The following is a 144,179-nucleotide window of genomic DNA, read 5'->3' as shown; positions in this document are numbered from 1 at the left end:
ACCTTACCTGATGGGCGGGAGGACAAGGTCTCCGTCCGCGACCTGGTGCCCACAGGAGAACCAGACCACTACCCCGAACACTCCACGGTAACTATGAACCTAGTACCCGAGGTGTCACCGCGCACACCGAGCCCTACACAGACTCCTCACGACACTCCTATACCAAGCGTCTCGCACGCGCATATACCAGGCACCTTGCACACGCAAGAAGGATCACTGACGCCTAGTGGGCTGACACCTCCAGTTCGGCCGGAACCAGCACAACCTCCGTCTCCGGTGCAATCACAGCCAGTGACAGATTCGACCACCTGATAGACTTAACCTGTAATTATCTTGTAAGAAACTTCGCCCCATGGGGACTCTCTGTTAAAACAAAGGGGGGAGGGTGAATGTGGTGAACCACACATATACCTGTCTGGACACGCTGCCCCCGATGACTGCTCCTGTGGCTCCTCCCACTGACCGTGGCTTCTCCCACGGACCCCGGTATAGAGGCAATTGGAGACTGAGCCCTGGCCTCAGTCTCCAGGATTTAGTGTGGTGGTCAATTGCTCCTTGTTCTTTCTTCCAGCCAATAAAAGCCTATATCTTGCCTCACGTCTCGGAGAGTTATTGATGGTGCATCATTGACCTACTGCCAGAATGACCTGTTTAAGACTCATCAAAATCGAAATGTATTCTGAGCAAATTATAAGGACAAAATTCCTCCACCCACTTTAAGCCTAAACCGTTGGCAAAAAATTCTGCTTTCTATGCTGATAAATGATTACAAGTCATTTCTGTATCATTACCTGCAATTCAGGCACAAAAACAGCCACACCAACATCCCCAGTTAACTTATCTTTGGATTCATCTGTAAAAATGGTTACTGTATGATAATAACTTTCATTAATATACTGATGAACCAACAGACTCTCAGGCAGAACCAAATTTGATCGTGTAACCTAAAATCAACTGAAGTCATTTGAAAAAACAAGGTGGGGCTACAGAGAAAGCTACAGTGGGACATATTGTATCATCAAATACACACATATTCCCAGCGTGGTAAGAACCCAGCCACCCAAAACAAAAGACACTCTTCATGTGATGTCCCCAACCGTCATCCAGCACACCTTTAACAGGATGATCATTTCCTTACCCCCGCAAATTAATCCAGATGTTGACATCAACTTGAAACTCTGTTACTTTGAGGGCAATTGTCCCATTGCAATCAGTAAAGCCAAAACAGGAGACAACATTACCGCACCAGAACACAATCTTAAAGTCTGTAATTGTATCACATACAAACATTTTTAATTTGAAGATGAAGCTGATCGATAAGCCACACAGACATAATCAAGAACAGATCAAATTAAACAAATATAATTGGTCAACAAAGATTTTCATGTTGCACCCAAGAATACCCACACAGATGTCTGAGGAGATTTAAAGCTCCTTTACATTTATCAATTATTTTACTGATAGGTGCTTCCACGTCAGCTTATTATCCACCCACATACTGAGAAATCTTACCACTGGCACTCCCTCAAGATATTAATGACATAATTTAAAATCAAGTGCAAGTCTATTAATTCTGTTTGTAAACCACGTAATGTGTTTTAACGACTGAAAGCTTAAAATCCTCATCAATCTGCCCACTGTTTGACCTATTAACTGTAAATTGCAATTTATACGTCTAATCTATAAAGCTACATCATCTGTATATTGTGATTTACCCAGGGTATCCCATTTTCCCATCTCAGAGAAAATATCATTAATCATAATATTAAATAATGAAGGGCTACAAATACTGCCTTGTGGGATCCCATTCTCTATCTCATAGAAACACAAACATAACATGCCAACCAGTACTTGGACAGTCCATCCAAAAAAAACTCAAAAAATTATACAATGTCCCTCTCACTCCTAATTTAATCAAAAGTCCTTTCTTCCATATCATTTCCCTTTTCAGTATCAAGAAATACTGCTATTACAACATCTTTATTTAATTGTGTTTTCCGAATATCATCTTCCAAACCTAAAACTGAATCTAATGTCATTTCACCCTTCCAAAATCCACTCTAATAAAACACTTTATCACCACTCTTTCCAAAATATAACTCAAGCGCTTGATTACCATACATTCCATAAGTTTACATAAATGAGACATTCACGATATAGGCCCTTAACTAGAAGGATCAAATGGGTATCTGCCAGGTTTTAGAATTGGCACTATTATTTCCATTTTCCATGAGGAAAGTAGATGCACAATTCAAACATTTAATATTTTCACAAAAGCGAATTATATACAATTACAATTTCAAATATCACTCTTTCCTGGGAACACCTGACCAGCATTATTAATAGACTTCTTAAATTCATACAAAGAATTCTCTCCATCAGTGATACTATCATTGCTACAGCTGACTTCCAGCACATCAGGGTATTCACTGAAAAACATATCCCTACATTGTTTAACTTCTTCACTTAAATTATCCTGATTATGAATCTCAGCAAATGACCCAGCCAGTAACACAACCTTCTCTGTTTCAGTAACAATCATTTGGCCCTCATTAATCAACACAAATCCCCCCATTTTCTAAATCATATCCCAAACAATTCCAAGTTTGATATCCCTTTCAATATTATCTCCATATAACCTCCAGTAAATCGCCTCCTTCCTCCCCACGGCCTTTGCCCTTTTATTGTTAATAATGTAACACGGAGACTGATGCACCATCACTTAAAAACTCACATTTCTCCCAATTTGCTGCCTGTCCCGTTATAAATCCAAATCCAAACTCATAAAGACAGGAAGGCTGACTGACGTTCACATAAACTAATCACCATCTGAGTTCCCATTTGAGCGACAGGCACTGCAGCCAATGACAGCTGGGATCAGTGATACGTCTGAGCTACGATAGGCTGGAGGAAATCGGCCCATGATGAGACCCTCCTCTTCCGCTCCATCTCCATGGCGGAGATCAGCAAGTCGCTTCTTGACGGTGTCGCCGGCCTCGGCGCCCACAAGGACGGGTGTGATTCCCCTTCGCGCCTCGGTGGGTCTGTTTCGGTGACGTCTGTGGTGGCTGACGAAGCATGCTTTGACAGGAAGCGAGCGAGGACCAATGACTACAACTCCCAGAAGGCCCCACTGATGACGTTGTGGTGTTGTTTCGGGGTAAGGTATAAAAGCAAAATGGAGGAAAATGTAATGCCTTACGTTTTCTGTACTGTGTCGTGCCTTCAATAAAAAAATTAAATTAAAAGAGATATTCCAGCGAGAAATAGATAGAACATAGAACCATACAGCGCAGTACAGGCCCTTCGGCCCAAAAAGATGTGCCGACCCTTAAACTCTGCCTCCCTAAGCTCAAATTCCATCTAGTAGTCTCTTAAACTACTCGGGCAGTGCATTCCACGCACCAACCAATCTCTGAGTTTAAAATCTTCCTCTAGATAGATAGATAGATAGATAGATAGATAGATAGATAGATAGATAGATACATAGATAGATAGATAGACAGATACTTTATTCATCCCCATGGGGAAATTCAACCTTTTTTCCAATGTCCCATACACTTGTTGTTCCAAAAACTAATTACATACAATACTTAACTCAGTAATAATATGATATGCATCTAAATCACTAACTCAAAAAGCATTAATAATAGCTTTAAAAAAAAAGTTCTTAAGTCCTGGCAGTTGAATTGTAAAGCCTAATGGCATTGGGGAGTATTGACCTCTTCATCCTGTCTGAGGAGCATTGCATCGATAGTAACCTGTCGCTGAAACTGCTTCTCTGTCTCTGGATGGTGCTATGTAGAGGATGTTCAGGGTTTTCCATAATTGACCGTAGCCTACTCAGCGCCCTTCGCTCGGTCCCCCTTGAACTTCCCTCCCTTTACCTTAAAGCTATGTTCTCTTGTATTGAGCAGTGGTGCCCTGCGGAAGAGGCGCTGGATGTCCACTCTATCTATTCCCCTTAATATCAACTATACCGCTATCATTTCTCCTCTCATCCTCCTTCTCTCCAGAGAGTAAAGCCCTAGCTCCCTTAATCTCTGATCATAATCCATACTCTCTAAACCAGGCAGCATTCTGGTAAATCTCCTCTGTACCCTTTCCAATGCTTCCACATCCTTCCTATAGTGAGGTGACCAGAACTGGACAGAGTACTCCTTGTGTCGCCCAACCAGAGTTTTATAAAGCTGTATCATTACATCGCGACTCTTAAACTCTATCCCTCGACTTATAAAAGCTAACACCCCATAAGCCTTCTTAACTACTCTGTCTACCTGTGAGGCAACTTTCAGGGATCTGTGGACATGTAGCCCCAGATCCCTCTGCTCCTCCAGACTTCCAAGTATCCTGCCATTTACTTTGTACTCTGCCTTGGAGTTTGTCCTTCTAAAGTGTACCACCTCACACTTCTCCAGGTTGAACTCTATCTGCCACTTCTCAGCCCACTCCTGCATCCTATCAATGTCTCTCTGCAATCTTTGACAATCCTCTGCACTATCCACAACACCACCAACCGTTGTGTCTTCTGCAAACTTGCCAACCCATCCTCCTACCCACACATCCAGGTCATTAATAAAAATCACGAAAAGTAGGGATCCCAGAACTGATCCTTGTGGGACACCACTAGTCACAACCCTCCAACCCAAATGTACTCCCTCCACCACAACTCTCTGCTTTCTGCAGGCAAGCCAATTCTGAATCCACCTGCTCAAACATCCCTGGATCCCATGCCTTCTGACTTTCTGAATAAGCCTACCGTGTGGAACCTTATCAAGTGCATTACTAAAATCCATGTAGATTACATCCACTGCACTACCCTCATCTATATACCTGGTTACCTCCTAAAATAACTCCATTAGGCTTGTTAGACACGATCTGCCCTTCAGAAAGCCATGCTGACTGTCCCTGATCAGACCATGGTTCTCTAAATGCTAATAAATCCTATCTTTGTGAATCTTTTCCACAGCTTTCCCACCACAGATGTAAGGCTCAATGGTCTATAATTATCCGGACTACCCCTACTACCCTTTTTGAACAAGGGGACAACATTCGCCTCCCTCCAATCCTCCGGGACCATTCCCGTGGACAATGAGGACATAATGATCCTAGCTAGAGGCTCAGTAATCTATTTCCTCACCTTGGATGCAGAACTGGGAAGTGGCAGATGGAGTTCAACACAGGTTCATTTCTGCAGGTCAAATTTGAACACAGAATATAATATTAATGGTAAGATGCTTGGCAGTGTGGAGGGTCAGAGAGATCTTGTGGTCCATGTCCATACGACACTCAAAGCTGCTGTGGAGGTTGGCAGTGTTGTTAGGAAGGTGTCTGGTGTGATGGCCTTCATCAACCGTGGGATTGAGTTCAAGAGCTGTGAGGTGATGTTGAAGCTATATTTCACCTAACCTGTACATAAGTAATTGTAATAAGATGATGAGAGGCTTTGACCATGTGGATAACCAGAGGCATTTTCCCAGGCTTGAAGTGACTAACACGAGGGGACGTGGTTTTAAGCTGCTGGAAGTCAGTACTGAGGGAATGTCAGGGGTAAGTTTCTTACACAGAGAGTGGTGGGTGCATGGAATGCACTGCCTGCAGCGATGGTGGAGGTGGATTCAATAGGATATTTTAAGAGACTCTTAGATAGGTTCATGGAGCTTAGAAACATAGAGGGATATACGATCAGGAAATCCTAGGCAGTCTCTACAGTAGGTTACATGGTCAGTACAACATTGTGGGCTGAAGAGCCTGTAATGTGCTGTAGATTTCTGTGTTCTGTGTCAAAGACAGGCAGAGGGATTAGTTTAAATGGACAGGAGGACAGCATGGAAAGGTTGGGACGAAGGGCCTGTGTTACTGCCGTAAGGGAGGGGTTCTGTCCCAACCATCGACTCTATTCCCATCAACAGATGCTGCCTGACTTGACAACGTTCTTGAAAAGTTGCATTCAGTTCCGCTTAGCATTCTGTACAAAGGATGTTTTGTGCTGGAAGAGTGCAGAGGAGATTCATCATGATTGAGGGGGCGTGTGTTCATAAGTCCATAAAGCATAGGAACAGAATTAGGCCATTCAGCCCATTGAGTCAGCCACCTTTCCATCATGGCTGATCCCAGATCGCACTCAATTCCAGATATCTGACCTCCCGCCATATCCTTTGATACCCTGACCGATCAGGAAACGATCAATTTCTGCCTTGAATATACCCACGCACTCGGCCTCCACCGCAGTCTGTGGCACAGCATTCCACAGATCCAATACACCTTGGCTAATAAAAAAAATAAGCTGCTTACCTCCGTTTGAAAAGGTGGCCCCTCAACTTTGTGGCTCTGCCCCACCACAGGAAATACCTTCTCCACATCCACCTTATCCAGTCCTTTCAACATTCGGTAGGTTTCAATGAGATGCCCCGCATTTTTCTGAGTTCCAGTGAGCACAGGGTCAAAGCTGCCAAGTGCTGCTCATATTTTAACCCCTTCATTCCCGAAATCATCTTTCTGAACCTCCTCTGGACTCTCTCCAATGACAACACATCCTGTCTGAGATGTGGTGCCCAACACTGTTGACAATACTCCAAGTGTGGCCTGACTAGTGTCTTATAAAGCCTCAGCATTATCTCGTTGTAGTTATATTCATGGGGCGAGATTGGACTGTGTTGATCTACAGGGAGATCTTGGAATCCGAGTTCATAACTCCCAGATAGTGGTTCCATTGTCAGGCAGTTATATTGCAGTTGTATAAATCTCTAGTTTAATCACATCTGGAGAATTGCATTCGAATACAGGAATAATGCGGAGGTTTTGTATGGTGAGTGGAAGAGGCTTAACGGGATGCTGTCTGGATAAAGTGAGACTGGACAATCTCAGGTAATTTTCTCCAGAGTGGCAGAGGCTGAGGGAGGTGTGACAGACGTTTACAGGAATGTGAGAGGCACAGACAGAGTGGACAGCCGAGATTTTTTCTCTAAGGAGGAAATGTCCAATGCCAGTGGGCATGCACTTCAGGAGAAAGGGGGAACACACCCTCATTGGTCCTGTTTGCACTATTGAAGTATTTTGTAATTTAGTGTAATTTCCTATCTTTTCTCTGCATAGCTGCTGTTGGAAAAAAACAATTAGAAAAGACAATGATGTTAAAAACTTGACTCAGAATGTTTAAAGAAGATTTGCGTTTCAAGTTTTGTTTTTCATTCCCATAGTGGTGGGTGTCTGGAGTGAATGTCAGGGGCGGTGGTGGAGGCAGATGTGATAGAGGTTATTAGATACCACGTGAATGTGAGGAGAATGGAGGGATGTGTTCCTTGTGTAGGCAAAAGGGATTGGTTCAGTAAGGCATGAGGTGACCAGTTCAATTGGTTCAGAACAACACAGTGAGTAGAAGGGCCTGTTCAAGGACAAGTACAGCAAGCAGAGCAGGTAAACTGGATAAAGTGATCCCACTCAGAGAACAGACTGTGACGTCAGTGGATATATGTCGTCATCACAGTTCTCTCACCAAAGATACTTCACTGCTGGATAAAATGAAGTTTGTGATGTTTATAACCGATGTGGTGAATTGTACTGATCAGACATCTCATCCTCCTGAGGAAATTAAAATTATTGTGAAAGCTGCAGAAAGGTATCTTGGTGTAACTGGTGTTATGTGGGAAGCTTTAAATGAAGTTTTGTTGGGTGGGGTATCCGTATCCCAGTCTACTTGTGAACATACATAATAGTATTAAAATATATCAATGAAATGCAAGAAATCTGATTTATAATGGTCAAGACTTTAAGAAGTTTATTTCTGATTTGTCAGACTCCTCCGATGTTATATCTGTTCAGGAAACCTGCACATTTTAAGTTTTTATTCCTGTGCAGGAATATATTGTCGTTTGGCCTGACAGGTTAGTTGGTAGAGGGGTGATGTTGCCAGTTTTATAAGGAAAGGGGCAGGGTATAGAGTTGTGAATGGGAATAAAATGTATGACGCACTTGTAGTAGAAATTCTTGATTCAACAGGTATGTATGTAGCTTCTTGTGTGAAAATATTAACTTTTTGAATCATATTTGGAGGTTTGGCCATCCACTTTCCTCATGGAAAATGGTTGTTGTAATCGTGTCCATTCTAAAACCTGCAGCTCCCCGTCTGATCCCCCTTGTTATAGGCCAATATCATGAACGTCTCTTTTATGAAAACTTGCGGAATATGTGATAATCGAGAGGTTGCATTATACTTTTGATAAAAAAGTCGATCTCACGTTTTATCAGACGGGAATTCGGGATGGAGGGAATCGAGGGGTTGACCCCAACACGCTGAGGAGGGTTGTACCTCGGGGATATCCGGGGCAGGGTTCTGGGACTGGGGGAAAGCCATGACTTGTTCATGGAGGCGGCTGATCCCTTTCAGGACCGGGTTCAGCCCGCTCCGCAATGTAGCTTCCACTGGACAATGGAGGACGGCCCTCTCTGTGGGAGGAATCAGGGGACTTGAGCCATCGCATTATGGGGAGATGGGGGCGGAGGACGACAGGGTCGGGGCCTGTTTGGTGTTCTGTGTCGATGAACGCCAGGTAACAGGCTAGTAGCTGGCGCTCGAAGGGGCTGTAGCGCGCTATGCGGCGGGATTGCCTGGGAGGATGGTGTGCTGGGCACCTGTATCGACAAGTGCCATCCACCTCTGCGTGTTTCCCTTTCCCCAGTGTACTACGACAGGTAGATGTGGCCTCAGGTCCCCCGGGTGGGAGAGTGCGAGAGAGCAAATGCGCCGGGGGCCCTGGCCTTCATCCTATAGAGGGGGGGAGGGAGAAGGTCTGCCACCCCTGTGGTGAGGCGCCTTGATGGCTGAGGTGGGGCATTTCCTGTCTCAGGAAATCTCTGTCCTGAGGGCAGGCGAGGCAGTTTCAGGTAAGGGTGGTGCAGAGGGTGGGTCGGTGTGGGCATGTTCGGGCAGGGCGGTCTGGGGGCTGGGGGCGCCCCCTGCCTCGGATTTGGAGGCGGGACGGATGGTGGTGTTGTTGTAGCTGGATTTGCCCCTGCAGTGCTCCTTCCACAGGGTATATAGGTTGGGGTGGGGATGCCATCTATGCTGTCACGATCCACCCCTGCACGCAGCAGGTCTGTGTACAGCTGCCTGCGTGTAAAGCGGGGAGGGGTTGTGTTTGGAACCCTTGCCTCGGTCTTGTGGACCTGGGTGGATGCCCCCGTCTGCATATATTCCAGTCCCTCCAGGAGGGTGATGGCCTCCTGTACGTTCCCACCGCTGGCTGGTGCCATGGGGGGCAGGATGACTGACTCAAGTCGGGGGGCGCGGTAGTGACCGGGTATCCTGCTGGGGCACCGGTCACTCCTGTGTCTTCGAGGAAGTTGCGGTCGCGGGCACCTTGACAGATGCCGTTGACCAGTGCCCATTCGCTGAGAACCCGGGTGCCCTCGCTGACCGTACCCCATTGCGGCCGCCTGTGGAGACCCCACTCCAGAAGGGTGGGATATCGGGCTCTCACCGCGGTCACTACCCGATCCCGCAGGGTAGTGCCCTCGCTGACCGTACCCCATTGCGGCCGCCCGTGGAGATCCCACTCCAGAAGGGTGGGATATCGGGCTCTCACCGCGGACACTACCCGATCCCGCAGGGTAGTGCCCTCGCTGACCGTACCCCATTGCGGCCGCCTGTGCGGATCCCACTCCAGAAGGGTGGGATATCGGGCTCTCACCGCGGTCACTACCCGATCCCGCAGGGTAGTGCCCTCGCTGACCGTACCCCATTGCGGCCGCCTGTGGAGACCCCACTCCAGAAGGGTGGGATATCGGGCTCTCACCGCGGTCACTACCCGATCCCGCAGGGTAGTGCCCTCGCTGACCGTACCCCATTGCGGCCGCCTGTGGAGACCCCACTCCAGAAGGGAGGGATATCGGGCTCTCACCGCGGTCACTACCCGATCCCGCAGGGTAGTGCCCTCGCTGACCGTACCCCATTGCGGCCGCCTGTAGAGATCCCACTCCAGAAGGGTGGGATATCGGGCTCTCACCGCGGTCACTACCCGATCCCGCAGGGTAGTGCCATCGCTGACCGTACCCCATTGCGGCCGCCTGTGGGGATCCCACTCCAGAAGGGTGGGATATCGGGCTCTCACCGCGGTCACTACCCGATCCCGCTGGGCAATGCCATCGCTGACTGCTGTTTGTGGCGCCCGCAGCGCATTGTTTATGCTCTGCTGGTCAGAGAGGCTTCCCAGGGCGCTTGCCTCCTGATGGGAGAGGCTGAGGTTAGGCCCCCCTCGTCCAACAGCCGGAGCAGCCAGGCGGCCGGGTGCTCGTCTGGTCGTTGGCGGTACCGATCCGCCGGTTGGGTCAGCTCCTTGGGGGAGAAGTCCCCCTGACCTCGAGCTCCTCGGCGTCCAGCAGCGCTGCCTGGGCTCTTCTTTTTATCATTTATTTATTTATTAATTTTTTAGAAAATTACAAAGAATAAATGTAATGATAAAATAGTAAGAGAGAGAAAAAATAATATTAACCCTCCCCCCTCCCCTTAACCCCCCCCCCCCCTTAACCCTTGTCTAAAGAAAAAAATAGTAAGAAAGAAGAGAAAGATTGCCTGGATATCGGAGGATCCCCACATGCTCCATGGAGTTCAAAATAATTTTAATTTTAATTTTTACTTTCCCCAATTACTTTATAATTTTATTTTCAAAGGACCTATGTTGCCTGGGCTCTTCCAGCTCCTTGTCCTTCTGACCACCTGGCGTCTCAGCAGGGACGCAAACAACCAGGAGACACCCCTTTGACCCCCCCGGGCTTTGGGGAACCCTGATTCCTTAAGGAGGGAGACCACGTGGTGGCCCAGCTTCTCGCCACGGGGGTCTAACTGCTCCGACCGGTCCACTGGTTTCCCGTGGTCTGTCTGCATGCTGGCCAGACTCTCAAACCCCTCCCTTTCATCCGTCCACCCGGGGATCTTATTCTGCCTGCCTGCACTGGCTTTCTTCCCCGTGTTACAGAACATTCTCCCCTGTGCTCTGTGTCCAGCCAAGAGCTATTAGATGCTGAACCCAAAGTCCACTGCAGATGCTGTGGTGAAATCAAAACGTACAAACAAGCTTGATGAACTCGGAGAGTGGGAGAAGGGAAGGGAGAGTGGGGAGAAAGGGAAGGGAGAGTGGGGAGAAGGGAAGGGAAAGTGGGGAGAAAGGGAAGGGAGAGTGGGGAGAAGGGAGAGTGGGGGTAAGGGAAAGAGAGAGTGGGGAGAAGTGGAGAGTGTGAGTAGGGAAGGGAGAGTGGGAGAAAGGGAAGGGAGAGTGGGGAGAAAGAGAAGGGAGAGTGGGAGAAAGGGAAGGGAGAGTGGGGAGAAGTGAAGTATAGGGAGAAAGATAGATGGGAGATTCAGGAGTAGGAGAAGAAATTGAGGGAGAGTGGGAAAAGTGAGAGAAACCGAGCAGTGTGCATGTGAGAAAGAAAAGCGAGTGCGGGCAGTGGGGGACAGAGGCAGGAGAGTGGAGAGTGGGAACGTGGGGATTGGGGACAGAGAACAGAGAGAGAGAATGAAGTGTGAGGAGTAGGAAAGAGAGAGGGAGAGTGAGGGCAGTTGGGCAGTGGGAGAGAGGGAAGGCAGCGTGGAGACGGTGTGAGAGAGAAGGGAAGGGAGAGAGTGAGGGCGGTTGGACAGTGGGAGAGAGGGAAGCCATCGTGGGGACGGTGTGAGAGACAAGGGAAGGGAAAGAGTGAGGGCGGTTGGGCAGTGGGAGAGAGGGAAGGCAGCGTGGGGAGTTGCAGACACAGAGAAGGGGCTGTGTGCAATGATAGAGAACGTAGGGGGATCGTGTAATGTGAGAGAGGGAAGGAGTGGAGAGTGTGAGAGAGAGGGACCAGTTGCAGAGAGAGAAACTGGAACATGGAGCGGAGGAGAACACAATCAGGGTACGGAGTGGGAGAGAGGAGGTAGAGTGGGGAGGGTGTGAGAGTGAAGGTATCTTTTGCAGTTTGAGAGAAAGAAGGGAGAATGGGGATTGAAAGTGGGAGAAGACAGAGGGGGGAGATGAAGAGAGATAAGGAAGAATAGGGAATAGGTGAAGAATAAGGAACAGTGTGGTGTGGAAGAGGGATTCCGGAGAAAGGGGAGTACAACAGTGTCTCTCCACTCTTCAAGAAGCGAGAGAGGCAGAGGGAAGGAAACTTTAGGCCAGTTAGTCTGTCCTCAGTGTTTGGGAAGATGTTGGATTCGATTATTAAGGATGATGTCTCAGGGTACTTTGGGCAAATGATAAAAAGGGCCGGAGTCAGCATAGTTTCCTGACAAATCTGTTGAAATTCATTGAAGAAATAACAAGCGGGATAGACAAAGGACAATCGGTTGATGTTGTGTACTTTGAATTTCAGGCCTTTGAAAAGGTGGCAGACATGAGGCTGTTTAACAAGCTACGAGCCCATGATATTACAGAAAGAGTCCAGCACAGATAAAGCAGTGGCTGATTGACAGGAGGCAGAACGTGTGAATAAATGGAGCGTTTTCTGTCTGGCTGCAGATGTCCAATGGCATTCCACAGGGGTCTGTGATGGACCGATTATTCTCTGCTATATGGCGACGACTTGGATGATGTATTTGATGGCTTTGTTGCAAAATATGCAGAGGACATGAACAGAGATGAGGAAATAGAGGCCACAGAAATTCCACCCATTGTTGCTTTGAGGTTATCGGTGCCAAAGGTCTTTTCCAATCACTTTTGGCCAGCTCCTCTCTCACGCCTCTGCAGTTTCCTTCATTCCACTGCAACACTGCATCTACGTTGTGCTTCCCCTTCTCAAATTGAAAATTCAATCCCGATTCATTGTATCACACCCTATCCTGAATAGTGATCATTAATCCAGTGATCATTAATGGAGAATGTGTGGAGCAGGTTAAGACCTACAAGTATCTGGGAGTACAGTTAGACGAGAAGCTAGACTGGACTGCCAACACAGTTGCCTTGTGCAGGAAGGCACAGAGTCGACTGTACTTCCTAAGAAGGTTGGCGTCATTCAATGTCTGTAGTGAGATGCTGAAGATGTTCTATAGGTCAGTTGTGGAGAGCGCCCTCTTCTTTGTGGTGGCGTGTTGGGGAGGAAGCATTAAGAAGAGGGACGCCTCACGTCTTAATAAGCTGGTAAGGAAGGCGGGCTGTGTCGTGGGCAAAGTACTGGAGAGTTTAACATCGGTAGCTGAGCGAAGGGCGCTGAGTAGGCTACGGTCAATTATGGATAACTCTGAACATCCTCTACATAGCACCATCCAGAGACAGAGAAGCAGTTTCAGCGACAGGTTACTATCGATGCAATGCTCCTCAGACAGGATGAAGAGGTCAATACTCCCCAATGCCATTAGGCTTTACAATTCTACCGCCAGGACTTAAGAACTTTTTAAAAGCTATTATTAATGCTTTTTGAGATAGTGATTTAGATGCATATCATATTTTTTACTGAGTTAAGTATTGTATGTAATTAGTTTTGCTACAACAAGTGTATGGGACATTGGAAAAAAAGTTGAATTTCCCCATGGGGATGAATAAAGTATCTATCTATCTATCTATCTATCTATCTATCTATCTATCTATCTATCTATCTATCTATCTATCTATCTAGCAGATCCCTTAGTGCAATGGTCCCCAGCCACCGGGCCGCAATGAAACGATATGATTTAGCGATACTGGGCTTATTCACAAGCTGCTTTCTGATGCAACCTCGCAGGCATTCTAGAAATTCTCCCTCGGGGCATCCAGCACCAACCAGGTTTTCCCAATTGATTTGTGTACTGAAATCCCACATGACTATTGTAACGTTGACCTGCTGACTTGCATTTTCTATCTCCCGTTGTAGTTTGTAGACTACATCCTTACTACTGTTTGGGGGTCTGCACATACCTTCCACCAGGGTTTTCTTTGCACTTGCAGTTCCTTAGCTCTACCCACAACGACTCAGCACCTTCCGACCCTATGCCAGCTCTTTCTGATGGTTTGATTTTATTATGTTTACCAACAGGGCCACGCTTTCAGTGATGCCCACAACCTCATGTATGCCAGTCTGTAGCTCTTCCTCCACGTCAGTTTGTACAATGCGCGCATTCAAATGTAATACCTTCAGTCCTGTGTTCAGCCTTTTAGATTCTGTGGGTCTTTTCCATTGCAACTCATCCTGTCGACTGCCAGGTTGCCCTATCAGCAGCCTCTCATTGCCAGCAGTCTCACAACATACTGTCTCTGTCTACAAACCAACTACCTCATCCTCGGCAGTGGCACATCGGTTCCCAAACCCCTTACCTAACTCACAAAATTTCTTTCCAGGGCCTGCTGACATTTTTTACCTGTCATTGGTGCCAATACTTACCAACAAGTCTGGTTGCTCGCCCTCCCCCTTTAGAATGCCAGGGACCTGATCGGAGTCATCCCTGTCCCTGGCACCTGGATACATCTCACCATCCGGGTGACTCTATCGCCACCACAGAACCGCTGGTCGTTGGTTGACAACTGGAGGAACTCTAACCCTGTTCCGGCGGAGGGAGGATCGGGTGAGAGTTAATGTTCTGGAAATGGAGGTTTGCCTCATGAATCAGAGGGAATGAAAGGTTGGAGAGGCTTCAGTTGTTTCCTCTGTAGCGATGGGGGCTGAGGGGAGACCAGAGGCAGACTGAGGCTGAGTAGAGATCTGAGAGAAGAGAACCGACATCGGTTGTTCACCAGGTGAATATCACAATTACCAGAGGATGTGATTTCAAGGTGAGTGTGGGACAGTTCAAAGATGATTTTTACCTGTGCCCCGGTACTGGACTCAGCTCCACAGTCCTCTATCTCTCCCTTTCTCCCCCTCTCTCTCTCCCTCTTAACTCTCTTATCTCTCCGTCTCTCTCTCTCTCACTCTGTATACATATACAATTCCTCAATTTTCCTATCTCATCTTTTCCTCATCCGTACTCTTTTGCACCCTCCCACTCTTTCCTCCAAACATTCTTCCCTACACAGTCACTAACCTGTATCTTTCCCTTATTGTCTCTTTCTCCGTTTATGCCTAACCTTTCGCTTGCCTCTCTTTCTCTCCCCAATTCCCCCTTTCCTGTAGCTTTCTGTCTCCGCCACCCACCCGTCCAGACCAGCACCCCTCCCCCACCCCGCACTGTGATGACGGTTTTACACACTCAGTGGATTACAGATGTTGTATAATTTCTCGTCGGTTGGAAAGGTTCAATGTTCTCTCAGAAGATAAAGGCTTATGGTTTCCGGGAGAGGCCTGTTTGTTTCCGTTTAGTGTGCTGCAGAATAGGCGGCGGAGGAGTGTGGAGAAGGGGGGAGAGGGAGGGTAAGTGAGGAGGTAAGAAAGGGGAAGAAGAGGGGAAAGCAGAGGGGTAGAGAGAAGGGGAAGAGAGAGAGAGAGAGAGAAAGGGAGTGACAGGCAGAGGGGGAGAGAGAGAGGAGAGGAGAGCTGAGCGTAAATTGGGACAGTTGCTCTCAATGAATCAAGGTACATTTATTACCTTTTATTACATTTAGGTACATTTATTACAAGGGACAATCAATTAAATGAACGAATCATACAGACCAATTAATCACAACACTGCATTAGGGAGATTGTGAAGTTAGTGGTCCATCTCTCAGGAAGTCAGAATGTTCGACGTGTGTGGGGTCTTTGATAATGTGGACTGTTTTATTGAGGCAGAGAGATGTGTAACCGTGTCCACAGTTTCCATGATGTACTGAACTTGTTCACAGCTCTCTGCAGTGTTTCCGGTGGAGGCCAGTGCTGTTGCCGTGACAACACGACTAGTTTCCGCACAAGATGTGTTCTGTAAAAATAGATGATGGTCGTCCAGGAGGCGCCGAATTTCTTCAGCCTCTGGAAGAAACAGACAGGCCGCTGAGTTTTCTTGGCGATAGTGTCCTTGTGGCTGGACAAGGACAGGCTGTTAGTGGTGTTCACACTCAGGAGATTGGGGCTCTCAACCCCCTTATCCTCTGCCGTTGATGTAAACAGGAATGTCTGCATCGCCGCGGCTGACTTCCTGTTGTCAGTAACCAGCTCTATTGTGTTGGTGAAATGGAGGGGGTGGGGAGTGTTGATACCAGGTCACAAAGCTCTCCAGCTCCAACCCGACACGCGGGTGGAGAAGGTTTACAGTAAATTCCAACCGTGTGCAAACAGCACTGGCTCTGTGAACACGGGTGGAACTGTCCAGACGGACTGAAGGATCTATTTACGCGCTTTCCCCGAATCTCGTCCTTCTCTCTCACTTTTCTCACTCTCACCTTCCTCTCTCTAGTCTCTCTACGCTTCTCCTCTCTCATCCCAAACTCTACTATCCCTCCTCCTCACTCTCCTCCATTACTCCATCACTCCCTCCGCCTTACACCACTCTCACACTAACCCCTCACCTTCTGCTTACTCCCTACCTTCCTGAATCCTGCATCACTCATATGAAACATATTCCTCCCGCGCCCTCCTCATCCAGCCGAAAGGCTTTATCCGCTGTCGCTTCCGCAGGACACGGATTTACTCAACTTCCGGTGACTCTGATTCACTGTCAAACCCTCAGCGGAGAGGGAGAGAGAGGGCGAGGGGAAGTATCAGGCCATTGGGAAGAGGGAGAAACAGTTGAGGGAATTGGGAAGGCGGCGAGGGAGGAGGGAGACTAAGGGATGACGAGATGTGGGGAGAAGTAAGTGTGTAGAAGGAGGAGAGATAGAACGGGTAAAGAGCTCGGGGGAAGTTGAGAAGCAGGAGATACTGGGAAGATGGAGAAACAGGACTGAATGGAACCAGACAGGAGAGGAATTTTACTCTCACCCTCTCCATCTCCCTCTCCCTATACTTCTCCCTCTCTCACTCCCCCTCCTCTCTCTCTCCCTCTCCCCTTCCTCTCTCTGTCTCACTCTCTTTCTGTCTCCCTCTCTCTCTCTCCCTCCACTCTATCACTTTCTCTCTGTCTGTCTCTCTGTCTCACTCTCTCCACACCCTCTCTCTCTCCCTCTCCCTCTCTCTGTCTCTCTTCCCCCCACTCTCTCTGTCTCTCCCTCTCTCCCTTTCTGTCTCTCCCTCTCTCTCTCTTTCTCTGTCTCCCTCTCTGTCTGTCTGTCTCTCTCTGTCAGTGTACTATAAAGGCACGGATGAAGGGAAGGATATGCAGTCTGGGAACAAGGCGGAGCTGGGGTCACTGAACGAAGCCAATGCCGATACAATCAATTGCTGACTCGGTCAGTTTCACTCCTCCCTCTCCATCTGCGTCTAACTCTTTCCCCTCTCTCCGTGGTGAAGGACGGATGTGACAGTGGTGAGGAGAGAAAGAGAGTGAGGGAGAGAGATGTTAAGAGACAAAGGGTAGACTATAGGGGGGAGAATGGGAGAGTGCAGGGTTGAACAGGGTGAGATGAGTGAGTGAGTGCAGTGATAGAGGGTGAAGAGAGGCACCGAGGGAAGGAGGAAGGAAGGTGGAGTGTAAGAACGTGAGGCAGAGAGGGAGAACAATTTTACGTGAAATTTGGGCAAACAAGAAAAGGAGAGCGGGAACGGGGTGGGATAGAGAGGGAGGGAAGGAGAGAGGGGGAAAGGAAGGCGTGGACTATCGTGGAGGCGGGAGAGATGGAGAGGGCTGGAGTGGAGGAGAGTGTGGGAGTGATTGCGAGAGTAATACAGGAGAGAGGTTTGTGTGTGTGTGTGTGTGAGAGAGAGTGATAAAGGAGGAGACAGAGAGACTGCAATGAACTGTCGGGGTGAGAGAGGGACAGAGGGAGTGAGAGCGCGTGGGAGAGATGGGTAAGAATGGAGGAAGGGAGAGAGGTGCAGGAAATGGGAAAAGAAAGGGACAGAGAGGAGGAGGTGTAACGGAGAACAACACACACAAAATGCTGGAGGAACTCAGCAGGTCAGGCAACCTCTATGGAAAATAATAGATAGATAGATGGATAGATAGATAGATACTTTATTCATCCCCATGGGGAAATTCAACATTTTTTCCAATGTCCCATACACTTGTTGTAGCAAAACTAATTACATACAATACTTAACTCAGTAAAAAATATGATATGCATCTAAATCACTATCTCAAAAAGCATTAATAATAGCTTTTAAAAAGTTCTTAAGTCCTGGCGGTTGAATTGTAAAGCCTAATGGCATTGGGGAGTATTGACCTCTTCATCCTGTCTGAGGAGCATTGCATCGATAGTAAACTGTCGCTGAAACTGCTTCTCTGTCTCTAGATGGTGCTATGTAGAGGATGTTCAGAGTTTTCCATAATTGACCGTAGCCTACTCAGCGCCCTTCGCTCTGCTACCGATGTTAAACTCTCCAGTACTTTGCCCACGACAGAGCCCGCCTTCCTTACCAGCTTATTAAGACGTGAGGCGTCCCTCTTCTTAATGCTTCCTCCCCAACACGCCACCACAAAGAAGAGGGCGCTCTCCACAACTGACCTATAGAACATCTTCAGCATCTCACTACAGACATTGAATGACGCCAACCTTCTAAGGAAGTACAGTCGACTCTGTGCCTTCCTGCACAAGGCATCTGTGTTGGCAGTCCAGTCTAGCTTCTCGTCTAACTGTACTCCCAGATACTTGTAGGTCTTAACCTGCTCCACACATTCTCCATTAATGATCACTGGCTCCATATGAGGCCTAGATCTCCTAAAGTCCACCACCATCTCCTTGGTCTTGGTGATATTGAGACGCAGGTAGTTTGAGTTGCACCATATCACAAAGTCCTGTATCAGTTTCCTATACTCCTCCTCCTGTCCATTCCTGACACACCCCACTATGGCCGTGTCATCAGCGAACTTCTGAGTGGACGTGTCGGACCGAGATCAGCAAGATGAGAGGATTCGATCAGTGGGGAGTAGGAACTTTCCGAGGATGCTGCGGGATTGTTTGTTGGATTACAGTAAGTGAGAAGTACAATATATAATGAAAAACACAATCCCGTCTAAAACAAACAGCGAAGGAATTGATGAAGAAACAAGTGATACGAATAATCTACTAAACAAGTGTAAACAGAGCACAGAATCATTGATCTGAGAGAGGGGCTGTAGTGGGGGTGAGGGTGTGAGGATGAGAGTGGGGGAGACTGGAGAGGGGTGGAGAAAGGGGAAAACGGAAGGGGAGAGGGAGGGATGAGATTGAAAGAAAGAGAACGTGGGGAGAGAGGTTTCAAGAGTAGGAGAATGGGGTATACTTGAGAGGAAAGAGTGAAGCAGAGAGTTGGGAGAGAGTGGGAAGTGTGGGGAGAGAGTGTGAGAGAGAGGAGAGAGGGGAGGGAGCAAGAGAGAAGAGAATGGTAAGGAGTGAAAGTGAGGTTTGTAGGCAAGAGAGTGGGAAGGGGGGAGGGACAGAAATAGATGGGTATGGAGTGGGAGGTGCCGCACCTCATCTTGCCCTGATGACGGATGCTGCTTTTCCTTTTGCTAAGGCAGAGGTTGATGGACTTTCGATCGGTCAGGGCACGAAAGGATACGCGGCGAAGGCAGGAAAATGGGGCTGGGAGGAAAAATGGATTTACCATGATGAAGCGGCAGAGCAGTTTTGATGGGCCAAATGGCCTAATTCTGCTTCTGTCTCTCATGGTCTTATGGTCTAAGAGCAGCCTCTCATTCAATGAGAGCAAGAGCAATGAACTGGTTCTGGACTTTGGAGGAGGAAACAGGAACCCATGAGGCAATCCTCATCGGGGCTCAAAGGTAGAGACGTTCAGCAACTTTAAATTCCACAGTGTTAACGTTTCAGAGGATCCGTCCCGAGCCCGGGACACAAGTGCAATTACAAGAAAGCAGGAACTGTCTGTCCTCAGTAGTATGGCCCAGCACATCAGAGTAGATATGGCCCTTCACATCACGGGTAAAACTCCCCTCACAACTGAGCACATCTCTGCGGGGTGCTGTCGCAGGAAATCAGCATCCATCATCAAGGACCCCCACCACCCAGGCCATGCTCTCTTCTCAATGCTGCCATCAGGAAGAAGGTGCGTGAGCCTCAGGAGCCTCAACCCCAGGTTCAGGAACAGTTATTACACTCAACCAACAGGTCCTTCTTTCTTTTTACAATATTTTTATTCAGAAGAAAAAAAAGATTTAGAGTGCAACACATAGATATATCTCAACATAACTTGTGTACATTCATATATTGTAATAAAATTGATCAAAATGTTAAAGAATAACACATAAAGTTATACCACTCTGTAATCAAACACTTAAAGATAGGTCATACATCATAAAAGAATTTTTTTATATATATAAAAAAGTCAACCCCCTACCAACTAACAAAGAAAAAAGCTGATGAATGACAATCGATAATTAGAAAAAAAACGTATTCACTTAAGAAGAGAAGATAAAAATATACATAAAAGTCTGTGCAATGTTAAACTTTATAAATTGGAAAAGTAATTTAAGAAAGGTCCCCAAATATCATAAAAAGATTGTTTCGAATTTAAGACTGAGCGGCGGATATTTTCTAAATTTAAATACGACATAATATCATGTAGCCATTGAAGATGTGTAGGAGAGGCAGACTCCTTCCATTAAAGCAAGATTGCTCTTCTTGCTAAAAGAGAGGTAAAAACTAAAACCTACAGGTTAGGAGTATTTAAAGTTATATCTTCATTTGCAATAATACCAAACAAGGCAGTAAGGGGATTTGGGTCAAATTGGACCCTAAAAAGTTGAGAGAAGGTATGAAATACTTCCCGCCAAAACTTTTCAATTGTAGGGCAAAACCAAAACATATGAATTAAAGAGGCATCAGCAGAGTTGCATTTATTACAAAGTGCAGAAACATTCGGGTAAAAACTGGAGAGCTTCTGTTTAGAAATGTAAGCTCTATGAACCACTTTAAATTGTAGAAGAGAATGACGAGCACAGAAAGATGATTTATTAACCCGCTTAAGAATTTTATTCCATCTATCATCAGAAATCTGACAATTTAGGTCATCCTCAAAAGCTTTTTTTATTTTATCTAAAAAGTCTTGTCTAGAATCTATCAACAAGTTATAGATACCGGTAATAGAACCATTAACAAAAGGTTTTAAATTTAAAAGATCGTCCAGTAAATTTTTATCAGGACCTATAGGAAAAGCAGCTAATTGGAAACATAGAAAATCTCTAATTTGAAGCTATCTGTAAAAATGTGATTTTGGGAGTGCAAATTTATTTGACAATTGGTCAAATGATGCAAGAGATCCTGAGATAAACAAGTTCCAAAAACACTTAACACCTAGTTCATCCCAATCCTTAAAGACTTTGTCAGTTATGGAAGGGATAAAAAAAAATAATTAAGGAGAATGGGACATGATAATGAAAAATTCGCTAAACCAAAAAATTTTCTAAATTGAGACCAGATCCTTAAACTTTGATATTCCCACAACCAATGGACACAATCAACAGCTCTTCATCTCATGTTCTTGATGTTTATTCCTGGGTTATTTATTAGTTTTACTTCTCTTGTATTTGAATTTTGTTGTCTTTTGCACATGGTAGTTTTGTTTGTCCTGTTGGGGGCGATCTTTCACTCATCTTATAATGGTTCTTGAGTTCACTGAATTTACAATATAATCAAATCCCAGGATTATACATGGTGATGTGCCTATACTTCGATAATAAATTTACTTTGCACATTTTAAATTGTACATTTCAATTTGTAAATAACTCTGAAACACAAGAGTGGGGTTGTGAGCTCAGTCCGCCAGGTAAATTATTTTGTTCTGATCTGAATGGTCGGCCCAACACTGTGACCCGTCTTTCGAGGCACACCAATTACTGGAAATATTCCTGAATTGAACTGGAAAGCCTCAAATACTCTGTCTCTCTGCTCAAGTGTGCGAATACCTGTAGACACACACACACACACACACACACACACGCACGCACGCACGCACGCACGCGCACACACACACACACACACACACACACACACACACACTTAAAAACGTCGACAATCATATCAGTGCCCAAAAATACCAGGCTGAGCTGCCTCAACAACTATCACCCAGTGTCGCTCACTGCTGTGATGAAGTGCTTTGAGGGGTTGGTCATGGTCAATCAACTCCTGTCTGTGTGCAGGGACCCACTGCAATTTGCCAATCGCCACAATCTGTCAACAATTCTCACTGGCTCACACTCGGCCTTTGATCACCAGGTCAATAGCAAAACACAAGTCAGGCTGCTGATTACAGCTCAGCGTCCAACACAATCAGACCCTCAATTGTAATCAACAAGCTCCAAAACCTGGGCCTCTGTACCTCCTTCTGCAACTGGATCCTCACCAGGAGACCACAGTCCGTGTGGATCAGAAATAACATCTCCTCCTTGCTGACAATCAACACTGGCACACCTCAACGATGCGTGCTCAGCCCACTGCTCTACTCTCTCTACACCCACGTCTGTGTGTCTAGGCTCATCTATAAACTTGCCGATGACACAACTATTGTTGGTGGAATTTCAGACGGTGACGAGGAGGAGTACAGGAGTGAGATAGATCAGCAAGTTGAGTGGTGTCGCAGCAACAACCTTGCACTCAACATCATGAAGACAAAGGAATTGATTGTGGATTCAGGAAGGGGATGTCGAGGGAACACACACCAGTCCTCATCGTGGGATCAGAAGTGAGAAGGGTGAGCAGTTTCCATTTCCTCCCTCTCAACATCTCTGAGGAACTATCCTGGGCCCAACATATTGATGCAGTTACAATGAAGGCACAACATCAGCTATATTTCATTCGGAGATTGAGGGGAATCGGTCTGTCATTAAAGACACTTGCAAATTTCTACAGATGTACTGTGGAGAGCATTCTAACTGGTTGCTTCACTGCCTGGTGTGGAGAGGCCACTGCACAGGATCGGAAAATGCTGCAGAAAGTTGTAAACTCAGCCAGCTCCTTCATGGGCACTGGACTCCACAGCATCCAGGACACATTCAAAAGATGATGCCACAAAAAGGTGGCTTCCATCATTAAGGACCCCCATCACCCAGGGCATGCCTTCGTCTCATTGATGCTACCATCAAGGAGGATGTACAGGGGCCTGGAGACAGACTCACCGGTTCAGGAACTGCTTCTTCCCCACTGTCAGATTTCTGAATGGACAAAGTACCCAGGAACACCCCCTCAGTATTTTTCCTCTAGTTTTGCACTACATTCTAAATATAATTTTACACATACTAACTGTAGTCTGTAGTGTTTATGACTAAATATTGCAATGTACTGCAGACACAAAGGAACAAAGGAACAAATTTCACCACACTTCAGCCGATAAATACTTCCTCAGGATTTGCCTTCTCTTTTTGCAATACATTTTAAGTATAATTTTATAAATACTTACAGTAATTTGTGGTTTTTATTCCTAGATATTGCAATGTATGGCTGACAAATTTCACCACATGGCTGAGGTTGTGTTGTGTGTGTTCACTGTTTGAGTTCGATATTAAATGAAGAGCATTGAATGGGAAGGAAGGTTTGAATACAAGAATAAAGATCTCCTCTGAAGGTATATGGGGTCCTGGTGAGAGCGTACATGGAACACTGTGCACAGGTCTGGTCTCCCTCCCGGAGTCAGCCTGTGGGATGAAGGGAATGAAGAGATTTCCCAGATTGATTTAGGAGGTGAGGTAGTGTCCTCGGAGAGAATATACTGACCGGGCCTGTCTCAAAATTAGAGAAATAAAAGGCCGTCTGACTGAGACAGACACAGTCTCACAGGGTATTGACAGGGTAGAGGCAGGAATGACGTTTCCTTTGGCTGTGGTGAGGAATGGTGGTCACAGAATCCGAGTTCACCTCAGCAGGACTGAGATGAGGAGAAATTTCCTCACCCAGAGGGCAGCGAATCTTTGGAATTTACTCCACAAGGTTTCTGAACTCGAAGGACAAATTTTGTGGCTCTGCGATGCTGGGAACGTTGCGCGAAAGTGGCGCTGAGGTCAAAGATCAGGCATGTTCTGAGTGAAAGGCAGAACAGACACAAAGGGCCGAATGGCCTGCTCCTGTTTCCTTTTTCTAAAGTCCGAGTTTACCTTTGCGCCTGGTTCTCCCTTGACCTTCAGCCTGTCCTTTTGCACAGGGGAGCGCTCACAGCACCGGAGTCCCATCGGCAGGCACTGCGGACCAGCACCCGTATGCCCGCAGCAGGAGACATGTCTGGGAGGAAACTCCGGACAATAGGCCCCGATCCACGCCGGGGAAGACCGGGCACCCTCTGTGAGGCTGAAACATCTCACGGAATCTCCGCCCGAATCTTCACCTCCGCCATCGGAAGGATTCAAAACTCCAGCCGCTGTTGCAGCTTTTACCCGGGGAGCTGCTCCCAATCTCGGGTCTCTCACCGGGTCCGCTCGTTCCCGATTCCAAACTTCGGTCCGCCCAGCGTCCCGCCCACTGACACCACTCAGCCAATGGAGGCAAGATTCTCCCAGTGGTGTTCTCTGATTGGCTGTGAGTGTGTCTGAGGACGGGCTGCTACTGGGAGCTGGAGATGTCAGTCGTTGTTTGTTCTCAGAATCAAAGCAAGTTCCCCGAAGCTCAAATTTGAAAGTAAATTTTATTATTATTTTTCAATTTTTAAATTTTTTTATTGAACACAAACAAAAACAGAAGCACTAAACATATGCTAACAAAGCCAGGGAATCACACAAAAGCAGCAACAAATATATTACAATTAACTTTAAATATACAAATAAACAAGGAAATCCGCTCTAAATACTGTTGGACAGAAGGAATTGTATCTAAGAGGAGTCACAAAACAGGAACATTTACAGAGATAACCCAAAACGTTGACAGATTTGTACACTTTACAGCCTTCTGGCTATGGGAAGTTTTCAGAGTATAAACGTATAGTTTGAAATCTGAAGTAAAAAATATAAATGAAGGTTTCTTATTGCTGTATTTGCATTTATGGATATAAAATTTGCTGTCAATTAAGAAAAGATTTATGATAAAGAAATGATCCCAGTGATATTATAAGACATTTTGAAAACAAAAAGTAAAATCCACATTAATATATTGATCTATAAATTGACAAACATCAACCCAAAATGTTTTAACATACTCACAATCCCAAAACAGATGAAATAAATCCTCTGGATATAAACCACAAAATGAACAGTTAGTTTCAATATCAGAATTAACCCTTGTCAAATAAACATTGGTTGGATAATATCTATGTCTAATTTTAAATAAGCCCCAAATACTCCTCCACCTCAGATTCCCCAAGCGACGATACCAAAAACTAACAGAGTACATACAAGTCGCCACATACAACTCCTACAAACATACAGAGAAAAGCTACAGAACGGTAACTATATCTGGATCACTGAAAGATCAACCAGCGTGCAGAAGACAACAAACTTCGCCAATGCAAATAAACGAGAACATGAAATAACCGCAGCGGCTGCCAATAGATGTCCGGTGCTCTCAGCGCTCCCTGATCAATCTGACAGGACAGGAAACAGTGAGGCGCAAAGGTAAACTCGTGTTTCAGAAAATCAGAAATAGAGAAGGCGTGGCCATTCGGCCCCTTGCGCCTCTTCGGCCCTTCACTCAGAACATGCTTGACTTTTGACCTCAGTACCACTTTCCTGCAACATTCCATCACCGCTGAGCCCCAGGATATGTCTATTCAATTTAGAAACCTTGTGGAAATAATTGCAATGATTCACTGCACTCTGGGTGAGGAAATTTCTCCTCATCTCAGTCCTGCTGCGTTGTCCTCAGATTTTGAGTCTGTGAGCGCTGGTTCCACACCTTATGAGAAACATCATTCCAGCCCTTCTGCTGTAAATATCCTGTGATATTGTATTTCTCTAATTCTGAGACAGGAATGTGATCTGTCTCAGTCAAAACACCTCTTATTTCACTCATTTTGAGACAGTCCCACTACGATGATTTGTTGTGGAAGCATCTCTATGGACAGCAGTTGAGTGCAGTCATCCTGTATTGTTCCATAGCCTGAAGGTTGAGGGGTAGTAACTGTTCCAGAACCTGGTGGGATGAGCCCTGAGGCTCTTGTAACTTCTACCTGATTACAGCAGTGAGAAAAGAGCCTGCCTGTGTGATGAGCCTGATCACAGCCGCCTGTATCACCGCCCCCTCTGGCCTGCCCTATACGGGACCAAAGGGATTGTGGATAGTAAATGTGGTACTCTGTCGAATATTACTGTGATCCGTCCCCTCTGGCCTGCCCTATCCGGGACCAAAGGGATTGTGGAGAGCAAATGTGGTACTCTGTCGAGTATCACTGTCATCCGTCCCCTCTGGCCTGACCTATCCGGGACCAAAGGGATTGTGGAGAGTAAATGTGGTACTCTGTCGAGTATCACTGTGATCCGTCCCCTCTGGCCTGCCCTATCCGGGACCAAAGGGATTGTGGAGAGTAAATGTGGTACTCTGTCGAGTATCACTGTGAACCGTCCCCTCTGGCCTGTTGTATCTGGGACCAAAGGGATTGTGGAGAGTAAATGTGGAACTCTGTCGAGTATCACTGTGATCCGTCCCCTCTGGCCTGCTCTATACGGGATCAAAGGGATTGTGGACAGTAAATGTGCTACTCTGTCGAGTATTGCTGTGATCCAGGCTCTCTTCCTGCCCATTATTCTTGTCTGTGATTGCAGTGCGACAATATCTGGCCCAATGTCCCCTCTTTCTACAAACCCCGTCTCTCTCCTTAGCCAAGGCCCTCTTCATCTGCACCGTCCGCAAGATCCTGCCACCCGTTCTGGGTTCTTCATCGGGACCCGAACTCCATCTCCTCACTACCAGTTCTCTGTGCACACTCTCGCTTTTCCCCAGTCCCCTTAAAGAGTCAATTGCGCTCCCTATTCATCAGAATTTATGTCACCCGGGGCCAGGTCTGACACAGCGAATTGAGATTAGTTAACTTAAAGGAGTGGGCAGGCTTGTGTCTGAGACAGTTTAGAAAAGTCTGCACTGCCAGCTGGACATAGTGATCTGTCCAGGGGTTTGCCGGCATTGGACTCTCACATATCCTTAAAACGAGCTATAAAGTACGCAAGGGATTCTCCTTTTTTCTGTAGTTATTGGGTAAATTCACCAAAATCCGCGTGCAGTCGGGCTGTCATTCAAATGGGTTCCCTTACCTCAGCGACCCACCGTGCCATGGCTTGTATTACATCAGCCCCTCTGGTGGCTCCCGATCACCTTCGGGCATCTGCCTGGGAAAGGGGAACCCACTCTCTGTCCCTGTCCGAGAGGTTCCATATATAACCCTGAGGAGTGGCACAAGTCCCCGGGCAGGGTCTGGAAAGGGGAACCCACTCCCTGTCCCTGTCCGAGAGGTTCCATATATAACCCTGAGGAGTGGCACAACTCCCCGGGCAGAGTCTGGAAAGGGGAACGTACTCCCTGTCCCTGTCCGAGAGGTTCCATATATAACCCTGAGGAGTGGCACAACTCCCCGGGCAGAGTCTGGAAAGGGGAACCCACTCCCTGTCCCTGTCCGAGAGGTTCCATATATAACCCTGATGAGTGGCACAAGTCCCCGGGCAGGGTCTGGAAAGGGGAACCCACCCCCTGTCCCTGTCCGAGAGGTTCCATATATAACCCTGAGGAGTGGCACAAGTCCCCGGGCAGGGTCTGGAAAGGGGAACCCACTCCCTGTCCCTGTCCGAGAGGTTCCAAATATAGCCCTGAGGAGTGGTACAAGTCCCCGGACAGGGTCTGGAAAGGGGAACCCTATCCCTGTCCCTGTCCGAGAGGTTCCATATATAACCCTGAGGAGTGGCACAAGTCCCCGGGCAGGGTCTGGAAAGGGGAACCCACTCCATGTCCCTGTCCGAGAGGTTCCATATATAACCCTGAGGAGTGGCACAAGTCCCCAGGCAGGGTCTAGAAAGGGGAACCCACTCCCTGTCCCTGTCCGAGCGGTTCCATATATAACCCTGAGGAGTGGCACAAATCCCCGGACAGGGTCTGGAAAGGGGAACCCACTCCCTGTCCCTGTCCGAGAGGTTCCATATATAACCCTGAGGAGTGGCACAAGTCCCCGGGCAGGGTCTGGAAAGGGGAACCCACTCCCTGTCCCTGTCCGAGCGGTTCCATATATAACCCTGAGGAGTGGCACAAGTCCCCGGGCAGGGTCTGGAAAGGGGAACCCACTCCCTGTCCCTGTCCGAGAGGTTCCATATATAACCCTGAGGAGTGGCACAAGTCCCCGGGCAGGGTCTGGAAAGGGGAACCCACTCCCTGTCCCTGTCCGAGAGGTTCCATATATAACCCTGAGGAGTGGCACAAGTCCCCAGGCAGGGTCTAGAAAGGGGAACCCACTCCCTGTCCCTGTCCGAGCGGTTCCATATATAACCCTGAGGAGTGGCACAAATCCCCGGACAGGGTCTGGAAAGGGGAACCCACTCCCTGTCCCTGTCCGAGAGGTTCCATATATAACCCTGAGGAGTGGCACAAGTCCCCGGGCAGGGTCTGGAAAGGGGAACCCACTCCCTGTCCCTGTCCGAGCGGTTCCATATATAACCCTGAGGAGTGGCACAAGTCCCCGGGCAGGGTCTGGAAAGGGGAACCCACTCCCTGTCCCTGTCCGAGAGGTTCCATATATAACCCTGAGGAGTGGCACAAGTCCCCGGGCAGGGTCTGGAAAGGGGAACCCACTCCCTGTCCCTGTCCGAGAGGTTCCATATATAACCCTGAGGAGTGGCACAAGTCCCCGGGCAGGGTCTGGAAAGGGGAACCCAATCCCTGTCCCTGTCCGAGAGGTTCCATATATAACCCTGAGGAGTGGCACAAGTCCCCAGGCAGGGTCTAGAAAGGGGAACCCACTCCCTGTCCCTGTCCGAGCGGTTCCATATATAACCCTGAGGAGTGGCACAAGTCCCCGGACAGGGTCTAGAAAGGGGAACCCACTCCCTGTCCCTGTCCGAGCGGTTCCATATATAACCCTGAGGAGTGGCACAAGTCCCCGGACAGGGTCTGGAAAGGGGAACCCTCTCCCTGTCCCTGTCCGAGAGGTTCCATATATAACCCTGAGGAGTGGCACAAGTCCCCGGGCAGGGTCTGGAAACGGGAACCCACTCCCTGTCCCTGTCCGAGAGGTTCCATATATAACCCTGGGGAGTGGCACAAGTCCCCGGGCAGGGTCTGGAATGGGGAACCCACTCCCTGTCCCTGTCCGAGAGGTTCCATATATAACCCTGAGGAGTGGCACAAGTCCCCGCGCAGGGTCTGGAAACGGGAACCCACTCCCTGTCCCTGTCTGAGAGGTTCCATATATGACCCTGAGGAGTGGCACAAGTCCCCGGGCAGGGTCTGGAAACGGGAACCCACTCCCTGTCCCTGTCCGAGAGGTTCCATATATAACCCTGAGGAGTGGCACAAGTCCCCGGGCAGGGTCTGGAAACGGGAACCCACTCCCTGTCCCTGTCCGAGAGGTTCCATATATAACCCTGAGGAGTGGCACAAGTCCCCGGGCAGGGTCTGGAATGGGGAACCCACTCCCTGTCCCTGTCCGAGAGGTTCCATATATAACCCTGAGGAGTGGCACAAGTCCCCGGGCAGGGTCTGGAAACGGGAACCCACTCCCTGTCCCTGTCCGAGAGGTTCCATATATAACCCTGAGGAGTGGAACAAGTCCCCGGGCAGGGTCTGGAAAGGGGAACCCACTCCCTGTCCCTGTCCGAGACGTTCCATATATAACCGTGACGAGTGGCACAAGTCCCCGGGCAGGGTCTGGAAAGGGGAACCCACTCCCTGTCCCTGTACGAGAGGTTCCATATATAACCCTGAGGAGTGGCACAAGTCCCCGGGCAGGGTCTGGAAAGGGGAACCCACTCCCTGTCCCTGTCCGAGAGGTTCCATATATAACCCTGAGGAGTGGCACAAGTCCCCGGGCAGGGTCTGGAAAGGGGAACCCACTCCCTGTCCCTGTCCGAGAGGTTCCATATATAACCCTGAAGAGTGGCACAGGTCCCGGGGCAGGGTCTGTAAAGGGGAACCCACTCCCTGTCCCTGCCCGAGAGGTTCCATATATAATCCTGAGGAGTGGTACAAGTCCCCGGGCAGGGTCTGGAAAGGAGAACCCACTCCCTTTTTCAATGAATTCAGGTAAAGCCCCTGGTCCAGACGGTTATACTGCTGAATGTTTTAATTCCTTTTCTTATTTACTCGCTCCTTGTCTTTTTAAAATATTTAATATGTTAACTGTACGTAAATAACCACAATCTTTTTATGATGCCTCCATTTCTCCAATTCTTAAAAATGATAAAGACCCCACTGAATGTGCATCCTATTGGCCAATATCCTTGCTGGATACAGATTCTGAGATTTTTACCAAAATTCTGGCCACTAGATTAGAAAATGTATTACCTCAAATTATCTCTGAAGATCAGACCGGATTTATGAAAACCTGTTATTCTCTGTTAACATTAGAAAATTAATTAATATAATTTATACTTCTTCATCTAAAATAACAGAATGTCATTTCCTTAGATGCTGAAAAAGCATTCAATAAATTTGAATGGCTATATTTATTTAATACATTGCAGAATTTTAATTTTAGCTTAAAATTTATATAATGGACTAAATTAATGTATTATAAACCTTTGGCTTCGGTTCTTACCAATAATCAAAGATCTCCTGTTTTTCAGTTGTCCCGTGCTACGAGGCAAGGCTGCCCTTTAAGTCCTCTATTATTTGACATTGCTTTGGAACCTTTCGCCTTTGCCATTCGTGAATCACCTAATATTTTTGGTATTACTCGTGGGTAAGGGACTTATAAGTTATCATTATATGCTGATGATTTGTTACTATACATATCCGACCCTGAGAGATCTATTCCTGCTATTTCATCCTTGCTTGCTCAGTTTAGTAGCTTTTCTGGCTACAAACTGAATTTTAATAAGAGTGAATTATTTCCATTAAATATGCAAGTTCCAATTTATAAACACTTACCATTTAAAGTTGTCACAGATCATTTTACTTATTTGGGTATTAAAATTACCAAGAAACATAAGGGTTTATTTAAAGTTAATTTTTTACCTTTAATTGAACAAATGAAGCAACTTGTTACCAGGTGGTCCCCATTATCTCTGTCATTGGTTGGTCGAATTAATACTATCAAGATGATAGTATTACCCAAATTTTTATATTTTTTCCAAGCATTACCAATTTGTATTCCTAAATCTGTTTTTGATATTATTGACTCCAAAACATCCTCGTATGAGTGGCAGAATAAAAATCCGAGATTAAGTAACAAATATTTACAGAAGCCTAAGAAGGAAGGTGGTTTTGCTTTGCCAAACCTGAGATTTTACTATTGGGCAGTTAATATTCAATATTTAATATTTTGGACACAAGAATCGGTCATAGTACCTTGCCCACAATGGGTAAATTTGGAGTGTAAATCTGTACAAAACTTCTCATTGTTTTCTATTTTAGGATCTTCGATTCCTTTTGCTTTATCTAAACCTAATAAACAAATAACTAATCCTACAGTTAAACATACATTAAGAATATGGGTTCAATTTCGTAAATTCTTTGGCTTGAATAATCAAGCCCTATTATATCTAACTTCTTTTTCCAGCCCTCTTTTATGGACCAAGCCTTTGTGTTTTGGAAAACAAAAGGTATAACATGTTTTCGTCAAATATTTTTAGATAACAGTTTTATGTCCTTTGAAGAGCTATACAGTCTAATATTCATATATTTTTAGATACTTGCAAGTTAGTATTCTTGAATGTTAGTATTTTCTGAAATTATGTCCAATGGACATGACAGAAAAAATTCTAGCTCTGAATCCTTGCCAGAAGAGTTAAGTAGCCATCATTTATTATATGAACATGAAAATACAGCCAGGAGTATCAGAAATAATTAAGGAATGGGAAAAAGAACTTCACTGTCTTATACCCACAGAGCAGTGGGAGAAAATTTTACAATTCGTCAATTCTTCTTCTATTTGTGCTAAACATGCCTAATACAATTTAAAGTTGTTCATAGGGCTCACATGTCCAAGGATAAACTCGTTCGATTTTATTCTTATGTTAATCCAGCCTGTGACAGATGTCATTCTGAAGTCGCTTCATCGACCCACATGTTCTGGTCTTGCCCCTGTTTGCAAAATTATTGGAAAGATATTTTTGGTATTATTTCAACAGTTCTGAATATCAAATTGCAACCGCATCCTATTACTGCAATTTTCGGTTTACCTTTGGTGGATAACAGTCGTTTATCCCCCCTCAGCCCGGTGGATGATTGCATTTGTTACATTAATGGCTAGAAGATCTATCCTATTGAACTGGAAAGAAATTAGTCCTCCAACTATATTTCAGTGGTTTTCTCAAACGATTTCTTGTTTGAGTTTAGAAAACATTACAAGTCTTGTCTTTGACCGTTCAGTTAAATTTAAAGAAACTTGGAGACCATTTATTCAACATTTTCATATGAGCTAAACTGACTTTTCCTAAACCTTACTTTCATTGTCCTTAATTATTTAGATGGAGGTGCTAAGTTATTGACGCTACTGTGTATAATTGATATAATGCAATGGCCCATGTCGGTTAGGATTTTTTCCATTTTTTTGGGGGGGGAGGGTTTCTTATTTTCTCCATTTTTTGTAACCACTATGAGTTTGGGAGGTTATTATCATCTATTTGTATTTATATCTTAACCTATTAATTATGTACTCTCAAGCTCTTTGTATTCATGTTTCATTTATGTTTGTTTAAAATCAATAAAAAGATTTAAAAAGAAAGGACTACTCTGAGGAAAGGGAGGAATAGGCGCAACGGGCCGAGTGGTCAGGCATGCTCCTGTTACTTATTTTCTAAAGTCCGAGTTTACCTTTGCGCCTGGTTGTTCCTTGACCTTCAGCCTGTCCTTTTGCACAGGGGAGCGGTGAGAGCTCCGGAGTTCCATCGGCAGCAGATGCGGGCCAGCTCCCGTATCCCAGCAGCAGGAGACAGGTCTGGGAGGAAACTCCGGACAACAGGCCCCGATCCACGGCGGGGAAAGACCGGGCTCCCCCTGTGTGGCTGAAACATCTCACGGAATCTCCGCCCGAATCTTCACCTCCGCCACCGGAAGGGTTCAAAACTCCGGCCGCTGTTGCAGCCTTTACCCGGGGAGCTGCTCCCAATCTCGGGTCTCTCACCGGGTCCACTCGTTCCCGATTCCAAACTTCGGTCCGCCCAGCGTCCCGCCCACTGACACTCCTCAGCCAATGGGGGCAAGGGTCTCCCAGTGGTGTCCTCTGATTGGCTGTGTGTGTGTCCGAGGGTGGGCTGCTACCGGAAGATGGAGATGTCAGTCACTGTTTGTTCTCAGAATCAAAGCAAGTTCCCCGAGGCTCAAAGTTCAAAGTAAATTTTATTATTATTTTTAAATTTTTTAAATTTTTATTAAACACAATCAAAAACAGAAACACTAAACATATGCTAACAAAGACAGGGAATCACACGAAAGCAGCAACAAATATATAACTATTAATTTTAAATATACAAATAAACAAGGAAATCCGCTCTAAATATTGTTGGACAGAAGGAACGATATCTAAGAGGAGTCACAAAACAGGAACATTTACAGAGATAACCCAAAACGTTGACAAATTTGTACAGTCTTTACAGCTTTCTGGTTATGGGAAGCTTTCAGAGTATAAACGTATAGTTTGAAGTCTGATGTAAAAAATATAAATGAAGGTTTCTTATTGCTGCGATTGCATTTATGGATATAAAATTTGCTGTAAATCAACAAAATATGGATGGTAAGGAAATGATCCCTATGAGATTTGGTATTATTAGTAAAACCAAATAAGACAATTTCAAAACAAAAAGTTAAATCCATGTTAATATATTGATCTATAAATTGACAAACATCAACCCAAAATGTTTTAACATATTAACAATCCCAAAACAAATGAAATAAATACTCTGGATATAAACCACAAAAAGAACAGTTCGTTTCAATATCTGAATTAACCCTTGTCAAATAAACATTGTTTGGATAATAACTATGTATAATTTTAAATAAGCCCCAAATACTCCTCCACCTCAGATTCCCCAAGTGACTATTTCAAAAACTAACAGACTACATATAAGTCACCACATACAACTCCTACAAACATACAGAGCAAAGCTACAGAACGGTAACTATATCTGGATCACTGAAAGATCAACCAGAGTGCAGAAGACAACAAACTTCGCCAATGCAAATAAACAACGAGAACATGAAATAACCGCAGCGGCTGCCGATAGATGTCCGGTGTGTCAGCTCTCCCCTGTTCAATCTGACAGGCCAAGAAACAGTGAGTGCAAAGGTAAACTCGGGTTTCAGAAAATAAGAAATAGAGAAGGTGTGGCCATTCGGCCCCTTCCGCCTCTTCTGCCCTTCACTCAGAACATGCTTGACTTTTGACGTCAGCACCACTTTCCTGCAACTTTCCATCACCGCTGAGCCCCAGGATATGTCTATTAAATTTAGAAACCTTGTGGAGATAATTGCAATAATTCACTGCACTCTGGGTGAGGAAATTTCTCCTCATCTCAGTCCTGCTGAGTTGTCCTCCGATTTTGAGTCTGTGAGCGCTGGTTCCACACCTTATGGGAAACATCATTCCAGCCCTTCCGCTGTAAATATCCTGTGTGATTGTATTTCTCTAATTCTGAGACAGGAATGTGATCTGTCTCAGTCAAACCACCTCTTATTTCACTCATTTTGAGACAGTCCCAGTACGATGATTTGTTGTGGCAGCATCTCTATTGACAAGTGAGGGCAGTTATCCTGTATTGTTCCACAGCCTGATGGCTGAGGGGTAGTAACTGTTCCTGACCCTGGTGGGGTGAGTCCTGAGGCTCTTGTACCTTCTACCTGATTACAGCAGTGAGAAAAGAGCCTGCCTGTGTGGTGAGACTGATCACAGCCGCCTGTATCACCGTCCCCTCTGGCCTGACCTATCCGGGACCAAAGGGATTGTGGAGAATAAATGTGGTACTCTGTCAAGTATCACTGTGATCCGTCCCCTCTGGCCTGCCCTATCCGGGACCAAAGGGATTGTGGAGAGTAAATGTGGTACTCTGTCTAGAATCACTATGATCCGTCCCCTCTGGCCTACCCTATCCGGGACCAAAGGGATTGTGGAGAATAAATGTGGTACTCTGTCAAGTATCACTGTGATCCGTCCCCTCTGGCCTGCCCTATCCAGGACCAAAGGGATTGTGGAGAGTAAATGTGGTACTCTGTCGAGTATCACTGTGATCCGTCCCCATCTGGCCTGCCCTATCCGGGACCAAAGGGATTGTGGAGAGTAAATGTGGTACTCTGTCGAGTATCACTGTGATCCGTCCCCTCTGGCCTACCCTATCTGGGACCAAAGGGATTGTGGAGAGTAAATGTGGTACTCTGTCGAGTATGACTGTGATCCGTCCCCTCTGGCCTGCCCTATCTGGGACCAAATGGATTGTGGAGAGTAAATGTGGTACTCTGTCGAGTATCACTGTGATCCGTCCCCTCTGGCCTGCCCTATCTGGGACCAAATGGATTGTGGAGAGTAAATGTGGTACTCTGTCGAGTATCACTGTGATCCGTCCCCTCTGGCCTGCCCTATCCGGGACCAAAGGGATTGTGGAGAGTAAATGTGGTACTCTGTCGAGTATTACTGTGATCCGTCCCCTCCGGCCTGCCCTGTCCGGGACCAAAGGGATTGTGGAGAGTAAATGTGGTACTCTTTCGAGTATCACTCTCATCCGTCCCCTCTGGCCTGCCGTACACGGGACCAAAGGGACTGTGGAGAGTAAATGTGGTACTCTGTCGAGTATGACTGTGATCCGTCCCCTCTGGCCTGCCCTATCTGGGACCAAAGGGATTGTGGAGAGGAAATGTGGTACTCTGTCGAGTATCACTGTGAACCGTCCCCTCTGGCCTGCCCTATCTGTGACCAAAGGGACTGTGGAGAGTAAATGTGGTACTCTGTCCAGTATCACTGTGATGCGTCCCCTCTGGCCTGCCCTATCTGTGACCAAAGGGACTGTGGAGAGTAAATGTGGTACTCTGTCCAGTATCACTGTGATGCGTCCCCTCTGGCCTGCCCTATCCGGGACTAAAGGGATTGTGGAGAGTAAATGTGGTAATCTGTCGAGTATTACTGTGGTCCAGGCTCTCTCCCTGCCCCTTATTATTCTTGTCTGTGATTGCAGTGCGACAATCTCTGGCCCAATGTCCCCTCTTTCTATAATCCCCGTTTCTGTCCTTAGCCAAGTGTCCTCTTCATCTGCACCGTCCGCACGATCCTGCCACCCGTTCTGGGTTCTTCGTCGGGTCCCGAACTCCATCTCCTCACTACCGGTTCTCTGTGCACACTCTCGCTTTTCCCCAGTCCCTTTAAAGAGTCAATTGCGCTCCATATTCATCAGAATTTATGTCACCTGGGGCCAGGTCTGACACAACGAATCGAGATTAGTTAACTTAAAGGAGTGGGCAGGCTTGGGTCTGAGACAGTTTAGAAAAGTCTGCACTACCAGCTGGACACAGTGACCTGTCCAGGGTTTTGCCGGCATTGGACTCTCACGTATCCTTAAAACGAGCTATAAAGTACGCAAGGGATTCTCCTTTTTTCTGTAGTTATCGGGTAAATTCACCAAAATCCGCATGCAGTCGGGCTGTCATTCAAATGGGTTCCCTTACCTCAGTGACCCACCGTGCCATGGCTTGTATTACATCAGCCCCTCTGGTGGCTCCCGGTCACCTTCGGGCATCTGCCTGGGAAAGGGGAACCCACTCCCTGTCCCTGTCCGAGAGGTTCCATATATAACCCTGAGGAGTGGCACAAGTCCCCGGGCAGGGTCTGGAAAGGGGAACCCACTCCCTGTCCCTGTCCGAGAGGTTGCATATATAACCCTGAGGAGTGCAGGCAAGTCCCCGGGCAGGGTCTGGAAAGGGGAACCCACTCCCTGTCCCTGTCCGAGAGGTTCCATATATAACCCTGAGGAGTGGCACAAGTCCCCGGGCAGGGTCTGGAAAGGGGAACCCACTCCCTGTCCCTGTCCGAGAGGTTCCATATATAACCCTGAGGAGTGGCACAAGTCCCGGGACAGGGTCTGGAAAGGGGACCCCACTCCCTGTCCCTGTCCAAGATGTTCCATATAGAACGCTGAGGAGTGGCACAAGTCCCCGGGCAGGGTCTGGAAAGGGGAACCCACTCCCTGTCCCTGTCCGAGAGGTTCCATATATAACCCTGAGGAGTGGCACAAGTCCCCGGGCAGGGTCTGGAAAGGGGAACCCACTCCCTTTTTGAATGAATTCAGGTAAAGCCCCTGGTCCGGACGGTTATACTGCTGAATTTTTAAAATCCTTTTCTTCTATACTAGCTCCTTGGCTTTGTAAAATTTTTAAAGATGCGTTAACTGTAGGTAAATAAGCGCAATCTTTTTATGATGCCTCCATTTCTCCAATTCGTAAAAAAGATAAAGACCCCACTGAATGTGCATCCTATCGGCCAATATCCTTGCTGAATACAGATTCTAAGATTTTTACCAAAATTTTGGCCACTAGATTAGAAAATGCATTACCTCAAATTATCTCAGAAGATCAGACCAGATTTATTAAAACCTGTTATTCATCTTTTAACATTAGAAAATTAATTAATACAATTTATACTTCTTCATCTAAAATACCAGAATGTCATTTCCTTAGATGCTGAAAAAGCGTTCGATAGAGTTGAATGGCTATATTTATTTAATACGTTGCAGAATTTTAATTTTAGCTTGAAATTTATATCATGTAGTAAATTAATGTATTATGAACCTTTGGCTTCGGTTCTTACCAATAATCAAAGATCTCCTTTTTTTCAGTTGTCCCGTGTTACGAGGCAAGGCTGCCCTTTAAGTCCTCTATTATTTGACATTGCTTTGGAACCTTTAGCCATTGCCATTCGTGAATCACCTAATATTTTTGGTATTACTCGTGGGTAAGGGACTTATAAGTTATCATTATATGCTGATGATTTGTTACTATACATATCCGACCCTGAGAGATCTATTCCTGCTATTTCATCCTTGCTTGCTCAGTTTAGTAGCTTTTCTGGCTACAAACTGAATTTTAATAAGAGTGAATTATTTCCATTAAATATGCAAGTTCCAATTTATAAACACTTACCATTTAAAGTTGTCACAGATCATTTTACTTATTTGGGTATTAAAATTACCAAGAAACATAAGGGTTTATTTAAAGTTAATTTTTTACCTTTAATTGAACAAATCAAGAAACTTGTTACCAGGTGGTCCCCATTATCTCTGTCATTGGTTGATCGAATTAATACTATCAAGATGATAGTATTACCCAAATTTTTATGTTTATTCCAAGCATTAACAATTTTTATTCCTAAATCTTTTTTTGATATTATTGACTCCAAAATATCCTCGTATGTGTGGCAGAATAAAAATCCTAGATTAAGTAAACAATATTTACAGAAGCCTAAGAAGGAAAGTGGTTTTGCTTTGCCAAACCTGAGATTTTACTATTGGGCAGTTAATATTCAGTATTTAATATTTTGGACACAAGAATCGGTCATAGTACCTTGCCCACAATGGGTAAATTTGGAGTGTAAATCTGTACAAGACTTCTCATTGTTTTCTATTTTAGGATCTTCGCTTCCTTTTGCTTTATCGAAACCGAATAAACAAATAACTAATACTATAGTTCAACATACATTAAGAATATGGTTTCAATTTCGTAAATTCTTTGGCTTGAATAATCAAGCCCTATTATATCTAACTTCTTTTTCCAGCCCTCTTTTATGGACCAAGCCTTTGTGTTATGGAAAACAAAAGGTATAACATGTTTTCGTCATCTATTTTTAGATAACAGTTTTATGTCCTTTGAACAGCTATACAGCCTAAAACTCATTTTTTTAGATACTTGCAAGTTAGAAATTTCTTGAATGTTATATTTTCTGAAATTATGTCCAATGGACATTACAGAAAAAGTTCTACCTCTGAATCCTTGCCAGAAGGGTTAAGTAGCCATCATTTATCATATGATCATGAAAATACAGCCAGGAGTATCAGAAATAATTAAGAAGGAATGGGAAAAAGAACTTCACTCTCTTATACCCACAGAGCAGTGGGAGAAAATTTTACAATTAGTCAATTCTTCTTCTATTTGTGCTAAACATGCCTAATACAATTTAAGGTTGTTCATAGGGCTCACATGTCCAAGGATAAACTCGCTAGATTTTATTCTTATGTTAATCCAACCTGTGACAGATGTCATTCTGAAGTACCTTCATTGACCCACATGTTCTGGTCTTGCCCCTGTTTGCAAAATTATTGGAAAGATCTTTTTGGTATTATTTCAACAGTTCTGAATATCAAATTGCAACCGCATCCTATTACTGCAATCTCCGGCCTCACTCGGACCCGGTTCCAAACCCCGGCCCGGCCGGGCGCTCAGCGTCCCGCCCACTGACACCCCTCAGCCAATGAGAGCATCCGTCTCCCAGCACCGGTCGCTGATTGGCTGTGAGTGTGAGGACGGGCTGCTACTGGGAGCTGGAGATGTCAGTCACAGTTTGTTCTCAGAATTAAAGCAAGTTTCCCGAAACTCGAATTTCAAAGTAAATCTTATTATCGGAGTACAGATAAGTCACCACATACAACCACATACAAATTGTGCAAATGGAAATACAGGGAAAAAGCGATAAATAACAAGAGCATGAAATAACCGCAGCGGCTGCTGATGGACCTCCGGAGCTCTCAACGCTCCCCTGTGCAATCCGACAGGCTGAAGGCCAAGGGAGAACAAGGCGCAAAGGTCAACTCGTGCTTTAGAAAATAAGAAACAGGAGCAGGCGTTGCTGTTCGGCCCGTTGCGCTGTTCTGTCCCTCACTCAGAACATGGCTGATCTTTGACCTCAGCGCCACTTTCCTGCAAAGTTCCCAACATCGCCGAGCCCCTAAATATGACAGTTTAATATAGGAAACTTGTGGAGAAAACTCCAAATATTCACTGCACTGTGTTGGGGAAATTTCTCCTCATCTCAGTCCTGCTGAGGTGATCTCGGATTTTGAGTCTGAGTTCCCTGGTTCCACTGCCCAGCCAGGAGAAATATCATTCCTGTCCCTACCCTGTAAATACCCTGTGAGACTGTGTCTGTCTCAGTCAGGAAGCTTCTCCATGTGAACCTTGTGTTAATGAAATTGGTGACAGTTCTTTCAGACCAGCAGCTTTGACCACAGGAACACCAGACAGGGGTCAGCACGGAATGTCCTGCAGTTACTGCAGGAGAAGGACTGGATGGACACAGTGGAGTGGTTCCCTGAGCAGACAGTCCAGACCATCTGGCAGAATGCCTCATCACCAGATCTCACCAACAGGCACCAGGACCTCACCTGTCTGGCGGCGAGAGGGCCCCTCCCAGTCTGATCCTTGCTGCATGCCCGGAGATCACTCCCACAACGCGCTGCCCCGAGATTACTGCCGTGGAGACGAGAGGGCCCCTCCCAGTCTGATCCTTGCTGCATGCCCGGAGATCACTCCCACAGCGCGCTGCCCCGAGATTACTGTCGTGGAGACGAGAGGGGCCCTCCCAGTCTGATCCTTGCTGCATGCCCGGAGATCACTCCCACAGCGCGCTGCCCCGAGATTACTGTCGTGGAGACGAGAGGGCCCCTCCCAGTCTGATCCTTGCTGCATGCCCGGAGATCACTCCCACAGCGCGCTGCCCCGAGATTACTGCAGTGGAGAAGAGAGGGCCCTCCCAGTCTGATCCTTGCTGCATGCCGGGAGATCACTCCCACAGCGCGCTGCCCCGAGATTACTGCAGTGGAAACGAGAGGGCCCCTCCCAGTCTGATCCTTGCTGCATGCCCGGAGATCACTCCCACAGCGCGCTGCCCCGAGATTACTGCAGTGGAGACGAGACGGTCACTCGCCTCTTTGCGGACTGTCGGCTGGCGAAGATCTGTGGAGAAAGATGCAAGGGCCTGTGCCACAGCAGCTGCGTGACAGAAGGCTCACTGATCCTCGGGCTGTTCCCAGGACGCGCAGGAAAACGGACAGCGAGTGCTGCTGGAAGATCATCAACTCGGGGAAAGACGCTCGAAACTTGTTGGCCTGCCATCACACCGAGATGTCCGGAGAGCAGCGGTTCCCAACCTGGGGACCACGGTTACTGGTATTGGTCTTTGGCATTAAAAAAAAATGTTGGGAACCCCTGTCGTACAGGAATGCTGCCGACAGACACATTCCAGACTACAGGGACACCATTGGAACTACAGGGATCCTCTACACTGGACAGGGAGTGTCCGGGTTGTCTGAGGAAGCCTCACAGTTATTGTAGTAGTGAACCACCCCAGCGGGGGACATGGCTTCTCCTTTCAGCGCAGGACTTCAATCGTCTTCCAGGGGAACGTCCTTCCGACCGCAGGGATGATGCCTTTGGAGATTCAGCTGACGTTTTTGTCGCACTGGGTTTTTAAGAGATGGGGTTGCTGGCCATATGGCCAACACTCCTCCGCTCGTAGCCGGGCTTAGACAGTCCATGGCCGCGTTTTCTTATCTGTTGCCCGTTTAATGTGTTGTTGATCCCACACTAAACATAGAAATGGTCAGAATTTCCACTGAACCCATCCAGCAAAACCATGTTGATTCCCTGAGCAAACACGAGGAAATCTGCTGATGCTGGAAATTCAAACAGCACACACAAAATGCTGGTGGAACGCAGCAGGCCAGGCAGCATCTACAGTGAGAAGCACTGTCGATGTTTCGGGCCGAGACCCTTCGTCAGGACTAACTGAAAGGAGAGATAGTAAGATATTTTAAAGTAGGAGGGGGAGGTGGAAATGCGAAATGATAGGAGAAGACCGGAGGGGGTGGGATGAAACTAAGAGCTGGAAAGGTGATTGGCAATGGGATACAGAGCTGGAGAAGGGAGAGGATGATGGGACGGGAGGCCTAGGGAGAAAGAAAGGGGGAGGGGATCACCAGAGGGAGAAGGAGAACAGGCAGAGTGATGGTCAGAGAGAGATAAAAAAACAAACAACTAAATGTCAGGGATGGGATAAGAAGGAGAGGAGGGGCATTAACGGAAGTGAGAGAAGTCAATGTTCATGTCATCAGGTTCGCGGCTACCCAGGTGTTGTTCCTCCAACCTGAATGTGGCTTCATCTTGACAGTAGAGGAGTCCATGGATAGACATATCAGAATGGGAATGGGACGTGGAATTAAAATGTGTGGCCACTGGGAGATCCTGCTTTCTCTGGCGGACAGAGCGTAGGTGTTCAGGGAAACGGTCTCCCAGTCTGCGTCGGGTCTCACCAATATATAAAAGGCCACACCGGGAGGACCGGACGCAGTATACCACACCAGCTGTCCTGATGAAGGGTCTCGGCCCGAACCGTCGACAGTGCTTCTCCCTACAGAAGTCTCCCCGAGTCTGCAGCGCGCGTAGTGGACAATCGCGGTACTGCAGTGGATCAGCAGCTCCCCGAAAGTGAAAGCATTCTGAATCAGGAAGTGCCGGGAGTTAACATGGCTTTGAAAGGAGAGACGGAGAGTTTGAGCGAGGAGGTAATTTGTCCCGTCTGCCTGGATTTCTTCATCGATCCGGTATCACTGGAGTGCGGTCACAACTTCTGTCGCTCTTGTATCACACGGTGTTGGGAAAGGGAGGAGAGAAACTCCTGCCCGGAATGTAGAGAGGAGTTTGCTGACCGCACCCTCAGGGTGAATCGGGCCTTAGCAAATTTGGCTGAAAAACTTCGAAATCTAAACCTGAATCCGAAAGGGAAGGAAAGTAAACGTCACTGCGAGGAACATGAGGAAGAACTGAAGCTGTTTTGTGAAACGGACAAGACACTAATCTGTGTGATCTGTGCAGCTGCGCAAGAACACAGAGAGCATCGATTTGTGCTGATTAAAGAAGCTGTTAAAAACTATAAGGTAAAAACTAACGTTAATTTAACACTTAACACATTTCCTGTGTCCTACATATCATCACACGAGCCTCAATAACTAACACATAACTCTCTGCAACTTCCGCCATCTCCAACGGGATTCTAGCATCTCTCCGCCCCACAGCCCACCTCCTCACCCCGCAACTCTCCGCTCTCCATACGAATCGCGCTCCCCGTACTGTATCGCCCTGATCCACTCGCTCCTCCCCACTGATCTCCCTCCTGGCACTGACACCTGCAAGTGGGACAAGTGCTACACCTGACTCCTAAGCTCCTCCCTCGTCACCATTCAGGGCCGCAAACAGCCCAGTTCCTCCCGTTTCTTCCATGGTCGATTGACCTCTCGTATCCTTCTTCTCCAGCTCTTTACCTCTTCCACCTGTCCCCTCTCAGCTTCTCACTTCATCACCTGATGCACCATCAATAACTCTCGGAGACAGGAGGCGAACGATAGGCTTCTATTAGCAGCAAAGACCACGACACGACATCCTGGAGACTGAGGGAGGAGCAGTGCCTCCAATCACCTTTATACAGGGGTCTGTGGGAGGAGCCACAGGAACAGTCAGCCAGGTATACATAGTTTACCACATCACCCTTTCCCACGATCCCCCTCACGTTGTCTCACCTGTCACCTGTCAGCTGGTTCTCATCCCCAAGCTTATTATTCTGGTTTCTGTCCCATTCCTTCCCGGTCCTGATGAAGGGTCTCATCCCGAAACACCGACTGTTTATTTCCCTTGAATAGATGCTGCCTGACTCACTGAGTTCCTCTGGCATTTTGTGTGATAATCGGGTTTGATCACCTGTTTCTTTTGATGCATCTTTGTTTCTATTTCCTTCACTCTCTGACTTCCAGGATCAGCTAAAATTTTCCTTAGACTCTCTCACAAAAAAGAAATCAGACTTCCAGGAAAAGGAGCAGCAACAGAAAGAGAAGATTTCCGGAGTTCGGGTGAGGCTTCCTGAGCGGAATTTCTGATATTACTGTCGAGTTTTGCTCCGTTTAATGCAGAATAGCTGAGTATCGCAGCTCCAGTGACCTGGGTTCGATCCTGACCTCTGGTGCTGTCTGTGTGGAGTTTGCCTGCTCCCCCTGTGACCACGAGAGATTCCGACACATTCCAAGGACATGCCGGATGAATGGCTAATTACCGTTAACCCTGTAAAGGTGGGGAGGGTGTGTGTGAATCAGATGGGAGTTTATGGGTCAATAAGTGAGAATAGGTTTCAGGAAAACGTGAGTGAATGGTGTTGACGGGAATGCACTCAGAAGTAGCATGGACTCTAATAGACTGAACTTAACGACAAAAGGAAACAAAACACAGCAATGCAGTATATTAATCTTCACCTTTCATTCAACAGGAACAGTCACACAGCCTTCAGTCCCACATCACATCCCAGTTTGCTGAACTGCGCCAGATTATCACTAAGAAAGAGCAGAGCTTACTCAGGGATCTCAGGGAAGAAGAGAAGAGGATTCTCAATCCAATGGAGAAAAATCTTCTAGCTCTTCAAGAGAATATAAGGATTATTCAGGAGGAAATCTCAAAGTTAAAGGAACAGATGGATCAAAAAGACAGTGTGATGTTTCTCAAGGTGAGGGATTATATTTCAATTTGTTTCTGTCAAAGGGCACTAAATGAACAGTGGTATATTTGAAATAAATACAGCACCAAGGCCAATTCTAACAAATCAATTGTCGCTGCTGGTGACCTCACACAAGCTGTTATACTTGCATGATGCACCCTCCCATCACTCCAATAATGACATTTCAAAATGTCCAAAATACGCTTTCAGTCCTTCATTAGCAAAATACAATCTTGAAGCGATGAAACTTCAGGGTAATTCATTGTAAAGTAAGCTGCAACACAGCAGTCAAGAACAGAATGACATCCGCCCGTCCCCAGCTCAAAACAGCCCAGAACAAAGTACAGATACGTAACTTTTTCCCTTCGCTTTTACCACGTCCCCACTCACGTGACGAGTTACCATAATAAACACGTAACACAGAATACAATGCAAACAGAAAACAGACGTGTTGCTCCTACACACAGCATTTACAAATGGCAGTAAACTGTTTCTCACCAGTCAATTGATACAACTATTCAGGGTTGTTGTTGTCCCATAATAATAAGATTATTAAGGGATTGGACACACTGGAGGCAGGAAGCATGTTCCCGCTGATGGGTGAGTCCAGAACTAGGGGCCACAGTTTATGAATAAGGGGTAGGCCATTTAGAACAGTGATGCAGGAAAACTTTTTCACCCAGAGAGTGGTGGAAATGTGGAATGCTCTGCCCCAGAAGGCAGTGGAGGCCAAGACTCTGGATGCTTTCAAGAGAGAGTTAGATAGAGCTCTTATAGATAGCAGGGTCAAGGGATATGGGGAGAGGGCAGGAACGGGGGTACCGATTGCGTATGATCAGCCATGATCACAGTGAATGGTGGTGCTGGCTAGAAGGGCCGAATGGCCTACCCCTGCACCTATTGTCTATTGTCCCAAAACTGGACTTCCACAACTTCTGTACATCCCAAGACAGAATGCAAATTTCTCTGAAATTATTTACTCTGATCATAACACAGAGCTGCTGACTGTGTCCTTAACTCTACATTAAATATCCTCTAAAACCCTCATTAACACCGATTTCCAGTCACAGGCTGTTAGTGTGTCTGGTGCGGTGGGTGTGAGGGTCTCTTTGTCAATCAGTGAGAACAAAGAATGTGACCCACACATCAGACTTATCTTCTGTATCCGGTTTCCATCAGATTAGGGAATCTACTACTGTCTCTTTACTTTTACGGATAACATTCAAATGAATGTTCAATCGTTCAAAACATAACCAGGCCATTCGGCCCATTTTCTCCTCTCAATTTTCCTGCTTCACAATCCTCCACCCACCTACTCACCACACCCAGCAACAGTGCCCCGAAATCTCAGGTCCCTCATGTGTTTATCCAGCCTCCCCATTACATTCAATCTCTGCTTTTCCATTTCAACCACACCTGTGGCACTGAGTTCCACATCCTCCTCACTAAATTTCTAGTGGAATTTGTTAAAATCCATCTGGAATTACATCTCCCCACGAGTCTCCCCATAAATAGAGGTACTTCCTCCACCCGCACACAATCACAGACATCACTGATCTTAAATTCCTCCATCCTATCAGCCTGACGTCATATCCAGATGATAACGCACAGCCTGTCCTGTCTTCCCTGTAAGTTTCATCCTCTCAGTAATGGTCTGACATTCAGAAACTTTCCTTGTAAGTTAACCCGTGGTTCTGTATTGTCCGTGTGTGTGAGTGACTGTGGGAGTGGGAATTTTCAACACCTTGTAATGATTTGGAAGAAATTCAGGATATGGACAGTAAGTCCAAGTCTAATCTGATTTGTGTTTTATTTATTTCAGGAGGAAGCTCGTCGGAACAGAAGGTAGGACAGGCTCTTTACTGAAACCCTGAATGGATTTGTAAAATAGTTCAGAATAGCAATTTATAACCAGCAGTTTAATATTTACAGGATTAATGACGATGTCCAGGAATTGTCAGTGACAGATGAGACCCTACCGGTTGAAAAATTTGATCACCTCTATTTGTTGAAAACAGTGCTGAGAGAAACGCTTGATGCTATTAATCGAGGTAAAACTTACAAAGATTCATTTCCCCTTGTTTATGAAGCTCAATTTAGTTCCAATTTGAGGCAAAGATTGTCTGTACTACTGGGCTGAAGGGGAACTGAAGTTTATTCCACATCAACCCACCGACTGGGAGGCATCACTGTCACATTGTCAGCTGGAGATGTCAGACCCCTGAATACACCAGCACAGGGTCACAATACAACCAATACACGGGACTGGCAAATGAACCACTGTGTTCCAATCCCAGGAACACTGCACTAACACACCAGGACATGAGTCTGGATCTACCAGAGGAGCTGGGAATCTAATACTGACGATAATATTGCAGGGAATAAAAGCAGGTGTCAGTGTGGCGACAGGGATTGTCAGGAAAATACACAAGTCCTTCATGTGCCCTGTGAGTGCAGACTCTGACTGACACAGGTCTTCCCCCTTCCGGATCAGCATCTCTCACTGTTGTTAGAGGCAGAAGAGGGGAGTGGTCGTGATCTGGGACTGAATCGTCAGGGGAACAGACAGGAGAATCTATTGATGTGAACGGGACACCCGAATGGTATGTTGCCTCCTGGGTGCCAGGGTCAGGGATGCCTCGAATCGTGTCCGCAACATTTTAGAGAGGGAGGGAAAAGAGCCAGATATTTTGGTAAATTTGTGACAATGACATTGGAAGTAAAAGCAAAGAGGTCCCGAAAATAGAATTTGGAGAGCTTGTTAAAAAGTTTAGAAGCAGTACCTCCAGGGTTGTGATTTCTGGATTGCTGCCTGTGCCACGTGCTGGTGAGGGTAGAAACAGGATAATTTGACAGATAAACATGGCTGAGAAGATGGTGCTGGGGACAGGGATTCAGGTTCTTGGATCATTGGGATCTGTTCTGGTGGAGGAATGACCTGCTCAAAAGGGACCCGAGGGAGAACAATATTCTCACAGAGAGGTTTGATAGAGCTGTTGGGGAGGGTCTGAACTAATTTGGTGGGGGGGGGGGTGCACGGGAACTGGAGTGAAGGGATAGGACTGATGGTAAAATGCAATGATAGCATGCAGTCAGACTGTCAGATAGGGAGGACAGATGCGAAGAGAAAATTCCAGCCGGCAGGGTGAGTATCAGTGCATTAGGGATGCATAATTAAAAAGGGGAGCAGATACAGTACACAAAGTATTATATCTCAATGCAGGGAGTATGAGAAATAAGGTGGATGATCTTGTTGCACTATTACCGATTGTCAGGTATGATGTTGTGGCCATCACGGAATCGTGGCTGAAGGATGGTTGTAGTTGGGAGCTGAATGTCCAAGGTTACACAATGTATCAGTGGTATAGGAAGGTCGGGTGAGGGGGTGGTGTGGCTCTGTTGGTAAATCAGCAGCAAGATGTGACATAGGATTGGAAGATGTTGAATCCCTGTGGGTTGAGGTAAGGAACTGCAAAAGTAAAAATGACACTGACAGCAGTCACATACAGGCCTCCCAACAGTCAGTGGGTTGAGGTCCACAGATTACAACTGGAAATAGAAAAGGCTGATGAAAAGGACAATGTCATGATAATCATGGGAGATTTCAACATGCAGGTCAATTGGGAAAATCAGGTTGGTAAAGGATCTCAAGAGAGTGAGTTTGTCGAATGCAATGTGATGGCTTTCTAGAGCAGTTTGTCGTTGAGCCTACTCGGGGAACAGCTCTACTGGATTGGGTGTTATGTATTGAACCAGAGGTGAGTAGTTAAAAGAACCCTTAGGAGGCAGTGCTCACAACATGACTGAATTCAGTTTGAAATCTGATAAGGAGAAAGTGAAGTCTGACATTGTAGTATTTCAGAGAATTAAAAAAAATTACAGTGGTCTGGAGACGAGTTGGCCAAAGCAAATTGGAAGGAGATGCTGGCAGGGATCAGAGCAGAGCAGAAATGGTGTCAGTTTCTGAGAAAATGAGGAAGGTGAAGGATAGATGTGGCTGGAGTTTATGTGAGAAGTGAGGAATCTGCAAGACAGATATATTCCAAAAAAGAAGAATTTTCGAATGGAAAATGGATGCGACCATGGCTGACAAGAGAAATGAAAGCCAAAGTAAAAGCAAAGGAGAGGGCATTCAAGGAAGCAAAAATTAGTGGGAAGACAGAGGATTGGGAAGTTTTTAAAAGCTTACAAAAGGAAACCAAGAAGGCCATTAAGAGGGAAAAGATGAACTATGAAAGGAAGCTAGCAAATAATATCAAAGAAGATACTAAAAGCTTTTTCAAGTATATAAAGAGTAAAAAACAGGTGAGTGTGGATATAGGACCGATAGAAAATGATGCTGGAGAAATTGTAATGGGAGATAAGGAGATGGCTGAGGAACTGAACGAGTATTTTCATCAGCCCTCACGGAGGAAGATATCAGCAGTATTCCGGACACTCAAGGGTGTCAGGGAAGAGAAGTGTGCGCAGTCTCAATTACGACAGAGAAAATACTCAGGAAGCTGAATAGTCTAAGGGTAGATAAATCTCCAGGACCAGATGGAATGCACCCTTGTGTTTTGAAGGAAGTAGCTGTGTAGAGATCGCGGAGCAATGATCTTTCAAAAGTCAATAGACTCTGGCATGGTTCCGGAGGAGTGGAAGATTGCAAATGCCACTTGGTATTTAAGAAGGGGGCAAGGAAGCAAAAAGTGAATTATAGACCTGTTAGCTTGAGAAATGGTTGGGAAGTTTCTGGAGTCAATTGTCAAGGATGAGGTTACCGAGTACCTGGAGGCATATGACAAGATAGGCCAAACTCAGCATGGTTTCCTTAAAGGAAAATCCTGCCTGACAAACCCATTGAAATTTCTTGAGGAGATTACAAGTAGGCTAGACAAGGGAGATGCAGTGGATGTTGTGTATTTGGATTTTCAGAAGGCCTTTGACAAGGTGCCCATGACAAGGCCGCTAAACAAGATTCCCATGGAATTATAGGACATTTACATATGTGGATAGAGCGTTGGTTGATTGGCAGGAAACAGAGAGTGGGAATAAAGGATCCCATTCTGGTTGGCTGCCAGTTACCAGTGGTGTTCCACAAGGGTCCGTGTTGGGGCCACTTCTTTTTACGTTGTATATCAACGATTTGGATTATGGAATAGATGGCTTTGTAGCTAAGTTTGCTGATGATACAAAGATAAGTGGAGGGGTCGGTAGGCTGAGGAAACAGAGAGTCTGCAGAGAGACTTGGATAGATTAGGAGAATGGTCAAAGAAGTGGCAAATGAAATACAATGTTGAAAAGTGTATGGTCATGCACGTTGGTAGAAGAAATAAATCGGCAGGACGATTTTTTAAATGGAGAGAGAATTCAAAGTTCTGAGATGCAATGGGACTTGGGAGTACTTGTGCAGGATACCATTAAGGTTAACCTCCAGGTTGAGTTGGTGGTGAAGAAGGTGAATGCAATGCTGACATTCATTTCTAGAGGAATATAGTATAGAGCAGGGATGTGATGTTGAGGCTCTATAAGGAACTGGTAAGACCTCTCTTGGAATACTGTGTGCAGTTTTGGACTCCTTCTTTAAGAAAGGATGTTCTGACATTGGAGAGGGTTCAGAGAAGATTCACTAGAATGATTCCGGGAATGAGAGGGTTAACATATGAGGAACATTTGACCGCTCTTGGACTGTACTCGTGGAGTTTAGAAGAATGAGGGGGAACATCAAAGAAACATGTCGAATGTTAAAAGGCATGGACAGAGTGGTTTTGGCAAAGTTGTTTCCTATGGTGGGGGGAGTCTAGTACGAGAGAGCATGACTTAAGGATTGAAGGCGCCCATTCAGAAGGGAGATGCGATGAATTTTTTTTAGCCAGAGGGTGGTGAATCCGTGAATTTCTTGCGGCAGTGGAGGCCAGGTCATTGGGTGTATTTAAGGCAGAGATTGGTCGGTATGTGAGTAGCCAGGGCATCAAAGGTCATGTTGAGACGGTGGGAGAGTGGGACTAAATGGGAGAATGGATCAGCTCATGATCAAATGGCGGAGCTGATTCGATGGCCGAATGGCCGGCTTCTGCTGCTTTGTCTCATGGTCTTATTTGAATGCACCAGTATACGGAATAAGTATCTTGTAGCACAGGTAGAGTTTGGCAGGTACAAACTTTACAGGTAGAAACTTAGGCAGGTACGACTTTGGTCGAAGGAATAAAGGCATAGACAATTCTGTAAACATGGCGAAATTCAAAAATCAGAGGTGCAAAGGGACATGGGTGTCCTTGTGCAGGATTCCCTGAAGGTTAACTTGCAGTTTGTGTCAGTGGTAAGATTGGCAAACTCAATGTTTGCTTTCATTTCGAGAGGATTAGAGTACAAGAGCAAGGATGTAATGCTGAGGTTTTATGAGGCATTGGTCAGACCACACTTGGAGTATTGTGAGCAGTTTTGGGTCCCTTCTATTGGAAAACATGTGCTGGCATTGGAGGGGGTCCAGAAGATTCACAAGAATAATTCCGTGAATGAAAGAGTTAACATATGAGGAGTGTTTTGATGGTTCTGGGCCTGTACTCACGCGAGTTTAGAAGAATGGCTGATTTATTATCCCTCTCAACCCTATTCTCCTGCCTCCTTCCCATAACTTTTGAGACTCTGACTAATCAAGAAGTTTACCTATCAACTTGTGCTTTAAAGATCAAACGGGAGAAAATCTGCAGATGCTGGTAATCCAAGCTACACAGGTCCTGATGAAGGGTCTCACCAGATCTTTCTGACTCCTGTCTGGAGAGAGTTGATGTTGGGAGGATGTGGGTGGGTCGAGAACGGTAAGCACAGGCTCCGACTATAGGGATGTCCATTTAGGACAGAGATGAAGAGGAATTCCTTTATCCACAGGATAGTGAATCTGCCACAGGCAACTGTGGAGGCCAAATAATTGAGTATATTTAAAGCAGAGCAACACACACAAATTGTTGGGGGAACAGCAGGCCGGGAAGTTCCTATGGAAAAGAGTAAACAGTCCACTATTTAGACTGAAACACTTCATCAGGACCTGTGTTGCTTAAGGGTTCCTGCAAATTCATTCCTGTCCTAATGAGGGGCTGCGAGGGATGGGGTTGTGGAAATGGGACAAAGCCATCCTCAACTTCCCATCTTTGCCCCCTCCAGCTTCACATTACGTCTACACACACAGTTCACCCACGGGTTTTGCACCCCTCCCCCTCCTGGTTCAATCTGCCTTTCATCTCTCCCCTACTGGTTCCCATTATCACCTCCTTTACTGTCTCAAACCATCACACTCCCCCACTTCACACTCACAAATGAATGTGAACATTGAATGAAGGGGCCTGTTCCTGTGCTGTACTGCTCTATGTTCTCTGTTCCCAGTTTCGAAGAATGAGATGAGATCTCATGGAAACACAAAATTCTTTCAGGGGTCAACAGGCAGGAGTGAGGGAGGAGGTTTCCCCTGTCCAGCGGAAAACCCTTGTGGAGACATCTTCTTTTGTCGAGTCAAAGGTTCGTGTCGGCCACCTGTGGCCCAGCGGCCTTTCCCTCGGTCCCCGGGGCCGCTCTGCCCGAGTCTCCCCCCGATCCCCGGGGCCGCGCTGCCCGAGTCTCCCCCGGATCCCCGGGGACGCGCTGCCCGAGTCTCACCCCGATCCCCGGGGCCGCCCCGCCCGAGGTCTCACCCCGATCCCCGGGGCTGCGCTGCCCGAGTCTCCCCCCGATCCCCGGGGCCGCGCTGCCCGAGTATCCCCCCGATCCCCGGGGCCGCGCTGCCCGAGACTCACCCCGATCCCCGGGGCCGCCCCGCCCAAGTCTCCCCCCGAACCCCGGGGCCGCGCCGCCCGAGTCTCCCCCTCCCCCCCCACCGATCCCCGGGGCCGCGCCGCCCGAGTCTCCCCCCGATCCCCGGGACCCGCGCCTGCCCGAGTCTCCCCCCGATCCCCGGGGCCGCGCTGCCCGAGTCTCCCCCCCGATCCCCGGGGCCGCGCTGTCCGAGTCTCCCCCCCGATCCCCGGGGTCCGGCTGCCCGAGTCTCCCCCCGATCCCCGGGGCCCGCGCTGCCCCGAGTCTCCCCCCACCCCCCCCGATCCCCGGGGCCGCGCTGCCCGAGTCTCCCGCCCCCCCCCCCCGATCCACGGGGCCGCGCTGCCCGAGTCTCCCCCCGATCCCCGGGGACGCGCTGCCCGAGTCTCACCCCGATCCCCGGGGCCGCCCCGCCCGAGTCTCACCCCGATCCCTGGGGCCGCGCCGCCCGAGTCACCCCCCTCCCCCCCCGATCCCCGGGGGCCGCGCTGTCCGAGTCTCCCCCCGATCCCTGTGGCCGCGCTGTCCGAGTCTCCCCCCCGATCCCCCGGGGCCGCGCTGTCCGAGACTCCCCCCGATCCCCGGGGCCGCTTTGTCCGAGTCACCCCCTATCCGCGGGGCCGCGCTGTCCGAGTCTCCCCCCGATCCCCGGGGGCCCCGCTGCCCGAGTCTCCCTCCCCATCCCCGGGGCCGCGCTGCCCGATTCTCCCGCCCCCCCCCGAACCCGGGGCCGCGCTGCCCGAGTCTCCCCCCGATCCCCGGGGCCGCGCTGTCCGAGTCTCCCCCCGATCCCCGGGGCCGCGTTGTCCGAGTCACCCCCGATCCCCGGGGCCGGGCTGTCCGAGTCTCCGCCCGATCCCCGGGGCACCGCTGCCCGAGTCTCCCTCCCCCATCCCCGGGGCCGCGCTGCCCGAGTCTCCCTCCCCATCCCCGTGGCCGCGCTGTCCGAGTCTCCCCCCGATCCCCGGGGCCGAGCTGTCCGAGTCTCCACCACCCCCGATCCCCGGGGCCGCGCGCTGTCCGAGTCTCCCCCCGATCCCCGGGGCCGCGCTGCCCGAGTCTCCCCCCCGATCCCCGGGGCCGCGCTGCCCGAGTCTCACCCCGATCCCCGGGGCCGCCCCGCCCGAGTCTCACCCCGATCCCCGGGGGCCGCGCCGCCCGAGTCACCCCCTCCCCCCCGATCCCCGGGGCCGCGCTGTCCGAGTCTCCCCCCGATCCCTGGGGCCGCGCTGTCCGAGTCTCCCCCCGTTCCCCGGGGCCGCGCTGTCCGAGACTCCCCCTGATCCCCGGGGCCGCGTTGTCCGAGTCACCCCCTATCCCCGGGGCCGCGCTGTCCGAGTCTCCCCCCGATCCCCGGGGCCCCGCTGCCCGAGTCTCCCTCCCCATCCCCCGGGGCCGCGCTGCCCGATTCTCCCCCCGATCCCCGGGGCCGCGCTGCCCGATTCTCCCGCCCCCCCCGATCCCCGGGGCCGCGCGTGCCCGAGTCTCCCCCCGATCCCCGGGGCCGCGCTGCCCGAGTCTCACCCCGACCCCGGGGCCGCCCCGCCGAGTCTCACCCCGATCCCCGGGGCCGCGCCGCCCGTGTCACCCCCTCCCCCCCGATCCCCGGGGCCGCGCCGCCCGAGTCTCCCCCGATCCCCGGGGCCGCGCTTTCCGAGTCTCCCCCCCGATCCCCGGGGCCGCGCTGTCCGAGTCTCCCCCCGATCCCCGGGGCCGCGTTGTCCGAGTCACCCCCTATCCCCGGGGCCGCGCTGTCCGCGTCTCCCCTGATCCCCGGGGGCCCCGCTGCCCGAGTCTCCCTCCCCATCCCCGGGGCCGCGCTGCCCGATTCTCCCCCCGATCCCCGGGGCCGCGCTGCCCGAGTCTCCCCCCGATCCCCGGGGGCCGCGCTGACCGAGTCTCCCCCCGATCCCCGGGGGCCGCGCTGTCCGAGTCTCCCCCCCGATCCCCGGGGCCGCGTTGTCCGAGTCACCCCCGATCCCCGGGGCCGGGCAGTCCGAGTCTCCGCCCGATCCCCGGGGCACCGCTGCCCGAGTCTCCCTCCCCATCCCCGGGGCCGCGCTGCCCCGAGTCTCCCGCCCCATCCCCGTGGCCGCGCTGTCCGAGTCTCCCCCCCGATCCCCGGGGCCGAGCTGTCCGAGTCTCCACCACCCCGATCCCCGGGGCCGCGCTGTCCGAGTCTCCCCCCGATCCCCGGGGCCGCGCTGCCCGAGTCTCCCCCCGATCCCCGGGGCCGCCCCGCCGGAGTCTCACCCCGATCCCCGGGGCCGCGCCGCCCGAGTCTCACCCGGATCCCCGGGGCCGCGCCGCCCGAGTCTCCCCCTCCCCCCCCGATCCCCGAGGCCGCGCCGCCCGAGTCTCCCGCCGATCCCCGGGGCCGCGCTGTCCGAGTCTCCCCCCGATCCCCGGGGCCGCGCTGTCCGAGTCTCCCCCCCGATCCCCGGGGCCGCGCTGCCCGAGTCTCCCCCCGATCCCCGGGGCCGCGCTGTCCGAGTCTCCCCCCGATCCCCGGGGCCGGGCTGCCCGAGTCTCCCCCCGATCCCCGGGGCCCCGCTGCCCGAGTCTCCCCCCGATCCCGGGGCCGCGCTGTCCGAGTCTCCCCCCGATCCCCGGGGCCCCGCTGCCCGAGTCTCCCCCCGATCCCCGGGCCCCGCTGCCCGAGTCTCCCCCCGATCCCCGGGGCCCCCGCTGCCCGAGTCTCCCTCCCCATCCCCGGGGCCGCGCTGCCCGATTCTCCCCCCGATCCCCGGGGCCGCGCTGGCCGAGTCTCCCCCCGATCCCCGGGGGCCGCGCTGCCCGAGTCTCACCCCGATCCCCGGGGCCGCCCCGCCCAAGTCTCCCCCCGAACCCCGGGGCCGCGCCGCCCGAGTCTCCCCCTCCCCCCCCAGATCCCCGGGGCCGCGCCGCCCGAGTCTCCCCCCGATCCCCGGGACCGCGCTGCCCGAGTCTCCCCCCGATCCCCGGGGCCGCGCTGCCCGAGTCTCCCCCCCGATCCCCGGGGCCGCGCTGCCCGAGTCTCCCCCCCCCCCCCGATCCCCGGGAGCCCGGGGCCGCGCTGCCCGAGTCTCCCGCCCCCCCCCCCCCGATCCCCGGGGCCGCGCTGGCCCGAGTCTCCCCCCGATCCCCGGGGGCCACGCTGCCCGAGTCTCACCCCGATCCCCGGGGCCGCCCCGCCCGAGTCTCACCCCGATCCCCGGGGCCGCGCCGCCCGAGTCTCACCCCGATCCCCGGGGCCGCGCCGCCCGAGTCCCCCCCTCCCCCCCCGATCCCCGGGGCCGCGCCGCCCCAGTCTCCCCCCGATCCCCGGGGCCGCGCTGTCCGAGGTCTCCCCCCGATCCCCGGGGCCGCGCTGCCCGAGTCTCCCCCCGATCCCCGGGGCCGCGCTGTCCGAGTCTCCCCCCGATCCCCGGGGCCCGCGTTGTCCGAGTCACCCCCTATCCCCGTGGCACCGCTGCCCGAGTCTCCCTCCCCATCCCCGGGGCCGCGCTGCCCGAGTCTCCCTTCCATCCCCGTGGCCGCGCTGCCCGAGTCACCCCCTATCCCCGGGGCCGCGTTGTCCGAGTCACCCCCCGATCCCCGGGGGCCTGCTGTCCGAGTCTCCGCCCGATCCCCGGGGCACCGCTGCCCGAGTCTCCCTCCCCATCCCCGGGGCCGCGCTGCCCGAGTCTCCCTCCCCATCCCGAGGCCGCGCTGTCCGAGTCTCCCCCCGATCCCCGGGGCCGAGCTGTCCGAGTCTCCACCACCCCGATCCCCGGGGCCGCGCTGTCCGAGTCTCCCCCCGATCCCCGGGGCCGCGCTGCCCGAGTCTCCCCCCGATCCCCGGGGCCGCGCTGCCCGAGTCTCACCCCGATCCCCGGGACCGCCCCGCCGGAGTCCTCACCCCGATCCCCGGGGCCGCGCCGCCCGAGTCCTCACCCCGATCCCCGGGGCCGCGCCGCCCGAGTCTCCCCCTCCCCCCCCGATCCCCGGGGCCGCGCCGCCCGAGTCTCCCGCCGATCCCCGGGGCCGCGCTGTCCGAGTCTCCCCCCGATCCCCGGGGCCGCGCTGTCCGAGTCTCCCCCCGATCCCCGGGGCCGCGCTGCCCGAGTCTCCCCCCGATCCCCGGCGCCGCGCTGTCCGAGTCTCCCCCCGATCCCCGGGGCCGCGCTGCCCGAGTCTCCCCCCGATCCCCGGGGCCGCGCTGTCCGAGTCTCCCCCCGATCCCCGGGGCCCCGCTGCCCGAGTCCCCTCCCCATCCCCGGGGGCCGCGCTGCCCGATTCTCCTCCCGATCCCCGGGGCCGCGCTGGCCGAGTCTCCCCCCGATCCCCGGGGCCGCGCTGCCAGAGTCTCCCCCCGATCCCCGGGGCCGCGCTGCCCGAGTCTCACCCCGATCCCGGGGCCGCCCCCGCCCAAGTCTCCCCCCTAACCCCGGGGCCGCGCCGCCCGAGTCTCCCCCCCTCCCCCCCCGATCCCCGGTGCCGCGCCGCCCGAGTCTCCCCCGATCCCCGGGACCGCGCTGCCCGAGTCTCCCCCCGATCCCGGGGCCGCGCTGCCCGAGTCTGCCCCCCGATCCCCGGGGCCGCGCTGCCCGAGTCTCCCCCACCGATCCCCGGGGCCACGCTGCCCGAGTCTCACCCCGATCCCCGGGGCCGCCCCGCCCGAGTCTCACCCCGATCCCCGGGGCCGCGCTGCCCGAGTCTCACCCGATCCCCGTGGCCGCGCCGCCCGAGTCTCCCCCTCCCCCCCGATCCCCGGGGCCGCGCCGCCCCAGTCTCCCCCCGATCCCCGGGGCCGCGCTGTCCGAGTCTCCCCCCGATCCCCGGGGCCGCGCTGTCCGAGTCTCCCCCCGATCCCCGGGGCCGCGCTGCCCGAGTCTCCCCCCGATCCCCGGGCCGCGCTGTCCGAGTCTCCCCCCGATCCCCGGGGCCGCGTTGTCCTAGTCACCCCCCTATCCCCGTGGCAGCACGCTGCCCGAGTCTCCCCCCGATCCCCGGGGCCGCGCTGCCCGAGTCTCCCCCCGATCCCCGGGGCCGCGCTGTCCGAGTCTCCCCCCGATCCCCGGGGCCGCGTTTGTCCTAGTCACCCCCTATCCCCGTGGGCACCGCTGCCCGAGTCTCCCTCCCCATCCACGGGCCGCGCTGCCCGAGTCTCCCTCCGATCCCCGGGGCCGCGCTGTCCGAGTCTCCCCCCGATCCCCGGGGCCGCGTTGTCCTAGTCACCCCCTATCCCCGTGGCACCGCTGCCCGAGTCTCCCTCCCCATCCCCGGGGCCGCGCTGCCCGAGTCTCCCTCCCCATCCCCGTGGCCGCGCTGCCCGAGTCTCCCGCCGATCCCCGGGGCCGCGCTGCCCGAAGTCTCCCCCCGATCCCTGGGGCCGCGCTGTCCGAGTCTCCCCCCGATCCCCGGGGCCGCGCTGCCCGAGTCTCCCCCCGATCCCCGGTGCCGCGCTGCCCAGGTCTCACCCCGATCCCCGGGGCCGCGCCGCCCGAGTCTCACCCCGATCCCCGGGGCCGCGCCGCCCGAGTCTCCCCCTCCCCCCCGATCCCCGGGGCCGCGCCGCCCGAGTCTCCCCCCGATCCCCGGGGCCGCGCTGTCCGAGTCTCCCCCCGATCCCCGGGGCCGCGCTGTCCGAGTCTCCCCCCGATCCCCGGGGCCGCGCTGCCCGAGTCTCCCTCCCCATCCCGTGGCCGCGCTGCCCGAGTCTCCCGCCGATCCCCGGGGCCGCGCTGCCCGAGTCTCCCCACCCGATCCCTGGGGCCGCGCTGTCCGAGTCTCCCCCCGATCCCCGGGGCCGCGCTGCCCGAGTCTCCCCCCGATCCCCGGTGCCGCGCTGCCCAGGTCTCACCCCGATCCCCGGGGCCGCGCCGCCCCGATTCTCACCCCGATCCCCGGGGCCCGCGCCGCCCGAGTCTCCCCCTCCCCCCCCGATCCCCGGGGCCGCGCCGCCCGAGTCTCCCCCCGATCCCCGGGGCCGCGCTGTCCCGAGTCTCCCCCCGATCCCCGGGGCCGCGCTGTCCGAGTCTCCCCCCGATCCCCGGGGCCGCGCTGCCCGAGTCTCCCCCCGATCCCCGGGGCCGCGCTGTCCGAGTCTCCCCCCGATCCCCGGGGCCGCGTTGTCCGAGTCACCCCCTATCCCCGGGGCACCGCTGCCCGATTCTCCCTCCCCATCCCCGGGGCCGCGCTGCCCGAGTCTCCCTCCCCATCCCCGTGGCCGCGCTGCCCGAGTCTCCCCGCCGATCCCCGGGCCGCGCTGCCCGAGTCTCCCCCGATCCCTGGGGCCTGCGCTGTCCGAGTCTCCCCCGATCCCCCGGGCCGCGCTGCCCGAGTCTCCCCCCGATCCCCGGGGACTCTCTAATTCTCTGCTTCTCCCCCCAGTCTCTGTCACCCTGGATGTGGGAAACGGCGGGTCGGTATCTCGAGGTGTCTGAGGATCGGAAGAGTGTGCGATGGACCCGGACCCGGAGGAATCTCCCTGACACCGGGAAGAGATTCACAAACTGGCCTTGTGTGCTGGGATCGGAGGGATTCACATCGGGGAGACATCACTGGGAGGTGGAGGTGACGGGGAATCGGGACTGGTGTCTGGGAGTCGCCGCAGAGTCTGTGGAGAGGAAGGGACGGGTCAGTCTGAGTCCGAGACCGGATTCTGGGTCATCGGGCGGGATGGTGACGTGTTACATCGGGATTGTGACGTGTTATATCGGGATTGTGACGTGTTCAGTCTCCCCTCCCCTGTGTCCCGTCTCCCTGCCGGTCCCATCCCCGGGAGGGGTGGGAGTTTATCTCAGTTACGAGTCCGGGACAGTTTCATTTTACAACGCGGAGACCAAGTCCCATCTCCACACCTTCACTGGGAATAAATTCACGGAGAAACTTTATCCTCTCTTCTGGCCTCGGTATGGAAACCAGTGGCTGAGAATCTGCTCCGGTTCCGCTCCGGGTCTGTAAACGGGTCGGGTCCCGGGACCGGCGTCCAGGAGTAAAGTCCCTGTAAATATAAATGTGCGGAGAGTGCAGCTAAATACGTGGCTAAGGAGATGGTGCAGGAGGGAGGGCTTCATGTTTCTGCACAATTGGGCTTTGTTCCCGGGAAGGTGGGGCCTGTTCCGACGGGACGGTTTGCCCCTGAACTGGAGGGGGACTAACATCCTTTGCAGAGGGAGGGGAACCAGAGTGTTAGAGCAGATAGTGAGGTGGAGGAGGATAAAAGGTCATACGAGGACTGCATGTATAGACAGAAATCAAAGGTTTGCACTTTAGGTTGTAAATTAATTTTCAGAGCTTTAGAAATTGTAGAAAATAAAGATTTCCAAAAGATTTTGATGAAGAACATGACCAGAACATATGTGAAAAAGTGGCTACTTCAGTTTTTATACCTATCGCAATAATTGTCTATGTTAGGAAATATTTTAGATAGTCTCTCCTTTGTTAAATAGTAACAGTGAACAATTTAAATTGAATTAAACACTGATTGGTTCATATTAAAGAAGAATTGACCATCTTCATTAACAAAGGTCATATTAAGTTCTCTCTCCCAAAACTTGTTTAATCTTTAGTGATTAAGGGGATCTGTTTTTTTTTGCAGATTTATTTATTTTTATTATCATTTATTTTGTGATGGTCGATTGATGACATTTGAAGAGTTAATTAGCAAATATTCTCTCTCTCATACACACTTACTGCAATATCTTCAGGTTAGACATTTTTTACAAAAATAATTATCTCAGTTTCCATATATGCAAGAATCTGATTTGTTGGGATACTATTTTGAATATGAATCCTTCAGTAAGAGAATTTGTAATTCTCATTGGTAGAATTTATAATTTATTTTTAATACATTGATACAAAAAGATAACCTCCCACCTAAGGTTTATACATGATAGAAATATTCGTTGTTTCAGACGTGATAGAGGGGGAGGGATGAAAGGGGGAGGAGTGGCATTACTAGTCAGGGAAAATATTACAGCTGTGCGTAGACAGGACAGACCGGAGGGCTTGTCTACAGAGGTCATATGGGTGGAGCTGAGGAACGGGAAAGGTGTGACCACACTAATAGGGGTGTATTACAGACCGCCCAATAGTCAGAGAGAATTGGAGGAGCAAATCTGTATAAAGATAGTAGACCTACTTTCATACCCTTCCTCTTAACTAAGGTTTTTTTTTGGTCCCTTGCTTTCAGCTCTTTTTTTTTGGTAGTAGGCATTATTATTTTCTGTTTTTAAGTGTATTTACAGTTTTCGGGGTTTGAATGTCCTGATTTATGGACTGGAGTTGTGGTTGGACTGCAGTTTTTTTTGTTACGGGGCTTGGGGAGGAAGTAATTTTACATGTCTTCAATTTGGGTGCTTTCTCAATTATCTTTTTCGTATTATATTATTATTGTATGTTTATTTTTGCACTGTATTTATTTTCTTCATTTTGATTTGGTGTTTTTTTTTTCTATCTGTAGCGATGTAGAAAATGCATAAAAAACTAATTTAAAAAAAATAGTAGACCGATGTAAGAAACAGGAAGTTGTAATAGTAGGGGATTTTAACTTTCCACATATTGACTGGGACTCCAAAAAACTGTAATAGGGCTCGATGGCTTGGAGTTTGTGAAATGTTTTCAGGAAAGTTTTTTAAATCAATATATAGAGGTACCTACGAGAGAGGATGCAATACTTGATCTCCTATTAGGAAACCAGACAGGTCAGGTGACAGAAGTATGTGTCGGCGAACATTTTGGGTCCAGTGACCACAATGTCATTAGTTTCAAGTTAATTACGGATAAGCATGGGTCTGGTCCTCGAGTTGAGGTTCCAAATAGCAGAAGAGCTAATTGTGTGGAAATGAAAAAAGACCTCGGAAGAGTGGATTGGGATAAGTTTTTTTTTCCTGACAAGGATGTGTTCAGGAAGTGGAATGCCTCCAAATGTGAAATTTTGAGGGTGCAGAGTTTGCATTTTCCTGCCAGGATTAAAGACAAAGTTAGCAGGCATAAGGAACCTTGGTTTTCAAGGGATATTGGCGATCTGGTTAAGAAAAAGAGAGAAGTGTATAGCAGGTAGAGGCAACAAAGAGCAAATGAGTTACTTAAAGAGTATAGAAAACGTAAGAAAATACTAAAGAAGGAAATCAGGAAGGAAAAAAAGAAGACATGAGGTGGCTTTGGCAGATAATGTGAAGGAAAACCTGAAGGGTTTCTACAAGTATATTAAGAGTAAAAGGATAGTAAGGGACAAAATTGGTCCCCTAGAAGATCAGAGTGGTCGTCAATGTGTGGAGCCTTACGAGATGGGGGAGATCTTAAACAGTTTTTTTTGCATCAGTATTTACTCAGGAAACTGGCATAGTGTATATGGAAGGAAGGGAAACAAGCAATAGTGTCATGGAACATTTATAGATTAAAGAAGAGGAGGTGCTTGCTGCCTTACAGCGCATAAAGGTAGATAAATCCCCCGGGCCTGACTTGATATTTCCTCGGACCTTGAGAGAGACTAGAGTAGAAATTGCAGGGGCCCTGACAGAAATATTTAAAATGTCCTCAGCCACGGGTGCAGTGCCGGAGGATTGTAGAGTAGCTCTTGTTATTCCATTGTTTAAAAAAGGCTCCAATAGTAAACCAGGTAATTACAGGCCAGTGAGCCCGACATCAGTAGTAGGTAAATTATTGTAAAATGTTCAGAGAGATCGGATTTACCAGTATTTGGACAGCCAAGGGCTGATTAAGGATAGCCAGTACGGTTTTGTGCATGGTATATCGTGTTTAATGAATCTCGAAGAGTTTCTCGAGGTGGTTACCAACTAAGTAGGTGAAGGAAAGGCTGTGGATGTTGTCCACATGAACTTTAGTAAGGCCTTTGACAAGGTCCCACATGGGAGGTTAGTTCAGAAAGTTCAGACATGAGGTATCCATGGAGAGTTTGAAGAGTGCAGAGATTTACTAGGATGTTGCCAGGTCTTCAGGAGTTGAGGTACAGGGAAAGATTGAACAGGTTAGGACTTTATTCCTTGAAGCGTAGAAGAATGAGGGGAGATTTGATAGAGGTTTACAAAATTATGTGGGGTATAGATAGTAAATGCGAGTAAGTTCTTTCCATTTAGATTAGGAAAGATAAATATGAGAGGACATGGTTTTAGGGTGAAAGGGGAAAGGTTTAGGGGGAACATTAGGAGGATCTTCTTCACTCAGAGAGTGGTGGGAGTGTGGAACGAGCTGCCATCTGACATGGTAAATGCAGGCTCACTCTTAGGTTTTAAGAATAAATTGGATAGCTACATGGATGGGAGAGGTCTGGAGGGTTACGGACTGGGTGCAGGTCAATGGGACGAGCGGAATAAAGTTTCCGCACAGACTAGAAGCACCAAATGGCCTGTTTTCTGTGCTGTAGTGTCCTATGGTTCTATGGAGTGAAATAAACACGGCATAAGAATTGTCGATTGATTAATTTTAACTCGTTCACCGCATCCGTCAACCGAACAGAAACACCGGGGATTCAGCAGCAGTTGCGGGCGGCGGGTCCTGAGCTCCCCCGGGTCCTAAAGTCCACCCGTAATGAGACAGGTTAAATGGGACAAGTGGGGGCGGTGCTGACCAGAAAAGACAGTGAAGATTGTTCATTAAGTTCATCTGCCATTTCTTTGTCCCACATTACTACTTCACCAGCATCATTTTCCAGTGGTCCAGTATCAACTCTCATCTCCCTTTCACTCTTCATGTAACTGAAAACTAAACTTTTAGTATCCTGATTTATATTACTGGCCAGTTTGCCCTCATATTTCGTCTTGACCATTCTTATGGCTTTTTTCATTGCCTTTTGTTGGATTTTAAGAGCATCCCAATAATCCAACATCCCACTCACCTTTGCTACCCTATATGTCATTTCCTTAGGTTTAACACAATTATTACATGCCTTTTCCAGCTCAAACTATGAATTGATTTAAAGTCAGTCCCATAACTTAATAGTTTTTATTTGAAAACTATCTACCCTCGCAAAGATTGTACTGAAGACTGCATTGATTTTTCTTCAGCCTTATACGCTTCACATTGAAATGGTATGTGTTTCAACAGTTTCATAATGACAAAATGTACACGACACAGAATGAAGTTTTCCAATTAGTTACAAGGCATAATTAAGCATAGTGTGGACATTTCTATGTCATGTCAATATCATTCCTTCCCTTGTTTTAAGCCCTTCTTCTATAAACCCAACAGATTTATGTATTCTGTAAAGGTGTCTGTCCTTATGTCCATTATCCTACGTCTTGCCATAAGCCCCCAATTCTTAACACTACCAACCCTTTAGCTTCTAATTTGCTAAGTGGAAGGTCTATATCCACAGCTTAACATTTAATAGCTTTTGGTGCTAAACAGTCAACATCATAATTTCCCTCAACAGTGTGATGTTCAGGGCCCATAATGTGCAGACATATAAATCAAACTTTATCTATGAAATACCGTTTGACATGTTTCCAACAGTCAATCTGACCTACTGCCAGAATGACCTGTTTAAGACTTATCAAAACTGAAATGTATTCTGAGCAAATTATAAGGACCAATTAACTCCACCCACTGTAAGCCTAAACTGTTGGCAAATAATTCTGCTTCCTATGCTGATAAATGGCTATAAGTCATTTCTTTATCATTACCTGCAATTCAGGCACACAAAAACAGCCACACCAACATCCCCAGTTAACTTATCTTTTGATTCATCTGTAAAAATGGTTACTGTATGATAATAACTTTCATTAATATACTGATGAACCAACAGACTCTCAGGCAGAACCGAATCCGATCGTGTAACATAAAATCAACTGAAGTCATTGGAAAAAACAAGGTGTGGTTACAGTGAAAGCTACAGTGGGACATATTGTATCATCAAATACACCCGTATTCCCAGCGTGGTAAGAACCCAGCCACTCAGAACAAAAAACACTCTTCTTGTGATGTCCCCAACTGTCCTCCAGCACACCTTTAACAGGATGATCATTTCCTTGCCCCGCAAATTAATCCAGTATGTTGAGATCAACTCGAACCTCTGTTACTTTGAGGGCAATTGTCCCATTGCAATCAGTAAAGCCAAAACAGGAGGCAACATTACTGCACCAGAACACAATCTTAAAGTCTGTAACTGTATCACATACAAACATTTTTAATTTGAAGATGAAGGTGATCCATAAGCCACACAGACATAATCAAGAACAGATCAAATTAAACAAATATAATTGGTCAACAAAGATTTTCATGTTGCACCCAAGAATACCCACAGAGATGTCTGAGGAGATTTAAAGCTCCTTTACATTCATCAATTATTTTACTGATAGGTGCTTCCACGTCAGCTTATTATCCATCCACATACTGAGAAATCTTACCACTGACACTTCCACAAGATATTAATGACATAATTTAAAATCAAGTGCAAGTCTATTAATGCTGTTTGTAAACCACATAATGTGTTTTAACGACTAAAAGCTTAAAATCCTCATCAATCTGCCCACTGTTTGACCTATTAATTGTAAATTGCAATTAATACCTCTAATCCATAAAGCGACGTCATCTGTATATTGTGATTTACCCAGGGTATCCCATTTTCCCATCTCAGAGAAAATATCATTAATCATAATATTAAATAATGAACGGCTACAAATACTGCCTTATGGGATCCCATTCTCTATCTCATAGAAACACCAACATAACATGCAGACCGGTACATGCACAGTCTGTCCAAATAAAAAACTCAGAAAAATTATACAATGTCCCCCTCACTCCTAATTTAATCAAAAGTCCTTTCTTCCATATCATTTCCCTTTTCAGTATCAAGAAATACTGATATTACAACATCTTTATTTAATTGTGTTTTCCGAATATCATCTTTCAAATCTAAAACTGAATCTAGTGTCATTTCACCCTTCCAAAATCCACTCTAATAAAACACTTTAACATCACTCTTTCCAAAATATAACTCAAGCGCTTGATTACCATACATTCCATAAGTTTACATACATGAGACATTCACGATATAGGCCCTTAACTAGAAGGATCAGATGGGGATCTGCCAGGTTTTAGAATTGGCACTACTATTTCCATTTTCCATGAGGAAAGTAGATGCACAATTCAAACATTTAATATTTTCACAAAAGCGAATTAGAAACAATTACAATTTCAAATATCACTCTTTCCTGGGAGCACCTGACCTGCATTATTAATAGACGTCTTAAATTCATACAAAGAAATCTCTCCATCAGTGATACTATCATTACTACAGCTGACTTCCAGCACATCATTCCAGCACTGAAAAACATATCCCTACATTGTTTAACTTCTTCACTTAAATTATCCTGATTATGAATCTCAACAAATGACCCAGCCAGTAACACAACCTTCCCTGTTTCAGTAACGATCATTTTGCCCTCATTAATCAACACTGGAATATTATGATCCCCACAAATCCCCCCATTTTCTAAATCGTATCCCAAACAATTCCAAGTTTGATATCCCTTCCAATATTATCTCCATATAACCTCCAGTAAATAACCTCCTTCCTCACAACGGCCTTTGCCCTTTTATTGTTAATAATGTAACTCGGAGACTGATGCACCACCACATAAAAACTCACATTTCTCCCAATTTGCTTCCTGTCCTGTAATAAATCCAAATCAAAAATCATAAAGACAGGAAGGCTGACTGACGTTCACATAAACTAATCACCCTCCGAGTTCCCATTTGAGCGACATGCACCACAGCCAATGACAGCAGGGGTCAGTGTTACGTCTGAGCTACGAAAGGCTGGAGGAAATCGGCCCATGATCAGCCCCTCCTTTTCCGCTCCATCGCCATGGCGGAGATCAGCGATTCGCTTCTGTCGGTGTCGCCGGCCTCGGCGCCCACAAGGACGGGTGTGATTCCCCTTCGCGCCTCGGTGGGTCTGTTTCGGTGACGTCTGTGGTGGCTGACGAAACAGGCTTTGACAGGGAGCGAGTGAGAATCAATGACTACAAATCCCAGAAGGCCCCACTGATGACGTTGTGGTGTTGTTTAGGGGTAAGGTATAAAAGCAAAATGGAGGAAAATGTAATGCATTACGTTTTCTGTACTGTGTCGTGCCTTCAATAAAAAATTAAATTAAAAGAGAGATTCCAGCGAGAAATAGATAGAACATAGAACCATACAGCACAGTACAGGCCCTTCGGCCCACAATGTTGTGCCGACCCTTAAACTCTGCCTCCCTAAGGTTAAATTCCTCCATATACCTGTCTAACAGTCTCTTAAACTTCACTAGTGTATCTGCCTCCACCACTGACTCGGGCAGTGCATTCCACGCACCAACCACTCTCTGAGTATAAAATCTTCCTATAATATCCCCCTTGAACTTCCCTCCCCTTACCCTAAAGCCATGACCTCTTATATTGAGCAGTGGTGCCCTGGGGAAGAGGCGCTGGCTGTCCACTCTATCTATTCCCCTTAATATCAACTATACCTCTATCATTTCTCCACTCATCATCCTCCTCTCCAGAGAGTAAAGCCCTAGCTCCCTTAATCTCTGATCATAATCCACACACTCTAAACCAGGCAGCATTCTGGTGAATCTACTCTGTACCATTTCCAATGCTTCCACATCCTTCTTATAGTGAGGTGACCAGAACTGGACAGAGTACTCCCAAGTGTGGTCCAACAAGAGTTTCATAGAGCTGCATCATTACATCGCGACTCTTAAACTCTGTCCCTCGACTTATGAAAGATAACACCCCATAAGCTTTCTTAACTACTCTGTCTACCTGTGAGGCAACTTTCAGGGATCTGTGGACATGAGCCCCAGATCCCTCTGCTCCTCCACACTTCCAGGTATCCTGCCATTTACTTTGTACTCTGCCTTGGAGTTTGTCCTTCCAAAGTGTACCACCTCACCCTTCTCCAGGTTGAACTCTATCTGCCACTTTTCAGCCCACTCCTGCATCCTATCAATGTCTCTCTGCAATCTTTGATAATCCTCTGCAATATCCACAACACCACCAACCTTTGTGTCTTCTGCAAACTTGCCAACCCATCCTTCTACCCCCACATCCAGGTTGTTAATAAAAATCACGAAAAGTAGGTGTCCCAGTCCTCGTGGGACACCACTAGTCACAACCCTCCAATCTGAATGTACTCCCTCCAGCAAAACTCTCTGCTTTCTGCAGGCAAGCCAATTCTGAATCCACCTGGTCAAACGTCCCTGGATCCCATGCCTTCTGTCTTTCTGAATAAGCCTACCGTGTGGAACCTTATCAAATGCATTACTAAAATCCATGTAGATTACATCCACAGCACAACCCTCATCTATCTGCCTGGTCACCTCCGAAAAGATCAGGCTTGTTAGACACGATCTGCCCTTCAGAAAGCCATGCTGACTGTCACTGATTAGACCATGATTCTCTAAATGCCAATAGATCCTATCTTTGTGAATCTTTTCCAACAGCTTTCCCACCACAGATGTAAGGCTCAATGGTCTATAATTATCCAGACTATCCCTACTACCCTTTTTGAACATGTTGACAACATTCGCCTCCCTCCAATCCTCCGGTACCATTTTCCTGGACAATGAGGACATAATGATCCTAGCCAGAGGCTCAGCAATCTATTTCCTCGCCTCGGATGCAGAACTGGGAAGTGGCAGATGGAGTTCAACACAGATAAAGAGATTCATTTCTGCAGGTCAAATTTGAACACAGAATATAATATTAATGGTAAGACTCTTGGCAGTGTGGAGGGTCAGAGAGATCTTGGGGTCCATGTCCATACGACACTCAAAGCTGCTGTGGAGGTTGGCAGTGTTGTTAGGAAGGCGTCTGGTGTGATGGCCTTCATCAACCGTGGGATTGAGTTCAAGAGCTGTGAGGTGATGTTGAAGCTATATTTCTCCTAACCTGTACATAAGTAATTGTAATAAGATGATGAGAGGCTTTGACCATGTGGATAGCCAGAGGCATTTTCCCAGGCTTGAAGTGAATAACACGAGGGGACGTAGTTTTAAGCTGCTTGGAATTCGGTACTGAGGGAATGTCAGGGGTAAGTTTCTTACACAGAGAGTGGTGGGTGCATGGAATGCACTGCCGGCAGCGATGGTGGAGGTGGATACAATAGGATATTTTAAGAGATTCTTAGATAGGTACATGGAGCTTAGAAACATAGAGGGATATACGATCAGGAAATCCGAGGCAGTCTCTCGAGTAGGTTACATGGTCAGTACAACATTGTGGGCTGAAGAGCCTGTAATGTGCTGTAGATTTCTGTGTTCTGTGTCAAAGACAGGCAGAGGGATTAGTTTAAATGGACAGGAGGACAGCGTGGAAAGGTAAGGGAGCGGTTCTGTCCCAAACATCGACTCTATTCCCCTCAACAGATGCTGCCTGACTTGACAACGTTCTTGAAAAGTTACATTCAGTTCCGCTTAGCATTCTGTACAAAGGATGTTTTGTGCTGGAAGAGTGCAGAGGAGGTTCATCATGATTGAGGGGGCTTGTGTTCATAAGTCCATAAGGCATAGGAACAGAATTAGGCCATTCAGCCCATTGAGCCAGCCATGATGGAAAGGTGCCTCCACTGCAGTCTGTGGCAGAGCATTCCACAGATCTAATACACCTTGGCTAATAAAAAAATAAGCTGCTTAACTCTGTTTGAAAAGGTGGCCCCTCAACTTTGTGGCTGTGCCCCACCACAGGAAATACCTTCTCCACATCAACCTTATCCAGTCCTTTCAACATTCGGTAGGTTTCAATGAGATGCCCCGCATTTTTCTGAGTTCCAGTGAGCACAGGGTCAAAGCTGCCAAGTGCTCCTCATATTTTAACCCCTTCATTCCTGAAATAATCTTTCTGAACCTCCTCTGAACTCTCTCCAATGACAACACATCCTGTCTGAGATGTGGGCCCCAACACTGTTGACAATACTCCAAGTGCGGCCTGGCCCGTGTCTTATAAAGCCTCAGCATTATCTCGTTGCTGTTATATTCATGGGGCAAGATTGGACTGTGTTGATCTACAGGGGGATCTTGGAATCCGAGTTCATAACTCCCAGATAGTGGTTCCATTGTCAGGCAGTTATGTTGCAGTTGTATAAATCTCCAGTTTAACCACATCTGGAGAATTGCATTCAAATGCAGGAATAATGCGGAGGTTTTGGATGGTGAGTGAAAGAGGCTTAACAGGATGCTGCCTGGATAAAGTGAGACCGGACAATCTCAGGTAATTTTCTCCAGAGTGGCAGAGGCTGAGGGAGGTCTGACAGACGTTTACAGGAATGTGAGAGGCATAGACAGAGTGGACAGCCGGGATTTTTTCTCTAAGGAGGAAATGTCCAATGCCAGTGGCATGAACTTCAGGAGAAAGGGGGAACACATCCTCATTGGTCCTTTTTGCACTATTTATGTATTTTGTAATTTAGTTCATTTTGTATCTTTTCTCTGCATAGCTGCTGTTGAAAAAAAAAACAATTAGAAAAGACAATGATGTTAAAAACCTGACTCAGGATGTTTAAAGGAGATTTGCGTTTCAAGTTTTGTTTTACATTCCCATCGTGGTGGGTGTCTGGAGTGAATATCGGGTGGTGGTGGAGGCAGATGCGAAAGAGGCTATTAGATACCATGTGGATGTGAGGAGAATGGAGGGATGTGTTCCTTGTGTAGGCAGAAGGGATTGGTGTAGTAAGGCATGAAATGACCAGTTCAACTGGTTCAGAACAACACAGTGAGCAGAAGGGCCTGTTCAAGGACAAGTACAGCAAGCAGAGCAGGTAAACTGGATAAAGTGATCCACTCAGAGAACAGACTGTGACGTCAGTGGATATATGCCGGTATCACAGTTCTCTCACCAAAGATACTTCACTGCTGGATAAAATGAAGTTTGTGATGTTTATAATCAATGTGGTGAATTGTACTGATCAGACATCTCATCCTACTGAGGAAATTAAAATTATTGTGAAAGCTGCAGAAAGGTATCTTGGTGTAACTGGTGTTTTGTGGGAAGCTTTAAATGAAGTTTTGTTGGGTGGGGTCTCTGTATCCCAGTCTACTTATGAATATACATAATAGTATTAAAATATATCAATGAAATGCAAGAGATCTGATTTATAATGGTCAAGACTTTAAGAAGTTTATTTCTGATTTTCAGATTCTTCCGATGTATCTGTTCAGGAAACCTGTACTTTTTAGGTTTTTATTCCTGTGCAGGATTATATTGTCATTAGGCTTGACAGTTTAGTTGGTAGAGGGGTGATGTTGCCAGTTTTATAAGGAAAGGGGCAGGGCATAGAATTGTGAATGGGAATAAAATGTGCGACGCACTTGTAGTAGAAATTCTTGATTCAACAGGTATGTATATAATTTTCTTGTGTGGAAATATTAACTTTTTGAATCATATTTGGAGGTTTAGCCATCCACTTTCCTCATGGAAAATGGTTGTTGTAGTACCCATTCTAAAACCTGGAGCTCCCTGTCTGATCCTCCTTGTTATAGGCCAATATCATTAACATCTCATTTATGTAAACTTGTGGAATGTATGGTAATCAAGCGTTTGAATTATATTTTCCATAAAAGAGGTGATTTCACGTTTTATCAGAGGGGAATTCAGAAGGGTGGAATAACATTTGAATCAGTTTTGGGTTTGGAAGATCATATTAGGAAAACACAATTAAATAAAGATGTTGTTATAGCATTATTTTTTGATATTGAAGGACGGACTTTTGATTAATTTTTGGAAATGCAATTGAGGGGGCTATTGTACAAATTTTTCTGACTGTTTTTATTTGGACATCTTGTAAAGGTATGGGTGGGCAAGTATGACATGGAATCCATTTTTATGTTTGGAAGATGATATTAGGAAAGCACAGTTAAATATCGATGTTGTAACAGCAGTACTTTTACTATTCAAAAAGGCAGATTGTATTTATGGAAGGAAAGAATTTTTAAGTCATTGTGGAAATGAGGATGGAGGGGGCGATTATCGAACTTTTCCTGAGTTTTTTTTTAATTGGACGTCTTGTGTCAGGTATGAGTGTGCAAGTTATAGTCAGGTCGTTATGAGATAGAGATTTGGATCCCACGTGGCAGTATTTATTCCTGCATATTATAATTAATGATACTTTTTCTGAAATAGGTTTTGGAGTGTGTTAATCACTAGGTGCAGATGATGGTTTATGGATTAGAGATAGAGATTTTGATTTTACTGTCCTTGTATAAAGGATGTATTTTGTTACGTACCCGTGGGTTTCTTGTACTTGTCACATGACAGTGGTGTTGAAGATATGCTAGACCTAAGGTAGTGGTCTTGTGATGGTGAAGTGATGTCATTTTCCCACCAGTAGAGGTCATGTGACAGGTTTTTTTTACAGGGTATAAAAGGAGGACCCCTCCCTGTGAGGAGGGGCAGTTCGTGGCTGGATTTGCCATTTTGACTCCATGCCACTGCGTGGTCCAATATTATGACGCAGTTTGGTTGAAAGGTGGAGTTCTATTTAATGCCTAAAGTTTAAAAGGTCATTGCCGGCAGTTTCTTTATAATACTGCCAGCTAAAAATCAGTGGGGAGTGAGGATCGGAGTTCGGGAGCTAAAAGATCGAGGAAAGTCGATTTCGACGTTGAAACAGGTTCGACCTTGTTTGATCCTCATTCGGAAGGAATTTGTTGGCTGTGCCCGTGTTAACCCCTGCAAATAATAGCAGAAAGGGTTGGGTACAGTTTTGTAAAGGAAAGGTCAGTGCCTTTAAGCCGTTCCATTTTCATCTTCGTAAATTCTCCGGGAAAAGTATAGTTGACTGGGAACCACAACAACACGATGTGAAAGAGAATTTAAATCATCTAAAAAGTCTCTCCTTTAATGGATTGTAAGCATTTTGAACTTTTGCAGTACTACTTGGAAGAACTGTTTTTGCAACATCGCTTTAAGAACTGTTTTCGCTTTATTCCTTAAGAACTATTTAAGCTGCCGCACAGCAGCTGATTTCCGGTTGCGTTAGTCGTTTGTTTACTTTTGGGGTTTGTTTTTCAGTGTTTAGTAAATGTTTTATTTGTTATAAAAACCCTGCCTCACTCATTTATTGTTGCTGAATCTGTAACAATTCACAATTAATGAGGTCAAACAGTTGGCAAATAGATAGGATTTAAATTTTCAGCAGCTACAAGACAATGTGTTTCACAAACAGGATTAATGGACCTGCACCTGATTGGAAATGATCTGGTCAAACTCCTTAAAAGGTGTCGGTGGTAAGATTTCCAGGCATGTGGACGGATAATAAGCTGACATGGAAGCACCGGATCAGAAAATAATTGATAAATATCAAGAAACATTAAATATTCTCAGTTATCTCTGTGGGTATTCTGGGGTGTTACATAAAAATATTTGTTGACCAAATTTATTTGTTTAATTGGATCTGTTCTTGATTATGGTTGTGGTTTATCGATCAGCTTCATCTTCAACTTTATGATGTTTGGGTGTGATACAAGCACAGGCTTTGAGATTGTGTTGTGGTGCAGTCAGGTCGTCCCCTTTTCGGCTTTACTGGTTGAAATTATGGAGTTTGAATTTAATCTTAACATACTGGATTAATTTAAGGGGGAAGAAATGATTAATCTGTTCAAGGTGTGTTGGAGGACTGTTGGGAACTTCACAAGAAGAGTGTTTTTAGTTTTGGGTGCCTGGGTTTTTATCACACTGGGAATATGGGTTGGTTCGCTATATATTAAGGAAGTTATTGACATAGCTTAACCATTTTTACAGAAGGATGAAAATATAATTGAACTGGGAATGTTGGTGTTGCTGTGTTATGCGTGAATTATAGGTAATGATAAAGAAACGACCTACCATCCATTTATCAGGATCTACAGCAGAACTGGTCGCCATCATTTCGTGCTTACAGTGGGTGCAGGGAATCTGTCCATGTAAAGTTGTCATTTGTTCAGATTCCCTTTCGGTTTTCAAAAGTCTCAAAACAGGTCATTCTCACAGCAAGTCAGATTTACTCATCAAACATTATTTCATATACAAAGGATTGGATTCGGGGTTTGAGGGACTACATAAGGACTTATTAACCCCTTTATTTAAGGGTTGTTTATTTTCTAAATGGAGAAAAATGCAGAAACTGAGATGCAAAGGGAAGTGGGAGTCCGTGTGCAGGGTGAATTTGCAGGAGTGGGGAAAGCAAATGTGATCTCACTATTCATTAGAAGAGGATGAGAATATAAAGACACAGATGTAATGCTGAGTCTTTATAAAGCATTGGTGAGGCCTCACCTGGAGTATTGAAGCAGTGTTGGGCCCTTATCCTGGAAAGATGTGCTGAAACTGGAAAGGATTCAATGGCTCATGAAAATGATTCCAGGATTAAACGGCTTGTAATGTGAAGATCGTCTGATGGCTCTGGGCCAGTTTTCACTGGAATTCAGAAGACTGACGGGTAACCTAATTGAATGTTGAAAAACCCTGACAGAGTGGATGTGGAGAGGATGTTTTCTCTGGTGGGCGGGTCTAAGACCAGAGAACGTAGCCTCAGAATAGAGGGTTCTCCTTTTGGAACCAAAATGAGGAGGAATTTCTGTGGCAGAGAGGACTGAATCTGTGGAAATTGTTGCCCCAGGCAGCTACGGAGGCCAAGTCATTATGTATATTTAAGACAGGGGTTGATAAGACTTGTGATCAGTCAGGGCATGAAGGGATACGGGGCGGTGTGGAGGGGGTGAGGCAGGAGACTGCGAAAGAGAGGTAAAATGGATCAGCCATGATGAAATGATGGAACAGACGTGATCGGCAAAATGGTCCTCTGGCGTCTAATACAAGAATGACGAACTCCTCTGAAGTTATCCGGGGTCCTGGTGAGAGAGTACACAGGTCTGCTCCCCTCTCAGAGTCAGTCTGTGGGATAAAAGGAATGAAGAGGTTTCCCAGATTGATTCCGGGGTTGTGCTGGTGTCCTCAGAGAGATTACACTGACTGGGCCCGTCTCAAAATGAGAGAAATAAAAGGTGGTCAGACTGAGATAGATACAGTCTCGCAGGGTACTGACAGGGTCAGGGCAGGAATGATGTTTCCCCTGGCTGGGGTGTGGAACCAGGGGTCACAGACTCAAAATCCGAGGTCAGCTCATCAGGATGAGGGGAATTTTTCTCAACCAGAGTGTGGCAAAACTTTGGAATTTTCTCCACTAGGTTTACGAATATAAAGAAAAATTTCGGGGCCCAGCGATTATGGGAACGTTGCAGGAAAGTGGAGCTGATCGGGCGTAATCGCAGGAAAGGACAGAACACGCGTAAAGGGCCGAATGGCCATCCACTCCTGTTTCTTATAACCATGTAACAATCACAGTACGGAAACAGGCCATTCCGGCCCTCCTAGTCCGTGCCGAACTCTTAATCTCACCTAGTCCCACCTACCCGCACTCAGCCCATAACCCTCCACTCCTTTCCTGTCCATATACCTATCCAATTTTACCTTAAATGACACAACTGAACTGGCCTCTACTACTTCTACAGGAAGCTCATTCCACACAGTTATCACTCTCTGAGTAAAGAAATACCCCCTCGTGTTTCCCTTAAACTTTTGCCCCCTAACTCTCAAATCATGTCCTCTCGTTTGAATCTCCCCTACTCTCAATGGAAACAGCCTATTCACGTCAACTCTATCTATCCCTCTCAAAATTTTAAATACCTCATATTTTCTAAAGCACGGGTTTACCTTTGCGCCTTGTTCTCCTTTGTCCTTCAGCCGTTCGGATTGCGCAGGGGAGCGGTGAGAGCTCCGGAGATCCATCGGCAGCCGCTGCGGGGCAGCTCCCGTCTCTCAGCAGCAAGGGACGGGTCTGGGAGACAACTCCAGACGATAGGCCCTGATCCACGGCGGGGAAAGGCCCAGCGCCCTCCATGTAGCTGAAACATCTCAGGGTCTCTTCACCTCTGCTATCGGAAGGATTCAAACCCCCGGCCGGTGTTGCAGCCTTTACTTGAGATACAACTCGCGATCTGCCGCCTCTCCCCGGATCCACTCGCTCCCGGTTCCATGTTCGGCAGCTCCGAGCGTTCAGCGTCCCGCCCACCTACACTCCTCCGTCAATCAGAACATGCGTCTCCCAGCGCTCAGCGTCCCGCCCACCTGCACTCCTCCGCCAATGAGAACATGCTTCTCCCAGAGCTGATCGGCTGAGAATGTGTCTGATGACGCGATGGGGAGCTGGAGATGTCAGTCTCAGAATCAGGGGAGATTCCCTGAAATTCAAAGTGCAAAGTAAATGTTATTATCAGAGCACATCCTACACCCCCGAGATTCATTTACCTGCAGAATACTCAGAAAAACCATAGAATGGTGACTATAACAGCATCAGTGAAATATCAACCAGAAGACAACAAACTGTGCAAACACAAATATAAATAAATAGCAATAAATAACGGGAAATGAAATAACAAGATATAAATTCGTTAAAGTGCGATCATTGGTTGTGGGAGCATCTCAATGGATGGACAAGGCAGTGTAATTATCCTCTGTTGTTCACGATCCTGATCACTGGGGAAGGGATCTGTCCCTGGGGAAGGCAGCCGCTGTCCCTGAACCTGGTGGTGCGAGTCCCGAGGTTCTTGTACCGTCCATGTGATCGCAGCAGAGAGACAAGAGCTTGAACATCGATGGGTTCACCACCGTCAGTCAGCTGGAGTGGGTGGGTCAGAGTAATTGGAAAGTCTCCCGGATTAGCCATGTAATATCACGGGCTCTTTGTGGCGCTGTGGAACATGGCCACTGATCTGGGCAGGAATCTTTCTGCATGGCCTGAACACTGCACGGCACTTCCAATGAAAGAAAATTCCATCAGCGCCGCACCGACTGCGATCTGCGTGGGAGTGTTTCAGATACTGTGCAACCGCGCACATGGGCAACACAGCGACAACAGGGAGTAACACCAATGAGGGAATGAAATTGTGGTTCGTCACAGGCTGACGTTTGCGGTCAGTCCAGAGGCCACAAATCCCACAGATTTGCGACTCTCTTGGGAAAGAAATTCCTCCTCATCTCCTCTCTAAAAGGACGTCGCTCTATTCTGAGCCTCTGTCCTCTGGGTCACCACAGGAAACATCCTCTCCACATCGATTCCATCGAGACATTTCAACACCTGATAGGTTTTCAATGAGGTCCGCCTCATTCTTCTGAATTCCAGTGAGCAGAGGCCCAGAGTCATCGAATGCTCCTCATATGACAAGACTTTCATTCCCGGAATCATTTTTGTGAGCAACACACACAATTATGCCGGAGGAACTCAGCAGGCCAGGCAGCATCTATGGAGAAAAAGAACAGTCGACCTTTCGGGTCGAAACCCTTCTGCAGGACTGGAGATTTAAAAAAATCTCGGAGTAGGTTTAAAAGGTCGGAGGAGCGGAGAGTGAAACGGCGTGATTGGTGAAATCGGGAGGGGGGATGAGGTGTGAAGTTGATTGGTGAAGGCATTGGAAGAAAAATGGGGAGTGGAGCACCAGAGGGAGGCAAGGAGGTAACATGAGAGTGGAAAAAGGGAATGGGAAATGGTGAATGAGGGACATCACCGAAACTTTGAGAGATCGTTGTTCATGCCACCAGGTTGCAGTCTGTCCAAACGGAATATAAGGCGTTGGTTCTCCAGTGTAAGTGTGGCGTGATTATGACAGTGGGGGAGGCCATGGATTGACATATCAGAATGGGAATGGAAAGTGGAAATCAGGAAATCAGATCATCTTTTACTCGCTTAGCTATTCATAGTAACAGAATTTTTGAGCGGGGTGCCCAAACTTTTGCATGCCGCTGTAGGTAGGGAGAGACTGAACCGTGGGTGATTGGGGATAAGACAGAGTCGAGGTATGCTATGTGTTCATTGGGGAGGAACAAGCTGGAACAATGGGTCTACCTGGACACAGGGGTTTAGGATTTTGCGGAGGAGGCAGAAACAGGAGCTGCGGGGTCCGGGAAGTATTGTCAAATCAAGTCAAGTCACTTTTATTGTCATTTCAACCATAACCGCTGTGTACAGGACATAGTAAAAATGAGACGACGTTTTTCAGGACCATGGTGTTACTGTGTCATGTCACAAAAACTGGACTGAACTATGTAAAAAAACACCACAGAGAGAAAAAAAAAAAGAACTACACTAGACTACAGACCTACCCAGGACTGTATAAAGTGCACAGAAACAGTGCAGGCATTACAATAAATAATAAACAGGACAATAGGGCAGTAAGGTGTCAGTCCAGGCTCTGGCTATTGAGGAGTCTGATAGCTTGGGGGAAGAAACTGTTACATAGTCTGTTCGTGAGAGCCCGAAAGCTTTGGTGCCTTTTCCCAGACAGCAGGGGGGAGAAGAGTTTGTATGAGGGGTGCATACAAGGGGTCCTTCATAATTCTGTTTGCTTTGTGGATGCAGCGTATAGTGTAAATGTCCGTGATGGCGGGAAGAGAGACCCCGGTGATCTTCTCAGCTGTCCTCACTATCCACTGCAGGGTCTTGCAATCTGAGACGGTGCAATTTCCGAACCAGGCAGTGATGCAGCTGCTCAGGATGCTCTCAATACAACCCCAGTAGAATGTGATGAGGATGGGGGGTGGGAGATGGACTTTCCTCAGCCTTCGCAGAAAGTGGAGACGCTGCTGGGCTTTCTTTGCTATGGAGCTGGTGTTGAGGGACCAGGTGAGATTCTCCGTCAGGTGAACACCAAGAAATTTGGTGCTCTTTACGATCTCTACCAAGGAGCCGTCGATGTTAAGCGGGGAGTGATCGTTCCGTGCCCTCCTGAAGTCAACAACCATCTCTTTTATTTTGTTCACATTCAGAGACAGGTTGTTGGCTCTGCACCAGTCCGCTAGCCGCTGCACCTCCTCTCTGTAAGCTGACTCGTCGTACTTGCTGATGAGACCCACCACGGTGGTGTCATCGGTGAACTTGATGATATGTTTCGAGCTGTGTGTTGCAGCACAGTCGTGGGTCAGCAGAGTGAACAGCAGTGGACTGAGCACACAGCCCTGGGGAGCCCCCGTGCTCAGTGTGATGCTGTTGGAGATGCTGCTCCCGATCCGGACTGACTGAGGTCTCCCAGTCAGGAAGTCTAGGATCCAGTTGCAGAGGGAGGTGTTCAGGCCCAGTAGGCTCAACTACTGTATGAGGTTGGTGGTGGTGTTGGGAGATCCCCAGAGTCAAAATGGTTGGTGATGGTGTGGAGACGATGTCCTGGTATTCCTTACTGGGGTCCTGTTCGAGGGGTCAGTAAGAGGAGGTGTCTGAGAGTTGGCGATGGGCCTCAGCAAGGTAGGGGTCAGTCCGACAGACGACTACAGCACCTCCGCTATCTGCGGGTTTGATGGTGAGGTTAGGATCAGTGCAGTGGGAGTGGAGAGTCCAACGTTCAGAAGGAGTGAGGCTGGAATTGGAGAGAGGACGTTGAAGTCTAGACGGTTAATGTCCCGTCAACAGACTTCGTGGGGTCCTGTTCAAATTCATGTGGCTCCTTTGAGCCCCTTCCAAGGTCAGCACATCTTTTCTTGGATATGGGGCCGGAAACTGCTCACAATGCTCCAAGTGAGGCCTCTTTGTAAAGCCTCACCAATGCATCCTTGCTTTAACTCTCGAAGTGAATGTCAACATCACAGAGAACCTCCTCAACATCGACTCAACCTGCAAATTATCCTTCAGGGAATCCTACACAAGGATTCAGAAGGCCCTTTAATTTTTTATGTTTTTTAATATTTTTTCCAGTTACAAAACAGTCTGCCCTTTTATTTCTTCTACCAAAGTACACGACCATGCCGTCCCCGAAATTCAGTCCTTCATCCATTGATGTCTTCTGTAAATCTTTCTACAGGAAAGAAACAGCAATTTGTGTCCGGGAATTCTCAAACACAACACACCTCTGTCCGGATATTTAAGGAGTGACCAGATATTTCCATTGAAACACCGATATATCAGTTGTTGATCCTTGGGGATGAGGTAGTGTCGCATCTCAGCCGGAAACGTGACTGAAATATTTTCGATGTCACTCAGTGAAATCCACTGGAACCGGGCGCTGAGAACACAAGTAACAGAAGTAAGGCTGTTTACAAGAAGGGGATGAGCGGTCTCCATTTTCTAAGGAAGCCGAGATCCTTGAATGTGTCAGGCAGGATGCTGGAGATGTTTTACCAGTCTGTTGTAGCGACTGCAGTTTTCTTTGCCGCTTTACGTTGGGGGAGCAGCATCGATGCAAAATAAACTCATCAGAAAGGTTGGAACCGTCCTTGGCCACAACCGGGGCTCTTTCGAGTGAGTGGTGGAGAGGAGTGGTGTCACTAAACAAATGGACACCCATTACGGGCAATCGGGCACATCCTCACCATGAGCGACTGCACAGGCAGCGGAGCACCCTTTCGAACAGACTCACTCAGCACCGCTGTCACAAGGACCGTTACAGAAGCTCTTTCCGATCAGATGTAATAACCACATACAACAGTCCATCTGCTAACCGGCCACCCACAGCTCCAATCTCTTCATTAAATTTGCCGACAGCACCACATTGATTGGCCCAATCTCAAACAATAATGAGGTGGCCTGCAAGGAAGAAGTCATCTCTCTGACACAATGGTGTCGAGAAAACAACCTCTCCTTCAATGTCGAAAAATCAAGGGAGCTGGATGTGGATTACAGGAGGAATGGAGACGGGCTAACCCCTAGTGACAACAATGGATCTGGGGTTGAGACGGTAAACAGCTTTAAGTTCCTCAGGATCCTCATCACCCAGGATCTCACGTGGTCTGTACACACAAGCTGTGCGGTGAAAAAGGCACAACAGCGCCTCTTCCACATCAGACGGTTGAGGAAGTTTGGTATGGGCCCCCAAATCCAAAGATCTTTCTACAGGAGCACAATTGAGAGCATCCTGACTGGCTGCATCACTACCTGGTATGGGAACTTTACCTCCCTTAATCGAAGGATTCTGCAGAGAGTGGTGCGGACAGCCCAGCGCATCTGTAGTTGTGAACTTCCCATAATTCAGGAAGTTTACAAAGACAGGTGTGTTAAAAGGGTCCACAGGATCATGGGGCACCTGAGTCACGGTAATCATGATCTATTCCAGCTGCTACCATCGGGGCAACGCTATCGCAGCAGCAGAAAAGCCAGGACCAACAGGCTCCGGGACAGCTTCTTCCACCAGGAATCAGACTGCTTAACTCACGCTGATTTGAGTGCATTTCTATGTTACCTTGACTGTTCTGTTTATTATAAATTACTATGAAATACTACGATTGCACATTGCACATTTAGACGGAGGCATAACGTAAACAGTTTTACTCCACATGTATGTGAAGGATTGAAAAAATAAAGTCAATTCAATACATCTTTCTGCGACAGATCATAGTTCAATAGTCTCTGCAATATTGTTTCATGCATTATTATTGCACATTGGTACAGTAGTATTGTGTATGTTATTATTCTCTATTTTTAGTAAAGTCTTCACACTGCTAAGTGTGATTTTAAATATTGCTGCTGTAACGAAAGAATTTCCCACTTGGGATCAATAAAGTATTTATTATTATTATTATTATTATTATTATTATTATTATTATTATTATTATTCTCCAGCCCTATATCGCTTTCACCGACGTCACCGCTCTTGACTTTACGCCTCCCCCTTTCCCGTTTTCAGCTATCACCTCATGTCGCCCCACAATCTGACTCCCTCCCTTCCTTTCCAGTCCTGAAGAAGGGTCTCGGTCTGAAACGCCGACTGTTCACTCCTCTCCATAGTCGCCGCCTGCCCCCCTGAGTTCCTCCAGCATCTTGTCTGTGTTGCTTTGGGTTTCCGTATCTGCAGATTCTCGCCTGATAAATCATTGCGCATGCGCGGTCGGCGCCACCATCCCGAGTATCGCGCATGCGCTGAGTAGCCCGGAGGCCGAAAACGACCGGACAAAGGTAAGAGCGGGTTCCGGGCGGGTTCTAATTCACCGGCGTCTGAAACGCGACCGAAGGACAATTACTGTGATTTCCAGCAACACTGGTGCTGCACCCCACGGCGGTCCTGGTCCTCTCGCTCTGTCGCAGCCCCACGATCCGTACCCGGCCCCAAAGCATGCTTACCGGCGCATGCGCATTCTTGGGCCTTTCGATGCGGCCAGGGAGGTCTCTCTCTCTCTCTCTCCCTCTCCCTCTCCCCCTCCCTCTCCCCCTCCCCCTCTCTCTCCCTCTTCCCCTCCCCCCTCTCTCCCCCTCCCTCTTCCCCTCCCCCCTCTCTCCCCCTCCCGCTCTCTCTCCCCCTCCCGCTCTCTCTCCCCCTCCCTCTCTTGTTTTACAGCGGTTGGCACCCAGCTTAATGGTGCATTACCGTCACCTTCTGCTCCGGAGTATGCGATGGACTCACATTCTAAATCCCTTCATCCAATCGGACACATACACATAACCTACACTTTATCCTCCCCATCCTAGAACCCTATTTCTGTGTATCCATCATATCCTATTAAAAAACCCTGTACCCCTTAAGAAAGCTAAAAATACCCTGACCTGTGTTCTCTCACCCATGCCCAGCAACCCTTTTAATGTGAATTCCTGCACCCCCAGTTCCCTTAGATTAATTCTCATCATCTCTCTCTGTGTCCCATATTTCCTGCAACTCAGAACTACATGCTCTACTGACTCCTCTTCCTGACATTCCTCACACAGTCCTGCCTGGTGTTTCCCTATCAATTTCAGTGTTTGGTTTAGTGCACAGTGCCCCAGCCTTAACCTAGTCCACACAATTTCCTCTATTCTGTATCTACTTCCTACCCTAGTACCTACAACACTTTTTTGTATTTGATATAAATGCCTCCCTTTCCCCTCCCTGTCCCATCTTTCTTGCCACATTTGGTTATTTTTTTTCCCAGATTACACACTTAACCTCTGTTTTACTAATACTAATGTGCATTTCTATATTTTCTTTCTTTATTGCCCTCTTTGCCAACTCATCCACCCTTTCATTGCCCTTCACCCCTACATGAGCTGGAACCCATAGAAATTTAACCTGACCTCCCTGATTTGCAACTCTTGTGACTGACTGAAGGACTTCATGAAGTACATCTTGCCAGCTGTTTGAGTGAGAAGACCTTAAACTTGCTAGTACTGAAGATGAATCTGAGCATATCAACGCTTTGACTAGTTTAGTTTTCTCCACCCAGCGCAACACAACCAACACTGCCATCATCTCCACTGTACACACCGCTAACTTATCAGATGTTCTTCTGCTGATTGCAATTGCTTTTGCTGGTATTGCCACCCCAAACCTTGTCACTCCTGTCTCAGGTTCCTTAGCACCATCTGTATAGACCTGAGTATAATCACTATACATTTCCATCACATAACAGTTAAATGCACTTACCAAATCAGTTTTATACTTTCCTTTCCTTTTTACCTCTAACAAATGCCAGTCTACATCAGGCCATACCAGCTTCCATGGAGCTACAACCAGATAAACTACTGAAGGACTTATCCTTAGATCAAACACTCCACATGATCTAGCAATATCATTCCTTACCCGACTAAAGTTTTCCCTCTGAAACCTCCCATTTTCCCAGGAGTCCTGCAACACTCCTTTAGCAGGGTGAGAATCATTGTGTCCCTGCAAATTAACCCAGTAGTTTGTCATCAATTGCATCCTTCTTAATTCCAAAGGCATTGTTCCCATTTCTACCTGCAAGGCTGATACTGGTGATGTTTTAAAAGCCCCACTGCACACTCTCAAAACCTGAGCCTGAATCACATCCAGTTTCCTTATAAGAGACCTAGCTGCTGATCCATATGCTGCACTTCCATAATCCAACACAGATCTTACTAAAGCCACATACATTCTCTTTAATGCTGAACAACTTGCTCCCATTCCCTACCAGTCAAACATCTCATCACGTTTATTACTTTTTTACATTTCTCCTCAACTTTCCTGATATGGTCTGCCCATGTTAATCGTGAATCAAATATAACTCCCTGAAATTTAAATGATCCAACCCTTTCTAAATCAATCCCATACATCCTTAACTTCTTCCCTACTTCTATTCTTTTCCTAGTGAAAAATACAGTTTGAGTTTTTTCCACTGAAAATCTACATCCCCAATCATAACCCCACTCTACCACTTCATCAATTGCTCCTTGTAGTTTCGTGATTATATGCTCCGTGTTCCTGCCTCTTTTCCACAAGGCCCCATCATCCGCAAACAGTGACCTACCTATATCCACTGGTACCTTTGTGAAGACATCATTGATCATAATGATGAAAAGTAAGGGGCTAATCACACTACCCTGAGGTGTGCCATTTCTCACTATGTACTGTTTTGATAATTCTGATCCAATCCGAACTTGAATTTGTCTACCAAACAAAAAATATTTAATCCAATTAAAAACTCTCCCCCCAACCCCCATCTTGTGCAGTTTAATTAATAATCCTTCCTTCCACATCATATCATAGGCTTTTTCAATTTTCATAGGCTACTGCTTCTTTATTTGCCTGGGCCTTTCTTATTTCAGTCTCTAACCTTATCACTGAGTCCATGGAATTCCTTCCCTTCCTAAAACCTCTCTGATAACTTGCCAGCATTCCTCTCTTCTCAAGATCATATGATAACCTTTCAGTTATCATCCTTTCCATTACCTTACATATATTTGATGTTAGTGTTATTGGCCTGTAGCTAGTGGGTTTTGACGGATCCTTGCCAGGTTTCCTTATTGGAATTACTACTGCTTCTTTCCATGCACTTGGCAATCTTCCCTCCTCCCACACTGTTGTAAAAATGCAGTAACTTCAAGAGCGCTCCTTCTAGATTTTTTTGCATAAAGTAGCATATTAGATCTTTCCCTGGTCTCGATCTCTTTATTGCTCTCACCATTTCTGCCAAAGTAAATGGATCATCAATTATATCATCTGTTTCTTCCCTCCTGTTTAACACACCTGGGTATTGACTCATTGTTCTTTCCCTTCTCCTTCTCCCTTCTTCAGACAAATTTTCTGAACTATATTGCTTTACAAATGACTTGGCCATGATCTCAGCCTTTTCCCTGCTGGAAACTGCTGTTTCCTCCTCAGACAGCATTACTGGATACTCCCAATCCTTTCTATCTCCCTGCATCCTCTTAATCATTCCCCATACGTCTCCCACAGGCGTTGTTCTTCCTATTTTGTTGCAAAAACTCCTCCAACTTGCCCTTTTAACTTGACGTATAGTTCTTCTCACTACTGCCTGTGCCTTCTTATATTGAATCAAATGCTGCATATTATGGGTTCTTTTAACTAGTCTGAGTGCTCTGTTTCTGGTTTTTACAGCCTGACAACATTCCTCTGACCACCATGGCACTATTTTTCTATTCATGCTATTTTTACTCCTGGGTATAGATCCTTCTGCTGCCATAATAATTGCTGAAGTCACCTGACTGTTTAATTCATCTGTATCTCCAGAAATGTCAATCTTTGTCAATGCTTCTTCACTTAACTTCTGGAATTTACCTCAATCTGCTTTTCCAAACACCCACTTTGGGACTCCCCCACCTGGTCTTATTTCAACTCTTTCACCCACTGAACATAAAACTGGGTAGTGATCACTGCCTACTGTTGAAGCAGTCCAAACTCCCCAGTTACTGATGCCAGCCAAGACATTAGACACTAACGTAATATCTAATACCGACTCAGTTCCTGTTGTTATGTTTATTCTTGTTCCTCTACCATCACTCATACATACCAAATCCCTTTCTTCCATCAAATCTTCAATTACCGTTCCATTTGAATCTGTAATTGGATCCCCCCATATTGTGCTGTGAGCTTAGAAATCTGAACACCACACTACTTTGTGTCTATTTTGTCCTTGTATCCTTAGTAGGCTGTCCAAATCCAACCTTTTACATGGATTGTAGTAGTTAATTATAACCACTCCCTCCCCTCTCTCCCATATTTCCACCACTATGTATTCCTGATCGACTCCTTTTTCCAGTACTCTATACGGTGTACTTTGCTTGATTAACATAGCACAACCTCCTCCTCCCCCTAGATTTCTATCTTTCCTTATCATTGTATCCCCATGTACCACAAAGTCTAAAACTGGTTTCAACCAAGTTTCCTGAATACACACTACATCCGGTTTTACAACCATTTCCTTAATAAATTCCTTCAATTCCTGGCCATTGGCCAGTAAACTCCTTGCATTCCATTGCAAAAGAATCACCATAATGAGTACTAACCAGCCTATGACACTTCCTGGCTTGACTGACTAGTGAGGTTCTCCCTCACTTCTTCCCATGTCAGTCCTGCTAACCCTAAATGGTTTACTGCTGCTTTGACCACCAGCTGAATTTTGTCACTTTTTGACTTTACCTCTGCCATACTAATAATGACTCCTGCAATGAATGTTACTACAGCTTTTTTTTCCACATAAATCCTGTCATTTACTCTTCGCTGCATCTCTTGGATCCCTATTGCTCTCTGGTCATTAGGAGCATTGCTCTGTTCTCTTGACATTCTTACAGCTTCTGCATTAGTGATCTTTCTTTTCACTCTTATTTCTTGAATTTTATTCTCCCGTCTCATAACCTCACACCCACTATACGCCACATTATGAGCTCCTCCACAATTACAGCATTTTGGTTGCACTCCTGTTCCGCACTTTCCATATTCATGATCATCCCCACATCTAGCACATCTCCTCTGCCTTTTACAGTTTTTAGCTATGTGTCCAAACCTTTGACAATTATAGCACCTCAATGGCTTTGGCACATACACCCTTACTTGGTAACTCATGAAACCCAGTAACACTTTCCTTGGCACTCTTTCTTCTTCAAATTCAATCAATACTGATTCACTTTCCTTTTTCATTCCCTCCTTTGTTGTTTTCAGTCTTAGAACATTAATTACTTTCCCCCCTTTGATATTCCTCTTCAACTCCTCCATGTTTATACTCATTGGTACACCCGTGATCACTCTTTTACAACCGCCATTTCGTGCTCCCACCCTCCCTGTATATTCCACCTTGCATTTTCCTATCTTTTTTAGCTTGAGTGCTTTCTCAAGTTGTTCCTCATTCGCACATCTTACCAATAGATTGCCATCATTAAGAACTTTTGCAAATACTATTTCCCCTATCTTATTTGCCAGAGTTGTTGTTAGCACAAACGGGTTAATTTTCTTCATGTGTTCTTGCACCTCCTGATTAAACCTAATTATGACAACACCTCCTCTCTGAACTTGTTCATCTTCCTCACTTTCAGAACTCTCTCCACAGTCATTTCTTATTCTTTTATTCCCTTTGTCTCAGTTTTCATTCATCCATCCCCTCACTATCTCCTTATTCCCTTTATTTCTCCCTTCACAATGATCCATTTCTCCCCAGCTGCCTATCTCTGATCCCAAATCCCTATCCCGCTTCTTCTCCACTCTCTTTCCCTCAGCCCCTCCTCTCACCTTGTCTGCCATTACCAGACTCAGGCAACCCCCTCCCAGCAATTCCCGCTCCTTCCCCACTCTCTTTCCCTCAACAAGTTCCAAACCACATTCACACATGCACCACCACCTTCCAAACTCTCAGCCCAGCCCACAACCAACTGAACAACACCGGGAGGTTTCTCTTCATGAGGGTTTCTGGGTAAAGAGGCAGCCATGGGCGATAGTACCGGTGTTGTTCCGTACAGTCGAAGGAAGTGCGAGCGGATGTATCTCCCAAACGTTGCCGAGCTCCACTATGTAAATCCGAGGATTATGAATCTGAATGAAAATATAGTTACCAGTTAAGCTCGGTTGAAGAGTTTACCTTCCAGACAGTGAAAATGTCATTTAGTGCTGTATGGAAATAAAACCTTCCATCAGATTTAGTTCTCTCCGGGTTAATAACGATTTGAAACAGCTTTGCCTCGATGACAAGTGACTTCTGGCTTTCAGATCACAAAGGTGCCACACTCCAATGAGAATACCCACTGCCCTCCACTATATATTCATTGGCATTGCCATCGATGGGTTCATCACTGTCAATCAGCAGATGGGGGGGCGATCCAAGTAATTAGTAAATCTCCAGGATCGTACATGCAGTAACAAGTGACCTTTGTAGTATTGTGGAACATGACCAGAACTTGAAATAATCCCAAAGGAGAGAGACAAATTGAGCCAAGTCACAGGTTGATTGAAGTCAGAAACAGCCCATTCTCATAAAGACAGGTATATAGTCAGATAATTTGATGGTCAGTCAGAATGTCTGATCCGTGCCTTGTTAGAAGATGAGTGCATATGGAAACATAGAAATCTACAATATAATACAGGCCCTTCGGCCCACAGTGTTGTGCCGTCCATGTAACCTATTCTAGAAACTGCCTCGTATTTCCCAACTGCATTGCACTCTGTGTATTCTAAGCTCCATGAAATTATTTGAGTCTCTCAAAAGACTGTATGGTATCTGCCTGTACTGTCATTGCTGGCTGTGTATTCCATACACCTGCTACTCTCTGTGTGGGAAACCTACCTCTGACATCCCCATCGACCCTACTTCCAGGCACCTTAACACAATTCCCCTTGTTTTTGCCAATTCAGCCCCAGGAAAAAGCCTCTGGCTGTCCACACGATCGATGCCTCTCATCATTCCCCTTGTGTTTCCCAATTAGATAGATAGATAGATAGATACTTTATTCATTCCCATGGGGAAATTCAACATTTTTTCCAATGTCCCATACACTTGTTGTAGCAAAACTAATTACATACAATACTTAACTCAGTAAAAATATGATATGCATCTAAATCACTCTCTCCAAAAGCATTAATAATAGCTTTTAAAATGTTCTTAAGTAGTTTACTTAAATACATTAAATACAATCAATCCCGGCACTTTAACATATCTTATTCCTGGCGGTTGAATTGTAAAGCCTAATGGCATTGGGGAGTATTGACCTCTTCATCCTGTCTGAGGAGCATTGCATCGATAGCAACCTGTCGCTGAAACTGCTTCTCTGTCTCTGGATGGTGCTATGTAGAGGATGTTCAGGGTTTTCCATAATTGACCGTAGCCTACTCAGCGCCCTTCGCTCAGCTACCGATGTTATACTCTCCAGTACTTTGCCCACGACAGAGCCCGCCTTCCTTCCCAGCTTATTAAGACGTGAGGCGTCCCTCTTCTTAGTGCTGCCTCCCCAACACGCCACCACAAAGAAGAGGGCGCTCTCCACAACTGACCTATAGAACATCTTCAGCATCTCACTGCAGACATTGAATGATGCCAACCTTCTAAGGAAGTACAGTTGACTCTGTGCCTTCCTGCACAAGGCACAATTCAGCCCCAGGATACAGCCTCTGACTGTCCACACGATCAATGCCTCTCATCATCTTATACACATCTATCACCTCTCATCCTCCGTCACTCTAAAGTTCACTCAACCTATTCTCTTTCTTTCTTTTTAAATCTTCTTATTAATTTAAAGAAAACCATAAGTGAAATATGAATACAAAATGTTTGAGAGTACATAATTAATAGTTTAAATAGACAATCAGATATGTAATAATCAATATATAAGGCCTCCCAAACTCATAGTATTAATGTAAAAGAATCGAAAAAGAGAAAAAAAACCCCAAAAAAACTAAAACAAAACTTAAAAAAAAACTAACCAACATGGGCAATTGCATAATGTTAAGTACATACAGTACTGCCGATAACTCCGAACCTCCATCCAAATAATTAAGGATAATAACAGTAAGGTTTAGGATCAGACCATTTAACTCATATGGAAATGTTGAATAAATGGTCTCCAAGTTTCCTCAAATTTAACTTAAGAATCAAAAACCACGCTTCTAATTTTTTCTAAACTCAAACAAGGAGTAGTTTGAGAAAACCACTGAAATACAGTTGGAGGGTTAATTTCTTTCCAATTCAGTAAAATAGATCTTCTAGCCATTAATGTAACAAATGCAATCATTCGTTGAGATGAAGCGGATAGACAATTATTATCTATCATTGGTAAACCAAAAATTGCAGTAAAAGGATGCGGTTGGAAATTGATATTTAAAACTCTTGAAATAATATTAAAAATATCTTTCCAATAATTATGTAAACAAGGACAAGACCAAAACATATGAGTCAATGAAGCAACATCAGAATGACATCTGTCACAGGTTGAATTAACATAAGAATAAAATCGAGCAAGTTTATCTTTAGACATGTGAGCTCTATGTACAACCTTAAATTGTATTAGGGCATGTTTAGCACAAATAGAGGACGAATTTACCAATGATAAATTTTTTTCCCATTGCTCAGTAGATATAGGACAATGCAATTCCTCTTGCCATTCCTTCTTAATTTTTTTGATACATCTGGCTGTACACTCATAATCATATTATAAATGATAGCTACTAAACCCTTTTGACAAGGATTGAGGGCTAAAATTCTTTCTGTAATGTTCAATGGACATTCTTTTGAAAAAGACTTTAATTCATTATACAGAAAATTTCTGACTTGCAAATATCTAAAAAAAATGGGTTTTAGGTAAATTATATTTATTAGATAGCTGTTCAAAGGACATAATGTTATCATCCAAAAACAGATCACGAAAACATGTTATACCTTTTGTTTTCCATAAAAGAAAAGCTTGATCTATAGATGAAGGTCGAAAGAAGTAGTTAGATGTTTTAGGACATGACAGCATAAACTTATTCAAGCCAAGAAATTTACGAAATTGAAACCAAATTCGTAATGGATACTTGACTATGGGATTAGTTATCTGTTCATTCATTTTGAATAACGAAAAAGGAAGTGAAGATCCTAAGATTGAGATCAGTGAAAAATCTTGCACAGATTTACATTCCAAATTTACCCATTGTGGGCAAGCAGCTGTAGTCGATTCTGGTATCCAGAATATTAAATACCGTATATTAACTGCCCAATAGTAAAATCTTAAGTTTGGTAGAGCCAAGCCGCCCTCCTTCTTAGGCTTCTGTAAATATTTTTTGCCTAGTCTAGGATTTTTGTTCTGCCACAAATAAGAAGATATTTTAGAGTCAACCATATCAAAAAAAGATTTAGGAATAAAAATTGGTAATGCTTGAAATAAATATAAAAATTTAGGTAGTATCATCATCTTAATGGCATTAACTCTGCCTACCAAAGACAAACATAGAGGAGACCACCTATTAGCAAGTTGCTTAATTTGATCGATTAAAGGTAGAAAATTAATTTTAAATAAATCATTATGTTTTTTAGTAATTTTAATACCTAAATAAGTAAAATAATCTGTAACAATTCTATATGGTACATGATTATAAATTGGAACATGCATATTTAATGGAAATAGTTCACTCTTATTAAAATTCAATTTATAACCAGAAAAGTTACTAAATTGAGCGAGCAAAGAAGAAATAGCAGGAATAGATCTTTCAGGGTCATATATATTTAATAACAAGTCATCCGCATATAATGATACCATATACGTCATCTCCCCACGGGTAATACTGAAAATATTGGGTGATTCACGAATAGGTATAGCCAAGGGTTCTAAAGCAATGTCAAATAATAAAGGACTTAAAGGACAACCTTGCCTTGTACCACGAAATAGCTGAAAAAAAGGGGATCTTTGATTATTGGTAAAAACCAAAGCTAAGGGTTTATGGTATATTAATTTAATCCATGATATAAATTTTGAACTAAAATTAAAATGTTGCATTGTATTAAATAAATTTGGCCATTCGACTATCAAATGCTTTTTCGGCATCTAAAGAAATGACACATTCTGGTATTTTAGATGAAGAGGTATAAATAATATTAATTAATTTTCTAATATTAAAAGATGAATAGCGATTTTTAATAAATCCAGTCTGATCTTCAGAAATAATTCGAGGTAATATATTTTCTAATCTAATAGCCCAAATTTTACTAAAAACCTTAAAATCCGTATTCAACAAGGATATAGGCCGATAGGATGATGCGCATTCAGTAGGGTCTTTATCTTTTTTAAGAATTAAAGAAATAGAAGCTTCATAAAAAGATTGTGGTAGTTTGCCTATACTTAATGCATCTTTAAAAATTTTACAAAGCCAAGGAGAAAGTATGGAAGAAAAAGATTTTAAAAATTCTGTAGAAAAACCATCTGGACCAGAAGCTTTACCCGAATTCATTGAAAAAATACCCTTTTCTATTTCAGACTCCGGAATAGGTGTATCCAAAAATACACTATCCTCAACAGTTACTTTTGGAATATTCAATTTCCTTAAAAATTCATTTATTATAGAAGAGTCCTTAGTACATTCTGATTGATATAAGGGATTATAAAAATCTTGAAAGGCTTTAGTTTTCTCTTTGTGATCGCTCATCAAAGTACCATCTTGTTTACGAATCCTAGTAATCTGTCGTTTATCCGAAGCAATTTTCAATTGGTTAGCTAGTAATTTACCAGACTTATCTCCATATATATAGAATTGAGCTTTTGATTTAATTAACTGACTTTCAATCGAGGAGCATAATAGTAAGCTATGCTCCATTTGAAGTTCCACTCTTTCTTTATAAAGTTCTTTGCTAGGGGTCATTGAATAAATCTTGTCAATTGCTTTGATTTTATCAACTAGTGTTAATATTTTAGAATTAGTTCGTTTCCTAACTCCAGCAGAATATGAAATAATCTGTCCACGAATATATGCCTTAAAAGTATCTAAAGTTCCACTAGAGATCTCTGCTGCAGAATTTGTTGAGAAAAACAAATCAATTTGCTGTTTAATAAAGTTGACAAAGTCAGAATCCTGCAATAAAACAGGATTAAACCTCCAACCTTTAGTATTAATATATGAATCCATCATCTTAATAGATAACTTCAAAGGTGCATGATCAGATATGGTAATAGAGTCATATTTACAATCCATAACATCTGTAAGTAAATGGTGATCAATGAAAAAGTAATCAATTCTTGAGTAATTATGGTAAACATGGGAAAAGTATGAAAACTCTTTGTCATTAGGGTGTAAAAGACACCAAATTTCACAAATAGCTGAATCAATCATAAAAGAGTTAATGAGAGAAGCCGATTTATTCGGAAGAGTTTGGGTGGGCTTGGATCTATCCATCAAAGGGTTTAAACAACAGTTAAAATCCCCACCCATTATCAATCTATATTGATTCAAATTAGGAAAGGATGTAAATAAACATTTAAAAAATTCAAGACAATCAGTATTTGGAGCATAAACATGAACTAAAACAACTTTTTGATTAAAAAGTAGACCAGTAATAAGCAAAAATCTACCTTGCGGATCTGAAATTGTTTCATGATGTATAAAAGAAGTTGATGAATGTATAAAAATGGAAACACCTCTTTCTTTGGCTTGTGAATTTGAGTGATACTGTTGGCCCTTCCAAAACCTAAACAACCGTTGACTATCCACCTTCCTTACATGAGTCTCTTGTACAAAAATAACATTAGCATTCATTCTATGGAATACTTTGACTGTTTTTTTCCATTTGATCGGATGATTTAAACCATTAGTATTCCAAGAAACAAAGTTAATAGTCCTATCCATATTGACAATATTTATTACAGTTAACACATAAGTTTGAAAAAGAAGTGAGCTCATGAACCCGGAAGAAGGAAGTAAGTTCAGAGAGAAACCGGAAGTCACAGCACTGCGACCATTTTTGTAGTTTCATATAAGCCCATGAAATAAAACTAAGCAGAAAGCAAGCAAAAAGAAAAGAAAAAAGAAAAATCCCCCTCCCTCCACCCTCGAAACCCCAGGAAAAAAGCCAAAAAGAGGCAAGCAAGCAATCTAATACTAAAATTACCCCCCGTGTCTCAAGACGGCAACTCAGACACAACAAAGTTTAAAAAAAATACAAACAACCCACATTATAAGAGAGGGTTGGTGTAACAAAAGTTAAAATATAAAATTAGTATTATAAATGTATATAAACAAAAGGGTTAAAAAAGAATTAAAACGATAAAACCCATAACTAATACTGGATTGGTATTTTAAATGAAAGTTTAAAACTTTCAAACACATCAAAACAGATATGACGTTCCAAGCACTAAAGTCTGTCGGGAAGAAGAAACGACATTTTATTTTTTAAAAAATCTTAATATTTAAATGTTAAGAGTATAAAAAAGCGTATATCAGCTTAAAAAGAAAAGCAAAAAGGAAAAAAAACCCTAATAAGTTATTTTCAACGCTAATAGATTAATAATATGGAAAAATAATAAAGTCAAAATAAACCCAGCAAAAAGAGCTTTAACCGTATATAAGAAATACATGTAAGCCATACCCAAAAAAAAAACCAAACATCATTCTGTAACAGATCCAAATCTATAGGCTAAATTACATTAGTCAGCCCGATAGAATGTCATTGTTCCAGGAAACTTTGAGCATCCGCTGGAGATTTAAACAGCCGAAAAGTTCCGTCCTCAAGAGTGACTCTCAAGTGTGCTGGAAATAACAGCACTTGCTTGCAGCCTTTCTGGTGAAATTTCGACATAATCGATCTAAAAGCCATTCTTGCCCTTAAGACTTCAGGGCTATAATCTTTCAGAATGCGAAATTTAAACTCTTGATAGCTGATCATACCCTTTTTCCGAGCCGCCCGAATCAAACGTTCTTTGGTATGAGGGTAATGGATCCGGAGAATTACATGTCGTGGTTTCAAACTTGAATCAGACCGAAAACGGGAGACACGGTATGCCCGATCGATTACCGGGAGAGAGTCCAGTACCTTTGGACCCAAGACATCCATTAGAAATTTAGAGAAGAAAACGGTAAGATCACCGCTCTCAAATTTTTCCGGAATCCCAATTGACCGAAGATTTTGTCTTCGAGAGCGATTTTCAAAATCAGTAATTTTAACTTTATAACGATCCATCTGTTGAGAAGTCGAAGTTTGCTCTTCTTGTATTTTTTCAATTATACGATCTTTCTTGCGAGCGGCTTCTTCAAGAGCCAAAATACTTACTTGTTGTTTTTGTGATTCCAGTGTAAGTGTCTGGAGCTTTTCTTCAACCAGCTTCAAATGCTCATCAAACCGAAAAAGTTTTACGGTTATTTTTCTCTCCAGTTCTTCAAAGTTGTCTTCTATAAGCTTCACAATTGTTTCTAAAGTTATCGGTTCTTTCGTCTGTTTCGATTCTTTTGCTCTAGACATTTCAGCAAGCTGAGAATAATTCAAATAGTTAAAAAGAAAAGTTCTGTATGTTTAGACCCCTTTAGAATAAGTATAAGAAGATCCTTTAAGGGGTGTTTGGAGGTTAAAAAGACGTAAAAGGTTTGGAGCAAAGCCTAGAAGTGGTTTACTCCATGAGCGCCATCTTGAGACGTCAACCTATTCTCATAAGGCATGTTCTCCAATCCATGCAACATCCTTGTAAATCTCCTCTGCACTCTTTCTATAGTATCCACATCCTTCCTGTAATGAGGTAATAGAATACTCTAAGTGGGGTATAAATCAGGTTTTATATAGCTGCAACATTACCTCACCACTCGTGAACTCAGTTCCATGGTTGATGAAGGCCTTCTTAACAACAATGTCAATCAGCGCTGCAGCTTTAAGTGTAAAATTGACATGGACCCCAGGATCTCACTGATCCTCCACACTGCCAAGAGTCCTAACATAATATTGCATTCTGTCTTCAAATCTGATGTACTGAAATAAACCACAGCACACTTGTCTGGGCTGAACTCCATCTACCAGTTCTGCATCCTATCGATGTCCTGCTGCAACCTCTGGAGAACTGTCCAGACTATTCACAAAACCCTCAGCTTTTGTGTCATCAGCAAACTTACTGACTCACCCTTCTACTTACTCATCAAGACCATTTATAAAGATCACAAAGAGAAGGAGTCTCAGAACACATCCCTGTGGAACACCACTGTTCACCGTCCTCCATGCAGATTACGAACCATCTACAGCCACCTTTTGGCTTCTGTGGGCAAGCCAATTCTGGATCCACAAAGCAAGGTCTACTTGGATCCTTGCCTCATTACTTTCTGAATGAGCCTCGCATGAGGAATCTTATCAAAGGTCTCACTGAAAGCCATGTACACTACATCCAATGCTCTACCTTCATCAGTGTGTTTTGTTACATCCTCAAAGAAATCAATCGGGTTCGTAAGGCACGATCTGCCCTAGACAGAGCCACGCTGACTATCCCACATCAGATGATGCTTCTCCAAATGCTCAGAAATGCTGCCTCTCAGGAGCTTCTCCAACAGCGTGCCCTCCTCTGAAGTAAGAACCACTGGTCTGTAATTTCCTGGCTTATCCGGCTTACCTGAAAAGAGAACAATGTCTCCTCATCCTCTGGTACTTTTCCCCTCCCTACTGATGGTGCAAAGATCATCACCAGACATCCAGCATTTTCCTCCCTCACTTCCCACGGTAGCCTGGGGTATATCTCAAGATGAGTACCCCCAACTTGAGTTGAAATTGGTAAAATTGTAATGCCAGAGCTCTCATTCAGAGGAGAACATATAGAAACGTGTAAAATTATGAAAAGAATAGATAAAATAGAGGTAGGAAAGTTGTTTCCACTGGTAGATGAGGCTAGAACTAGAGGACGTCGCCTCAAGATTTGGGGGAAATTGGGATGGAAATGAGGAGGAACTGTTTTTCCCAGAGGGTGGTGAATCTGTGGATTTCTCTGCTCAATGAAGGAGTGGAGACTACCTCAGTGAATATATTTAAGACCAGGTTGTATAGATTTTGGCATAGTAGGGGAATTAAGGGTTATGGGGAAAAGGCAGGTAGGTGGAGATGTCCATCGCCAGATCAGCCAAGATCTTATTAAATGGTGGAGCAGACTCGACGAGCCAGATGGCCGACTCCTGCTCCTATTTCTTATGTTGTTACCACAGACTATAATCTCTCCTGAAATACTGTCCTTCACCCATTGATGTATTTTGCAATTATTTTTACAGGTTTGAAATGACAGAACACTTGTGCACGGGAATCTCAAACACAACAACACATCAGTTTTGCTGACTCTGGATATTTAAGGAGTGACCAAATATTTTCTTTGCAACACCAACACATCTGTTGTCAATCCATGGAGATGAAGAATTATCTCATACGATCTGGTAATGTGTTCTGTCTCTGAAATCAAGTTTTCTGTTGTAACTCAGTGAAATCCACTGGAACCGGAGTGCTGTGAACACACCAGCATTTGTTCACTGGAGATCAGTTCTTCAACTGCATTCAAAACTTCAAAACTACAAGGGATTCAAAACTTTCTGAATTGCCAGAGAATTGATCGTAGTCAGATATCATTCTCCTTCTCTCAGTGTGGTAAGGGATTCACTCACAGCCTACCCACAGACAGGCCAGTGAGTTCACCGTGGGGAGATATCATTCTCCTTCTCTCAGTGTGGGAAGGGATTCACTCACAGCCTACCCACAGACAGGCCAGTGAGTTCACCGTGGGGAGATACCATTCTCCTTCTCTCAGTGTGGGAAGGGATTCTCTCGCAGCCTACCCACAGACAGGCCAGTGAGTTCACCGTGGGGAGATATCATTCTCCTTCTCTCAGTGTGGGAAGGGATTCACTCACAGCCTACCCACAGACAGGCCAGTGAGTTCACCGTGGGGAGATACCATTCTCATTCTCTCAGTGTGGGAAGGGATTCTCTCGCAGCCTACCCACAGACAGGCCAGTGAGTTCACCGTGGGGAGATACCATTCTCCTTCTCTCAGTGTGGGAAGGGATCCACTCACAGCCTACCCACAGACAGGCCAGTCAGTTAACCGTGGGGAGATATCATTCTCCTTCTCTCAGTGTGGTAAGGGATTCACTCACAGCCTACCCGCAGACTGGGTAGTGAGTTCACCGTGGGGAGATATCATTCTCCTTCTCTCAGTGTGGGAAGGGATTCACTCACAGCCTACCCACAGACAGGCCAGTGAGTTCACCGTGGGGAGATATCATTCTCCTTCTCTCAGTGTGGGAAGGGATTCACTCACAGCCTACCCACCCACAGACAGGCCAGTGAGTTCACCGTGGGGAGATATCATTCTCCTTCTCTCAGTGTGGGAAGGGATTCACTCACAGCCTACCCACAGACAGGCCAGTGAGTTCACCGTGGGGAGATATCATTCTCCTTCTCTCAGTGTGGGAAGGGATTCACTCACAGCCTACCCACAGAGACACCAGTGAGTTCACCGTGGGGAGATATCATTCTCCTTCTCTCAGTGTGGGAAGGGATTCACTCACAGCCTACCCACAGACACACCAGTGAGTTCACCGTGGGGAGATATCATTCTCCTTCTCTCAGTGTGGGAAGGGATTCACTCACAGCCTACCCACAGACAGGCCAGTGAGTTCACCGTGGGGAGATATCATTCTCCTTCTCTCAGTGTGGGAAGGGATTCACTCACAGCCTACCCACAGACTGGCCAGTGAGTTCACCGTGGGGAGATATCATTCTCCTTCTCTCATTGTGGGAAGGGATTCACTCACAGCCTACCCACAGACTGGCCAGTGAGTTCACCGTGGGGAGATATCATTCTCCTTCTCTCAGTGTGGGAGGGGATTCACTCACAGCCTACCCACAGACAGGCCAGTGAGTTCACCGTGGGGAGATATCATTCTCCTTCCGTCAGTGTGGGAGGGGATTCACTCACAGCCTACCCACAGACTGGCCAGTGAGTTCACCGTGGGGAGAGGCCATTCACCTGCTCTGTGTGAGGGAGGGGAACTACTCAGTCATCCAGCCTGAAGATACATCAGCAAGTTCACACCAGAGTGAGATGCTCCACCTATTCTGCAAGTGGGAGGCCATTCGTTCCATTGTCGATGCTGAAGATATATCCTAAAGTTCACCAGTGAGAGGACTTTGACCTGCTCGGATGGTGGGAAGACATTCACACGCTCAGCCAGACCACAGTGACACCAATGAGTTCACACCGGGGAGAAGCCATTCACCTGCTCTGAATAGGGGAACGGGTTAACTCAATCATCTCAACTGAATGAACAGCAGCGAGTTCACATTGAGAAGAGGCCGTTCACCTGCTTAGACTGTGGGAAGAGATTCACTCACTCGTCCACACTACATAGACACCAGCGAGTTCACACTGAGAAGAGGCCATTCACCTGCTCAGACTGTAGGAAGAGATTCACTCACTCGTCCACACTACATAGACACCAGCGAGTTCACACTTGGGAGAGGCCATTCAACTGCACAGTCTGTGGGAAGAGTTTCACTCACTCGTCCACACTACATAGACACCAGCGAGTTCACACTGAGAAGAGGCCATTCACCTGCTCAGACTGTGGGAAGAGATTCACTCACTCGTCCACGCTACATAGACACCACCGAGTTCACACTAGGGAGATGCCATTCACAAGCTCTGACTGTGAGAAGGGCTTCACCCAGTCATCTCAACTGAAGTCACATCAGCGAGTCCACACTGGGGAGAAGCCGTTCACTTGCTCTGAATGTGGGAAAGGATTTGCTCGGTCATCTCAACTGAAGTCACATCAGCGAGTTCACACTGCGGAGAGGCCGTCCACTTGCTCTGAATGTGGGAAAGGATTCATTCGTTCATCTCAACTCCTGAGACACCAGCAAATTCACACTGGGGAGAAACCATTCATCTGCTCAGACTGTGGGAAGGGATTCACTCACTCGTCCAACCTACACAGCCACCAGCGAGTTCACACTGGGGAGAAGCCATTTATCTGCTCTGAATGTGGGAAGGGATTCACCCAGTCAGCTCAACTGAAGGTACATCAGAGAGTCCACACCGGGGAGAAGCCGTTCACCTGCTCTGAATGTGGGAAAGGATTCGCTCAGTCAGCTCAACTGAAGGTACATCAGCGAATCCACACTGGAGAGAAACCATTCATCTGCCCAGAATGTGGGAAGGGATTCACCGATTCAGCTTAGCTGAAAGAACATCAGCTTGTTCACACTGGGGAGAGGCCGTTCACCTGCTCTGAATGTGGGAAAGGATTCAGTCGTTCATCTCAGCTCTCGAGACATCAGCAAACTCACACTGGGGAGAAACCATTGTGAGGAAATGCGGATATATAAAAAATCATTTTGAACCCAAGTAACCTCTAGCTAAAAGAATAAGTGGGACTGAAAAGGAATTTTTGAACAAAAGTAAACTCTGTCTTCAGCAGTTAAGAAAGTAAACGGCTTATACTGGTTTCCTATTAATTGTCAGAGGGACATTGAGAATTTGATAATGTATATTGTACCCGTGTTTGAGTAAGCACTCATTGATAAGGACAGCAATGAACATCTGTCTGGAATGAAGTCAGGACCTTGCAAAGGGAATAGCTGATAAGGACTGGACTGTATATCCATCGATATTCAAGCCTTGAGTTAGTGCACTCTGTTACCTAAGACATTAAGTTTTGCACCAACAGACTTGGTGAGTGTACCAGTTCTAATAGCAGCTTGCAACAGTGATGTATGGGACTTACTATGTATGAATATACTGCTGTAACCTGACTGAGAGAGTCCACTTGTCAGATGGTTGGCAGCACTGACATGCCTTCCCTTTGTTAACTGGGTCTCAAACTCTTGCAAGAGAATCCAATAAACTGTGGTGCCGAGAGGAAACTGGTCTCCCGAGTTTTATTCAGATTCGACTTTAACATTGGGTGTCACGAACAGGATCCCAATACAGAGAGTGCGAAGCAGACAGGCTGAGTAAGCGGCCGGACCACTCCGGGGACTGCGGAGACCGACCGGGCGCCCAACGGGTATTTCACATTTTGTCGCTCTCCGGAGTTCCTTTGGAGGCACGGTTCCTCGCCGAGGGCTGCTTGCATACCTTGACAGGATCGGGAAAGTATCTGTCGGAAGACTTGTAGAAGCTAGGCAAATTTTATTAATTGAGTAGGAGTCGGATCCTGGTAAATATATTAATTGAGCAGAAGAAGGTACCAGGTAAATTTTACTAACTGGGCAGGAGACAGACGGGCTGGATAAATTTATCAATTGAGCACGTGGTGCCTGCTGGGTGAATTTATCTGATTATTAATTGAGCAGGAGGCTTCGTGCCGGGTAAATTACTTAGAGAGCATGGAGTCGAGTGATACGAGTGAGCCCAGAGCAGCCCTACACAATGTGTGTGAGAGTTTTCCAGACAAGGAAAAAGATTTGTGAATGTTGACTGCAGCGCTGAATAAAAAGATTGGGGGGGAAAATGTGGCCACTGAGCGGGAGCCTGCGATATCACCTCTTGAGAACAAGCAGTAATTTTGATATGGAAGATGAACTGTGGGAAGAAGTGGAAATTGTTGAAAAGGCAATGAAAGGATAAGGCAGATGCAAAGTGGAACAGTACATGATTAGCAAGTTGGAGGGATAATGCGTGTGACAAAGGGAGAGAGGTACGTACTGCAGAAGACGCTAAAGGCGGAGTGTGGATGGATGAATGGGCACCGAAAACGAGAGCAGGAAAAACAACGTAAGCAGACCAAGGCCGGCCTAGATAGGAGAGAAGGGCAGGAACGTCAGTCTAAAGTTCGAACTGACAGGGAAACAAGGGATCCCGAACCCATGTCTGGGATACAGATCCTGTTTGAGGACGGTGACCGTGATGAGGAGTGAGCACCAACTGTACCCCCCCCCCCACCTTACCAGGGGCCGAGTGCACCCAGTGCTCCCGAACCCCAATCCTCCCAGTACTCAGATACGGTGACCACTCGGGTAAAGCAGCGGCAGCGGGGAAGGGGAGGCAGTCTATATCCTCAGATCCAGAAAGGGAATACCGAGGATTATTACGAGACAGGGAGGGGAGAATCCACTAAAACCCCAGAGTTAATGGCTCCACAGAGACAATTGCCCACCCGAATGCTGCCTAATCCATGAGCAGCGGAGGAGGGACAGCTCTCAGTGATTCCTGTGTACGCACCCTGGAAGCCTCAAGAAATGATAGTGATCATGAATCCGGCCCCAGATAGAAAAGAAAACCCAGCACAGATTGCTCGGTATGTCCGCAGTATTATACAAATGTATAATGTGACCCCGCAAGATTCATTCGGTCTCTGCTGCATGATTCTCTCAGCTGATGAGGGGCGGGAATGGAAGGCAGAATTAAGATACCAAACCTATCAAGAGTTACAGGTGGGAATCCATGATGAGAATGAACAGACAGACCAGATTATTCAAGCCTTGGAGAGGGCTCTCCAACAACCTGTAAACATCACTAAAGTACTTGAATCCAAACGTAACCCTGAGAAATTGGGACCGGACTATCGGAGAGATTTGTGGCCCGCTACGTACTCTCGCAGGAGACCAAACCTCTAATAATGGCACGGAACGCACATGGAATTCCAGGGGGACCCAGTGTGAGGTTTCATTTACAGCCACCACCAGTCTGGGGTGTAATCTAGCAGAGTGAGACTTGCTCTGTCCATTGCAAGTGGAGATTCTATACACGTTCTAGCGAACAACCTACAGCTTCCCCAGTTACCGAATCCCCCTCCAGTGGTGGGCACTGAATCTGGACTCCACTGCGTTCGGACCCTCTCTGCCGGAGGCAGACCCTCATTTGACCCCTACGAGGTGCTCAACTGAGGAAAGCCGATATTATGCACCCCTCGAGGGACAGAAGTTCAAAGTCACCGTGACTGGAGAGGCTAAAGGAAAAGAGGGCAGTGCATTACTGGCCGAAGTTCCAGGTTTCCTTTGGTGACAGACAGGATTGCTGCTTCCCCATACCACCATTAGGGTTTGCCCTGGGTTCAAGCTAAAGAGCGTGGGTTTCTTGTCTATGCCCTGATGAAACAAGCCTCTAGCACCAAGGGAGACTGGCCGGACTTGGCTGCGGGCCAACTCCGATACGGGAAGGAATTGAAGGTGAAGACGGGACATCTGGTGAGACACTCTTTTAATATTGACCAAACCCAAGATGTTGTACCACATCTCCGGACAATTTCAGGCCATGAAGTCGGCCGCACCAAGTTCACCCCCCCCCTCACTGTTTGGATCACCGTGAAAGAAGGACAGACCCTCCCACCCCTTCCGCAATACCCCCTCAAGCCCGAGGCAACGTTTTATGAGGATGGAAGGTCTCTGGTAATCCAGTGAGGAAACGATGTCCTGGCTATGTGATAATGACAGACAGTGACGTAAGCCTCTTCCCCAGAAGGCTGAGCTGCTCACTCTGACTCGTGCCTGTATCCTAGCACCAGATTTAAATGAGAACTTTTACACAAACTCCCGTTATGCACAGACTACGGAGCTTTGAGGGTTTCCTGACTTGTTTTGACTACCCCATTTTAACCTACCTTTGCAAACAACTTACTCAGCACTCTACAGCTACCTCGAGTTTTGGCTATTATGTAATGTGCAGCCCAAACTGGGGAGTCTGTTGAGATATCTATTGGTAATGCCAGGGCTGATGTAGCAGCTAGACAGACAGCCTCGAATCCCACACGTTTAGACACCTCGGGAACCCAGCAAGCTCCTATTAGACACAATCTAAGGACGGGCGTGCCAGACATGGGGGAGATACGTACGTTTCAGGAGGACGCCCCTGAAGGAGAGCGCGAACTATGGTCCCAATGGTTTGCCACCTTGAACCTCAGAACAATGTATGGGTGACCTCTGCAGGTCAGGTCTGTGTTCTTACCTATTTTGATAGATTATGTACATAATTGTACACGCCTGGGCAAGGAGGGAATGGTTGAACGGTAAATACATTATTACAATCTTGCTGGCACCCTGATTTCCAGAAAGCAGCTGCAAAGCGTGCACACGCCCAGCTAATCCACAGCCACTTCCAGGACAGCGGCGACACGAGGCGCATGTGGAAGGGCATCCAGGACATCACCAATTACAGGACAACATCACCTGTAGACCAGCTAGCAGATGTTCTCACTGACATCTTCCACATCTCCCTGAGCAGCGCCACCGTTCCAACGTGCTTCAAGGCCGCCACCATCGTCCCCGTGCCGAAGAAGTCTTCAGTGTCCTGCCTGAATGACTACATCCACTCACATCCATCATCATGAAGTGTTTCGAGAGGCTCGTCATGAGGCACATCAAGACCCTGCTGCCCCCCTCACTGGACCCCCTGCAGTTTGCGTGCCGTCCCAACCGCTCAACAGATGCTGCCATTGCTACCTCCCTCCACCTGGCCCTAACCCACCTGGACAGAAAAGACACATGCGTTCAGATGCTGTTCATAGACAGCAGTTCAGCATTCAACACAATCATCCCTCAGAAACTGATTGGAAAGCTGATCCTACTGGGCCTGTACACCTCCCTCTGCAACTGGATACTAGACTTCCTGACTGGAAGACCTCAGTCAGTCCGGATCGGGAACAGCATCTCCAACATCATCACACTGAGCACGGGGGCTCCCCAGGGTTGCGTGCTCAGTCCACTGCTGTTCACTCTGCTGACCCACGACTGTGCTGCAACACACAGCTCGAACCATATCATCAAGTTCGCCGATGACACGACCGTGGTGGGTCTCATCAGCAAGAACGACGAGTCAGCTTACAGAGAGGAGGTGCAGCGGCTAACGGACTGGTGCAGAGCAACAACCTGTCTCTGAATGTGAACAAAACAAAAGAGATGGTTGTTGACTTCAGGGGGGCACGGAGCGACCACTCCCCGCTGAACATCGACGGCTCCTCGGTACAGATCGTAAGCAGCACCAACTTTCTTGGTGTTCACCTGACGGAGAATCTCACCTGGTCCCTCAACACCAGCTCCATAGCAAAGAAAGCCCAGTAGCGTCTCTACTTTCTGCGGATGCTGAGGAAAGTCCATCTCCCACCCCCCATCCTCATCACATTCTACAGGGGTTGTATTGAGAGCATCCTGAGCAGCTGCATCACTGCCTGGTTCGGAAATTGCACCCTCTCGGATCGCAAGACCCTGCAGCAGATAGTGACGTCAGCTGAGAAGATCATCTGAGTCTCTCTTCCCGCATTCACCGACATTTACACTACACGCTGCATCCGAAAAGCAAACAGCATTATGAAAGACCCCACGCGCCCTTCATACAATCTCGTCTCCCTCCTGCCGTCTGGGAAAAGGCTCCGAAGCATTCGGGCTCTCACGACCAGCCGATGTAACAGTTTCTTCCTCCAAGTTATCAGTCTCCTCAATACCCGAAGCCTGGACTGACACCTTGCCCTATTGTCCTGTTTATTATTTATTGTAATGCCTAATGTTTTGTGTACTTTATGCAGTCCTGTGTAGGTCTGTAGTTTAGTGTAGCTTTCTCTGCGTTGTTTTTTATGTAGTTCAGTCTAGTTTTTCTACTGTGTCATGTAACACCATGGTCCTGAATAACGTCGTCTCATTTTTACTATGTACTGTACCAGCAGTTATGGTCGAAATGACAATAAAAGTGATTTGACTTGACTTGAAAAGCGAGCTAAAGCATGTTTAATTTGTAAACGAATGAATGCTGGAAAGAGAGTGCCTTGTGTTTCCGGATCTACCCCCTTGTCTGGCGGGCCTTTTTCTTGTTTACAACTTGGTTTTATAGAATTTCCTAAAGTACATTGTTATCAGTATTGCTTAGTGACAGTAGATGCATCTAACAGATGAATTGAAGCTGTTCCAACAACTAATAATACCACTATGACTGTTGTGAAAATATTTCTAAAATAAGTAATTCCTCGCTGTGGACTTCCAGAAATGATAAACTCGGTCAATGGGCCACATTTTGTAGCCAAAATAAATGAGGAAGTCTGTAAAGAACTTGCTGTAAAACAGCAGTTCCACTGCACCTGCCTTCCGAAAGCAGCCGGCATAGTGGAACCAGCCAATAGTACCGTGAATGATCAGCTGGACAAACTTACACCAGAAACTGGACTGACCTGGTTGAAGGTTTTACCCTTAGCCCTAGGTTGCCGACATCATGCCCCACAATGTGACGTCATTGATCTATGTTCCCACCTTTGTCTGTTGAATTTTAACTGATGAAGAAAGAATTTGTCTGTAAGTAAAACCTGTGATTTCGTGTACACTTATCTAATTAATTAAGTTTTGCTGTAACTGATTTGGTGGGAATATCCATGCAACCGACTGTTCTTTGTTCCGCCAGTTCTATAAATTGTCATGTTTCTGAGTGTTAGACAGAAAGCTCGTTGCGAGCTGCCGGGGAGAGAGAGAGATAGAGAGATACTCAGTCTTCCTGATGATCGGCTCCGAGTCCTTTCTCGCTGGCTGAGTTCGAACAAATAAACGGGTGAAAGATTAAATAAAGACTTGTTTGTGGTGTAGTTATTTGTTCTGGTAAATTTCAGTTTACACTCACATCCAAGACTTCCATCCGGACCATCGGGACAAGCCTGGAGGATCGCCTGGAGGCTCCCGCTGAAGGGAGGGGGGGGGGGGGTTCGGTACTATCATGGACCCGTCTGGCAATTCCCCATCTTGCTATTACCTCCTTAATTGGGCATTAATCCCCTCGTCTGATTGCCGATCATTCTCAGTTCCACTAATTACAGAACACATGGTTCTCATTAGCGAAAACAGGGTAAAACTCGGGCGTCACGGCCACGCTTTGCCAGTTCGTTGGTCGATTCTAGTGTGAGTAAACCTCGTTTCCTGATTCCTCAGGACTGTCAGTTCTAAGCTCCGCATCATTCCCTGGATACTCTACGTAAACACTGTCTCCGTGTAAAGACTCTGCTGGATACCGGTTCCCTGTTCGCCACGGTGCAACTCTGCCAACTCTGCCTTCGCGCCTCTGTCCTGCACTAGGGTTCATCCTCAGCCTCGTCCTTGCAACCATAGCAAGGAGATGAAATAAGCAACAACACTAAAATAAACACAATAACAACGTTACCCAAGGAGCTGATTATTGGTTTCAGGAGGAAGAAACCAGAGGTTCAGACACCAGACTACATCGGAGGTAAGAAAGTCAGGAACTTTCTGTGCATCTGGTTTTCGGTGCGGTGTATTTGGTAGAATCAACAGCTTCGATGCGATCAGTCACTTCTCCTACGCCCGAGAATACAACGTTATTTAGCGATGCTTGATTGTACAGAGAAGCTTCACTCACCAACTTAATTTCTGATAAGAACTCCACGGAGTCAGACTGCTGAACATGTCCATTTACAGGTCAAACGAGAGTTTTGTTTGCCAGACATTTTAAACCAGTTTTCGTAAAGAGCCGCGCGCTTCCTAAGCGAAACAACATTACAAATATTATTTACATCAATAGAATCAAACCGATCGGCAATAAAGCTGTAGTGATAACCAATAAATGTTCTTGATTTGATAAGTCATTCAATCCTGGAACCATTTTAGTAACCGCCTTTGAACCCTCTCCAGTTTCAGCACATCCTTCCAAAGATAAGCGGCTCTTATCTTAGAATTACCATGGTTCTAGATTGGGTATAAGCACCAAACCTCAGTGGAAGACAAGCCTGCTTGCATTCATAACACCCCATCGAAGTCAGCTGCTAAGCATGTCCATTTATGGGTCAGATGATAGTATCGTTATTAAACTTCCGTTTATGTAAGGGACAACGCTTTTCCAGAACGGAAAGGCATTCGAAAAGCGTCAATGCAATGGATGTTACGATCATTCTAGCCCACTTTACCCGTCACGGGCTTTCCATGTTCTCGACATATTGCTCAGGTTCTCAACGAGAAAGTCCACTCGTGTGCTAGAAACCGCTAATCTGTGAATTGTAATGGACCTGTAGCAATGGAAGAAAAATCACACCAGCATCACGTGGGTGGTTGGCATTTTTCAATGCAGTCTCTGCTCACGTGAAGATCTCATCAGCGAGCCTTCATTCGTTGGCACATCTGCCCAAATTAATGACAAGTTATTAACGTTCTCCCACCAGGTTGCATGAATGTATGGTTAACTTCCTGGAAATCTGAATGATATCACCATTTATTTGAACTCACAATAAACTTTACAATCGGACATGCGTTTTACCTACAGAGCCGACCACTTAATCTGAGCAGGTGTTTGAGTCAATACGTCAATTGCTCCCTGAATTTCCTCTGTGTCAGAGTGTAGATACACGTGTTGGTGCAGGTGGAGAGAAACTGCAACATCAACCCAAACGGTTGCAGGATATACGTCGGGGTGTTCAAATATCTGTCAGTGTAAGAGTAATTCTGGACTTGCCAGTTCATAGTATATACAATATAGGGGATCCACAACAATATGAAATTGGCAGAAAGAGCGAACAACAAAATTATTGACTTTCTCCGGTTCTCCACCTCTGGATCATTCTTTTTCTCTCTGCTGTTCCTGAGCCCCCGGCGAACTCTGCCGCGATAATATGACTGACCGTTAAAGCATTAAAAAGTAGAATCAAACCGACCGGCCATAAAGGTGTAGTGATGGTGTTAAACAACTGGAATGCTTTCAACGCTGGTAATGTTAGGTAATCCATTGTCAAAATGCATCGCCAGGGAGAACGGAAAATCGGAAGGGTCAGTATTACAGTTGAACATAGGGGACTATGGAGCCTTGAGGGAGGAGCTGGCCAAAGTTGACTGGAAGGATACCCTAGCAGGGATGACAATGGAACAACAATGGCAGCAATTTCTGGGAATAATACAGAAGCTGCAGGATCAGTTCATTCCAAAGAGGAAGAAAGATTCCAAGGGGAGTAAGGGGTGAACGTGGCTGACAAGGGAAGTCAAGGACAGTATAAAATTAAAAGAGAAGAAGTATAACATAGCAAAGATGAGTGGGAAGCCAGAAAATTGGGAAACTTTTAAAGAGCAAGAGAGGATAACCAAAAAGGCAATGCAGGTAGCAAACTTGAGGTACGAAGGTAAGCTGGCCAAGAATATAAAGGAGGATAGAAAAAGCTTCTTTAGTTATATGAACAGGAAAAACAATAGTTAAGACCAAAGTTGGGCCCTTGAAGACAGAAATGGGTGAATTTATGCTGGGGAACAAGGAAATGGCAGACGAGTTGAACAGGTACTTTGGATCTGTCTTCACTAGGGAAGACGCAGACAGTTCTAACAGCGGTCAGAGGACCTAGGGTACCGGAGGTACTGAAGGAAATACAGATTGGGCAGAAAATGGTGTTGGGTACACTGATGGGACTGAAGGCTGATAAATTCCCGGGGCCTGGTGGTACTTCAGTTCCCAGGGTACTTAAAGAGATGGCTCTGGAAATCGTGGTCGCATGGGTAATCATTTCCCAATGTTCTATAGATTTAGGATCGGTTCCTGAGGATTGGAGGGTAGCTAATTTTATCCCAGTTTTTAAGAAAGGATAGAGAGGGAAAACAAGGAATTATAGACCAGTTAGCCTGACATCTGTGGTGGGGAAGATACGGGAGTCAATTATAAAAGATGAAATAGCGGTACATTTGGATAGCAGTAACAGGATCGGTCCGAGTTAGCATGGATTCACATTGGGTTAGTAAATGAGCATCTGACTCGACCCGCGCCGTCTTGTGGGAATGTCTGACAGTGAAGTTGGTGAGCGGAATGGGAATAGATGGACATATCCGCAGACGAATGTGCGGGCGGCATTCCGGATGTGTCCTTTGGCATCTGGCGGGAAGAATGAGGTTCTGACTCTCTTGGACGGTGCTTTGCCCCTCCCGACACACACACTATCTTAACGTCCCGGACTGCCGGTCAATGGGACAATCCGCCCGGGAATAACACCTGGGAGATCAGGCGGTGAATCTGAGGAGCTGGAACCCGGACTGGAGACTCTGCCGCCGCCTCTGGCGACTACTCAGGATGCGGCGCCGTTAATCAACTGAAGCATCGAAGTGACGAGATATTTCACCGCGCTGATCGCCTGCTCCCTGAATTTCGACTGAGTCACCGCGTAAATAAATGTGTTCGTGCAGCAGCTGAAATCCATCAGGAAAAAAGCCCGACGAAGTGAAAGATCCATTCAGAATCATTGAAATCGATTCCTGTTTCTGATATCTAGTAATGTATGAAATTTACAACCGTTTTCATCCACAGGAGGATGAAGCTGCCGGAGAGAGTGAAGAGTAAATCCATAGACCTCCTCCTGCTCTCCATCTCCAGGTCACTGCGGTTCTCTCCCTTGCTCTGACCCTTCAGCCCCTTACGGACCCGACTGGCCACTAAAATGTGCCGGACTGTCAGAGCGTTGAACAGCAGGATCACAGCGAAAGGGAGGAACGGAGTTAAAACCGTATCAAGCCAGTCATATCCAACACACCAGGGGTCAGTGTATGGGGAAAAAGGGGTAAAATAAGAACGGACGGAATTATATCGACATGAATTAGAATGGAAACATAAAAGTGCTGGGTTTATGGGAGAAACAAGAAGGGAAGGAATTATATCGCCATGACTTACTATACTTAATTATTCCTTTTGTCCTGTTGCAAATCATGCTTCCGGATCGTGTAGGTTTTTTTCATTATGAAACGATTAAACACAGGTGAAGCATTTCAGGAAAGAAATCATGCAGGCTTCATTGCAATTGTTGGGGGCTTGACAGATTTCATTGATCCGCTTTCTTAATCAGGGGTGTAACCTTAATTGAATTCGCAGTATTGTGTTTCATTACGTATAATCGATAGGATTTTTTGGGGGTAATTTAACTTTCATTAGAAGACAGAAGCAGTGAGGATTTTATTTCCCAAATTCTCTACACCACAGTGCAGTCCAGTCGATAACAGGAATCGCCTTAAGTTGGAGTGTCCACCGCCGTTAATCGAAAGCCTTTTTTAAAATTTAGCCAATCATTCAAGGAGAAGGTGGGGATTCATGTGATTCACATTGGGTTAGTAAATGAGCATCTGACTCGACACGCACCGTCTTGTGGGAATGTCTGACAGTGAAGTTGGTGAGCGGAATGGGAATAGATGGACATATCCGCAGACGAATGTGCGGGCGGCATTCCGGAGTAGTTCTTTGTCTGGCATCTGGCGGGAAGAATGAGGTACAGATTCTCCTGGACGGTGCTTTGCCCATCCCCACACACACACTATCTTAACGTCCCGGACTGCCGGTCGATGGGAAAAAACGCCCGGGAACAACAGTTGGGAGATCAGGCGGTGAATCTGAGGAGCTGGAGCCCGGACTGGAGACTCTGGCGACTACTCAGGATGCGGCGCCATTAATCAACTGAAGCATCGAAGTGACGGGATATTTCACCGCGCTGATCACCTGCTCCCTGAATTTCGACTGAGTCACCGCGTAAATAAATGTGTTTGTGCAGCAGCTGAGATCAATCAGGAAAAACCCAAAGTAGTGAAAGATCAATTCAGAGTCATTGAAATTGATTCCTGTCCCTGATACCTGATAATGTATGAAATTTACAACCATTGTCATCCACAGGAGGATGAAGCTGCCGGAAACAGTGAAGAGTAAAATCACGGACCTCCTCCTGCTCTCCATCTCCGGGTCACTGCGGTTCTCCCCCTTGCTCTGACCCTTCAGCCCCTTACGGACCCGACTGGCCACTAAAATGTGTCTGACTGTCAGAGCGTTGAGCAGCAGGATCCCAGCGAAAGGAAGGAAAGGGGTTAAAACCGTATCGAGCCAGTCATATCCCACCCACCAGGGTTCAGTGAAATAATTGTCCTTGGTAATACAGGACCACGGTACATTGTCGATGATCACTCCGGGTTCCCATGTGAAGTATCGGGGAACGTTTCTCAGACAGGTCAGTACGCCGGTTGTTGTTAGAACCACAGCCGCAGTTTTCCCGGTGCAATATTTTGTTTTCAGTCTCTGGCAGCAAATGGCGACAAACCGGTCAAAGGTGAAAGTGACGGTGAACCAGACAGAACAGTGTGTGGCTGTGTAGCTCAGTACATCGATAACACTGCACACAGGGGTGATGCCCAGAAAACTCCACCGGAAGTAAATCACTCTGAGTCGTTCCAAAATGACGCTGGTGACAATGGTCAGTAGATCCGCCGCTGCCATGGCCACCAGGTAGCGAGTGGTGCAGGTAGAGAGGCCGCACTTTCCCCGGGACAGGATCACAATCGCCACTACATTCACTGGAGAAAGACAGAACAGACATTACTGAAAACATTCTCCGGGAATTAACATGGGATCGGGCTTTAGCTAAAACTCGGTAGTGCTTTAGTCTGTAAACGGCTGCTAATCAAACACCAGAAACGGGTCGCCAGTGTGGAGATAAGACGATGTGTGGAGAATCGTCGATAAAAGCGATCTGCATGAACAACAACGATCGGTGCTGATCCCCATTCCAGTCGCTGATTGGGCCGGTTTCACTGAATTAACTGTGACTGACCAGGACTCTGGAAAGTCAGCATCTGATGAGGCCGAGAAGGGATACAGAGAGGAGCAACACACACAAAACTGGAGGAACTCAGCAGGTCAGGCAGCATCCGTGGAATTGAATAATCTTTCGTTTTAGGTCTAGACCCTCCTTCGTGACGAAGCACTGCCCCGATTTATGACGGGTTTCAGAGGGAAAGAAGGATCCACTTAGTGACCTGTGGCTGAGTTGCTCCGTTAATAGATTAATTCTACAGCTCTGTTTAATTCGACAACATACGGCAGCAGATCCGTGAACACTGGTTCAGGTGATAAGACCCAATAACTGACCAACGGACAGTGGAATCCGACTGTGGCAGACTCCACAGGGAGACATGAAGCACAGTACTAGGGTTTTTCTCTGATCAATAACTTAGGAAAAGTATACTTCAGAATGCAAACATCTCCCAGTCACATTTCCCGGAGAGATCCTTGGCCCCAGCACTGGGACATCTCTGAACGAAGTGTCATTCAAGGCAAGAGCAGCGTTCTATTCGATCCCATGAGTTAGAGGAGAAACATAGACTTAGTTCCACTTGTTTTTAAATACGAAAATTCAGAATGTAAAATTGACAGGATCGATATCTCTGATGGATACTTGTGCAGTGATGATCAGGTTGTAAGCTTGTAACATTATCTTAAACAGGTTCACACCGGTTAACACACAGAAATACCGATCATGAAATGCTCTGCTCACTTACCAGGAACTCCAATGGCGGCAATGAACATGTACAATATGTTCTCCACACTGATATACCTATAGAACATTGCAGGCATTTTCTCTGGCCGGTGATTTGGCTCTTTGTGCGACAGGCGATCTCTCGGAATGAAATGTTAAGGCAGCACATGCCTGGGGTTTTTAAAGCCATTTAGCAATTCCACAGGGACAGATTTCAACAGATTTAAAAATAAAGGTTTTATAAATTATTTACAAACGAATTACGTCAGACAGGTACAATCCCCGCGATGACAGACTGTGATTAAATTAATGAATAATATTTAGATCATTTGCGGGGTTAGTTTGTTACAACAAAGGTGACTGAGCCGTTCCAGGTGTCTTATCAATTTAATGTGCTTCCGCTGTAAATATGTAAATATGTAAAGGCACCAGTTGTCGGACACAGAATATTGAAGTAAATTATGTCATTGTGCCTGTGAAATTGTATTGAATCACCTACTGTTCTATTCTCCTCAAGAGTATAAACTCTTGATGTAGTTTGTGCTTGTGGGACTCTACTGAGAGGGCCTCGAAGAAAATGTCTGCTTGTGTCACGCAGATCATTTGGGAGCTCATCCGTGACCCATCCCTAACCCTAACACATGCCATGAAATTGAGCCGTCTTATTATTAATGTAAATAGAAATGAAACAACCTTGACACTCGGCACAGCTCCATTTCAGCAGACACCCCCACATGCACATTAGATCATCCCGGAGCAAGAATCATTTCAGACAGTTCACTAAATAGCTGTCTCCATATAAAAAACAAGAACAGAGGTCAAAGTTCATCTTGAATTAATTATTATCGCATTAAAAACGTAACAACCCTGAGTTCTGACACACCTCCAAATCCACCGGCTCCCCCAAGCCAGTGCTCAACCCCGAATCCGCCAACACCCCCAATTCTGTGCAGTTTAGTGTGCATCCACAAATCTGTGCTCACTGGCAAAACCTCATTCAACCCTGAAATCAGCGTGAACCCCAAAAGCAACCGACACCCGATAATTCCAGTGCAATCACACGTTCTCTGACATACCCCTAAATCTGTGCACATCCTCAAAGCAACATTCGCCGCCAAATCCGCATGCACCCCCAGATTCACCGACAGGTCCCGAAATGTGCGCACATCCGCAAATCCGTGCGCACCCCAAATCCGTGCGCACACCTACACATTACACTCACACAGAGCAGGATTCACTTCAACTACTTTACAAAATAGCTGCTTCCGCCTTAAAAATAACAAGAACAAAGTCTAAATTGCAAACACACACCCACATGTATATTCCTCGTATAATCATTGACATCCTCTTAAATCTGCGCACCTCACCAAACTTATCTTTATCCCATCATCAGTGGGTTTCCCAAATCCACCGAGTCCCATATTCGCTGACAAACCCCGATGTCTGCTCACATCCACAAATCCCTGTGCACCCCCATATTCACCAAAACATCCCTAAGTCAGCACAATCCTCAAATTAGTGTACAGATCCGTGCCTACGCCGAACCCGCAGACACCCCCAAATACATCGACATACCCAGATCTGCGCGCACACCATACCTGCTGAATCCCCCACATGCAAGTAACATTATCTCAAAGCAAGAATTATTTCAAGCAGTTCTCGAAATATCTGCCTCCACCCTAAAAAATAGCAAGAACAGAGGTCAAGGTTCAAGTTGCATTTATTATTAAAGTTTGTATCAATGAAACAAACTTCAGATTCGACAACCTCCGAATCCACTGGGATTCCCAAATCTGCGCTAATCTGCAAATCTGTGTGTTCTCCCAAAACTGTGCACACCCGCAAAGCCGCATGAACCACAACTCAGTGTTCGCTCCCAAATCAGTGTGTGTCCCCAAATCCATGCGCACCCCCAAACCTGCCGACACTCCCAAATCCACCTAAACACCCATATCCGTGCTCACCCCCAAAGCTGCCGACACTCCCAAATCCACCTAAACACCCATATCCGTGCACACTCCCAAAGCTGCCGACACTCCCAAATCCACCTAAACACCCATATCCGTGCACGCCCCCAAAGCTGCCGACACTCCCAAATCCACCTACAAACCCAGATCCGTGCACACCCCCAAAGCTGCCGACACTCCCAAATCCGCCTAAACACCCATATCCGTGCACACCCCCAAAGCTGTCGACACTCCCAAATCCAGCTAAACACCCATATCCGTACACACCCCCAAAGCTGCCGACACTCCCAAATCCACCTAAACACCCATATCCGTGCACACCCCCAAAACTGCCGACACTCCCAAATCCACCTAAACACCCATATCCGTACACACCCCCAAAGCTGCCGACACTCCCAAATCCACCTAAACACCCATATCCGTGCACACCCCCAAAGCTGCCGACACTCCCAAATCCACCTAAACACCCATATCCGTGCACACCCCCAAAGCTGCCGACACTCCCAAATCCACCTACAAACCCAGATCCGTGCGCACCCCAAAACTGCCGACACCCCCAAATCCACCTAAACACCCATATCCGTACACACCCCCAAAGCTGCCGACACTCCCAAATCCACCTACAAACCCAGATCAGTGCGCACCCCAAAGCTGCCGACACTCCCAAATCCGGCTAAACACCGATATCCGTACACACCCCCAAAGCTGTCGACACTCCCAAATCCACCTAAACTCCCATATCCGTACACACCCCCAAAGCTGTCGACACTCCCGAATCCACCTACAAACCCAGATCCGTGCACACCCCCAAAGCTGCCGACACTCCCAAATCCGCCTAAACACCCATATCCGTACACACCCCCAAAGCTGTCGACACTCCCAAATCCACCTACAAACCCAGATCCGTGCGCACCCCAAAACTGCCGACACTCCCAAATCCACCTAAACACCCATATCCGTGCACACCCCCAAAGCTGCCGACACTCCCAAATCCGCCTAAACACCCATATCCGTGCACACCCCCAAAGCTGCCGACACTCCCAAATCCACCTACAAACCCAGATCCGTGCGCACCCCAAAACTGCCGACACTCCCAAATCCACCTAAACACCCATATCCGTACACACCCCCAAAGTTGCCGACACTCCCAAATCCACCTACAAACCCAGATCCGTGCGCACCCCAAAGCTGCCGACACTCCCAAATCCGCCTAAACACCCATATCCGTACACACCCCCAAAGCTGTCGACACTCCCAAATCCACCTAAACACCCATATCCGTACACACCCCCAAAGCTGTCGACACTCCCAAATCCACCTACAAACCCAGATCCGTACACACCCCCAAAGCTGTCGACACTCCCAAATCCACCTACAAACCCAGATCCGTGCACACCCCCAAAGCTGCCGACACTCCCAAATCCGCCTAAACACCCATATCCGTACACACCCCCAAAGCTGTCGACACTCCCAAATCCACCTACAAACCCAGATCCGTACACACCCCCAAAGCTGTCGACACTCGCAAATCCACCTAGATACACAGATCCGTGCGCACCCCAAACCTGCCGACACTCCCAAATCCACCTAGATACCCAGATCCGTGCGCACCCCAAGGCTGTTGACAACTCCACATGCTCATTAGATTATCCCAGAGTAAGAATCATTTCAAAGAAATCTCAAAAAAAACTTCCTCCACCTTAAATCAAATAGCAATAACAAAGTTCAAAGTGCATTTGTTATTAAAGTGCCTATAAGTGAAACAATCTTGAGATTCACATCACACCCCTAAATCCAAGGTTACCCCAATCTGTGTGCACCCTCAAATCCGCCGACACACCCAATTCTGTGCGGTGCCTCAGATAGATCTGCACACCCTGTGCACCCTCACATGTCAAAACTGTGGGCACCCCGAAATTCACTGACACTCCGAAATCAGTGTGCACACCCGTATTCGCCAACATGCCCTGAAACGTCCGGACATCCGCAAATCAATGTACAGCCCCATTTCCCTGTGTACCCCCAAACCCGCTGACATCGCCACAGACACATTAGATTTTCCGAGAGCAAAATTCATTTCAAACAGTTCGTGAAATAGCTGCCTCCATATTAAAAAGTTCAAAGTTCTTAATGTATTCATTATTAATGTATGTGCATTAATAATCATTAATGAGTCTGCATATCTGAGTGTTTATATGAGTTCCAGTGTGTGTCTTTGTGTCAGAGAGTAGCTAGCAGACAGCTATGGCGCTTTTTCATGTAGGCTTGGCTATGAGAACACTTGGCGAGGACAAAAGAGAGATGTGTGTACACTGTTTCGGGGAACTATATAGCATTGCATTGTTTGTAAGGGATACAGCAATATCATGGGCTTAACTCTGAGGAGGTTGAACAGGGAATGAAAGAGTGAACCTTTGAGGAGCGTTTGATGGTTCTGGGCGAAAAATGAGGAAGAAATCAATTTGAAAGCTATCGAATATTGAATGCACACGGGACGGGACACAGTGGAGACCCGGGGAGGCAGGAGTGATTCGGCTGCTGATCTTGCTTTACGGATGTGCTAAGATTTAGGGGTATGGAAGCGGATGGGTGGGTGCACATGGATTTTGAGGTGTCCGTTGCTTTCGGGATGCACTCTAATTTAAGGGTGGAATGCGCGTTTACCGGTGAGCACAGATTTCTGGGCTCACAGTGATTTGCACAGATTTGAGTGTATTGGCGGATTCGGGGGTGCACACTGCCTTGTGGGAGCCGTTGGATTTTGAGTAGTATCGAATCTCAAAGTTGTTCCGTTTATACAGACTTCAATAATAAATGCAATATGAACTTTGACTTCTTTTCTTGTTTTAGTTAAAAGGAGACAGCCGATCTGTGAACTATTTGAAATTAATCTTGCTCTGTGCATGTGGGAGTGTCCGCTGATCTGGACAGGTGACGAGCCTCAAGGCTGTTTCATTTGTACAGAAAATAATAATAAATGAAATTTGAATTTTGCCCTCTGTTCTGGATTATTGGGCAGAATGGCCTACTTCTGCTCCTAAGTCTTTTGGTCTTATGGGCTTATAACAGATTCCTGAGGCACAGCACTGGTCACCGGCCTCCGTGTGGAATATGACCCGTCTGCAACCACTCTTTGCCTACTGTGGGCAGCCAGTTCTGGATCCACAAAGCAATGTCCCCTTGGATCCTATGCCTCCTTACTTTCTCAATAAGCCTTGCGAGGGGCACCTTATCAAATGCCTAGTGAGATTATATTAGGGGCACGAACGAAGGGGGATAAACTGAATTGGAGTAAGAGACGCGAAAAGTCATGCGGGGTCAGGCAGAGACAATGGGTCTTCACACACACACACACACACACACACACACACACACACACACACACACACACACACACACACACACACACACACACACACACACACACACTATCTTACCGCCTCTTCGGCTCTCATCCGTGTTCTTTGACACGTACAGGGTGCACTGATTAAAGCATCCTCCCCAACACTAGGCTGGTGAGTTTAATGGAGATATGTCAGGGTTAGGGGCGGGTCCTGGACGAGCTCCCAAATGTTCTGAGTATGACTGAGTCGTTGGAACGTTTCATGGATAGGAAACTCCTTATTCATCACCACATACAGACATTATTTTGGAGACCCCCTCGGTGGAGACCCCTAAACATAACCTTCATCAAGAGTTCATGCTCTTGAGGAGATTGCTAAGAGTCGGTGATTCGGAGATTCAATACAGTTTTACAAGCTACTATGCCTTAAATTACTTCCATATTCTATGTCTGACAAAAGATGCATATGTACAGTGAAGCACCTTTAGCTGATAAGACACCTCGGAAGGTTCAGGCACCATTGTTGGGACAAAATAACTCGCACAAATGGCTTAAATATAAATTCATTCATTTATTCAGAATCTGTCGCAGCGAGGATTGCACCTGCTTGACGTAATTGGTTTGTAAATAAATTAAAAATCTTTGCATTTAAATGTGTTGAAATCTGTCTTCGTGGAGTCGCTGAATGATATTAAAAACCTCAGGTATGTGTAATCTCAACATCTCATTCCGAGAGATCGTCTGTAGCACAGAAGGACAAACCACAGGACAGAGGAAATGTCTGCAATGTTGGACAGGTAGTTGAGTGTGGGGAAATTATTGTACGTGTTCATTGCGGTCATTGGAGTTCCTGGTGAGTGAGCAGAGCAATTCATGTTTGCTATTTCTGTCAAGGATCTGGAGCAGGGATCCAATCGCAGACCCAGTACAGTGCACACAGTGAAATATACTGAGTCACAAATCCCGAGGTACAAACAAGGTCAGCGTCAAAATTCAGGTAGAGATCAAAACGTCCAGAGAAATCCAAACAGCAGAATCGGGAAACAGGCGGAGTCGATATTCAGACCGACAGGGTACAGAAACGAATGCTGGAAACGCTCAGGAAAATTCACTGGCAAAATCTGACAACAAACCGGTGAAAGCACCGGACTGAAATACACTAAGCAATAAACAGAGCGGCCGGTGATAGGTGGAGCACAATGAGACACAGGTGGCAGCAATACAGTAATAATGAGAAACAGATGAGAGACGGAGTACTCAGTCATACAGGGGCCGGAGTAGAGCAGGAGCGGGGACAGGAACACATGGCAATGCTAAACCACAGACTGACAGCTGGAGGAAACACACAAAAAGACAGAGTTCAAATGGAGGTACTGACAGTACCCCAGCCCCCGCCCACGCCACACACACACTACGGACGCCTCCTGGCGTCACGGCAGGTAGAGCTGGGTGCTGGCGATGGAAGTCCCTGATGAGAGAGGCCTCCAGATTGTAACGGGCAGGGACCCAGCACCTCTACTCAGGTCCGTAGACCTCTCAGTCCAGAAGGTACTGGAGTCCACGCCCCCGGCGACGAACGCCCAGCCCATTCGACGCACCGTAAACACCTCTGACCCATCGATGAGCCGTGAGGGAGGGGAGGTGTTGGGTACAGGACACAGGGGTGGCTCATGATAAGCTTTATGCGGGACACATAGAAGGTGAGATGCATGCGGTGGAGAGTGGAGGGGAGGTTGAGACGTACGGCAGAAGGGTCGATGACTTTAGCAATTGGAAAGGGACCAATGAAGTGGGAAGGGGGCGAGTTTGTGTGAATCCACCTTGCGGGGTAGGTCTTGGGTTGAAAGCCACACACGCTGTCAATGGCGGTAATGTGGGGCCTTGGAGCGATGGCCGTCAGCTTGAAGCTTGATCCTGACAGAGGCACGGAGAAGGGCATTGAGGTCAAAAGTCAGAGGATTAAACTGCAACTTTTTAAAACACCGGCTCGGCCACATCTGGAGTATTTCATATAGTTCTGGTCATCCCACTATAGGAAGGATGCTGATATTCTGGAGAGGGTGTAGAGGAGATTTACCAGGACGCTGCCTGGTTTAGAGGACATGTGCTATTATTAAAGTCTGGATAAACTTGTGTTGTTTCTTCTGGAGAGTTGCAGTCTGATGGAAGATCAGTTAGAGGGTTATAAGATTATGAGAGGCGTAGATAGAGTGGCAGAGTGTACCTGTTTCCCGAGGTTGAAATGGTTAATACCATAGGGCAGGCATTAACGGTGAGAGCGGGTAGGCTCAAGGGGCATGTGAAGGCAGTTATTTTACTCAGTGAGTCATAGATGCCTGGAATGCGCTGCCTGGGTTTAGTGGTAGAGGAAAATATAATAGAGGTTTTGAACAGGCATTTTGGGTGGGTACAGAGTAGGTAGAAAGGATTAATATTTGTGTGTTTTTGTTTTGCCTTTTTCAACACTGAGCACCGAATAGCTTATTCCATGTGTCCAGTAATGCAAAACAAAAACATATGTCTGTTCCTACCTCATCACCACAAAGTAATAGTTATGTTGTGATTATGCGGGCAGTGGGAAATCATGCCTGTAGCGCTTCTTGATTTCGTCACAGAGATTCAGTGTCAATCAAACCCGACTCTTTCCTCTGGTAGACAGCTTCATTAATTGCGTTCAATATTTGCCTTTATTGGGGTTTTCCTCCTCCTAACACAAATGTTAAGGTTTATGGTTGTTATTAAGCTACGGTGATGTGGATACTAACTGTGATTGATGTGGAGGTGATGTTGGATTTTAGTGAATTACTGCTGGGTCAGGGTCTATAGGTATGTATAGGAGGGGCCTAGGAAATGACTTAAGGATGGGGTTGGTAAATGTAAATGCAGCCCACCCTATGGGGAGAGAGGTGCGTGGAACGGTAATGGTGTTAACTAAGCTTGTTCTTGGGGTTGTGGCCAGGCATAGACGTGGTGCCGTCCGGTCTGGTAGTATTGTGTGCCCTTAGCCTTTAGAATTAGTTTTAAGGGCAAGTTTGTGGATGTATATATGGGTCTTTAAGAAAGAGCGTGTTGGAGTTTAGTGTCGGAAGATATGTGTGGCTGGGGCAGATAGGGTTGTGTAGCCACTTTAATCTGGCCCGTGCCTTTCACTAACAGTGTCCAATATCATGTGGCTTAATTAACCGGTGTGCACTGTACTGGCTAGGTTTTATGGGATTTGTAGGAGGGGTGTAGGCTGTGATTACTCGGGAGTGGGAAGATCATCCCTCCTGTGCTTCTTGATCACGTCACTCGAAATTCACTTCCCCTCATTTTGCTCTGGCCCACGTCTTCTTTAAATTAGACCAACACCTGCCTTTAGAGGGATGTTCTTCAGTCTTACAAAAGTTTTATAAATCATGGTCATGAATATGCTAAGGTGATGAGATGACGACTTTTGATTGATATGGGTGATGTTGGATTGTAGAGAATAGGACCTGAGGTATGAGTTAGGATTTATAGGATTTGTAGGAGGGGAGTAGGCATTAGGTTTAGGGGTAGGGTTGGGAGATGGAGATGCATGCCTCCCCATTGGGAGCGAGAGAGAGGGAAGAATGTGACATGGTGTTAAATATGTTCCTTTGTGATGCCAAGGTTAGTCGGGGAACAGTAGGTGTGGTCTCTTGGATTTTAGGATTTCGTTTAAGGACAGGGTTCGGCGATCCATATATGTGGCTGCGGTGGATAAGGCTGTGGAGACTCATTAATCTCACCCATACCTTTCATTAACGTGGTCCAACACCATTCGGCTTATTTAACTGGATGTGCACTGGGACACATCATCAATGGACTGTTGGCCTTTATTACAAAGGGAATTGAGTACAAGAGCAAGGAAATCCTCCTGCATTTGTACAGAGCCCTGGTGAGACCACACCTGGAGTATTGTGTACAGTTTTGGTCTCCAGGGTTAAGGAAGGACATCCTGGCTGTAGAGGAAGTGCAGCGTAGATTCACGAGGTTAATTCCTGGGATGTCTGGACTGTCTTACGTAGAGAGGTTAGAGAGACTGGGCTTGTACACGCTGGAATTAAGGAGATTGAGAGGGGATCTGATTGAAACATATAAGATTATTAAGGGATTGGACAAGATAGAGGCAGGAAATATGTTCCAGATGCTGGGAGAGTCCAGTACCAGAGGGCATGGTTTGAGAATAAGGGGTAGGTCATTTAGGACAGAGTTAAGGAAAAACTTCTTCTCCCAGAGAGTTGTGGCGGTCTGGAATGCACTGCCTCGGAAGGTAGTGGAGGCCAATTCTCTGGATGCTTTCAAGAAGGAGCTAGATAGGTATCTCATGGATAGGGGAATCGAGGGATATGGGGACAAGGCAGGAACCGGGTATTGATAGTAGTTGATCAGCCATGATCTCAAAATGGCGGTGCACGCTCGAAGGGCCGAATGGTCTACTTCTGAACCTATTGTCTATTGTCTATTGTCTATAATGTATCTTGGGGTATTTGGGTCTTTCGGGTCTTTAATCTCTAAACAGCCTGGGACAGGCGACAAAGTCAGAATTGATCCAGCCTGACTGGTGTTACTCCCTTGGATTTTAGGATTACGTTTAAGGGTAGGGTGTGGAGGCGGAGCGTCGCCCAACTCAGGGATTTTGTTTCAGGGACACAGAGCGTAAAACATATAACTAAACACAGAGCAGCAGACATTGAGACAGGCACTTCGACCCACAGAGTTGTGCCAAACTAATTAAACTAGCAACTAATTGTCTAACTAAACTAACTCACTTACAATAATCACCCTTTGTAGTAATTATCCGGGAGGCACGGAGAAAATGTGCAATTACAGATCAGTACCTTTATTTTATAACAGCAGAACTCCTGAACTTACACAACCGAATATTTGTCTGCACTTCTGCTTTTTTTTTTTCTAACCGCCCATAAACAGTCAAAGAATAAAAAGTAAAATCACAAGTAAAGAGGCGTTTTTGTTGCTGATCACATGCAACTTGTATCTCTACAACACTGGAACACATACCATCCACGGTGGTCAATATCCACACTGGCAGCACACTCGAAGCATCTGCTTCTCAACATATTTCTTACCAATTCAAGTATTGCATTTCATTGTCAGTGTCTGTGGCTCAGTGGGGAAGTGGGGAGAGCAGGAGTGTTTGCTAGGCGTAGTAATGCAGTGCCAGTGGTTCCAGGGACACTGTCTTGTACTATATGTGGGATGTGGCTATTTTGGGAGACCTCCAGTCTTGCAGATAAACACACTTGTACAAAGTGCGGAGTTTTGCAGCTCCTGGGAGAATGGGTTAAGGAACTCAACCTGCAGCTCGATGAATTTATGCTAATACAGGAGAATGAGGAAGCTGGTACACAAGTAGTTGTAATTTATTGTCAGGCTCTGAGGGAGAACTAATGCAGCAAAATGAGGAAGACGGACATACCGAGACAAATGCCGATGGCGGTTGCGAGTTCAGCACCGCCTCCTTTCCCTTTGATCGATACAAGAGGAGTTTGTGAGCGGCCTATCGCTGTGTAGCTCGCTGTGGCAGGTAGTTAGGCTTCTGCGCTCGTGTGGCTTCTGCCTCCCTTTCCATGAATGTGGCTGTTATTGGATGAAGGTATCGTGGTTCCATTTACAGAGTAGTCCATTGCGTTTAAGGACTGTGAACTTTTGCAGTATAAAGGATTTTGTATTTACTGTTTTAAATCGACGTTCCTTTTCCATTTTATTGTGCGATGGGACTGGGTATGGGGTTGATGTTCTGTTGTGTTCTGTTAGCTATGTTTACGGGGCTGGGGGGGGGGGGGGCGTTGGTCTTGCTTTGTTTTGTCCCGGGGTGTTTGAGGTTGATGTTCTGTTGTGTTCTGTTAGATATGTTTCCGGGGGTGGGGGGCGATGTTCTTGCTTTGTTTTGTCCCGGGTTGTTTGGGATTGATGTTCTGTTGTGTTCTGTTAGATATGTTTGCGGGGGTGGGGGGCGATGTTCTTGCTTTGTTTTGTCCCGGGGTGTTTGGGATTGATGTTCTGTTGTGTTCTGTTAGATATGTTTCCGGGGGTGGTGGGGGGGGGGGGCGTTGGTCTTGCTTTGTTTTGTCCCGGGGTCGTTGGTGTTGATGTTCTGTTGTGTTCTGTTAGATACGTTTGCGGGGGTGGGGGGCGATGTTCTTGCTTTGTTTTGTCCCGGGGTGGTGGGGGTTGATGATCAGGATGCCGTTCCTTTTCTGTCCAGGAGTGTGGGTTTGACGTTTCTCTGTGAACGGCTTTCATGCTCTTTCTTTGTTTCGTTGTTATCCGGAGTTGTATATGGCGACAGACTTTGAAAATAAATAAATCTTTGAACCTTTGGAAATGGCTGTTAGTGGGATATCTTAAATGGAAAGGGACCCTACATCACGGCAGATGATGAATCTGTGACTGAAGGTGTGATATGTGAATGGCCACAGTGCACGGAATAATGTCGGTGATCTTGTGGCGCAGATAGAGATTGGCAGGTATGAGACAGTGGACATTCTGAGTCATGGCCGAAAAAGGAGCAGAGTTCGGAGCAGGGCATCCAAGGATATGCATTGTATCGAAAGCAATAGATAGATCTGCGGAGGGGGCTGGTAGTCTGATGTGTTGGTACAAATGAAGTCAAATCCTTAGAAAGTGACAGATATAGAATCCTTATAGATAGAGTTTAAAAAATGCAAGTGTAAGATTACCTTGATGGGCGTTATATACAGATATCGAAACAGCAGCCAGGAAGTGGACAACAAATTACAACAAGAGATCTAGAATATGTAAATAAAGGGCAATGTTGCAATTGTACAACTCACTGAGGATTTCAATATGCAGGGAGGTAGAAAAGGTCCGTTAGTGCTGACTCCCAGGAGGCATTGTTTTAGAATGCATACGATATGGCCTTTGAAGCAGCGTGTGGTTGAGCCTACACGGAAAGGGTAATTCTGGATTAGTATCAGCGAGGAATTCGCCAGAATGGATTGGGAAGAGTCACTGGGAAGTATGACGGTGCTTTGCATTAATGGCTAGTGTTTCTGGGTGAGATTCGGAAAGCGAACGGAAGGTGCATCCCGAATATAAAAATTGGCATCCTAACGGGAGGATCAGGCAACCGTAGCTGGCGAGAGAAGTCTAAGACAGTTTAAACTCAAGAGAGAGGGTATATAATATAGCAAATATTTGGTGGGATTGTAGAACAGTGGGAAGGTTTTAAGGACAGAATAGATTAAATATGAAAGTGAGTTTGCCAATAACATCAACGAGGTTACAGAAAGATTGTTCTGTGGAAGACACCAGCTGACTGACAGAAACGCAAGATCGTCAGGAGGCAGAAGTGACTGTAGGTGGTATTATTGAGGTGAAGATGTTCAGAAGCTGAAAAGCGTGAAGGTAAGTAAGTCACCTGGTCCAGGGAGACTAGACTGCAGAGTTCTGAAAAGAGATAACTGAAGAGATTGTGGCGGCATCAGCAATGATCTTTCAAGAACCTAGAGAGACTGGAATGGATGCTGAGGACTGGAACATTGCAAATGTCACTGCACTCTTTAGGAAGGAATGGGGGTATCACAAAGGGAATTATCAGTCAGCTTGCCTGTCTTGAACGGTTGGAAGACGTCGGAGCCGATCACTAAGGATGAGGTTTCGGGGTGCTTGGAGGCACAAGTTAAAATTCTGCAAGGTCAGAATTTCTGAAGCGGAAATGCTACCTGACAAATCTGTTGAAATTCTCTGAAGTAGTGTCAGGCTTTGCCTCAAAGGAGGCTTCGGATCAGAAGCGGTGTCTGCTCTGGGGACGTCACCCGGATAGGTTTCTGTGAAACTTATCTCTTTTTACTGTGACAGCGATACTTAGAGTAGTCTAGATAGACGCTGAATGTTCGTCATGCTGGATGTTGGAGTACTGGGAGACCCAGATTTTCCCATGGAACTACTTCAGCCTGAAGTGCGTCCAGGCGCAGCTCCTTAAAGACCCAGTCAGGGATGTGGAGCAGCAGCTGGATAACCTTCCGCTCTTACCGAACGGTGAGGAGATCACGGATCGGTGTTACAAGGAAGTAGTCGCGTCTCAGTTGCAGGAGGTGGCTTGCTGGGTGACTGTTAGCAGAAGGAATGAGAAGGTGAATAGGCAGTTAGCGCAGAGCAACGCTGTGGCCATTGCCCTGAAAATACTTGTACCCTTTTGGATACCCCAGTGGCCGATGAGCTCCCAGGGAAATGAAGCGGAGACTAGGTTACTGGTACTGAGCATGAGTCCGTGGTGCAAAAGGGAAAAACGGGGGAAGAGGGAGCTGGTAGTGCTGGGGGTGGGGCATGGTCAACAGTCAAATGAACAGTCAGGAGATTCTGTGAACGTGAAAAGTGCACACGGATAGTGACTCCCATGTGCTAGATCAGGGGTAACACGGATTGCGTCCACTACAATTTGGAGGGGCAGAGAGGACAGTCAGTTGTCTCGGTACACATTGGTGCCAATGGCATAGGAAGGGAAAACAAACATAGACTGAAGATAAAATTTAGAGAGCTAAGCAGAGAAACTGAAAGCAGAAGCTCTAGGTGAATGTTTTCTGGATTTCTACCTCTGGCATGCGCCAGTGAGGGTAGAATCAGGATTATGTGGCAGAAAAAATATGGTGTAGATCTGAGAAGATGGTGCAGTTAGAGGGGCTTCAGCTTGTTGAATCATTGGGATATATTCTGGGGATTGCATGACCTCCACAAAAGAGACAGCTTGCACCTGAACCAGACGGGGTCCGCTGTTCTCGATGTTTACTCATCTTGTTGGTGACATTCCATCTAATTCTGTAGGAGCGTGGAAACCATAATGAATGGACTCTGAATAGGACGCATGTTGAAAAGCAAAGACAGAGTGCAGTCAGACTGTCGGGAAGGACAGGCAGTTGACAGGACAAAGCAGCAGCTAGCACGGTGAGTATCGATGCATTAGGACTACAGAATCAAAAAGGGTAGTTAATACTGTCCTCAAAATAGTACAGCCGTGGCTGACAGAGGAAGTTAAAGCTAATGAATAAAGCAAACGAAAGGGCATACGACAAAAAATAGCGTGAGCTTAGAGGGTTAGCAAGATTTTTGAAACCTAACAACAAATAGAATAAATTAGGAGGTAAGAGATGAAAAATGAAAGCAAGTGAGCAAACAATATCAAGTCGGATAGAAAAACATATTTTCCAAGTATATCAGAATAAAAGAGATATGAGAGTGGATATAGGACAGTAGAAAATGAGGTGGTAGAAATTATAACGAGGAACAGGAGATGGCCGATTAACTAAATGAATATATTGCATCAGTCTTCACTGGAGGACAGAGGACTGGAAAATTGCAAAAGTCACTAAGGACTTTCAGAAAGGAGGAAAACATCAGAAAGGAAATTATGGAGCAGTTAGCTGATCTTGGTGGTCGGAAAGATGTTGAATTTAATTTTTGAGGATAAAGTTATGTAGTACTTGGTGACTCAGGACAAGACATGACAAAGTCAGCATGGTGCGCTTAAGGGAAAATGTTTTCGGACGAACCTGATAGGATTCTCTGAGAGGATTACAAGTCGGGTAGATAAAGAGGATGCAGATGACCGAGTATATTTGGATTCCCAGCAGGCCCTTGACAGGGCGCCAGAGTATTACAAGTACATTACGATCATCATTAGAGCATTGGCTGACTGCTCCGAGGCATCCAGTGGGAATGAAAACATCCTTTCCTGGTGGGCTGCCGGAGACTATTGGTGCTCTACAGGGGTCGCTGTTGGGACGTCTTCTTTTGATGCTGTATATCAATGATTTAGATGATGGAATAGCTGGCTTTGTTGCCAGGATTCCATGTGAAACAGGGTTAGTAAAGGGGCAGTCTGTGTTGAGGAAACAGGTAGGCTGTGGAAGGACAGATAAGGAAAATCAGCAAGGAAGTGACAAGTGAAACACAATTTTGGAAAATGCATGGTCAAGCAATCTGGTGGAAGCAATAAACCTACAGACTATTTTCTAAACTTGGAGGAAATTCAATAAGTATTGAGATGCAAAGGGACTTGGGAATTATTGTATCGAACGCCATAAAGGTGAACTTTCAGGTTGAGTTGGTGATACGCACGCCAGTGCAATATTAGTATTCATTTCAAGAGTTTTGGAATATCAAAGCAGGGATGTGATACTGAAGCGTTTTAAATCACTGCGTTGGCATCATCCTGAGTATTGTGAACGTTTTTGTGCTCCTTATCTGAGAAATGATGCACTGGCGTTGGAGACAATTCACAGGATGTTCGCTAATGATCATTCCAGGTACGAAAGGGTTATCATATGAGGAATGTTTGATGGCTCAGGGTTTATACCCACTCCAACGTAAAAGCATGAGCTGAAATCTTTAGAATGTTGAAAGGGTATTTTCGATGGGTTGGGAGTTTTGGACAAGACGCCTCGGGATAGAGACCGTCAGATTTATACAGAGCTGCGGAGCACTTCCTTTCGCCTGTGAGTGGTGCATTTGTAGAATTTGTTACCACAGGCAGCTGTGAAGGCCAGGTCGTTGGGAGTATTCAAGGCGAGGAATGAGTGGCAACGGCATCAAAGGTTACAATGGGGTCTTTTAAGAGCAACTTAGACAGGTACATGGAGCTGAGGAAAATAGAGGGCTGTGCGCTAGGGAAACTCTGGGTAGGGTTCATGGTCCGCACAACGTTGTGGGCCGAATGGCATGTAATGTACTGTTCATTTCTGTGTTTTATGTCCTAAGTTACGGGGAAAATGCCGGGGAGTGGGAGTAAGGAAGGGAACAAAGATTCAATCATGTTTGAATGGTGGAGCAGACTCGATGGGTCAAATGGACTAATTGTGCTCCTGTGTCTTATGGTCTGAAGATCCATCCGTCACGAACTGGCCGGGCTGTGATGATCTGAGGAATACAGCAACAGTTCATTCAGCAACACCTGAATCCCGGTGGAGGATTGCAACATTTATGGATAAATAATCAGATTAATCCCTTTTTATATATTAGATACTACGGAATCAAAGAGAGTGGACGGCAAATGCATGATACACGAGGCATAATTCTTCCGTGAACGCAATAATAATTTTCAGTTCAGTTTTCAGTTGTACAGAGTTGTGAAGAAGATGATGAGGGGCATTCATCGTGTGGGTGGTCAGAGGCTTTTTCCCAGGGCTGAAATGGTTGCCACAAGAGGACACAGGTTTAAGGCGCTGGGGAAAAGGTACAGAGGAAATGGCAGGGGTGTTTTTTACGCAGAGAGTGGTGAGTTCGTGGAATGAGCTGCCGGTCACGATGGTGGAGGCGGATACGATAGGGTATTTTAAAAGACTCATGGATATGTCCATGGAGCGTAGAATAATAGAGGGCTATGGGTAAACCGAGTAATTTCTCAGGTCGGGACATTTCGGCACAACTCAGTTGACCGAAGGGCCTGCATTGTGCTGTAGGTTTTCTATTTTTCCATGTTTATATTCCCAAATAGCGGTCACATGTTGCTCAATTCAAATACTACACCAAATAAACATTTTAATGCTGCAGGAGGAAATAATTCCGTTTGCTTTTATTTACAGATTTCTCCCGTTGCTGCAAACAGGTACTTCACTGCATATTTCAGCTCGTCCCTGAATTTTCTCTGTGACAGTCCATAGATACAAGTGTTGGTGCACATGCTGAGGAAAGACAGCATGAACCCGCATTGCTGCAGGATATAGGTCGGTTTGCTGAAATATCTGTCTGTGTAGGAATAGTTTTCCACTTGCCACTTCATCGAATGTACGAGATAGGGCATCCAAAGTAATATGAAATTTGCAGAAAGAGCGAACAACAGTATCATTGACTTTCTCCGGTTCTCCACCTCTGGATCATGACGATTTCCGCTGCTTTTCCGAAGTACCTGGCGAACTCTATTTGTCGCTATCACCCGGTGGACGGTGGTAACATTGAATAACAAAATCAAACAGATTGGCAGTGACGGTGTTGTGATGCCGTGAAAGATCTGGTAGGCTTTCCACAGGGGTGAGGTGAAGTATTCAGCCACGGGGACACAACGCCATCGATCCATTGCAAAGTAAATTGGAACGGCCTGGGCACAACACGCCGCACTCACTGTTACTACCACCACAGTCGCTGTTCTCTCGGTGCAATATCGGTTCCGCAGCTTCTCACAGCAGATGGTGACGCACCGATCGAAAGTGAAAGCTACCGTCAGCCAAACGGAGCAGTCCCTGGTTGCGAGACTCACGACAAGTAGCACAGAACACACCGGCGTTACGACCAAGAAATGAGCAAACAAGTAGATATAGTTTATCCTCTCTAATATAAGAACAACGATCACCACCATTAGATCGGCTGCCGCCATGGCCACAAGGTAGAGAGTGATGCATTTGGACAGACCGCACTTCCCCCGGAGCAAGATCACAATCGCCGTTAAATTAACTGCAGTAGTTATATAAAAAAAAAACAATTATTATCAGGTACCGCAGAGTGACCGGTATGACTTGATTTGCGTTGTGTGAGTAGTAATGGATTGGATCATTGTCTCGAGTCTCTGCAAGGGTAACAGTCCCCCTGCGCTGACCAAGAGGCGGTATGGCTGGCCCGACAAAGCTGATTCTAACTTTTATTGCACAATTTTGATTTCTACAGTTTCACGTCCAGACGTTAACCATCAGAAGGAAAGTCAGGAGTTGACAGCAGAGCGCCCGCAATTGGCTCTGTTCAGGAGTGAACTAAGGGCCGTTTTCCTCTCCTGTAAGGCGAGGTTATAACACACTGTCCCGAATAGGATGTTGTCTTGCGGAAAAGGGCAGAGGGAGTGGAGAAAGCTTTTTAACCTAATTACACTTCCTTAAAAGAGTATTTAATTAGATTTCATATAATTTTTTAAAAAATATTTTTTTAAATGTCATGAATGCATTTCACTGTAAACCAGGAGATATTTGCAGGCCGTTGGCACAGTCTTCTGATCTCAGAAGATGTGAAACAGATCTCAGGACTCGCTGGTCACAGGGAGACAAACCATGAATGTTAAAGTCAGACGTTACACTTTGTGCGCTCTGTGTCGAAAAACGGAGATATCAGCGAGGCCTGCTGACTTTTATTAGGAAGACAGACTACAAAATTACAAACAGGTAAATCATGAGAGTTTTACTGTAAGCGCTGCCGAGACATGCTTAATCGCCGAAACATTCGTGGGAAATCAACATGCTCACAGAAATATCAATATTAATTTAAAAACAATAGCTGGACATTAAGTTCAGTGGATTCAATAAATTGTTGCTTATATAGTTATATCGACATTGAAAAAGAAAAAAAGAAACTGAATCACCTAACGAATGAGACAGTTATTGTAATACACATTAGACCATAAGACAAAGAAGCATAATTTGGTCATTTGTCCCATCGAGTCTCCACGGCCATTTGGTCATGGCTGACACATATTCTCTCTCTGTGCCAATCTCTTGTCACCCCCGAATCCCTTCATGTCCTCAGCAATCAACCTATGCCTTAACTAGACATCAAGACGCGGGATCCACAGCAGCCCCTGAAAACGACGGCAACAAATTTACCATTTTCTGGGTAAAGGATACGCCATACCCTCATCTCCATTCTGAATGGGCTTCCCTCTATTCTGAGGCCGTTTCCTCCGGTCACAGACTCCCCAAACATATGAAACATCCTCTCCTAATCCACTCTATTAAGGCCATTCATGAGTTGATATGTTTCAAGTAGGTCACCGCTCACTCCTCCGATTTCTAATGAAAAGTTACCCATCAAACTCTCATCATACGATAAGCCGTTCATCCTGGAATCATTTTATTTTTGCAGCTGATACTTTTGTAGTTCCTCTCCATTTAGAACGTAGCCAACTATTTCACGTCTTCTGCCAAAATGCGTGAAGATACACTTCCCGACATCACATTCCATCTGCCACGCCTTTGCTCATTCTCTAAATCTATCTCAGTCTTTGTGTGGTCTCTCTGCTTTATCAACACTACCTGCCTCTCAATCTGTCTTCATATTGTCAGCAATCTTTGCAACAAAGCCATGAATTCCATCAACCTGTTTATTTAAATATAACATTAAATCAATCTGATTCAACACAGTCCCTGTTGAATAACACTAGTCACCGGCAGTCTTCCAGAAAGGGATCCCTATATTCCCATTCTTTACCTCCTGCCCATCAACCGCTGTTTTATCAATGCTAGAGGATTCCATGTAATACCATGGGCTCGTAGCTTGTTAAGCAGACACATGTGTGGCTCCCTGTGAAAGTTTTTCCGAAGATCTAAGTACACACGAACCGGTTCTTCTTTTTATATTATGCTTTTTTATTTCTTCAAAGAATTACAACAGATTTGTCAGGCAAGATTTGCTCTTGAGGACACCATCGCCTATTTTATCACGCGCCCCAAAGAAACCTGAAACCACATCCTGAACGATTGTCTTCACCAGTTTCTCAAACCCTGTGTTCAGACTAACTGGCCTAGGATTTATCTTATTCTGCCTCTTTCCCTTCTTTAAGAGTCAAATGACATTTGCAATATTCCAGTCGTCAGGAACCATTCCAGAAGCTGGTGACTCTTGACACATAATTACTAACACTCCACAATTTATTTATCCACCTTTTCCGAACACTGTGTGTGTGTGTGTGTGTGTGTGTGTGTGTGTGTGTGTGTGTGTGTGTGTGTGTGTGTGTGTGTGTGTGTGTGTGTGTGTGTGTGTGTGTGTGTGTGCGCGCGCGCGTGTGTGCGTGTGTGTGTGTGTGTGTGTGTGTGTGTGTGTGTGTGAGAGTGTGTGTGTGCGCGCGTGTGTGTGTGGTTTTACAATTGATATTCCTTTGCTCTGCCCACTATAATTCCACACCATCCCCAAATGTTTGCTAGTTATTTCTAAAGATTTGATTTCATTTTAACAACAGAAGAACTCCGCTCCCTTGCCTTCCGATACAATGTGTATCCTTGGACATTTATCTTCCAGCGTTAATCTTCTTTTAGCCACGAGTCTGTGATGCCTGCATCATCATACATTTCAGTTAGTAAACATGATACAAGTTCATCTACTTGATCCCGTATACAGCGCGCGTTCGAGTGTAAAACCTTCAGTCCTGCCTTCGCCGTGCTCGGTTTTGTCCACCTTTTACGTTTCAATGGATCTGGCTGACTGCAGCTTCGTCCTACTATGATACTACACTTGTTTGGAGTCTCACTACTCATTACCTCTGTTTGTAAACGAACTGCTTCCTCTTCAACACCATCACTCCGGTTTCCGTCCGCCTGCCATCGAATAAAAATCAACCAGACTGCTGCAGCTCGCCTGCCCGCAAGGATATTGGCTCCCATTCGGGCTCAGGTCGTGCCATCCCTAGTAGAAATCCCAAAAATCCATGAATCTGAGCCTCCGCCCCTCCACCAGTTCGTCGTCCACGCATTCACCTGTCAAATCACCCGATTCGTATTCACACTGGTACGTGACACAGACAGCAAATCAGAGATTACTACGCTGGAAGTCCTGTTTCTCAACCTTTCTTCCTAACCTCAAGCTTCCTCAAGCTTACTAACCTCTCTCTTCAGTTCCCCCTCAACTTAACCACCTGTGTCACTGTTGCCAAAATGTACCTGGACTTCCGGATGCTCACCCTCGCCCTTCAGAATACCTCGGAACAGATCCGGGACTTCCGTGATGCTGGCACCAGGAAGACAACCATCGGTTTGGATCTATCGCGCCCCCAGAATCTCCTCTCTGTTGCTCTGACTGTAGAATATCCAATGAACACTACAGTCACTTTTAGCACTCTACTCTGCAGAGCCATTGTACCAGAGATCAGTCACTGTGGCTCCCTGCAGTCTCTGAAGTTGTAAAATTATAATTGCGGGGAATGGCCACAGGTGTACTCTGCACGGGCTGTGAATTTCCCCTTCTTCTCATGACAGTCGCACAGCTACTTCCTTCAGCAATCGAGAGACATCGAGAGGAACAGATACACATTGTATTCCCTCCCCTCAGCCGACAATCGCGCTGGAAGGGATAAGGTAATGGAGTAACGGCCGCCGCCCCTGGTTTTAGGACAAAGGTATTCTTATTTGGGGAAACATGGGAAAATAATTCTCTACTCCTCAAACAAATGTTGTGTTTACTTCGGTATTGGGGAAAAAACCTGGAGAAAGTGTCATGATTCCTGATTGGACAAGAAACAACAGATATGAAGACAACTTAACTGAAATATTCAGGGTGGAGGTACCTCGGAAGGTTGAACACACTCTTAAGTAATTCAATTGCAATTACAAAAGCGACGTGAAACGACATTACCATTGATTTCCTTCACTGAGTAGCACTACACAACCTTTATATGATATCACACCAGAAATGTAATGTACATAGAGAAGGTATTTTGTTATAATTCCCTCAGTTTGTGATGACAACAGGGGATGTATCCATTTTACATGGAGGGAGAGGGAAAAACTAATGAAACTTTGCGATCTAATAAATACTTACGACACATCGAATCTCTTTCTCCCTGCAGTAAACTTTCAGCTTATTATGAGCGGAATTGTGCCGGGGCTGCCCGAGGTCAGAGAGAGAGAGATATCACGGCACAGTGCGGTCTCAACGCTGGCCGAGCCTGAAGAGTCATTGCTGTCACTGTCATGAGGCTGCGTGAAGGAGTATCTTTGTGGGCTGCCCTGGGGAAGTCCATCTGAAGAGTCTCGACGCGAAACGTCGAAAAGGTTTTCCTTTCCATGGACGCTGCCTGACCTACTGACCTCCACCAGCATTGTGAATGTGGTATTTCCCTCTTTGCGCATTTTGTAAACATATTTCAACTTTCCCGGCATTTGTTGTTTTAACAGTACTACAACGTATAATGTATGCTTAATCGATATTACATTAATTTATATAAATGTATCAAACACCTCAATTATATCCCCGGATGAAATCAAACCAGTAAATATAGGCGAATTATATTTGGAATCTAACTGAACTGTGAAGATTTATTTTCATCGATCAAGGACAAAGGAAAGTGCACTGGACAGCATATGCACCTTGAGCATCAAAATACTATTAATCTACGATGCCCCGAGCGCGATATAAACACATGGCATTACCTGGAACAGCGAGTGCGGCAAGCACCGGGCAGTAAATTCTGACGATATTATAAATTGTGGAATATCCCATTTTCTAACTCAAACAGCGATCAGTTGTACAAATTGTCCCAACTGCCAGCATGCACTAGTTTGAGGAGTTCTTATACATCAGTCGAAAACAAGGTTAAATCAGTCAGTGTTCCCCTTGGGATCATTAGACACAATCCACTGATCAAACACGAAGTGTCAAATATTATTAGTCATTGTTTCATTGTCTACCATCTTTAGTTCGTCGAGGAAAATTAGAAAGACCTTCTTTTGATGTTACCGTGAAGCATTTTCAGTGACGAGGGTTAGTGCAGTTCTGTTTCACTGTTAAAAGAGAGAGAAATAAAGAACAGCAAACGCTGTCTCCTTTAGTTATCGATCAATTCTAAATTGTTAGAAACAGGTGAACCAGTAAGACGAAGCGTGTTCAATGTGGGTGAAATGTGCGGTGAACCTTCCTAGGAGAGCCCAGCTTAGTAGCCTGTCTGGTCATTCCACTGCCTCCAACGCTTCTGGCGACAAACTCAGCCGGTTAAGTCTTGAATGCGAATTCTGATTGCGTTCCTGAATATCCAGTGACATTTCAGAGTCGAACAAATCTGAGCACCTGCAGAAACTTTCCCGACAGGAAAACGTCTGGACACAGATTCACCACTCGCAGGCAACAGAAATCCCACCTCAACTCTGTGCTAACAGACGTTCCTCTGTTCTGTGCCGTGTAGACCAGGTGGTGAAGGGTGACCGCGGTATGTTTGCCCTCATCATGGAGGCTTTGGGGGAGTTGGAAAAGCCTTCAGTAGCTGAAAATGTATTAAGTATGCATTTAAATGTATACTTAAATATAAATGTATTAAATGCCATCAGACTCTTCAGTACACAGAGCCTGGGCTGACACCAACTTGCTGCTCTCTGCTGTGCTTATTGTCTTTTTTATTATTTATTGTAATGTCTGCACTGTTTTGTGCACTTCATGCAGTCCTGAGTAGGTCTGTAGTCTAGTGTAGTTTTTTTCTGTGTTTTTTTTATTTACGTTGTTCAGTGTAATTTTTGTACTGTTTCGTGTACCACCATTGTCCTGAAAAACGTTGTGTCGGTTTTGCTGTGTACTGTACCAGCGGTTATGGTCGAAATGACAATAAAATGACTTGACGACTTGAAGTAGGGCGCACATGTATCACCGCGCCGTTCTGGTCACCACACTGCATAAATGACGTCATTAGCTGGAAAGATTAGATAGGCGAGTGATGCAATTAACTGCAATAAGTCATATAAAATTAAAATAAAATATTATTAGCTGCTGCAGAATGATCAGTGTAACTTTATTTGTGTTGCACGAGTAATAGTCGAACGGGCTGTAGTGAGGATAACAGGTGTACTTGTGCCGAACGGGATGCGATGCGTGTGTCCCATTCAATCTGATTCTAGATCATAATGCACAATTTAGATCTAGTTCGTTTTCCATCCAGGAGTTAACCAACACAAGGAAAGCCAGAGTCTGCCAGCAGAGCGCCATCTAGCGGCTTTGTTATGTAGTGAACAACGGGCCGGATTCCAGTCCCGGAAGGCTGTCCCGAATTTGGAAAACTTTCTAAAATCGTTTAATAGTTTTAATAAACTGGAAATGGATTCTTCAGGATTCGAAATATAAACTAAGAGATCGTCAGCATAAAGGCAGATCTTATGAATAGACCCATTTATGAAAATTCCATGAATATCTTTAGCTTCACGAAGTGCAATAGCCAAGGATTTCAGCACCAAATTAATTAACAAGTGACTTAATTGACATCCTCGTCTCCTACCCCGCGAAGGCCGAAAAAAAGGGAGATCTGCAATTATTAGTAATAACAGTAGCAATAGGGTTTTTATATATCATTCTGATCCACTTATTTAAATTAATACCAAAGCCGAATTTCTCTAAAGCATTAGTAAAGTGTCTCTATTCAGCTCTGTCAAATGCTTGACATACAGACAGACATATTTTATTGATCCCGAGGGAAATTGGGTTTCGTTACAGTCGTACCAACTAAAAATAGTGAAGAAATATAGTAATATAAAACCATAAATAATTAAGTAATAAGTAAATTATCCCAAGTGGAAATTAGTCCAGGAACAGCCTATTGGCTCAGGGTATCTGGCACTCCGAGGGAGGAGTTGTAATGTTTGATGGCCACAGGTAGGAATGACTTCCTATGACGCTCAGTGTTACATCTCGGTGGAATGAGTCTCTGGCTGAATGTACTCCTGTGCCTAACCAGTACATTATGGCGTGGATGGGAGACATTGTCCAAGATGGCATGCAACTTGGACAGCATCCTCTTTTCAGACACCACCGTCAGAGAGTCCAGTTCCACCCCCACAACATCACTGGCCTTACGAATGAGTTTATTGGTTCTGTTGGTGTCCGCTACCCTCGCCTGCTGCCCCAGCACACAACAGCAAACATGATAGTACTGGCCACCACAGACTCATAGGACATCCTCAGTATCGTCCGGCAGATGTAAAAGGACCTCAGTCTCCTCAGGAAATAGAGACAGCTCTGACCCCTCTTGTAGACAGCCTCAGTGTTCTTTGACCAGTCCAGTTTATTGTCAATTCATATCCTCAGGTATTTATAATCCTCCACCATGTCCACACTGACCCCTTGGATGGAAACTGGTCACCGGTGCCTTAGCCCTCCTCAGGTCCACCACCAGCTCCTTAGACTTTTTCACATTAAGCTGCAGATGATTCTGCTCACACCATATGACAACTTTTCCTACTGTAGCCCTGTACTCAGCCTCATCTCCCTTGCTGATGCATCCAACAATGGCAGAGTCATCAGAAAACTTCTGACGATGGCAAGACTCTGTGTTGTAGTTGAAGTCCGAGGTGTAGATGGTGAATTGAAAGGGAGACAGGACAGTCCCCTGTGGAGCCCCAGTGCTGCTGACCACTCTGTCTGACACACAGTGCTGCAAGCCCTGTGTTACACGTCTGCCAGTCAGGTAATCAATAATCCATGACACCAGGGAAGCATCCACCTGCATCACTGTCAGTTTCTCACCCAGCAGAGCAGGGCAGATGGTGTTGAACGCACTGGAGAAGTCAAAAACATGACCGTGCTCGCCGGCTTGTCCAGGTGGGCGTAGACATGGTTCAGCAGGTAGATGATAGCATCCTCAACTCCTAGTCGGGGCTGGTACGCGAACTGAAGGGGGGTCTAGTGTGGCCTAACCATAGGCCGGAGCTGCTCTAGAACAAGTCTCTCTAGGGTCTTCATGATGTGGGAGGTCAATGCCACCAGTCTGTAGTCATTGGAGCCACTGGGGCGCTGCGTCTTCGGTACAGGGACGAGGCAGGACGTCTTCCACAGCACAGGAACCCTCTGGAGACTCAGGCTCAGGTTAAAGACATGGTGAAGTACTTCACATAGCTGGGGGGCACAGGTTTGAGCACCCTGGGGCTGACACCATCCGGGCCTGCAGCCTTGCTTGGGTGGAAACATTTCAGCTGTCTTCTCACCTATTCAGCTGTGAAACCCACTGTGGTGGTTTCAGGTGAGGGAGGTATGTAGTCCTCTGAGCAGGGTGGTGGCTGTGAGGAGGGGTAGGAGGGGTGAGCGGAGTATGTGTTGGTTGGGGGCCGACAACAGATGAATCATGTGGGGGATGGGCAGGGACCACAGTGTCAAATCTGTTGAAGAACAGGTTAAGTTCGTTGGCCCTCTCTGTACTGCCTTCAGCTCCTCCGTTGCTAGTTTGCCGAAACCCAGTGATGGTCCTCATCCCACTCCAGACCTCTTTCATGTTGTTCTGTTGGAGTTTCCACTCAATCTTCCTGCTATAACTGTCTTTTGCCTCCCTGATCTTGGCTTTCAGGTCCTTCTGTATTGTCCTCAGCTCCTCCCAATTTCCTTCTCTAAACGCCCACTTTTTAGCGTTCAGGATGTCCTTAATGTCTTTTGTTACCCATGGCTACTGTGTGTATCTCGGGGGTGGGGGTGGGTGCGGTGGGGTGGTTTGGGTGGTGGGGTGTCTTAGAAAAGTATGAATATATAACATTTAACAGTCTCCTACCATTAGAGAAGGGATAACGGCCATTAACACAACGTGTTTGGTCTTGAGAGACAATTTTTAGCTAGAAAATTCTCCAGCTGATTAGCCATTATTTTTCAAAGAATTTTAGCATCCGCATTTAATGATGAAATAGGTTTATATATGATGCACAGTCAGTGGAAGGTCCTTTATTATGTTGATTTCAGGCTCACTTCCTGTGCCACGTGCAACCGGGCTAAGAACTGGGAAGCCAGTACAGTTAAACTTGCAGCGAAGCAGTTGGTGCAGCGGGGTAGTTTCAGATATCGGGATCATTGAGCTCTCTTCACTGGCAGGAAAGACCGGTGTCATGGCAACAGGCTACACCTAAGATAAAGTTGTTTCGTTGGCAGTGCCTGGGAGAGTTTTAAATCATGTGGCATAAACTTTTCACAATTAAACTCCAAGCATCTTGCTAGGTTCATTTCCATTTCATTTTCATTTTTAGAATCTTTTTATTACTACATAATCTTCAACAACTATAGTATAATACAAAACTTCAACATATTAATATGTATACAACTAATAGAGCTGAAGAAAAAAAACTAATCGTAATATATAAAAATGAAAAAATTATATATAGAAAAAAAGAAGGAAAAAGAAAGAACCCTATCTATCGAAGAAAAAAACATTAACTTAAAAACAAAACAACATTAGGAATCAACCCCCGGAAGCAATACGTTGAACCATCATCTAGATATATAGAAAAAAGTCATCAACCGCCAATTCACATTTTTTTAAAAAGATAATAAAATTGGAAGGAAACCATATAGAATAATTCAAATTAAATGGTGATATCTGGCAAAAGAACCCCATTTTCTCTCAAAATCAAATCGAGGTTCAAAAGTTCTACTTCTAGTTATTTTCCAAGCTGAGACATAACATTACTTGAGAAAACCATTCAACTAAGGTAGGAGAAGAGATATCTTTCCATTTTAATAAAATAGCCCTTCTTGCCAACAATGTAACAAATGCAATTACATTTTGATCTGAAGATGAAATACCCTGAATATTATGTGGAACTATTCCAAATAGAACAGTGAGTCTATTAGGTTGTAAATGAATTTTCAAAGTTTTAGAGATTGTAGAAAATAAAGATTTCCAAAATAGTTTCAATGAAGAACATGACCAGAACATATATGACAAAGTAGCTACTTCAGTTTTACATCTACCACAGTAATTATCTGCACTAGGAAATAGTTTAGATTCTCTCTCATTTGTTAAATGATAACGATGGACAATTTTAAATTGATTTAAACAGTGATTGGCACATATAGATGAAGAATTTCCATTTTTCAAAATTCGAACCCAATCTTCATTCACAAAGGTCATATTAAGTTCTCTCTCTCAATCTTGTTTAATATTTAGTGATAGGTCATCTTTTTGTAACAAGAGTAAATTATAAATTTAACTAATGGAACCTTTCACTAAGGGATTCAATTTCAAAATGGTATCCAACAAATCAGATTCTTGTAAATATGGAAATATAGGTAAATGTTGTTGTAAAAATGTCTAACCTGAAAATATTGCAAAAAAATGTGTGTGAGAGAGAGTATTTGTTAATTAACTCTTCAAAAGTCATCAATCGACCATTATAAAATAAATCTGTAAAAAAAGGATCCCTTTATTTTTCCATAGGAGAAAAATGGGGTAGGTTATTGAATGTTTAAATGAAAAGTTTCGATATAAAAAACTAGACAAATTAAATTGTTTAATATTTTAAAAATCGCCAAACTGAATCGAAATCCGTAAAGGTTGTTTAATAACCGGGTAAAAATTTAAATTTGGAATTTTAGAGAGCTTTAAAGGTAATGAAGCTCCTAATATTGAAGTTAAATGAAATTGTTTAACAGCTTTTAATTCCAAATCAACCCAAAGTGATTTTTAGCTCTTATTGAGCCAGTATAACCAAAAACATAATTGTCTAATATTTGCAGCCCAGTAATACATTCTTAAATTAGGAGGTGTAAATCCACCATCTTTTTTGGGTTTTTGTAAATGGTGCTTGTTAATTCTTGATCTCTTATTGTTCCAAATAAAGGAAAAAATAAGAGAGTCAATTTGATTTTTAAAAAATAGTTAAAAAGATAGGTATATTTTGGAAAATATATAAAATATAGGTAAAATCATCATTTTGACAGCATGGATACGACCTATTAAAGAAAGAGTAAGTGGATTCCATCTAGAAAATAGTAATTTCATGGAGTCTACTAAAGGAACTATATTAGCTTTATAAAGATCTTTATATGTTTTAGTAATTATAATACCTAAATATCTAACAGTATTAACAATCCTAAAAGAAATATCATTATATGTACTAACAGGAGCATTTAATAGAAACAAATCACTTTTATTCAAATTAAGTTTACGTCCTGAAAATTTTCCATGATCTTTAAGTGTTTCCAAAAGATTAGGAATTGAGTCATCAAGATTCGAAATATAAATCAAGAGATCATCTGCATGAGGAGAAATCTTATGTATGGTTCCATTTATAGAAATAACGTAAATGTTTTTGGTCTCCCGTAATGTTATAGCTAAAGGCTCCAATACAAGATTAAATAATAAAGGGCTTAATGGACATACCTGTCTAGTACCACGACAAAGAAGACCTGTAATTGTTAGTAATGACGGTGGCAATAAGGTTCTTAGAGATGATTGAATCCATCTATTAAAATTAATACCAAAACCAAATTTTCTAATACTTTGAACAAGTATGGCCACTCAATTCTATCGAATGCCTTTTCTGCACCAAGAGCGATAACACATTGAGGTTGCTTAGATAATGGTGAATAAATAATGTCCATCAATCTCCGAACATTAGAGAAAGAGTAATGGCCTTTAATAAAGCCCGTTTGGTCCATGGAGATGATTTAAAAATATATTTTCCAAGCGATTAGCCATTATTTTAGAAAGAATTTTTGCATTCACATTTAATAGCGAAATTGGTCTATATGATGAGCATTCAACAGGGTCTTTATCTTTTTAAAAATATTAAGGAAATAGATGCCTCATAAAAAGAAGAAGGTAAATTACCCACCTCAAAGGATTCATAAAATATTTCCAAAAGATTCGGAGAAACTAATCTTTCAAATTTTTTTGAAAAATCCCACCGAATAACCATCAAGTCTGGGAGGTTTACCTGATTGCATTGATAAAATAGCTTTCTGAATTTCATGCTCGGTAATTGTAGCATCAAGCATCTGTTGATCTTCATCAGAAATTTGTGGAAATTTAATTTCATGTAAAAAAGTTCCCATTTTGGAGGAATCTGCTGAAAATTGAGATCTATAAAGATCAGAGTAAAAATCTTGAAAAGTATTATTAACATCCTCATAGTTACTTACTATTTCTCCATTGTTTTTACGAATCGTTAAAATTTGCCTTTTAGCTCTAACTGCTCTTAGTTGGGAAGCTAAGAGCTTATTATTTTTATCCCCAGAAATATAAAATTGACTTTTCAATTTAAGCAAATATCCTTCAATAGGATATGTTAGTAATAAGTTATACTGTGATTGTAGTTCTACTTTCTTTTATACGAAACAACATTTGGAGAGATTGCATTAATGTTATCTAATTCTTTAATTTGTTTAGAAATTTTATCGAATTCCATTCTTGTTTGTTTCTTAAATTTAGGTATATACGATATAATTTGACCACGGAGATAAGCTTTTAATGTATCCCAAATTACTAACTTGGAGACGTTTCTTATATTATTAAAGAGATAAAACTCTTTTAGCTGAGTTTCAATAAACTCGTCAAATTCTGCACTTTGTAATAAATGTTCTGCAAAACGTCAAAATGGTCTTGTAGAAACAACATCTTTCAATTCAAATATTAAATTTAAAGGAGCATGATCAGAGATAGCAATCGCATCATACTCACATTTCTGAACATTATAAAATAGTCAATTCTCGAATATTTATTATGAACATGTGAGAAAAAGGAATATTCTCTATCAGTAGGATGCATATGTCTCCAGGTCTCAATTAAATATTAATCAATTAAAAAGGAATTAATAAGTGATGCAGAACGGTTAGGAAGTTGATGTTGTGGATGATGACTTATCCATTAAAGGATTTAAGCAAGTATTAAAATCACCACCCATTAATAACATATATTCATTTAAATCAGGTAATAGAGCAAAAACTGCTTTAAAAATGAGGGATCATCAACATTTGGTCCATAAATATTAACCAAAACTATTTTCTTATTAGAAACTATTCCTTTAACAATTAAAAATCAACCATTAATATCGGCTATAATATCCTCCTGATTAAAAGGAATATTAGAGTCGATAAAAATAGAGAAACCTCTAGTTTTACTCTGGGAATTTGCATAGAGGACTCTTCCAAAATTTAAAAATTCGATTTTTATCACATAACCTGATATGCGTCTCTCGAGCAAGAATTATATCAGGCTGGAATCGAGTTATAACTTTAAATGTTTTCTTACGCTTAATAGGGTGATTCCAACTGTGGACATTCCAAGTTAAAACATTAAGTTAAAACATGTCATCATGAAACTTTGTATCTAAAAAAAAAGTAGTCTGACGCATGTCAGGATAAAGTGACCGAAAATGGCGGAGAAGAACAACAATAAAAATAATTAGCGTATACTCCGGGATTCCATAATTGGGATAGAAAAAGAAAAAAAACACCCAACCTACAAAGCCCAGAAGCAAGTCGATATCAATCGATGCAAGCCCCAAGAAATGCATTCACGCGAATACAACTCCGCCTAGCTGAGTAATAAAAAATAATAATAATAAAGTAATTTCTATCTCCCTCTACCGAATACAAATCTCATTACAGTCAACATATATCTCAGTATAATTAACTTGGAAGGATAGTGTTTTTCTTGTGAAACCAAACGACCTTCAATTTGAAAGTAACCTTCATAATATTAGATAAGGGAAGAAAATCACATTCAAAACATTTCGTGGAATATTTGCACAAAAGAAAAACAATCGCCATCTTTAAATTGTCCAATCTGTCTTTAAAACACAAGGAAATCCAAATAATTAATTTTTAAAAAAACTTCAATAAAGCATACGGAATAAAAAAAAACAACTGATTCATTTAAATACTGCAAAAAAAGTTCTAGATGTTCAAACTTAACTACAGCCTATCAACAGTTCTCACGCTATATTTCCGAAGGTTAAATACCCTCCAAACCAGTTTATTTTCAAAAATAATAATACATTTTAAAATAAAGACTTTCTGTTACCATCAAATCTTCCAATTTTATCAGCCTTTATGTCGCGAACAATCAAAATATTATAAGTCATTCAACTTCAGGCTTCAAATTCGTCGTCACTGAAATATTTGCACAGAAGAAAAAAAGCCGCCATCTTCAAATTGTTCAGTCTTTCTTTAAAACGTAAGAAAATCCAGATAATTACTTAATAGAAACTTTACAAAAGCATACGAAACAAAAAAAAACAGTTGGTACATTTAGATGCTACAGAAAAAAATAAAGTCTAGATGGCTCAGAATTATCTATGGCCTTTCAACAGTTCTCCCGCTATATCTTCGGAGGTTAAAGGGCTCCAAACCAGACTTTTTCGGAGATAAAAATACATTTTAAGGTAAAAAAAACTTTTATAACCATCAAATCTTCCAATTTCTTCACTTTACACCACGAGACCAT

The 144,179-nt window shown here is 46.1% G+C and overlaps 1 long non-coding RNA gene across 1 annotated transcript; it reads right to left on the bottom strand.

Annotated features, from left to right (window-relative positions):
* Positions 1-31,926: 31,926 nt before the first annotated feature.
* On the bottom strand, positions 31,927-33,106 carry LOC140724174 (uncharacterized). Its single transcript, XR_012098054.1, has 2 exons — positions 32,760-33,106; positions 31,927-32,027 (listed from the first exon to the last, which is right to left on the bottom strand). It is a non-coding gene; the product is annotated as an uncharacterized lncRNA (long non-coding RNA).
* Positions 33,107-144,179: the final 111,073 nt, after the last annotated feature.

This window comes from Hemitrygon akajei, unplaced genomic scaffold (genome assembly GCF_048418815.1).
Source record: "Hemitrygon akajei unplaced genomic scaffold, sHemAka1.3 Scf000170, whole genome shotgun sequence".
Lineage (NCBI taxonomy): Eukaryota > Metazoa > Chordata > Chondrichthyes > Myliobatiformes > Dasyatidae > Hemitrygon > Hemitrygon akajei.
This window is presented reverse-complemented; position numbering and strand designations above follow the sequence as displayed.